The sequence below is a fragment of the Diadema setosum genome, chromosome 14 (genome assembly GCF_964275005.1).
Source record: "Diadema setosum chromosome 14, eeDiaSeto1, whole genome shotgun sequence".
NCBI lineage: Eukaryota > Metazoa > Echinodermata > Echinoidea > Diadematoida > Diadematidae > Diadema > Diadema setosum.
In genome coordinates, this window is record NC_092698.1 from 20,927,849 (window position 1) to 21,047,853 (window position 120,005).

The 120,005-nt window shown below is 39.0% G+C and overlaps 1 protein-coding gene across 1 annotated transcript; it reads left to right on the forward strand.

The window, feature by feature from the left end:
* The first annotated feature begins 53,445 nt into the window (after positions 1-53,445).
* LOC140238202 (ectopic P granules protein 5 homolog) lies at positions 53,446-112,205 on the forward strand. The gene is made up of 45 exons (XM_072318139.1): positions 53,446-53,563; positions 54,308-55,196; positions 58,767-59,176; positions 59,624-59,788; positions 61,578-61,821; positions 62,169-62,314; positions 63,778-63,885; positions 65,797-65,966; positions 67,325-67,439; positions 68,423-68,531; positions 69,285-69,441; positions 70,155-70,343; positions 71,408-71,580; positions 72,506-72,657; positions 73,261-73,401; positions 74,968-75,132; positions 76,236-76,355; positions 76,910-77,235; positions 77,674-77,820; positions 78,657-78,774; positions 79,326-79,535; positions 82,543-82,773; positions 83,618-83,784; positions 84,095-84,385; positions 84,932-85,055; positions 85,404-85,539; positions 86,324-86,495; positions 87,651-87,741; positions 88,276-88,359; positions 88,821-88,963; positions 89,466-89,631; positions 90,193-90,387; positions 91,236-91,458; positions 93,778-93,923; positions 94,857-95,055; positions 96,394-96,472; positions 97,221-97,333; positions 100,419-100,600; positions 101,664-101,849; positions 102,563-102,714; positions 104,864-105,057; positions 105,509-105,757; positions 107,567-107,792; positions 108,574-108,780; positions 109,502-112,205. The coding sequence occupies exons 1-45, from the start codon at positions 53,519-53,521 to the stop codon at positions 109,857-109,859; spliced, it is 8,613 nt and encodes a 2,870-aa protein (XP_072174240.1). The 5' UTR covers positions 53,446-53,518; the 3' UTR covers positions 109,860-112,205.
* Positions 112,206-120,005: the final 7,800 nt, after the last annotated feature.

Here is a 120,005-nt window from a genome sequence, read left to right on the forward strand (position 1 = left end):
ATCCAGCAAGCTTTTTTCACCTGAGAAAGACTGGAATAATTCAATGGCTGGCTCACGAGTGATTTCTTCCTGTTTTTCTGACATCTCTGGTTCAGACGATGCTTTGTCACTGTCCTGAGAAAGATCTGGAGTGCCTCCAGATGTTTCTCCCATCATCAGAATATCTCTTTGCTGGTCATTGACCAAGTCAGAAACTACCTCATCTTCCTGAACTTCACAGATATTTGCTCTTACTAAATCAGCCTCCGGTACCTCAGTGGGCCCTGACTGTTCACTAGGAAACAGCTTGTCACCAGATGAAGGTGGTGTAGCTGGTGGGGACTTCAGGAACTCATCGAATGAATTCATACCAAAAGCATCCAGCATAGCAGGGTGTTCTGTAGCACTAGTACCAGGAGGTTGGGACCCTGGGACAGATTCTGACTTGATAGAGAATGGATCATCATTATAATTGGAATTGTGTATTTTAGAGACCTCACCAGAATCTTCTCTCTCATTTTCTTCACCAATCCCATTGCTTTCATCAAGAGTGCCCACAATCTCAGGAGGCTCCGATACAACATGTGAAAGGGCATCCTCCTCAGAAACACCAGGGGAGCTGAGAAATTCATCAAATGAATTCATTCCAAATGCATCTAGACTAGCTTGATTGTCTTTGGAGCTGGAAACAGGTGGTCCGACGCTCGGGACATAATCTGAAATGGCTACTGAGAATGGATCAGCAGGCATCATGGAAGCCTGTACTTCCTCAAGTGGGTCAACAGATGACACCTTTTCTATTTGTTGATTTTCAGGAATGTGAATCACAGCTGGATCACCTTCTGCAAAATCTGACTGCTCTGTAGCACCTTCAGACAAAGGGCTCACGTCCAATTTTGACTGCTCTATAGATTGAGGGGACTCTGCAACCTCGTCAAACGAACTCATGCCAAATGCATCCAAGCCAGCCTGGTGCTCTGTGGGACTGGTCAGTGGAGACTGGGCACTTGAGTCTAGGAATGCGTCAACCTCAACAGAATCTTGTTTTACCTTGGAAACTTCATTAGCACTAGCACTTACAGCTGACACAACTGCAGAAGATGGTGTTTCATCAGTATCACTATCAGGCACTGTATCAGGAACTCTGTCGTCATTAACACCACCTGTATGCAAGACAGCATCAGTTGTGACACTTCCTTCATTGGCTGAGAAATCTGTAGTTGGAACTGATTGCACTCTGTTACTTGGGACAACATCCACTATGGTGTCTACAACTTTGGCATTAGAAGAGGCAGTATGCCCAGGATGAAAGTCAAGTGATGACTCTGCAGCAACATCATCATTAACATTCTTTGTGTATTTTTCTGTTGCCTCTTGCTGTGGAAGGCCCATGGCTAAATTATTGTCTTGTTCATTTACAGCAAGCACAGCATCTTCTTGCATCTCCATCTTACTATCTAGTGAGGACTGTTGCTGTATATCAACCTTTGATGTGTCATTGTCAATTTGGTGTGCTCCAAACTCAGTAATTCCTACACTATCAACATTTAAGCTAAAGAGGTTGTTTGTGTGACTTTCATGACTTGGTGAAGTCGAAAGAGAGTTTGAATCTAATGTAGAGAAAACATCATCATTCGTTGATGGCCTTACAACAGGTATGTGAGCATCAGCACTTGTTAGGCAGGGATCAGAAATTGAAATTGAGTTTTCATCTGCACTAGACTCTACATCCTGCATCATGCCAAAGGAATCACTGAAGCTTAAGACTGGGTCAGATTTAGAGAAGGCGGATTCATCATTTGTCTGGGTATCAGAGTTCCCTCCAAAAATGTCATCAATACTACGACTGGATTCACGATTTGAGTGTGGAATGTCAACTCCACTAGAATGAGACGGTTCCGAAAAACTTGGAAGATCATCAGATATTGCTATGGGTTCCATTACTGGACCTAAGAGGTCACCTGTTAGGGATGCAGTGGGGAGTGCATTATCTGTGGCATCATATCCACCTGGGGGAGGTGCAGAAGTAGGACTAAGGAGATCGACTAGGCCTAGGGGTGAATGTGGGTCCTCACCAAAGGGATTACTAGGGCTGACAATTTGATCTGATACTGATATAAGATTATCACTTGACAACTGATCAAATGGATTACTCGAGTTCGAACCTAACTGATTTCTTGTCGGTACCTGATCGTAGTTACTACTTGATAATGGGTCTAAGGCTAACCCGAATGGGTCATCATTGTTCTCTGAATATCCACCCAAACCTGAATTGTCAACACTGGACAGTGGGTCAAACGGGTCTCCCAAGGTGTTAGACTGACTTTCAGCGTGAAGGCTAAATGGATTATTTCCAGTAAATGTGTCATTTGCTGAGGAAGCAAAAGGGTTAGCTGCCTTGGAAACTTCTGTGGCTGTTGGACTCAGAGGATCAAAGACTTCCATGTTTACTTTAGATTCATCATGTATTAAATCAGCAGTGTGAATTTCATGCTTATTAGCCTCAAGTGTGTCGCCTTGATTATCCAGAATTACCTTGCCATTGCGCTGTCTGTCGGACGCATCGTTAGCATTGTTCACATTACTCGAAAACTCGTCCACTCTCTCCGTGAGTGCACTGTCCTCTATTTCATCCAGTCTGCTGTCACTATCGTTCTCGATATCAAGTGTCCTCAGGAGGTTCTCCACGAGTGGCAGGGCCACCTTCCGTGATGCTTTCCTGTTCTGCTGATCGAAGGCACTCAAACTGGCAACACCAGAGTCTAGTCTCTCAAGGTCCAACACGGAGCCCTGCAGTCTCTCCTCCACGGTCTCTCTCAGGTCCTGGTCCTCCGAGTATATTGCTAATTGTCTATTGCCCTCGAGGTCTATCGTCATGAGAATGTCCATGTCTAACCCCATTTCTTGGCAGAAGTCCCAGAGACAATCTCCCAGGTCACCTCTGTTCAGCACATCCTGAGAATACAAACAAACAAAAGATTTATCAAGACATTGCATTACAAATGTGACAGGACATCATACAAGGCAATGTTAAGCATAAGAGCATGGATGATGGAATTTGTTTTCCTGCAATTGTTTGCTCATGATGATACATGGTATAATCACCTAACTGATTTCTTCTTATTCGATCAAGTAACACCTATAAATAAGAATCATAAATCCCTTATTAATAAAATGCCGATTACGTAAGACCGGGGCTTGATTCAGGTTTTACCATCTGTCTAACAGGGCAGTTTGTCATGGACAAGTCAAATGATGTGTAATGACATCTGAATATTACAGTGTAGTTACAATGGGATGCCATTCATCACTACTCACTTACTAGAACATGTGATAAACCTGATGCAATGTGTAAATTCTTTTTTACCTTTTTTGGAGGACACTGCGTTTCTGAGGATTGGGTATGGATGAAATGTAATGATAGAGTACTAGGGTTGGTTTTGTACTACATTTTCATGACCTTACACTTTGTAACATGTACGTGTGTGTGTGTGTGTGTGTATGTGTGTCTAACCCTACACAGTGGCCGTGGGAAGTTTCCAAATACAATCTAAACTAACCACTGACAGATAGAAAAAGAACACGTCATGTTCGACCGGTACAGCCATTACAAATTCACACCAACAGCGCAAAAGCATGTCATTTTGACACTTCCTGCAGACTTAGGCATCATGGGAAGGTTGACCTTAGACACATGGCAAGAGCTGTGGCAGTCCAAGGACTCCACCCTGCTCAGAGTGTCAATACTGGGTAGGAAGATCGATATCCCAGGCATACTTCAGGTTTGCGGGTGATTGTTAACAAAACACCTGTTCGTGAGCTATCAATACCCAACTGCCATGTTCAAGGCATTATCTTATACAGTAAATACATGTTGTTGTTGCTATCTTTTTATTTTTAAGATTCGAAACCACACCAGTTCCTAAAAATTGCACAATTTTCTTGCTACGAAAGTGTCATAAAAATACAAACAAATCATTACAACAAAATCAAGAACAAAAACAAAAATAAAATACCAAGAAGAAAAGATCACCTGTTGGTGCAGCTCTCATGTACCAGTACGCCAATATCAATGCATACGCAGGATATTGAATGCCCAAGTCAGGGGATACATTATTTTCTCTCTTTTTTTCAGGCTTCAACTTCCAACATACTGCATTACATAATTTGTATATATGCCACACATTATAATCCATGATCTGGGTAGTACTATGCAAGAGTATGAATTACAAAGGTGACTATCAATTTCATTAATTACCTCTCTTTAGCACAGCCAAATAGGAAGGAAAGTCAGTGTAAAAAATTGGCTGTATCTGCTTCCCATACGTGGCATAACCAATCCTAAAAGTATTCATAGCATATGTGCTGCATCATTGTATTACATTGCAGTTCTCACCATAAAAGCTTGCAAGGACATACATGTATACTTTACATCACCAGCAACAAAAAAAAAAAAAATGATTGGTTCACATGCATGCAGCATTTAACAAAATCCATAACAGGGCAAACTTTTTAGTCTTACTTCTGCAGCAACTGAGTATTTGGCAAAAGTGAGATAGCCATAAAACATATGGAAAACACACACACACACATAAATCCAATTCTGAACTTGGAAGAGATCCAGTACATTAATCTATACATCCAATGCCTGTTAAACCACACAGTGGACATAGTTGACGTGGAACCTCTGGCATGATTTTACTTTTTTTCCAATACATGTTCCTTCTGATAACACATGCAACAAGTTTTGTTTTGCTGGGTTTTTTTTTTCCATTCTTTTTCAAAGGCTAAAGCAAAATTTAACAATAACAGCATCAAAATAAACATCTCGATTTAAAGCACTAATCAACCTGGATCAACAGCTATTCATGTTTATTCACTGGTCTCTCTCTCTCTCTCTCTCTAGATACAACAAGAAGCCTATTCATATTGCCTGTAAACACTTTTTGACAAGCTCTGTACTAAATTCAATTATATACAGCGATAACAGGAAGCCGTTGGTAATGAACGCGAGGTGTAAACTAGCTGTTAATTGTTTTCTGAGATGCAGACTCTACAGTTAATGCACACAGGAGGTCACAAAGGGGGTCGGGCCATTGTGTTCCTATTCAAAGTAGTAACAAAATAGCCAGTAAACCTTTACTGAAGACTGTACGTTTCATATCTTCATGAGCGGTGAGAAAAATTGTAAACCTTGCTCACGTATTACATTGCATGGATCTACAGCAGTGATGTATGACTTCATTCAAAATAGCTCTTTTTTAATCTGTCAAAATCACTACCACATTGCATTCTTTTGAAAAAAAGAAAAAGAAAAGAAAGAGGCCTGCATTTTGAATGTGGATAAATTGGGTTCAAGTTTTTGGCATTTCATCTTCAAGATGAGCTGCAGTGTACATGTTTGTACGCTTTTGATATACACATGTTGTATACAGCTGTATGTACATACAGAATACAAGAAAATGATACAGTATTATTGGAGTCTTTCCGGTAAACTTGCTTGGGTGCCACAGCAAAATTCAATCTGAGAGAAAGAACCTGATGCTCATCGCTTGCTGCTCTCTATGGCCCAAATTCACGAAAGTGGTATAATTGAAACCATGGTTTAAACCATGGACAATTTGTATGGAGCGCCAAGTGTCACATGGCCTATTTCGTTACGAAATCAGTCATTTCATCAACGAAATGACTGAACGAAATGACATTTCGTTGAAGAAATGACTGATTTTGTAACAAAATAGGCCATGCGACACTTGGCGCTCCATACAAATTGTCCATGGTTTAAACTATGGTTTCAATTGTACCACCTTCGTGAATTTGGGCCAAAGAAGTCTGGCTCCACAGTTCTATATCACTTCCTGCCATATCTATATTAATATTTGGACAGAAAATTGTGCTCCTTGACATTAAAGGTACTATTCACCATTGGGAGCAATGATTTCAAAAATGTTTTAGTTATCACATTTGATGCATATGAGTAGGTCAGTTGTATCACAAAACATCCTACCATACAAAAATTTTGCAATAACGTCTAAAATATACGGAGACATCACTATTTTTCTCAATAAACCATAACTGTAGACGGTTTAGACTAGAAACAATTAAAGTATTGTTCACATTTTGTATATTTAACTATACCTAACACTGATCACACTGATTAACATTTTTACATTGATCATTTCCATCCCTATCTCACATTTCAGAACTATTTTGAAGCACTAAAGCTGGGTTTTTGTTTTATATACCTGTTATATGCAAAAGGTAAATAATACCTTTAACCCTTTATGCATCCAGGCACTTGATTTGGCTTATCTTGCCAAGCTTTTTCATCAGCATTCAGTCACCCACCAAAACTTGACCCAGTCATAGATTACTAAGCCTACATAGGTGTAGCAATGTGCCTCAAACCAACAGGAAGTTCATGGTGAGGCAAAGGGTTTAGGAGGATTAGGTAATCTCTACTCATTGACAATTGACTATATCTGTGTCAATTGCCCCCCCCCCCCCCCCCCCCAATTCCTCTCCCAAGTAAAAAAGGTGCAGGAAAGGTTTTTTGAAAAAAATCAGTGGAGCAATTGTTTGTGTGCTTCATTCTGCCATTACAATCAGTAACCTGTTTGTACTCTTTAAAGTGTGGCAATAGCTGTCTTTAGGAGGTTGTGGAAGGGTTGAAAGTTGTTCTTACCTGCAGTGAGAGGGTGATTGAGCTGAATCCGACCTTTGTCGTTGAATTGGACACAGCTTTGAAGTCCTTCCTCAGGATCTGAGGGGTGGTCAAACCTGTGGGCATCATCAATGACAAAAGAAATTGTGATTCATTAGAAAATTGTCAAAAGAATTGAGTTCTGACAAAGTATACACAATGAAATAACTGCATAACAATGTGCCCATGGTTTTCGTAGGATTACGCTTGGGAACTCATTCATAAATGTATGGCATATGAAATACCACAATAGCGAGGTTTAGATCTGCAACACAAATGCTAAGACAATGTTAATTAGGCAAAAAATGGTGATCTGCACATTGTTTCCATTGTCCAACCCAGGAGGCTGCATGGTTTCAGTGTTTACATTGCAGATCTAATGCTTGCTAATATTTCAAGTCAACAGCCAACATCAGCACACTGAAATGAAAGCATCCCCAGGCCAACACTTTTTACACAGGTACAAAGAGCTACGATACGGGCAAATTTTGGCAATTTGTAGATGTTTTTAAGCTATGACACATGTCTGCTTATCATGTACACACTCCATACACGTAGTCCTCGGTGGCTAGATAATGTAGGTGTGCGAGGTAGCATATTACTCACATGAAAGCAGTTGAAAGGGTTAGCATTTGCAAAGGTAAAGGGTGGTTTATGGCATGTGTGCCAAATATTTGGGTAAAATGTAATATTTGGGTTATACAAAATGTATCCATGAAGTTATTAAAACTTTATCAGTAAGACACACCCACCTGCAATAATGACATGCACAGAATATCTTTTAAATCAAATGCATCATTGGCACATGACGTTCTTATAAAATGATTTCCCCCAGCATGTTCAAAATTATAGGTATTGAGTCCACTCATAAACAGAACTGTAAAGAAAGTCTTCTTTGTATGGTTGTATGTGTGTGTGTGTGTGTGTGTGTGTGTGTGTGTGTGTTTGTTTTGGCATGAGAGAGTAAAAGGAGCATTAATTTAAAGTTAACTGCTGCTGTTACTTCAACAAGGTTGTGAGAGTTGCAAATTATTCAGTCTTTCTCAGGGCTAGCCATTACTCAGCTGCAATCTACAAGGCCTCCCATGAACAGACAGGTGACATTACAATAGATCACATTTCAAGAATGCCACATGCTCTGTTCATTAAATTGTGCATTTTATACACTGATTGAGAATGGGTAAATACATCAAGGAAGCAATTGGGGCATGCAGTCTGTCAATTTACCCACTCAACACATCCTGTGCATAATGGATTAGTATATCTGCATTCCTTAATCACAGATCGACTCATAAGCTCATTGTGTGACACTTGTTCTACAAATTCAATATAGACTCAATACAGAATATAGTAATCACTATTAATTTATCATGATCTCCTCAGCCAGACAGAAGTGTCATATGAAATTAATCATGAATATGAATAATGGCATCTTACTGACAACACCAAGATACTGTAAGTGACACTCTGACCTTTCTGTTGCTCAGTTTATAATGACTTGTGAACGATCTCCACTCTTTGGCAAGTATAATGGCTCGGGCAAGTATGATTATAAAACATACTAACTGTCATAATATCAAAATTTGACTAAAATTATCACACTCATCTATCGAATACATTTCCTCTCTAATAAACTGAATGTAGAATAGCCCATCAGCCCTTTAAACGCACCTGCAGAACATTATCACTGTAGGACTGAGCTGTGCATAAATTATGTTGTCACACTGCATACACATCAGTATCACTATGATCAGCATACACATCACATATGGCAATGGCACCCTTTGAAGTACGAGGACACCGCAGACTAGCACCGCCCATCTCTTTCTTCTCCCCCTGCCCTCTCCCATGTTCCTTTCCTGAATTCCTTTTCAGAAACTGGAGACGAAATTACGCTAAGTCATGTGACAGTGCGGTATGCATTGCGTCGTTGATTGGCAAGGGATTATCTTTCGAGCGTAGCGAAGCACAATTCACAAGAAATTGTCTCATAACATTTCACTTTGCATCCGCAGATCAAATGTAGCCGAGCTGGTTCGCACTTCCCTTTGAATAATATACTTGCTCAAATCCCCCTCTCCCTAATATCTCTCCCTCCCTTCCCCCCCCCCCCACCCCTCCTCCAACATTCATGCTGCTGCAGATTCAATATCATGCTGGTGTTCAATTACATTATACCAAGCACAGCCTGTAAACGTTTTATGGTACCATCCTGGGAATTTCTTGCATAAGTTTCATTTGCGCCATTTGTAAGCATGTCATTAAGCAATGGTAGTAAAGTGTAGTCTAGGTTTTCATCCGAATGTGGTGCCGTCAAATGTGCAGTAAAAATTTTACGAACTGCTTCAAAAGTGTATGAGCCTCTACATCACCTATCTGGGAATTAATTTTTAAAAATGTGCCATAAACTATTTGCGCAAAGTGAAATAGCATTTGTAACCTGCAGGCTCTGCTATTCGAAACCTTCTTTTTCCACTCCACCTGAAAATTCTGTCAAAATAGAAGCATTTGTGTCACAGTTCCATTTTCCACTCTCAATTAACGCTACCCTCATATTCTCTCCCAGCAATCGTATCTACTTTTCCGATGTGCAGCAATTGAGGATTATGATAACTTTTTTGGATAAAGAGGCATTTCACTTGTTGAACACCAACTGCCTCACGGGTGTGAGAGTATACAAGACCAGTCCAAGTCAGACATGAACGTGTTTGATACCCTTAGTCAATATTGACAGCTGTAAAAATGCTGAATGACTAATTCGGTAAATAATGATCCATTTCCTTCGTCTCCCTTTGCGTGGAAAAGAGGCACGGAGCCGCGACGCCGACAAGATCCTGTGTAGATATGGCGGAGCAGAAGTCTGCTGACGGCCATTCGCTCACATGCTCACGTCAAAATCCTACCATATATTGTATGTACATGCATGTACAATGCCAGATACTCAATGTTCTGATTTTTAATGAAGTGCTTTTTTGGATTAACCATAATTCCACTACTTCATTACTCAGTCACAGCAACCAGCTTAAACCGTACATAGATCCACAGACTCACAGTCCATCTTTTACATAGATTTTGTACAAAAAATAAAACAAAAAAGAACCCCTGTGTGATTATTTGTAAACCACATTAGCAAAGCCCAAAATCCCTGCATATCTTATAGTGCCATGAAAGCCATGGATTACCAGGCGATTAAGATTATGATTCAAAATCAGCTGGGCCAAAGGAAGTACGATGTCTCCTGATAGGTTTGATACAGTATGGTGCCCCTGGGACAGGGGTGTTTTTAAAACCTGGACCCTGCCCAAATGATAGCAGAGTCCATCGTAAAGAAACTTCCCTATTACGGCCAGAGTTTTTTGAAGCACACCTTCGTTGGCAGAACTGTATTGATCAGAATGTACCTCATCATACTGTAATTTACACAGTGGTTGCGTGTGGTATACAACATTGTCGATAAAGAGAAAGCCATAGCATGAGGTCATCAGATACTCCATACTATGATGTATAAAATCCACAGCCATATTTCTTATCCTTCTATCTATTGATCAATTTACCACAGAGTTCCTGAAGTCATCTACTGTTGCCAAAAAAAACAAAAAAAAAAAAAAAAAAACAAATGCAAAAATACAAACACTGCCCTCACAACAAAACGACTCAATGTGAAAGCTCTGACGATGCAACAATGACCTGATTGGACAAGCAGGCTTATCAAATCAGGTTACAATGAAAGCTGCACTTCAAATTCCAAATCCTATCTCCCATTATGACTTCCTTTGACCCGAGCACGACGCACAACGCGTCATACCCAAACTCCAGGTTTGATTCTCTCACTTCCTATTGGAGAAACTGAAATGCGTTCACACGAGTGAGGTGTGATAATGTATGTCACAGATACAAACAATGAAATGACAAACGTTAAGTTTTCATGACAAATGTTTATATGAAGACTTCAGGGCCCTGTTTTATGAAGAGTTAAAATCAATTATAAAGTTGATTTCAACTGTAAGTCTATGGCAGACTGTGTGGTAAGGAAATTTAAAATCGATTTTATCTTTTGATAAAACGGGGCCCTGGTATGTTTGCAGTTAAGTATACATTTTGTAATGTATTTTTGTAATCCAGATATGATTATGAAAATCTGTGTTTATTTGTTGTTGTTGCTTTACTGCATACATACAAGCTTTTCAAATCTGTTTCAATCATTGCAGGCATTGATATCATTAATCATTATTTCAGGCAACCATAAAACCTACATGTATCTTGTTGAAATGAACCTTTATCAGTAGGGTATTGTGAATGTCATTGACTATAACAGATATGTTGGTAAACTGGTATATGGATCGGCATTCACCTATACTAACCATTTGTTCCCGATACAGCATTGTATGAAAAACATTACCATTAATGATTCATTATTTTATATTTTGCAAACTTTCCAATAATTTCATTAATAAAAATGCATATAGAAACGTTTTTGCATTTGATACATTGATGCCAACATTGTACTTTTTTTGAGCAGTTTTGAGACAAAAACTTGTCAATTTTTAAAGCCATATTCATGCATAGCATACATTGTCCATGGATCTTCAATTACCCTGGATGATCTGTAATCAGTGCAATTTCAACAATCCTAGCGTTTCCCTTCATTCAATAAACCTTTGTGTACATTGTCAAACAGTTTGTAATTCTGCACTTGTAATTCATTCATGACTATACACCAATATGTAAACAAGATGAATGACCCCGGAATTTGTGGTATTTGGAGGCTTGGTGAATTGAATAGAAGTCGTATAATATTTCAGTGAGATCAAAAGAAATGGCAAGGACAGTTTTATTGTAATACATGGGATGGAATTTAGTATTTACATGCGTCATAGCTCTGGTATGCCATTGATCTGGGTGGAATATTTTCCATGACCTTACTTTCTGCTCAGCCAACTCAAACAAGTTCTAGCCCTATGAAGGGACTGATGACTCTACAAATCATTGATGACAGAACATATATATACACACACACACACACACACACACACACACACACACATACACACATACACACATACATTAATTACAATATTATTTCAAGTTTTAAAGGAATAACCTTATTTCTCAAATATACAGGATACAGTTTCTAAATTTTCATAAAAACTCAATGTACATAATGTTTATATAATTATGTTTGAGCATTCTGTTGAAATATCTTAAATATTTGACTATAAAGTACAAGTGTAAACCTCATCTTGCTTACCATATCATTCATGATACAGTGCACACAAATTTTATCTAAATAGTATCCATATTCAGCTTCTTGGCTGAGTAAGTCAAAAACAGACCAAAAATATTTTGTCACCTCTATAAATGTATGACTTGTGTGTGTAGTATATGACACAGACTTGCTAATGAACTGATACAGAGTCACCCTGCAATGCATCAAAACCTTTTTTGGGGGAAACTTGGATTTTTTTTACTTGGTGCGTAAGTATGTATAGATATTCACAGCTAGTTTAGTCAACATGTAAAAGTGTGTTATATTAGAAGGGAATGCTCATCACTTCGTGTTCATGAGAGAATTTCACAACCAACGAAGAGAATTCTTGATATTGCAAAGCTTCATAATTTTGATATTGATCAAATTAAAAGTCACTTATAAGAATTATTTGTATTTTATACAAAATATCTATTAAGGTAAACTCATATAGTAACTTTAATATTTGATGGAAAAAAATAAACAAACTGGTGATGTACAATACCAGAAACAGCTGCAAAATTATCATTGTAATCTTGCTTTGACTGGATGGATCCTACTTGTTACTAATTTCAGCAAAGGAGAAAACAAAAATTGAAACATATATGTAGTTATCAGCTCAGAAGGCCAAAAGATCTTTCCACAGAAATTATCACAATGGTTCACTATGCTAGTAAAAAATAAGAGGGCTTTGGTGCATCGTTTGGAATAACTTGATTAGTTGTGACGAAATGTCACTTTATTTTTTCATCTTAGTATGTGTATAACACCAGAGGGATATTGTTCATTTGTTACCATGGGAGGGATAAAAATTAATTATATTCTGTGAGCTGATGTGTAGTCAAAATTGTGGCCTGCTGTTATGAATATCCATGTGCTATGTGTAAGCTTGGTTTGGTAAGCCATAGTAATCCATTAGATGAAGGATAAATTCATAAGAAAGACTGATATTACATTTTGTTGTGTTGAGATCTTCACTTCATTTTGTCCTTTTGTTCTTTCATCAGATTCTCATTTTTCTTTCTTTCTATTAAACAAAGGTCAAAATATCATTACAGCAAGATGAAGACAAGTAGACACGTTTGACTGCATGTCTTATTATGAAAAGAGAACTATATGATATGGAGCTGGAAAATTTGCACATTTGCAGTAAAAAGAGCAATTCAAAATAACTGTTAGGTGCTACAACGTAGTGCTGTATGGGATCAGACAGTGTTGCAAAAATGCCAGGACATGAATTTCTACATGCAGGCAGGAGCACGATGATAAATTATCCTTCTTATCAGAAAGTGACAAAAGATAAATCACTAGGAAGTAGATACAGCTCTGTATATGATATCTCAACCCACTATAGTACAGAAAGTAAACACGAATCAGAATGAGATCAAGACTTTCGCCAAGCCCACCATTATAAATCATCAGTTTCACCGTCCTCAATCTTTTCCAATGATAGCTATTTACTGTGACACTGAGTTCATACTACGTATCAAAGGAGATTGATGGCTCATGAGTTTCATAAACCAAGTACTTTTTATTCATACAGCAAGTCCATGCTATGGTAGACATGTACAATATTTTGTATTTTAATCCATGTGGTACAAATTGTGCTGATATTTTTTCCCCAGTAAACACACAAGGTGGGAGATCAAAACTCCTGTGTAAAAGTCTATCATTTCATGCCTGCAAGTGCAACAGTGACAGACACAAGAAGTCCATCATTTATGTATGTATCATGGATTCCTGTCCATGTTATCCATAAAAGATGTTCCTCAAAATCTCTAAATAAAACAGAAACATTTCCACAGAGGAAATTCCTCAGTATCATTTATTCAAACCAATGTACACAGAAATGTGTCCTGTATTGGGTTGATAGACAAACTGGTATTCACAGAAAATGTAACATAGAAAATGACATATTTTCTGCTTGATTCTAGTTTGCTCATTAACCAGTTGAGGATAAGTCCCGAGTATACTTGGGCAGGTGTCTATGGGAAATGCGTGTTGTAGCAAAATCAGTCCATCCTCAATGGGTTAAATGATGGAATTACAACTACAGGAACATTGTGAGTACAGTTTCCCTTTGAGTGAGCTGTTCTGCACAATGTGTCTTTTACGGTTATCAAGTACTGAATCACTCTTTTCCCCCCAGCAGCATATGCTACACTACATCAAAGCAGCTTATAACTCATGGTTTTTGACATCAAGATGAGTTCATACAAATCTTAAAATAAAGCTAAATCATGACTAGTCAGTATGTTCCCAAGTAGATCGACTCATAACAGGTAAAATAGAAAAAATAAAAACTTTTGCAGTACTTAACTTTTTATATGTTTATCAGGCCTGGATGCAATTCAAGAACTACTTGGAATACAAAATGTCATAACAGGAAAGTTCAGTGCCTGAATATTTTTTTTTACATTTATTTATTTGTTGTTGTTGGGGTTTTTTTTTTGTGGGGGGGGGGTGTTGGGGGAAGGTGGAGGATAGGCAAAAAAGGAGGTGATGTCTGCAATATGGATATTTTCTATTTTCATCAAAACCACACTAGCATTACATGTAGTAGCAAGGACAGGATGGATTCATTTTCTTTATAGCCACATAATCAATAAAAACATTGAGAACTCCATTGACACTTAAGCCTCAAAATGGCAGTCACACTCTGACAAATTCATTATCTTCATTTGCAGTGCCAGATTCATTTATAATCATGTGTAAGTAAAAAAAAAAAAAAAATGATGGTCCGTAACTCGACTTTAAAGCTGTTGCAATCATTTCTATTTCATTTGCCAGGACAGATTACGGCAGAAGAGCAACTGTATATGAGTTAGCTAAAATGGCGATACAGTCGGGTTGTTATTAAGACAGACAAAACTCAATATTGGATGCCCAACAGCCGGCAAGCCTGGTGATTGAAAAGTTAATTTAATATGCATGGTCCATAGACCATCCTTTCTGTGCATAGCCTGGGGCTGGCAAAATCAATCACACAATCACAAAAAGTAAATATAAAAGAACTGCCTGATAGATGTTAAAGGACAAGTCTAAAGTACCTGAGGACTTCAAAACTCTTATTTAGAAAAGAAAAACAAATACACCATACAATATCTAGATTTTCTTTAAAAATGTATCCCATTTCAAATTAAAATCAAATGTTCAACTGACGATATCCTCCTTATCAGTCATCATACCACTTGCAAAAATGACTAACAAAATGCAAAAGTGAAATATCTCCATCGCATACATCAGTTTGATTGTAAGTATGCATAAAAAAATAAAACAAAGAGATACACAATATTTATTGAAGTCAATTGTTGTGTACCACATTGTAAGGAGGAGTGAAAGAATTTCTCATACATGCCATACATGTATCTGTGAACAATTTCGCCACAAATTTATAAGCTGCTATTTGGAACAACGTCAACTGTCACAAATACATTGTTTCAGGCAACAAGCTTTATGAGATTACCTCACTTTTTTCCCCCCTTTATAACAACACTTGATACTGTGCCAGAATGTGTGGGTCAATGAATGAGTCCAGGAAAAAATTCAACAAAAGTTGAAAATATTCAACAAAAGTTAAAAAAAAAAAAAAAATGACTGGAGATTTTCCAGTGATATATGGCTTACCACAAGAATATGACTAATATCAGGTATATACATCTAGGCAAACAATCACCCGAGTCTCAGTTTACCCAGTATCCTCTCTCCACACATGCAAAGCGCATACATATCAGTTACACTGGGCTTAGCCAATCTGAGCCAGAGCTGGGACAAGATCATGAACATTTGTCAAAGCCACTGCCAGATTTTGCAACAAACAGTACTGAATGACATTAAAAAGCGGTCATGACAGCGCAGCTTTAATGTTTATGCTGTTGCATGCGAACACGGCGGTGGCACGTAATCCGTGTGACGCTGGAAATCGCGATGTGGCTTAATGTGACAGCTTCATGACTTTGGATTCTGAATAATTTGATATCAAAATGAAACAAGAAAATAAATTTTTCTCAGAAAATGTCCATGTGCTACACTTGCTTGACATTGCACTGGATTCTCAGAATGATGAAATCATGGATAATCATAAGAGTTATTACTGACTTGATTTTTTTTTTTTTTTTTTTTACAATGAATTTTAAGTATCACTTTACTATATAGGACTAGACATTGACAGACGTATGGCAACTACTAGCTTTGCCATACAATGGTGTATGTATGCTATCTCTGCAAATAATCACATCTGAATTGTATTACAATCATGTATGTACCAATCACATCAATAGATTAAATGTCACTAGGCTCAAATTTATAATTATTATCAGAATTGGCAGCTCACATGAATACAGAGCTAAAGAGCAGAATGGTGAAATTACTTCTTGCAGAGAATTTTTACTCTTCATAATCCATTGGCATTGTATGAGATATCTAAAGGTAGTACATATCATGTTCTGCTACACATTATAGACTGGAGCTGTTGCATGGATAATGCAAAACACATGCCTATATATTCCCAGCACTGTTTAATGGCCATTCATCTCAGAGGATTTAATAGCAATGCACAGCTGTTGAGGCATGTGACCCAGGCATAGCCACAAATACAGTGTATCTTTGCTCTCTCATCTCTGCCCTCACAAACTACACATTATACGTAATTTTACCATTTGCTAATATGCATATTATATAACAAACTGCACATCAATGTTTATTAATTTTCTGTGCCATTAATTTCAGGGTTCAAGGCTAATTACTCAGCATAATCCAAATATATGTAAATATAACATGCTGAAATCAGTGCCAATATTGAGAAAACCTTACCTCCCAACTTGTGAGATATTTTTTACTGGTTTAAGGAGCCTTCTACTTTCACTTTCCCTTTTAATAGCATAATATATGCCTATACAACTGACAAATAAATGTAAAGCATGGCATTGTTTCTTCTTGACAATACACAATCAGAGAAATTACAGACTTTCCTACTTACCCACCCCTATATTATGTTAATTGAGAATCTTACCACTTTCATCTTTGTCCTCAATAAGCACATCCATTCTGTCGAAATGCTGCTGCCGGCCCCAATATCCGTGAGCACTATAAAACCACAATTAAAGTCTATTCACTATCTATACACAGAAGCCAGGAACTTCTTGCAGGTTGAGTCGCTTGAATAATATTCCAGAGTGGAAATCTACATTCTCTCGTGAGTGAGCTATGTCCTCGTACAGAACATTTTCCAAATGAATCCGAATGAAGCCATCGTCGAGAGAAAGAGTACCACGGTCTACGGTATATGTCCTTACAGCTCGGCAGACTGAGTCAGGAATGATAGACGGTCCTGGCACAGAAGAATTGTAAACCGCACCGCAGTTTCTGCGGCAAACTTCCTGCACATAACCTCAACTGCCGCCGGCCACTGCTCTCTACGTATGGGGGGTGGGGAAGAGATAAAATAAGCCTCTATCCTGTTCACTCCCACCTGAAAAGAGGGGGAACTTTGATCTGCATGGGCAAACTCTATAAGTGTCCGTCAGCTCGCCCTGCTTTCCGACTGTGATTTAAAACAAACTCAGCGCCGGACGGCCCCCATGTACAAATGCAGCAGCAGCATACTGATGCATTGTTATTGTTTACTGGGCTGTGAGTCATATATGGAGATAGGGAGAGCGGAGAGAAAGGAAAAAGGAAAGACATCATGGGAAAGAGAGAGCGGGAGAGTGGGAGGGAGAGAGGCACAGAGGGGTCAACTGATCTACACTGTATATGAACCGCCCACTCTGCTCCAGATTATATGTCATGGACACACTAAGTTTATTCTGGTCTTATTGTGTTGAATAGTCTACAGGCAACACCTCCATTTTACATAATCCCTGCACATCAATGTTTTCCTTCTTATCCCTGCATTATCATCCACAGCGCATTATCAAGAAAGCTCTGATCAACGATTATTCTCTTCGAAGGACACAATTTAGGGGATTTGCTCTCCTCTGCACCAACAAAAGGCACATGGCTAACAAACAAAAAAAAAAAGCTGGGTAAATTCCAGTCACCCACTGTAAATGTTGAATGAGAGTCATCAAAGGCAAACATAACTCCTCTGCAGTAGCATTTTGCTGCTACTGTGTGTACATATAATGCATTTTATTGCATATTTTTGCATTTATTTTGACTGTGTATTACCCGGCGCACACACAGTACCATATTGGGCCACACCACAGTTAACAGGTGCTATGGGTGTGGCCACTGGTACCCTGTAATCTAGGGAGGTGTGACAACATTGAGCGAGGTTTGGGCATGACATCACGATGCCACTTGTGAAGAGATTCTCAAAATTCCCACACATCATGCACACAGTCATAAAAAAATGACATATCTGGGGCATTCACAGATATGGGTTCACAATGACCGCACGCTAGAAAATTGTGCGGGTGGGTCGCGTTTCATGCCTTTGTTTAGAGTGATTGCCACTCCCCCCTGCATCAGCTATGCGCTGCTTGCATATATGCTGCTTACCTGGTAAAAGACAATGTTCACGGTTTATCAGCAGCCGAGAATAATCAATGACGGACACTATACACACTCATTCAATATTTGTATGAGTAATCACTTGATAACGTGATTACAAAGTTGCTTGTTTGGGTGAACACAGTGAAACACAAAATACGAGTTTTGTAATTGTTGTTGTTTTTATTTTTAGCGTGCTTGTAACTTTTGTTTTTCAAACCATATCACAGAAATTGATTATCTTCTCTCACAAGTGTACACCCCGATGAGACACATTATCATGGTTTTAACATGAACACAATTGTAGCAAGAAGAAAAAGCTGGAGAGTATGAATACATTGTTGTACTCATTGAATAAACAAACCAGTGTACTTGCTTGAGCTTGGTTCTGCATACAAATGTACAATGTACATAAATACTTCAACTTCGAGTAATAATTGTACCATAAGCTGTGAGTTATAATATGTCTATTGCAAGGTCGGTTACTTTAAAAAACTTCGATTGAGTCTCTTTTTTAAGCAAGGCACCCCCTTGCACACAAATGCACACACAAACACACACACACACACACACACACACATACATTGTACATGAGTAAGTACGCATTGTAGTCATTATACAGGGGCACAAATTACTACATGAATACTGCCAACAAAAAAAAAGGGTTTATACTGAATACTAACTGTTCATTTATAGGTATTTTGACAATGCATGGACTGGGTATTAAAACAGGAGTACCATGGTGAACAGATTCCATAATGATTTTCTCTTTTTTCATCAAAATCCTATTTAAGATTGTAAGTCAAAATGGCTATATAAAGCTGTGCTGCCAATAAAAACAATAACCGATGGTGAATCATAATTACATTGTACATGTATCAGGCGCAGACACATAGTAGTTAATACCCAGCACAACAAATGGTCGTTGTTGGCACTTAACTGCAGAGATATGAGGAACAGTGTCATATGGGTAAGCATGCACTACTTGACATTTGTCAAGCTGTGGTGCATGTCACAGCTCAGCCTCTACGATGCTGCAGTCATTATCCCAATTTTTATGGTGCCTGCTGCTTGTACATGATGCCCATGTGCAAAAACGATTACCAGGACTTCAAATGTTTGCACGATAACCACTATACTATCGTCATTCACGATGCTACACTTTGCATCTAGGACACAATAAAACAATCATGTTCTACAGTACACTGAATTGTAATTGAAAAGATAATGTAAGTTACACTCTGTACAGACTAGTATAATCAAGCAGTCTTGATAGCCATCTACACTAGCTGTTGTCATTTATGGCTAAAATGTTGTCGTGCCAGCAGATAATATAAACAGTCGCTAAACATACAGCCGACAATCAAGTACCGAAGTCCATAGTAACTACTGAGTGGTGATAACCATTAATGGACTCATCTGTCTGTCTGTCTGTCTCTCTTCCTCTCTTTCTCTCTCTCATATACACACACATTGTGCACTAAAACACACATTTTCATAAAAAGATGCTTCAAGTTCAACTGGGAATATGATAGTTTGCTCAAGGTAAGCAGACATACTGTATTCCATGATTTGTTTCTGAAAAAAAAAAAAGGATATTTGTCTATCCGATAAATTCACTAATCAAAATTGAAAACCATCAAAAACAACATTAAAATTCACTATAATATGCAAAAATAGGCTCTTTGCAACGTATGGGAGCAAACACAACAATCAAGAATATGTGTACAAATTTCAAAGTTCCCCATTTGAATAGTATGAAGAACTTTCGCCTACATTACATATACAAGTGTAGGTGCTACATATGCAGAGCCAGCAGGTGCATTGTGTACCTGTAAGGTACTGTAAAACGAGGAATGTTCACGTGCATTTTAATTTCGCGAATTTCGCGAGTGCCAAGATTTGCGAAACTAAAATGCACGCGAAATTTATTGTCTACACTATATGCATTGAATGCCAGTAGCAGTTCGTGAAAATTTCAAGCCGCAAAAAAGGCCTTTGGCTCCAATTCATGAAAAATTCATGCCGCGAATATATCATGTTTTACAGTACCCCAGGGCTTTTTCATGTTTTAAGAACTCTAAACAAATGGGAATATGCCCAATGTCAAATGTATCCCCAGTTGCCTAGAGTGAAACATTAGAATATACCCAATTGAAGCCTTTTTCAAGAACACACAAACACAAACACAAACACATGCAAACACACACACACAAACACAGGCGCACATACACACAGTTCATACAGACTCACACAAACAATGACAACAGGAAAGGGCAGTGAGCAAGACCTGTATGGTTCCTTTTTGTACTTTGTATTGTGTTCCTCATTTCCTTTCAAGTGGAACTACTCACAAATGAGAACTTTTTTTGTGTGTGTCACTCATATTAAATCAATAACAACAACAAAGATACAATGTAGTCCTGAGTGGATGACATCATTTCCAATCATATGAATTTCACGCAATTGTACACGTATACAGCCTTTTTTTTTTTTTTTTTTTACAGAAAATGTACTCCTTTTACCCAACTAATATCTTATTGCTTTGAATGTATGGTGTACATTGTAAATACATCATGATGAGTAACACATTTGCTCACACGATTTCCTAATACGTAGTACAGTATGTGGTATTAAAAACCTATCACTATACTGCTACAAAAAAGAAAAAAAAAAGACTGATAAATCCACAAAATATGAATTCAAGTCTAGTACATTATCTGAGGAAGAGACAAAAAAACCCCAAAAACAATGGCCACAACAATGACATTTCAAAATATAAAAATGTGTTCACAAACAGCATAGAGAGTAATGCATGCAGCCTTCACTTTTGACAACTTGACTGCCCCTGAATGATCTAAAAATACCATACAAATTGTTTCATTTCCAATGAAAAAAAAAAAAGAAAGAAAAACACACACAACAAAAACCACACATCCCAGCAACTGCACATTAGCTCATTGGATAGAAATTAGTCTGGGTTTCAGACTGGCTTATCTCAACAACTACACAACAGACCATGGTAGAACACTGACTCAGAAATGAAGTATGCACCTCATGTCATGTCCTAAGACTAGTAACTATGCTGCCGCATGGCTCCAGCATAAGAACTGACATCTCTGACAAATACTGTTGTCTTGAAGGAAAAGATTTCAACTGCATGAGAATTCTTTTCCATCATGATTTGTACACACATAAGGTACCAAGGGACTGGAAACCAGACTAGTTCAGAATGTGACAGAGCGGAGAGTTGCAAGCTGGCAGATAGAGACGAAAAGCAGGAGAGGTACCTAGCTTTCACACGTACCGAGAGTGTTTTAATTTGAAACATGATTGCAATGACACATCACTAGAATCTTGTTTCAAGTTAATCATTCTTGCTGTGTGAATGCAAATCTGTAATCACTGAGGGTGATTTGAATCATGATTCCCTTCATGTTTCAAATGACAGTCCGAAGGCATTTTCCATTCACGTTTCGCCAGAATTAAGCACCGAAATGACCGTGTGAACGCAAGTGACCTCCAATCATGTTTTAGGGGCGGAGCTTACCGTGAACTTTCAACCACCTCCGCAGAAAGACTGTGCTCCTCAACTGCTCACACTGCAGTCAAAGCGCACACTACTTACGACTCAAGAGTTTGATGGGAACTTGGAAAGAAGCCAAACCTCGCCCTTTGCTCTGAAATTCAAAGACGCAGAATCCGCAAAGCCCTCTTCGGTTGTGTGAACGAACGATGATTCGAATCCTAACTGCAATCACGTTTGAAATTCAGCATTCAAATTTAAGCACTCTGGGTGCGTGTGAAAGCAAGGTTAGTCAGCAGACTGACTGTTCGAAAGAAAAAGAGGGACAAGATGTGTGGTAGAAAAATATGGACAATATGTCAAACAAAAGGACTATGTGAAAAAAAAAAATAATGGGAGGGACAACAGTAGCAAAGGGAAGAGCCAAAAACAAAGAAAAAGAAAAAAAAAAACACAGAAAGGGAGCTGGAACGCCATCGATCTGCCAATCACACGTGCCCTTGGCCTGTGTCGGCACACGTACAGACGTTCCCAAGGCAAACACTTTGGCTAATATAATATATATACACGACCATTCTTCCATGCATAATACTCCTGTCAATTAAGGGGTACAAGCTGGCAGCCATAATGGTGAAATTATAAAGATAACGTTAAACAAAAAAGAAGTCACTGTGATGCATTGTTTACATTTGCTTCCTCATCTGTATTGTGTCCATGCTGTACAGCCCCCTCCCCTCCCCCCCCCCAAAAAAAAAGGAAAGAAAAGAAAAGAAAACACTACATAGAAGAAAGGAAGTCTACAGCTTCATCTGTGGGTAAGATTATCAAATAATGAAGTGTGTACATTTTCATAACATTTGGAAAGCAAGCAGTGGTGGCACTGTATAAAATATAAAACTAATGTCTGTTTCCAAGACTATCACAATTCATAGAACATCTGCAGCATATTTTCTATCTTCTTTTTTCCCCTCTCTCTTAGAAATACACACACCCCTTAAATACTTGACTCTGCCAAAGCATTCCATCTCTCATAATTCACAAGAAAAATGGAAAAAAAACAACAACAAAGAAATTAAAGCAATATATACTTTTTTTAAGGCTGATGTCAACCAAATTACATTTAACAGAACCAAGAAAGTAACTTTTGCAAAAAACTGCAGTAGGTATGAAGGATAACAAATGTATGTCCTTCTGGAATTACAATTGCCAAATATATTGCACACATAATGAAGCCTAAGATAAGTAAGAGTATGTGCACCAGAATAATAATACCAGAATTACACTTCTTGCAATTTCCTCCTTTATGACTACAAATGGGAAAACAACCGCAGAAAGGTATTCATCATAACAGGAACTGTATTTGCCATTTCACACAGTATGGTCCCCTTTCAAAGTTTATGCATACAACAAAAAGAAAGCAGCATGGGCCTAGAGAGCACGAGTATTGACACAGTTACATGTATGCATAGTTTAAACCGAAGGTGTGGCATCTGCTTTAAAAACTAATTATCAACATTTCTTCACCTGTACATAACAAAGTTTTCATCAATGACTTTATGGCAGAACCTTGTGTGTATAATGTGTACATGTATTATGCACCTGTGTGTGTGTTGTTATGACTCCATACAACTGTCATGGCAGAGAATGGGATAATGAATCACGGCCTTTTCCTCAGACGTCACTTGAGTGAATCCACGTCAGAATGCAGGGCCCAACAGGAGGGCCAGCGCAGACTACGGAACAGACGTCTCTGATGACGTGAGCTTTAAAGGATGGCAACTTATCTTCAAATTAAACCCAGCGCAACATTTTAACCACTTTTTTAAAAAGTTCATAAATCTGTTGAAAATCTCAATGGTATATACATTATCTACAAAACTTTGTAAAATATCTAAAAATATGCCAGAAATCTAGACTTTGAGAGAAAATTTTGTTAAAAGAATTGCACTGGAATCACACAACAAACTTTGGGTACAGTTCACTGGGAGGATTGTGTCAGTTTATTCTAATAAAACTAGTGAATGACCCTGGCTCTATTTGTGTATGTACACTAATAATACTCTAAAATGCAACTAGAATCAATGCACTCTAAAATGGCACCTGATAACCATTTATTATCAACAAGTCAGAATTGCAAGAATAGAGCAAATTAATTCCTCCAGGGGAACTTAAAATTCTCTTTCCTGACAAATGAAAGGCTGATACCTCATAAGGCAGCAATATCCCTATTCAGAGGCAACCATTATATCATCACTTTGGCCCCACTGCATAATGTGATTAGTACATCAATTAACTTCCCACGGCATAATTGTCATGGCAACGAGAGACTCTGAAAGCTGATTGGCTGTTATCTTTATGCTTGCTTCTCCAATGCAGCAAAGTACAACTGTAGCACTAGTATACTCTTTACTACATGTACACTTCTGCAAAAAGTTCAATAATTTGCATACCTGGACGTTTCTACCATATCACAGCTTGTTATATTAGCGTTGGGCTGGGGCCACTAGAAATTAATGTCGGGCCACCAAACTTCCAAAAAGGCTATCTTTTGGTGGCCCGATTAGGCAACTAAAATTCAAAATGAGGTTTTATATTTCCTTTATAGGGTCAATACATTTCTTTTTTGGGCCACCAAAATTTCAAGTTCAAAGATTGTAGAGGCCTGAACGGGCTACCAGAGAAAAGAGTCAGTGTCAAGACTTGTATACAAGCCTGCATTTCCAACGATACCAACTCAAAAGCAACCCTTGATATATTTATCATATTTAGCTAACATTTCAAGCAACAACACTTCAATATTTCTTTCAATCTTTTTATCCACAATGCATGAGGAATGGGGGCTACTATCACAAAGACTTGAACCAACACAATTTCACAATACACACAACATCTTCATTCTCACTGTCCGAGTCTACAACGCAAGTCTAATTGAATGCTGCAAAACATTTTACGATGGGAAATAGATAAAGGGCATGCGGGTGGGAGCTCTAATACAACCTCTGGCTCTCTTACATGGAGCGGTAACCTTGTACCCTGTATGTAGGGGGCTGGGTAATCAATTAATTGACAAGGTGCACTTGCACACATCTGCGCTGATACAGACAGATGCCCAAAGAGATACAACGGAGTCTGTATTGTGTAGCTCTGTTACTTGTTTGGGTCGAGGAGTATCTAAGACTGTCAGTCCCTAAGGCACCACCACATCTGGTCACATGACACACTTGCTGGTCAGCCTTACACAAATAAAATAACAAATTAAGCTATAAAACAAAGTCCTACAAAAAATACAAAATAAAGAGGGCCGTGGCAAAACTATGGGTAAACTAGAGAGAGAAAGAGAGAGAACATGGGGGAGGGGGTGGTTGAGTGGTACAGGGATAAAAGGCAACATAAAGCACATGCATATTTAAATTCCAATTTATGTAGGTATAGCTTAGTACAAAGGGTGCACTGCTAACTACATTGTAGTGTAGCCCATCCCAGAACACAATGAATTTCAGAAAAACACAAAAAAAAACTGAAAACACTGACACCTACATAATTTGTAGCACTTCTTTATTAAAATGTGAGCATCATAATTACATTTTCATGAAAATGCAGACTCATTTAAAATGCTGGGTTTCATGTGTTTGCATGTTTATTTGTTTTTATGTATGTGTTTGTGTGTTTGTGTGTGTGTGTGTGTGTGAGTGTGTATTTCAGAGTTAACTGAACACATTCAGTAACCAAAGATGATACCCTGAGCAAAGGCATGTCTAAAACCAGCTGTTACAAAGAGCTAACTTTACTGCACATTGGGGGCGTGTCACCACAAATACAGGCGTAGAAAAGTGCACTGCAGGACAGAGCTCAAGCACGAAACTATAGGGGTATAAGATGGACTCCCCGCACTCAGCCCATAGGGAAAGGAGTATGATTTGCTCTTATCCAAAATGACACTGAGCATTAACCAAAAAACAAGCTTTGAAGAGCAATCAATTTAACCAACAAGCCAACGTTCTCATGGGCAATCACAAAATCATGATGAAAAGGAGGTATTGATTATGTAATTAATCAACCTCGGTCACCAATTCCAGCAAACAAGCCAGTGTACATGTATTCCCAGTATTATTCCGTCTCCCAAAATCATTACGGAAATGAGATATTGATTATGTAACTAATTATTATCAAACCTTGGTCACTCATCCTGTTATACAAGTCAGTGTATTTCTGCTATTATCCCCTTTTCTAAAATGATGTATTTTAAAATACAGAAGTGGGAAAAAAATTGACTTAAACTCTAGGCAATAACGTATGAATAAATGAACGACCTGAATGTGCTGATAAGAGGATAGCATACAAAACAGATTGCTAGGGAGAGGGAGAGCAGTTGGGGTGAAAAAAAAAAATCTGAAATTTAAGTGATATTAAGCACAGCTTGCTGTGGCCACCATGCTATAAATAGGAGACCAGCCTCTCACGTCACACAACACACGCACAAGCAGTTGCCGTGAGTGGTCGCCTGTTTCGTCTCGTTAGGCACCAAGGTATACAATGAGCCTACAGACAAATGACGGGACCCTAATGGGAACAGCGGCTGGAAATCCCATCGTATTGTTAAATGCTGCAGGAGGTCTCTCTCTTTCTATCTCTCTCTCTCTGTCTCCCTCAAGCCTTTAATTGTTTCAAGCTGTGATGACACCACTGTAATGCAAAAATGGCATTCCGCGAGTCACCGCGACGGTTAGGAGCCCAGTGACCGATGATATACCATACCCGTTCACAACTGACAACATAACAGAAGATGATCCTGACAAACGTGGTGTACCATACATGGAGGCCAACTCAAAAAAGATTGCCTGACAGTCCAAGATTCTGTTGCATACGACTTCCAATGGTAGCAATGTTGGAACAATTGCCACTACTATGGGCAACAACCAAAATAATCCTGAAAGCTGATATGCAGTTGTTGTGTTGGTTGCCAGCAAGGCATTACCGGGTTAATCTTTATGGAGTAAGGTGTAAATAAGAGTTTTGTTATATTCAGTTATGAGTTCATCGATCCTACAATCCTACAAGAATTTGTTTTCTTTTCATACAGACAAAACTTTCATCAGACCTTTTCATTTAGGCAATTAGGACTAACATTACCAGATCAACAAATTAACAGATACCCGGTAGAATGATTAAAAGTTAAAAAGAGACAAATCTACAAAAATTGTAAGGAGTGCAATGATCAAACACTTATCATACGACTCTTTCAACATGAGATCAAAACAGTATATGAGACAGCTGGAAAAAACAGAAAAGAATACAGACATGAAATTCACACTGTAAACTTAAGAGAAACTGTTACCTGATATATCGAACTTTGCGGCCTGCACACTGCTGAACAACCTCTGACGATCGATGGACGGACATAGAGCTTCAAGCTTGTCGGCAACATCCATGTCTGTTGCCGTCTTCTTCCCTGCTGCCTCTGACATGTTCACATTGTCTAGTAGAATCGTACCTGCCAGACAGACAACAAAATCAGTATGCCTTGATTTTTCTCTCAACAAAGTGTGACCTACGTGGAAATATTCATTAAACCTGTTGAGGACGAGTCCCGAGTATACCCGAGCAAGTGTCTATGGGAAATGCGCGTTGTCGTAAAAATCAGCCCGTCCTCAATGGGTTAATTGATCTAATCGAGTTCCCAAATGCTCCCCGGATGGGCTTCCTAAGGCAGAAATAGCACACAATTGTCAAAGAGTTTGATAAGGATTCAGATTGGAAAAAAAAAAGTTACTTTCCAGTTTACCTTGCTCTCTTCAGTGTAGAAATAAAGAGAGTTTTAGACAAAAACAAGGAGACAGACCATGAGTAATCCACAAGAAAGAGCAATGTTTCCCTCACGAGTGATCAAGTCTTCATCTTGAAAAAAACAAAACAAAACAAGAAAGTCTCACAAACAATACATATATAGTCTTGCATAATGTCCACTTGACGGTTTTGAAAAAAAAAAATGAACAGGACATTGTCACTTTATATGTGGTCCGTACATAGAAAGAAAAACAAAAACAAAAAACGATCTACTGACAGCTAAATTTTTGAAACCCATGAAATTCACTGCATTTTTCAGTAAGCAGAGACTGACAGTTGAAAAAAAAAAATCAAGGTAGTAACAGGTTAAACACTCAGTACATGGGGCAATGAAATGTCTGCAAGTGTGCCATAGCAGTTCTATAGTCATCACACACATAAAGGCATTTATACATTAGGCCTGCATGAAAAGTCAATTCTTATAAGGTATGCATGAAAAATTCAAATTAGTGTCCAGTGCTTTATCCCACCTCTGATAATAACAATCATCACTAGCGCAACAAATCATTCAACGACACTCACCTAATAACAATTTGATAAGATTAGGATCTAAGATCGCCGCCTGCTCCTCCAGAAGTATCCTAGCCACCAGTGTAGAGCAGGACCCAACCATCTCCAGGGTGATGCTGATGGTCCTGCTCCCATCGTCACGGCGAGCGTTCGGGCGATGATCAATCACTTCCACCACATGCGAGTCCAGCCAGGCATCCCTTCTCACGGGCACATTGTGGTCCACGAGGGTCACGGACAGATTCGGGAGGGATTCGAGTGCCACCTCGTCTCGGCACAAGAGGTTCTCCAGGCACACTCCACACTCTGGAAGTAGGTGGGTCACCTCCGTCCTCAGGGGGAGCTCGGATCGTGGAACATTCAAAACTGGTATGAACGTCCGGACTTCCTCATCTCCTCTGTGTGGTTTCTAGATGGAAAAACAATAATTAGGAATTCTTTCTATAAGATATTGATAAGAAAAAGACATGGCCATATAACAAGAAGCATGTTGATAACTGAAGACTGAACTGCTGCTAGTGCAATGTACAGCCAGCCTTGGTAAATTTGTCATTAATGGACCTCAGAAATCAGGACACAAAACCATCTCCCTGTTGAGAGCACTGTGGTATACTGTAAAACATGATATATTCGCGGCATGAAATTTTCGCAAATTGAAGCCGATGGCCTTTTTCGCAGCATGAAATTTTTGGAAATTGCCACTGGCATTCAATGCATAGAGTGTAGACAAGAACTTTCGCATGCATACTAATTTCGCGAATTTTGCCGCTCGCGAAATTCACAATTTTTAAAATGCATGCGAACATTCCTCATTTTACAGTAGTTGATAAAACTCTTGACTTTCAATCGCACGTCCCAAGTTCAAACCCTGTCAAGAGCCAAGTTCTTGGACAAGTGTTTACCCTCCCCCCCCCCCCCCCCCCGTCACATTTGTTAGTACAAGGCAATGCTCCAGTAATAATAATGGCATGGCCCTTTAGTAGAGCAATGACTTCAAGGAAGAGGCTACCCTGGATAAAGAAGATGGTGTCATTAGCTTATTTTTTAATTTCACAAGATTTACATTATACTGTATGTGATCTCAGTAATTATCTAATTAAATTGAAAATTTACATCACATGTGCTTTCCACAATGTTGGTTGTTATTTCTCTTTAATTCAATTCCCTGTAAATTCAAGCGATAAAATGGCACAGTTAAAACATACTTGAACTTACTACGATTCAATTATAAAAATCATGCAATGAAATTATAGAAAAAGTACAGTTGAGCTACCGATATTCTCCTCTGAAAAAAAAAGAGAACCCCCCCCCCCAAAAAAAAAAAAAAACCTTCCCCAATGTATGCTTCAGTAGCTGGATAGAGGGATTAGAGATCATGTGACATTTAAAGACATTCTTATACTTGCAAGCAAAGATAGTAGAGATAATAAGATAGGAAGGCGCGCGATAAAAATGGACACAAAATGGCTACCCTACATGACGATACAAAAGAGAGCTAAGTACAAACTCAGTACACCTAGGAACATGATTCATTTCCAAAGGTAGTGTTATTTTTATTATCTTAAAAAGATTTAAAAAATTATAGTCGTAGCTTTTTTTTTTTTGATTAAGGGGATTATTTCGAAGAATGAGATTTTAAAGGCATAATTTACCATTTGCAGATGAAACAAAAACCCAGCATTAGTGCTTTAAAACAGTTCTAAAATGTGAGTTAGAGATAGAAACAACCACTGTAAAATTTTGATTCAGTAAAAACGATGTAAGTATTGTCAAATACACAAAATGTGAACAATAGATATAATGAAAATTCTTCCAGACTAAACCGTCTACAGTTACGGTTTATTGAGAAAAATACAGATATTTCCTTATATTTTAGGCTTTATCGCAAAAATTGTATATGATAGGATGTTTTGTGGTACAACAGACCTATGCATTAAATGTCATATCTTGAAAATTTTTTAAATCACTGTTCCCAAAGGTAAACAGGACCTTTAAAGTAATAAGGATTTTTTTCGTGGAGGTAAAAATTTGGCAATAACATAATGTAAAAACAATCAACGATACTTGATAAACAGCAACAACAACTTCATAGACAGCGTGTCTCAGGTGATGTGCGTAATACGTTTGAGGACTGCGCACTGTCCATTAACTTCAAAGACAGCGTGTCTCAGGTGAAGTGCGTAATACGTTTGAGGACCGCGCGCTGTCCATTTGTTTTGTACAGGATTAGCGCGCACTTTCCTGCCTTATTAGTTAAGCGACTTTGCTTGCAAGTCAGCAGCTGTTTTCTTTTCTTTTTTTTTCTCTTTTTTTGGGGGAAGGTTTACAAATGTATTTCAATGCAAAATGGGGGTGAATATGTCAATGCTTATGAGCGATTATACAACTATTCCTGCACTCTGCATGTGACAGTTGCTAATTTTGATGCCTATACTGTGTTTTCTTGGCTTTTCCTACACATTTGAGAACCCCTGATTAATCCCCTAACATATTCATCGACGGCAAAATTCAGTTCTTGTTTATCCATAATTTAAAAACCTGGCAAAACATGATTTATTCCTGGACTAGACTAAAAGCCCATGGACGCACAGATTGTGCTAATTATACATAGCACCTAATCACAGGCATAGAGTAACCTTGTGCAAAAATAGATGCGCCACACTGCATTTGCCGTTAATTTAAGTGCAGTTTCAGGGTCGCGAACTGAAGAAATCCAGTGAGTCATGGCGACAAGGGAACGTCACGTATCAACCAATCAGCAGTGGGCCATGTTTGTTTGGGACGAACTCTGCACATATATACATGTACATATTACCATGGCAACTGTGCCATGACAGAGCAACAAATTGCACAAGACCATGTGCTTACTCTGGACCTTGTGATGAACAATGACCTTTGTCGAATGTGAGGGGTGGGGGCGGGGTGGGGAAAAGACACCGATAACAAACATCCATTACACACTGCATCTATAGATGATACAGTAATTTCTAAAAACAGTTTAATAAAATTTTGCCATCCTTTTCCAAAATAGGCTTGGGCTTAACAGTCCTTGGTAAACTGCTTTCTTAAACTGAAGCTTTTTGCTCGTGTGTTTGTTTACTTAAAATTGTTTTTACTGGCTGATGAGCAGGAGTATCGAGCATACCTACATGTATGCAATGTAGGGATCAACACAGTCAGATCATAAGCTCTTCAGAGAGCACATCCTACCGAGCAGCACAGGAAAATGATCATTGTGGTTACCATACATGTATAGATGTACAGTACATGTACAATATACGTACATAAGGTATGAACATCTACAGTACTATCAGAAGCTACGATTACTAATTAGCATTCATAACCAAAATGGACTACATCAATCATTAACAGCAAGGTTGATAGTTGACCGTGTTTTGCCATACTGCACTTTATTATTAATTCACATACCCTTGTCATACAGGTTTCACACACACATACAAATGCGTACATGGGAATTCAACAATACAGTGTAGTAGCTTTGCAGTGGAAATCCTTTTGGGAGCTCTTTTGATATAACTGCAAACACACACACACACATGCAAAGAATTGGGAATCAGGCAATCATGAGGAATATCACCTAAAATACACCTCTCCTCTTTTTCTTTTTCTTTTTATAACACTGACTTTCCCTTATCAACAAGCATGTTACTTGCTGAGCAGTTTGCATATAAATGAGACATTGTTATGCTTTTAATTTCTCCTGTGTAATGACTTTTGACAAGTGTAGTTAACCTGATGAGCATTTCTGTTCATCCATCCTTCTTGTATATTTTGCAATAATCTGGCAAGTCAGAAATTCATTTTTTTTTTTCTCGCCGAATAGATTATATATAATAGAAAACTATAACAGAACATATACAGTATATTTATATATTGCTGAGCAAATACTTCATCACACATTTGGGTATCAATCGATGAACCATTATGAGGATTTAGACATTTTTTATGCATGATGTAGATAATACATACAGGTTGCTGAAAACTAGGGCAAATTGGAATATGTTGCAGGCAATGGTACATTTAGAACAAGTTAATCTCACAACCCATCACATCCATATCCTCTTTTACCATTTTACCTAACATTGGCTTATAAATTCTTCCCCCAGCTTATCCCCACAACTGAACTGCCAGGGCTAATGGACAAAATGTCAGAAATTGTTATTTCACAGTATGATATAATATCAAAGTACTGCATTGAATATCATAATGGCACATAAAGAGAAACAGTTTGTATTTCAGTTATTGATTAACTGAACAGCAATATCAAAAAGATATTCCTTGGATTTCCAGCACATTTACACATGTATGCTTATTATCTCTTCCATTCAACTTGAAACAAGATATCAAAGTAGTATTGTGAATCGAATGCCAAAAATTATCTAGCATAATGAGCTCTTATCTTGAAAGACAGAGGAACACTACATGTTTAAATACCATTTTTATCTTTATGACATATTCTAGTCCTTGCCTCCTTGGCATTTTAGCATGCTTTTTAGCATGTTTTTTAGCATTTTAGCATGAGACAGTTTTGCTTTCTATTTTCTCAGCAAAGACAAGTATACACATCTTTAAAAAGGCATTGGTTGTGACAAAGATGAACTTATAAAATTATTTCTATTGAAATAGACTGGTTTCACATATCCTTACCTGCGACAGGTGATAGGCATAGGTTATTGCCGAGACCGTTGAATCCAGGTCACACGCTTCATTCCCGATCACCAGGTGGACCCGATCGGTCTGTGAAATTGATTTCTGCGAGAGAGTGTGAAGAAGCAATATACAGTAAATATTCAATCTTGAAGCCATGCACTCGGCTTTGGTGACTACACCACAGGATGAATGGGTCCCTGGACCTATATAGTCACTGAAATGTGTCATTTGGCATATAATGTGGTACCTTCTCACACAGGCTATTGAAATTATGGCGACTAATATTCAAAGCTATCAATACAAGAAATGTCTTCAATACTTGGGTCAATGCCTTGAATGCAGTTAGCAATTGTCTTTCTTTCTTTCTTTCTTTTTTTTTTTTTTTTTTTTTTTTTTTTACTGATGTGATGTATCGAAAGGCAATGCATACATGTACAATGTTTTATATACTGAATCATGTTGTACCTTACAGTCCATTCATCTCCAAGTGAACATGGTCATAAAGTCAGCTATCTTGAAATGCGCTAAATCTGGTGAGCTCATATCCAACTTAGTTTTAGTCATAACAACAATGACAAATTAAGTAATACCCCATGATACACTGATTATACTAATTTCCAACATGTTTCAGGGTCTGCGACTCATGATAAAAAAGAAATAAAAAATAAATACTGTATACGCAGATCTCCAAATGTGTGACTGTCATTGACCATGTCATTTTTTTTTTTTTTTTTTTGCTTGCTTGCTTGCTTACTTGCTTGTTTTGTTTTTTGATCAATGTCGTCTGCAACTTTTTTTGAGCAGAGATAGCATGTAACCTCAGTATGACACCGTGGTGGAATCAAGGCTGAAATTTTAACAAGTGTTTGAGGATGAGTAATTTCTGGAAAAGAGCACTGTGTATTTCACATGCAGGACAGACTGGTATATGTACAGTGTATCTGACTTCCTGGTTCAAAGCATTTACCCGACTAATGGCGGAAATATTCTGTTGCATAATAACACTGTGTCACCTCCTTTTGAAACCTCTCATTTACAATGACAAAGAGTCTGTGTCAGGGTGATGGCAAAGTGTATTCACATGCTTGACTCCTTCAGAAATTGATACTGGTCTAGTTGTCTAATGTACGTCATCAGGATGTGTTAGCATGTACACTGTACTCAAAGGTCAAATCATTGATCACACACTTCTAGGCCAGGGGTAGCATCATCCCTATCAAACTCCAGGAGGTTCCATTGTATATATTGAGGTGACATTATTACCTCCCCCAAGGAAGGAGGAGATTATGTTTTGATGGATGTTGGTTTGTTCATTCGTTTTTCTGTTCGTAAAATATATCAAAAAGTTGTAAACGGATAAAGAATTCAAGAAACTTACAGGAAAAGTTGATAATGACACAAGGAACAGATGATTAAATTTTGCTCGTGTTTCAGGAATTCTTATGGAGGTTTGAAGGATTCTTTAACTTTTTGGCAGATAGGATCAATGAACTTGGGAGATAGAGCTGTGTGTATTTGAGGTTTGCACACGCGTGTAAAGTGCGTGTTCTGCTCGGGTGAGGTGTATGTAGATCTAATACAATTGTTATAGAAGCAGATGACATAAACAAAAGGCTTCTATATTGGGCGATTTTCAGCATGTGTGTATTGTGGGTGGAAATGAGCTGCTTGGCGGAGGTCTGCGCTCTATGAGTGCTTTTCTAGTTATCATAGCTTTTTCATACATGTATGTGCGAAATTGCAATTTTAGGACTGTCTAAAGAGACATGGCTTTATGTTCAGTGTCGTGTTCAGAGAGATGCTTGGTTTGTTGCAAAACAGGCAAAACTAACTCCCAAATCAAGGAGGCTTCTTCAAACTCTTCTTGGTAAGACATATAATATTCTGAAGTTTTTATGGAGCCCCTCACAGAATCAGGTCTTGGCAGCTTTGCTGAGCAGTACATCACAAACAGGAAGACTTAAAGGACAAGCTCACTTTCATATGATTAAGGACTGAGAGAATGCAGCAATATTAGTCTAACACATCAGCAAAAGTTTGAGGAAAACCAGACAATCTGTTCAAAAGTTTGGAAGTTTCAGTGCCACCATCACTGGATGAGAAGACTACTACAGCTTGTGATGTCACATGCATTGAACGGTATATCAAGATGTATATAAAGAAAATTTAACATATTTTCACTTTTTTACATTATAAAGGAGCACGACTTGCCTCTTTCAGAAGGCAAGGGGTATTATTAAACATATGTCAGTAGAGAGCTGAGGGAATGTGTACTTTTTTTCAAAAAATTACATATTGTTCTACACATGTGACATCATACTGTACAGTGCAGTAATAGTCTTCTCATCCAGCAGTGACTGCACAGGAACTTTAAAAATTCATGACTTTTGAATGTTTTATCGATATGAAGGTGAACTTGTCTTTTAAAAACATACTACTACCGTATTTACAATACAGGAACACAAGCATTGTGTAGAGAAAACTCTGTACCCTAATCAGCAGGCCAGTTTAGTTGTTGACTAGATGTCTAACAGCTGACCTGTAAATACGCCTCTGTACGTCAGTGAAAGTACCCAAATTTGTCACTTCCTGTGATGGTGAACTTTAGGACTTCCATCCGACAGATTGGGTGCCCTTTGTTGTGCTCTGTTGCCAAGGTTAACAAACATGTTTCTTGTGGAGGGAACCTGGCAAGACTCAGGTTCATTAGTATGTTTTGGAACGAGGCATAAGGTGAAAAGCTGTGGCAAGTAAAGTCAATCTCTGAACTTAAAGAAAAAAATGGCCAAAGCACCTCTCCATCTTGAGTAAAACTGCAAATACTCAAGCATACACATATTAGTGTCATTGTGGGTGAGAACCCAAGAAGAACCATCTTACCCAATATGAAACAATGGTATAATTGTAAGAAAACTTTTTTAATAGGCATGATACTATGGTGCATCTTCCTGCAGAATTTCTCTTGACAATTCTTTAAAAATAAACTAAATATTTGGTGTTGCGCGAACCGAGGAAATATAGTAAGAGTGATTGAAGTGCAATGCAAGAGTACATTGTAAGCAAGCAAATACATGTACATTGTACAGTTGCAGTTAATCATTTATCCATTAATTTACATTAACGTGAATTCGGCTACACATGTTTTGAATAGCACACCTTAATAACAGTCTTTTCAGCTTATATTTGCAAATCGATCACAGATTTAACATTCTTGTCTATCTACTTAGAGTACTGAAAAGACTTGAATGTTCCTGTCTGATTCTAGCATTTTTTTCATGCCATCCAGTGTTTGGCTCACACATTCCTCATGTGATTGTAAATCTTTCCTCGAGTAATATAAATTGCAGCAGCACTGACAAATGCTCGTTATTTTGTCCCGACAGGATATTCATTGTGAAGGTCCTGGCTTAACACAAGCTATCAGTCTCAGACATCACTACAATTAAGGAGGGTGTGGCAGCCTCCAGTCAAAAAGATTGATTGCGGAAACTATCATAAAGGCACCCATTCACACCCCTAGTGTAGCTCTGCTCCACCCCCATCCCATCTTAATTCTTCCAACGGCTGACCCTCTGATCGACACCCCCACGTTGATTATCCCCACAACTCAGTCCAATGACACGAATGACGTCTATTTGCCGTTCCCAGGTGTCCTGTCCCTAAAATGCGCCAACCCAGGAATTGCCAATTACAGTTTCCTTAATTAATGCTCTCCGTGGACACGGAGAAATCCTGCGACACGTTCGTAGCAGTAGAAGGGGGTGGGGGATCACGAACACCTAACATAGATTTCCCTCCCTCTAATCCCCCAAGCACCCTCCGTGCTGGACGGATCACATTGGTCTAGATGGCTGTCACATGGTGATATGCCAATATGATTTAATACAAACTTTTTTGATGAGCTGCCAAAATTTTCTCTCCATTACACACAGTATAATCACCTGCTATTTCAGACATTGACACACCCACTTGGTCATCTCTTCATATACAATGTACTTCCACTGCCATAGTTCCCATTACCATACATGTACATGTACATCTTATCTTATTTTTGGATGTCTGTTCATATACCACTGCCCTACTGTAGTTCCAATCTATTATCTTATTTTTGGGCACCTAGTTTCACATCATTCGATCTCAAATTTGCCTTAAGTTACAGCAAGTAAATCATTATATACAGGAACACAACAAAAACAAGTACATTGTACATGTCATACACATAGAAAAGACAGACACACAGACAGACAGACATACACTCTATGGTGTATGTCATGCTGGTGTACAGGTTGTTTGTCACCTGTTTGTGTGTACAAAATTTTGTACTTCACAACAGATAGAACTTCATTGCATGGAGCACAATTCTTCAGTTTGACCTTGCTTGACTCAAGTGGAAAAGCAATTTAAAACAAAATGTCATTATTGAGCAGTGAAACTGCAGCATACTGTCAACTGACTTGGTGTCACTTTCTTCCACAATCACTCTATTTGCCATTGAGTGCATTATTTGTTTACAGTGTTTAAGTTCATAGATCTTGACCACTAACCAAGGACTGAATTTTAACTCTAATCTGTGTTTACCAATTACTAGTTGTTACAACACATACAGTGTAACACTGTCCACCTGTATGACATACATTATAATAGTTAAAGTTTTTGACAGAAAATTATATATTTAGCTAAATTTTGGTGACCTTTCACTTGACCTCTGACCTTATCTACTTATCATTTCAAGCAGTTACAGCTGTAATTCTTGATTAAAACTACTATTGTTTTCACCAGGGGTCCGTTTCATAAAACCTGTCATCAGTGGCAAGTTGTCATAGATGTGACAAGCTACTGAAATCCTTGCATCTGATTGGCTGAGAGCAAATTTGTCATAGAAATGTGGCAGTTGTCACTGATGACAAGTTTTATGAAATGGGCCCCAGATAAGACAATCTCTGGAAATTCAAAGATGATGTTAAAGCTAAGAATGGCTTTCTTTTTTCACCACAGGTTAATACCTGTACATCAGAGACCTATGAACTTTGAACTTGAGGGATTTAACCCCAATTCTAGTAAGTGCATTACAACTCATGTGGCATACACGTACAATGTACCTGGGCCAGGTACAAGGAAAATCCCCTGAACGGATTTTCTTCAATTGTGATAATGAGATCTGGGAGAGAAAAACAAACAATGACCCAAAGGTATACTGCTCCAAAGTGTGAAGTGCATTTTATTACCCTTGCTGTAATTAACAGTTACCCTGGCCCATGATCTACACAACCATGTTGGTTACAAAAACAGAAACAACAACAAAAGCAGACAGAAAGAAAACAATCAATGTTTAATCATCTCAGATAATTGTACCAATTGGGCAGATAGCAGACATATCCACCCTCATGAGTGAGATCTGTCACTTGCTAACACTAATAACAGCATAGGGCGCCATCTCTTGGCAGTTGTGAATAAGTGAGTTAATTCTGTTAGATCTCCTCAATATACTCTATTACATGTACCTCTATAAGATGATGCATTTGCACATTTCACAACATTGATAGATACTTTTCACATATCCCTACCTAACAGTTACAATGAATACCATACTGATACATGCACTTTCTCTGTCTGTCTCTTTCTCTCTCAAATATAGTCTTTTTTAAATTTGTTTAAATTCACAATAAGAATACATGAAATACAGCATACATTTGTTACTCAATCATGTTGTTCATGACTGTCTATTACGTCTAATGATCCTGATGGTGTGGTCTTACTTTTTTAATTTGTTGTTCAAAATAAGAATACACAAAATACAGCATGTAACATTTATCACTCAATTATGTTGTTCATGACTGTCTATTAAGTCTAATGATCCTGATGATGTGGTTTTACTTTTGTTGCATAAACTTCAGATGATATCAAGAGGTTCCCTTTCTCAGGCCCAGTGATACTCTGCGATAAGATGCAAAAGCTTTTGAATTCGTAATGGTCATCAAAGCACTGTGTGAAGTGAAGGACAAAAAAATCTCAAAAGTTCACCTCTGCATATCTCCCTATTTTATCACCAAATCCACTGAAACTTCACAAATATATGGATATGTCATCCTCCATATGAATTTTAAGCAAATAATAATGTATCTTTTGAGATATTTGTATTTTTCTGTTCGAGTAAATCGTGAGAAAGGATTATGATTATTTCCCGGCACAAGTCTGCTACAGCATGAATATGCATCAATTAACATATTGCCAGTCTGTATACCCCACACTCACAAGCTGCAAAGTTTCATGTTTGGGCGATTACAGTAGTAGTTTAAGGTCAAAATGAGAGCAAATAGACAAGCAAGTTTATGAGCAAATACGGGACATAAACAACTACATCATCTTTCTGCGCATGTATTCTCTACTGGTCAGCACATGTTTTGCTAATCAGTACTAGTGTAAGCTTCAGCGACAGGGCAGTGAGACGAACCCTGCACTGTGATTGAACTGTTGCATGCAGCACGGAAACCAATGCATCAGACTGCGTAATGCTTATGATATGGATTTTACGTGTGCATGCCGCAAATATTCAATGGGTTCCAACATTCACGACATAATTGTGCGACATATATTATACTACAGATATTACAATGTGTAAGAACAGTAAGAATTGTACATACCTACCCACGCATTTGGTGAAGTTTCAATCAAAAACTTGAGGATGAGGTACCGGTAAACAAACTCATTGTAAGGATGCCTTTAGATCAGATTTAATATTGCACCAGTCTGTCTCTCAATACAACCTTGAAATTGTTTACATAATGCTTCCTGATAGCAAAAGTCTCCAGAATTACCGGAAGAATGGATTGAAAACCTTTCATGGCATTCCATTCCGCTCTGCTGGTTTGGCAGTTACTATGAACACTCACACTAGCAAAGAGTAACCTCATGCAGTGCGACAATTACTGTGATATCGGGTCTGTTTCTTCCTCATTTTGCAATATTCTGCATATCACTGCAATCAGGCTCATGCATTTTTGAAGTAAAAGCCACCATTTTTCAGACACTTACAAGCTTTTCTGCAATATTCGTTTAACTAAAATAATACATACATACATACTACATCATGTACATGTATGTTCAAATATATTATTACACTACTTTTATCTCGATGTTGATTTGTTAAAGGGGATGGCTAGTAACTGATCAGTGGGAATCAGTGGGAATGCTGGGGGATGATTGTTCCAATCCTAGTGGGATTCATTTAAGAGTACATTATATATCTATTGTTGTGTGAAAATTAACTGCCCATTAACAATTGCCCCCGACGCTGTACAGGCATGCTAACCCGGAAACATTGAACTGCACATTACTTGAATATGAGACCATTCTGTAGCAAATAATTTTAACACAATAGATATATAATGTAGTCTTAAATGAATCCCACAAGGATTGGAACAATCATCCCCCAGCATTCCCACTGATTAACACTGATCAATTACAAACCTAGCCATCCCCTTTAAATACATCACAGAATTTTACAAAGTCCTAAAATAGATCACTTTGATAATCCACCAGAATCTGTTCTGCCCCTCCAGAATCCGGACTGTGACATACATGTAGCGCGTTCAATGTCAATGCGCGTACAAGACTGCTGAAAAATGCGCTGCACCATACCTTGTTGGTGCAAGGTTTATACATCAGGGACATTGCGGCGCCTGTTGGAGTCTGAATTCTTTCATGTTGGTACTTGCAGGTTTGCATTCAACCCCTGTACATTTAGTCACTACACATCGGCATGTACAGAGATTTTGTTTTTCTTTTGTGCCTTTGCAGATACCATCACACTCTGAGCGTGCAATAAGTAAAAATCTCTTCTTCTTCTTCTTCTTCTTCTTCCAAGTTAGTGCATCCCTCTTGCAGAGTATTGTCGCACTTGAGTACAAAAAGGGTAGTGCCGTCACAGAAACACACATGTGGAGGTGCAGAAATTAACATGAAACTTAACTAACGTGGAAATGATAACCAATATTTTGGTGGACTATCGTAAACTGATGGAAGTGAGGCAGCTCTTGAAGGCTTCAACAGAGGAACAGAGGAAGCTGTTACTGCTGCAGATGGTAGGCTGTTCCATAGCGGGACTACACTTGGGAAGAAGCTATGCTGGTAAGTTTGGATTTGGCAACAGTTTGGATCTCGCAACAGAACAGCGTATTTCTTGATTTTTTTTTTTTGCACTTTTTCAGTGACCCTGATTATATACACTAGACTTATACAATGTAATTCGCGACCACTTTGGAAAAGTTATGCCGATTCTACATTTTTGACAGTGAAATTTGGGATGTTGGACGGATTTTTGGAGGTCACTAAAGGACTTCCCTGTTGTGAACCACAGTACCAGTAGGCCCTAGTAGTAGTATGTGAAATGATTGATGTGAAGTGTCTGGATATTGGAGGGTGGCTGAAAATTGGTGGTTTTAGTTTTACTCTTGTTCGAATTAATACTCGAGTGCATGATCGGAAATACAAATAAATTTAGACTAAGCTAAAGAGTTCTACTTTAAAACACAAGCCGCCCATAAATTAATTCAACCACGATGCCATCCAAAATTTGACCGCCTGCTACATCCGCGATCCGTACATCATACTGTAGAAACCTTTTGTGCACGGTCAAACCTTGGTTAAATTATGCCTACCCCTATGTGACGATTATTTCTGGGGTCTATATTTTGTTCTATAGAAATATGGTGTCGTTTAGCCCGACCAGACGCTGTTTATACGCTGTGCGAATACAGCGTCTGACCAGCGAGCAGGCACCTTCAAAGTGAGGAACCACAACACAACTACAAAACTTATGAAAATGTATACTTATTTTATAAAAAAATGTACATGTTACCAAATGTTACTCACCTTAAGTGCAAGTTTGTATTACAGAAGGTTCGTAAGTCCATTGAGAGCCCTTGTGATAAGTCCGTGGAACAAAAACATGACACTTTCTGGCGGATTCGGTGACTGTCGCGGTTCATCGTTGCAGAATTCAAAACGGCGCCCTGGCTTCTGCAAATTATGCGTAAGCCCCTATGCGCTTGAGAACGTACAGAACCTATATGTACTTGAGTGCGTGCGCTGCTTATAGCAGCCATAGAGATATGGTAGCAGCACGGTTGACAGCGCGACCTGCATTCAGCAGATCATGTATGATGTGCATCGAAATGGCCTGGCGTGAAATACATTGTACGATGTATCGTGATACCGTTGGCGAGCCGTTCACACATGCTGCATATGACCATCATTTTAGGTAAGTTGTTAAATTCCAATTTCAATATTGATAGCATAGATATGAAGTCTCATTATTATTTTGTTTGTCAGATGAGTTTGAGGTGACAAAAAATGATCTAAAGTATCAAAATTCAAAGCGATCGCATGCGATCGTCGAACTCTCTTCGTGTTTGGAGCTCCGCTGGTACAGCCCTGTCGCGCTACGTACGTACAGCGACTGGGCTGTGTATAGTTAGGTGTCATTAAGCCCTTGATGGAACCCCCTTGATCATGTTGAATTTCCTAAAATGCTAAGTCATGAGTTTGTTTTGGTATGTTTGGTGGACCTGACATTTTAATAAAGGCAGTGTATACAACCACACGCGTGTGTCTTTACCATCCAGCCACACGAGTGTGGTTGTAGCCATGGCCCTAGTTGCTGGATACAGCCACACTCGTGTGTGTAATGTACTGTACTATGTCCACACACGTGTAGCGGGAATGTGTGTGTGGCCGGCCACATCAACACGCGATCATGCACCACTGCAAAGCAATGAACATGAACCTGCCTCCTAGATTAATCCCATTTAATATTATCGCACCATCTAGACAAATTTACTTTTTTTTTCATTTTTAACTTTATTCTCATTTTCTTGATTTGATGAGGTAAATTTAAAGTTACAATTGATTTTGATACATCGTGTCGTTATTGAGACTTCGCCTTCGTGTCGTTCGTTCGGGTAGGCCTACTCGCAAATCGCGCATCCACGATCCAGCGTACACAGGCAGCCGGCGCACAACAAGTCCCGGTCCCTCCTGGGGCAGGCGGCACAACTGCGCTGGCTAGGCTGCAGCTGCACTGAGCGATCGCTAGCACACCACCAGCAGTTTAGCGATGTCAATCCAAAGTCCCCCAATTTAGCGGCAGTTGTAACTTTGCTATTAATTCTAAACCCATCATATCAAGCAAACAAGATGAGAATGGAGCGAAAAATATATTTGTAAAATAACAATATTAAAAGGTATGAAAATGAGGTTACTTTCATCACTTTGTGAGCAAGCTGATTGTGTGGCGTTTACGTGTTTGACATGCACGCACGGCGATCATCTTCTCCGTACCGTGTGTGTACATTGTATCCCTATGTACATGTACATTAAACACGAGTGTGGCTGTATCCAGCGACTCGGGCCATGGCTACAACCACACTCGTGTGGCTGGATGGTAAAGACACACGCGTGTGGTTGTATACACTGCCTTTAATAAAATTTGTTGGTGACATAGGAATAGAATTTGAGACGTTACATGGATATGACAGTACATTAGCGCCCCATCAAGCCCAAAGGAAAAGTCAGTTTTAGTCATTACACTTGAATTTATACACCAAGTTACAGAAAGCGGAAACCAACGTAATTAATGGCAATGCTCTCGGTTTCGATCCGCAGCAATCGACGCCAACATCATCAGCACCCCGTAGAAAATAGTTGGTGGGACTGTACAAATTCCCGAATTCCAGGTGAGGAATCTCTTAATTTGCCTCAGCGATCAGCTCAAATCCTAGCTAGGAGATGATATCCCGACGAGACTACTTTTCATCGTCCTTTTTACAACTAAAATCATGCCAAAATCATACTCCGAAATATTATGTCATACATAAACTTACCAGGTTTTCTTTTGTTTGCAGCAGGAACTCATTCATCTTGACTGAGGAGGTTCGATTGAGCTGGTGTAGCGAGTCAAGTGCAGTGTGTGTATGCAGTGCATGCAGTGTTTGACGCCACTACACTGCTGATGCACTGAAGCAAAGATTGTAGGATCTTTGACTGACGAAAATAATTATACATTGTTTGACACCCCGTTCATTTGTGAGTGCGTTGGCCAACGCTGAGGGCAGCAAATGTTATCTACACTAAACACAAGACCATGCTGTTGCCATCAAAGAGATTTTTCTCCTCCCCACCACTGGGGAAAATCTCTTTGGTTGCCATTGATCTTTATCCTCTGGTATGATAGAGATTAGCGGTTGTTGCTTGCATGATTTTATACTTCAGCATTGACCTCCACTAAGTTGGCATATAGGCCTAATGTGGTTGATCAGATATTATCGATCAAAAAATAAATAAAACTTTTCAACCAGGTGTTCAAGGCTTATTTTTGTTTGATACTATCTGATCGATTTATTATATTACATTATACTCTGAATTACGCGAAAAATTAGTCGCGTGAAAATATCCATTTTTACAGTAGGGCCTACCTGGTAATGTAGGTGAGGTAATTCAAAGTTGGCAGTTGCTCATATAGTATCAATAAAATTGGAATTGGGCACTCGATTGAAGAGTCTTATTTACAGTTTCAGAAAATCTATACTCTTTGTGTATGATTAAACCCCCCAAATCAGACATCGAAATGAATTTCCCTTGGGGGATTACATATGTATCTTATTGCTTTGTAAAATTTGTTATGTATTTCTCTGTTTGTTTGTTTTTTATATTATGTTCTTCATCGTTTCTTTTTATGTTGAGACTAGAGTAGGCGATGATAGCCCAAAGGGATTTTCAAGAGAAATTCAGGAAAAACATTCATCTGACACTTCTTGTAAAACCGATTCATTGTACATGTTGAAACTGCCATTTTTGGTGACATTTGTCAAAAAATGTATAATGTTGTATTTTCATTGCTCCCTCTGTTGTAATTTCAGATTTGATTATTATATCATTTACATGAATCATGAAAATCAATAGAGACATAGATAAAAGAAGAAAAAAGAAGAAGAAGAAGAAGAAGGGAGTAAGCTATAAGATCTAGTGCAGTGACTTATACAGTTTATACCAGATTAGACTGGGAACTGTTTGCAAGTGGAAGTATAGGTTTTCCCTGCCAATTTCGCACTTTTGTCAGTCCATTTGATAAAAGGTTCATTCAATTTAGCGAAAATCCTCGTCACTGCACATTCTGTCATTCAAAATTGCAACTTGTTCGTTCAATTTAGCATTTCGATCAATGAAATTCGCACATGTGCCTTTCAAATTCGGAAAACGGGCATTCAAATTGGCATGTGCTCTTCAGTCATTCAAATTCGCCAGCACTGGCGGCAAATGGTATTTCAGTCATTCAATTTCGCGTATGGGCAGTCAAATTCCAAACATGTTCATTCAAATTGGCGTAATGTTATTTCTATGTTGAAAAGGTGAGAACCGTGATTTATACTAATTTAAATGTGAATTTTTGTTTCATCCACACACTGTTAAGTATATAGTAAAGGTATCTTTGATCCTAAAAAACTCATGTTTGTTGTTCTGTAACGCCCCTCTTCTTTCATACATGTTATCAGAACTATACATGCACCGGTACCATAGATTCACTTCACTTTCTTAATAATAATTATGTCCAGTCATTGCAGCACAAGTTAGATACAGGCGTACGTATCTCTCAAGAAGACAGGGAAAGAATCATATTATATAGAAGCATTTGAAGGTAATAACCTTCAAATGCTTGATCTCTAGAGCTGATCCAAGAACTTTACTCCCAATGATAATCAACGCAATATAGCACCCACCAAATTAAAATAATGAAACATGCAGATGAAGGAAATAATCACGATGTAAATTGAAACCTCCTGCTCCCAATCAATGTCAAAACAAACTTAAGATTAATGTATCTGTGAATGAAATAATGCTATAGAACATTATAAACACATACACATATTTTAAAAGTATTATTGCAAAGATGATATCAGAATAAAGAATGAATGCGAAAATATGAAATGTCAAGATGCTTGTAAACAATACTTATGATGAATGAAAATTAAGAAAGGAATCAAAGGATAAACGTGTCTGCTAAATTGACTGCAGTAAATGCGAAATTGGATGCCCAAGAATGAATTCGAATGAACGAGCGCAGCGTATACGTGATCACGTGACTACATCATGCTAAATTGAATGAACGATTTGCGAAATGGTGCTTGCCTTACGAATTTGAAGTGAAAAAGTGCTGATTCGAATGATGTTAAAGGTAATTTGAATGCTCCAAAATGAATTTGAATGAAAAGATTACAAAATTGAAATACCGAACATGCCATCTGGTCTAAATTGTGCTAAATTGAATGCAGCAATTAGGAATTGGACTGAAAAAAGTGCGAAATTGGCCGGGAAAACCTATATTATGAATTTGAAAGTCACGGTTGGTAAAAGACTTCATGAATAATTGTTACCTCCGCATTAAAAAGAATCTTTCTCAATATACCTATCTATACTCGGGTCTAATGAGAGCTTGGCTCTACCTATAAGTATGGAAAGCAAAGGACGGACTACTGTAAGATTCATTTTTATTTTTATTTTTTGTATCAAGCTGCTCTCCGCTCTAACCACTCTCTTTCCAGTAGTGTGTTATCTTCCACGCATAAATTAAGTATCTATTCAGATGATCTTTGAAAGAAGAAAAGTTTGCATGGTATACTGCATACATTTTATGCTGGGTTTGCGGTTCACCATTTGTGAGACCTGAAAAAGGACTGTTGGAATGAGAGGAGATAATTATGAGATGACAGGAGAGGAAGAAGCGAGAAAGGAGAGTGAGCGAGAGTATTCTTTCAAGAGAGTGCATGTGATAATTATAGTCCTAAAAAGGACTGAGAATCAGAGAAGAGCATGGAGCAAGGAGAAGGACTCGATGTTTCGGACAGTTGACTGTCCGTCCTCAGAAGTGAGGACGGACAAGCAACTTCTGTCTGAGGACACACCTGATATCTTCCTGATTTTTGGTAATTCTATAAGGAGCTTCAAACAATCCTTGGTAATTTTAAGGGTAATGTATTGCAGGAATACTGGACTTTGTTCACGTTGTTGTTGTTGTTGTTTTGTAAGTCATAGTATTTATTTACTGCATTTATTGTATATCGTTGTTAACATCAATCAAGAACCCCGAGGACAGAGTTGAATAAGTGCTCGAATCACCTGCTTCCTTTCTCATTGGATGAATATTTCTTTATGTCGTTGAACGTATTTTTTTTTTTCAATCATTGCATGTTTTGTTAGGGATACCCTCGAATAATATTCATTAATACAGAGTACAAAGACCACGAAGAAATATATGTCCCACGACACTGAATGTATAGGTCTATAATACGATTCTCCTCTTTTTTATCACGGGTTACAGCTCGTTATTCCGAAGGTTCGTTAATCCGAAAATGAAATAAGATTCGTTATTCCGAAGGTTCGTTAATCCGAAAATTATATAAGGTTCGTTATTCCGAAGGTTCGTTAATCCGAAAATGAAATAAGGTTCGTTATTCCGAAGGTTCGTTAATCCGAAAACAAAATATTTATTATGGTTCGTTAATCCGAAAATGTAATAGGGTTCGTTATTCTGAAGGTTCGTCAAACCGAAAATGAAATAAGGCTCGTTATTCCGAAGGTTCGTTGATCCGAAAATGAAATAAGGCTCGTTATTCCGAAGGTTCGTTGATCCGAAAATAAAATAAGGTTCGTTATTCCGAAGGTTCGCTAATCCGAAAATGAAATAAGGTTCGTTACTCCGAAAATGAAGGTTCGTAAATCCGAAAATAAAATAAGGCTCTTTAAATTCCGAAAATAGAGTAAAATTCTTGTTGTCACAAAATATGGTGTTGTAATTATTACTGTCTTATGCGTTTGTTGATACGTGTGCGCATGTGTGTGTGTGTATTGAGGTCAAGTACATAGAACCTTTGAAATGCCCATCTTATCCGCTCTCACCCCCATTATCGTCGCCTTAAATAGTCTAACGTTTATCGGTAGTCTAAAATTCATCATCACCATCGCAAAAATTCAGGAGAGGCATGTTCACTTTGAAAAGGGGATACCAGCATACTCATACTCTCTTTTACTGGACACATCAACACATACGAACACACACATGTAAACAGGCACACACAAACACACGCAATTCCATACAAACTTTTATCGGCAACGTATCATTATGAATGCCGTCGTAATTTGTAATTTCATTTGTACATGACATTGTATACTAACGATGAAAGTAGAGGTATTTTCCCCTCCGGAGGATGAGCTCACCCCCTCCCACTCCTTCACTTCTTCATCATTGTCAGGATAATACATTCATTATTTGAAATAATTACCATATCCTGCGACTCTAACATGTCTCAAGCAGGACAAAAATCACACATGCGTGGACTTGAAAAATAAAGGCTTTTAAACAAAATAAACAATCAAATATACTCCACAAGCAGATTTCAAATGTAACATCTCTTTTAATAAGCTTCACTGTGAAGAATGGAATGTAATCGAACTTGTCCTACCGATCAGTCACTAGGTAAGAAATTGTTTTTGCATGAATTCAATGAGAAGTTAAATGTAGTTCTGCACTTTTTTGCGTGACATGGTAACACATGGAATTCATATCGTTATGGTAACTGACAAAATGTAAGCCAGTGCTTTGTATCATTTCTAGCTCTCGTAAAGTTAAGTAAATTGGGTTTTACACTCCATTATGATAGCCTTTGCCATGACACTAGCTGTATTACGTATATTACCAAAAGTAACTGCAACTTTTTTTTTTTTTGTAAAACCCGGTTTTGGACACATATTTAGGTGTATTGTTTGGATATTCAAGTTACCCATTGTTAGAAGTAAAAAAAAAAAAAAATTGTCAGTTTGCATGCATTTCACTTTCTTTAAACATATGATTTTTTTTTTTTTTTGGGGGGGGGGACCGCGGTCACCATCTTAAAATAAAGGGAAGGCATTCAAAATTAAAGGGATGGTATAGTATTGGCTGAGATGGGTCGTCAGGTTTCCAACTTTTTTGTGAGATAATGACAAACTTCTTATGAAATATGAAAGAGCACGTAGTTCTTCGAGGAATTCAAAGTTTATTCGATGAAAATTGTTTTTGAAATGGCTGAGATACTCAAAACAAAAACGTTGGACCCACCTTTTGTTTGGGTCAATGTTTTACTTTGTTTTTGGATATCTCGGCTATTTAAACCGATTTTAATACAATACATACTTTGAATTAATATTAAAATTGTATGCTTTTTTAAATTTCACAGGTGATTTCTAATCATCTTGCAAAAAGTTAAAATTTGAATCTCCCATCTCAACCAAAACTATATCCCTTTAGAATACCTCGCCTGTATGAAATAAATCTCTTTATAAGACACTCAGAATGCCACAGAGGATCGATAGACACCCCCACACATACACACAGACACAAAATAAAGAGGGGACTAACTGCAAGCACCTTACAAAAACATTGGATATTGGTAACATATTGATTAAAAAACAAACAAACAAACAAACAAACAAACAAACATATACGTATAGATGTTGGCCATTATATTGGTCGTTATCATACAATACATAATAAATATGATACCGAGTGCTGAAAAATAACCATTATGAAGGTGGACGATGTGAGATCATATTTACACGGGGCCGCTGCATGTCGGAGATCCCGACTACAGTAAGGGGAAGGTGGGGCATAATGAAACACTTAATTTCAAACTTGCAATATGACGTCGTTACTGTTATTATCATTAAAAATGTGAAGGTGTCTGAAAATAGGCTATAGATAAATCACACAGTCCCCTACGCTCTAAATCCAATCGCTCAGGTAAATAATTGTTCAAAATGAATTAAAATCAAGATTCTTGATCTACGCCACTTCTTCACGTAACACCACGTGCTTTATACCTCAAAATATACACGTGTATTATCCTCCCCAGAGACAATATCTAATTTTCATTGGGTATGAATTCAAGCAGTTTTTTGATTACGACAACGTATTTTATCATTACAGTGAGTTTATTTCATTTTCGGAATTACGAACCTCATTTCATTTTCGGATTAACGAGCCTTATTTCGTTTACGGATTAACGAACCTTCGGAATATCGGACCCTATTTCATTTTCGGATCAACGAACCTTTGGAATAACGAACCTTATCATATTTTCGGATGAACGAACCTTCGGAATAACGAATCATATCATATATTCGGATTAACGAACCTTCGGAATAACGGACCCTATTTCATTTTCGGATCAGCGAACCTTCGGAATAACGAACCTTCGAAATAACGAGCCTTATTTCATTTTCGATTAACGAACCTTCGGAATAACGAACCCTAGGTCATTTTCGGATTAACGGGCCTTCGGAATAGCGAACCCTATTTTATTTTGAATCAACGAACCTCCGGAATAACGAACCTTCGGAATAACGCCACAAATGTTCGAATTAACGAACCCTTCTTTATTTCCGGATTAACAAACCTCTAAGTATAGGGAATTTGCGTGTTTCGGATCAACAAACCTTTGGAATAACGAACAGCACCCGATAAATTACACATCATTTTGAAGAACATGTAGACAGTAATTTTGAATATGTTTGTAGTACAGATACCAAAAAGAATTGTTTACACTCATTGACGGTTTTAAATGGAACGCACCTCATGGGAGACATCAAGTGCGTTGGCAAAAAAGAGGCTTCTACTCATAGCAGTAAATTTTCATCTCATGTGCTTGAGGTGACCGATGAAAACAGACCATGCGGTTTTATCGGTAAATAGGGCCTACTTGCGTGCTCAAACATCTCTTAATATGTATTCTATTGTGTTTCCCTGCTTCAAAACGTATATATTTAGACAATTAGATGTTTTATATTTGGGTTACCTGGTTGAAAGTTTATAATGATTTCATGAAATGGCGGCCATTTTGGACGCCGTATTGGATTACACGTCTTGTGTGCGTCAACATCTCTTAATATGTATTTTATTGAGTTCTTCATATTTCAAAACATATATTTAGACACATAAATTTTGTATTTGATTGCCTGGTTGAAAGGTTATAAGAATTTCAGGAAATGGCGGCAATTTTCGACGCCATTTTGGATTACGGTACTTGTGTGCGTCAACATCTCTTAATATGTATTTTATTGAGTTCTTCATGTTTCAAAACATATATTTAGACACTTGAATTTTGTATCAGGTTACCTGGTTGAAAGGTTACTAGAATTTCAGGAAATGGCGGCCATTTTGGACGCCATCTTGGATTAGGGTACTTGTGCACGTCAATACCTCTTGATATGTATTTTATTGAATTCTTCATGTTTCAAAGCATATAAGAAAGTTTGTATTGGGTTGCCTGGTTGAAAGGTTATAAGAATTTCAGGAAATGTCGGCCATTTTGGACGCCATCTTGGATTACGGTATTTGTGTGCATCAATATCTCTTAGTATGTATTTTATTGAGTTCTTCATGGTTCAAAACATGCATTATTTCAAATTCTGTATTTTGGTTCCCTGGTTGAAAAGTTTGAAGAATTTCAGGAAATGGCGGTCATTTTGGACACCATATTAGATTGCGGATAACACTCAAGGAGGATCTATGAGGGTTTTTAATATGTTCCCAATTATTCTAAACATATTTCTGGATCTATCGTGAAAAAAATCAGCTTGTTACCAGAAATGTCCAGGTTTAGGCCTATTTTGGCCTAATGCTCTTGAACTAAACGTTTAGTGTTACACTGAATCTTTTCAGTCAATCATCACGAGAATTACGAAAACAACTTGTTTTGTGAAATCCCCACGTGGGCTGCAGATATATTCTTATAATTTCCCCTGTTACCGAGATACTAGTAAATCGAATCATTACTTTCAAACAGTCCCGCCGTGCGAAAAGACTTCGCACGTCTATATACTAGAGAATTACAAACCAAGCGCAACGAGTCTTTTTCTCGACGGACGTGGTAACTGATCGACTATAACTCGAGTATCATCCATGAAAGTGATAGTCATTATAGAAAAATGAAGATAAGAATTACAACCAATCATCCTTACATCAGCGCAGGATCGAAATAGTAACATTTCGGAGGGTCTTCATCTTGGACGTTAAACAGAAAGATCCGTCTGTCCGGAGGAGTCTTTTATTTTTGACGTTATCGCTCTCCTCCGTATACGTGGGGATCCGTGAAGCCAGACGGAGTCTCCACGGAACATATCCCCGACGACCAGATACAGACCGATCTTTCGGTCAACTTGGACTAGGGGATACCCGTCATAATATTTACAATAGTAAGGGAGATACTGTCGATAGGTACTTAGAATGAATACACAGTGTATTATTTTATAAACTCAGACTCCAAAGTGCAAGTTAACGGGTTTGCCGAAGATCGTTCCCGAAGCTGCTAGCCATTTTCCCGAAGTTACTAGCCATCAAGAAGAAGAAGAAGAAGAAAAACAGAAGAAGACTGTAATGAAGATACAGTCTCCCATCAAAATACCCGTTTGCAAAATGCAGGGGATTTCCCTTAATTTGTTTACAATATTAATTTGCCAATTTGTAAACATACTGACCAAACATGTATGTAATTAATAAAAATCACAGATTATCATCAAATTCCCGTGTGAATATTTTAAATCTTAATTCATAAATTTACCTTATTTACAAAATCATCAATATATTTTGAATATATATTTCAACAAGGAATATAAAAATACTCTCCCACTCATAAGGGTCACGCGCTCTGATAAGTCACTACATGTACATCGCAAAGCGCTCGTCCGCCGTGAGCTAGCTCCGTGCAACACCGATGCGAACCTACACTACGGACACGGACACGGACACGGGGAAATGCTGAGTATGTTCCCACGGCACGGGCACTCTCTCCAGGCCTACTGCATGCTGTACTGTGTAATGAATGCTGTGAATGGCATCACAACGAAGTTGTTCGAGGGTACTGGTAATGTGCAGGCGGCAGAGCCACAACTCCCACACAGTAGTTTACCAGTAGTTTGCCAGTGTTACTACGTGCGTACAAACCGAAACTTGTTTTGTGAATGGGGGTGATCACTGACAATAGTGATGTGTAACAGTTAGGGTTGCAGCCACGACGCAACCAGAGATTTGAGCTGACAGAATTCTCACCTAAACAACAGCATATCTTGTGACAAAAAACTTGAGTTTCAGCAAGCAAGCCAGAACTGGAGCTGCCTCTGGATTGACGAGCGGGAGGGTGCATGGGTGTCATGCAGATTGTCGACTGTGAATAGATGAACGTTTTGTTGTCGACGGACTAGCTACGTAATTGGCGATCTAGTGTGGCAGTGGTGTGGAGTCAATCAGATTGGGACAGTCATTGGAACTAGGACTTTAGAGGATCTAGATTTTGTAAATCTCGATTCGATTTCCAGAATACCCCCCACATTTCTAGTACGAAGTGCAAGTGTTACTGCACCAGTCCACACCAATCGCCATATCAATTTGATAGCTCAATAAATTTACTATCATCCTATCACAGACAAATGCTGCTAGAGCACAGCGCACACTCACAGTTTCATGATGGCTGAAGCGGTTCGACCGAAGAAGAGAACAAAGAAGAAGGTTAGAACAAATATTTCAGTTGTTACCCAACACTTAACAAATTAGAGTGTTCAATCTAACATGATGTGAAGTTATTGGAAAGTTACATGTAACTTAAAGGGAAAGCAAACCCAAAGAGCAATGTGGATTGAGTGAAAGCAGTAATCAGTGAAAGTTTGAGGAAAATCAGACAATCGATGCAAAAGTTATGAATTTTTAAAGTCTTGGATGAGGAGACTACTAGAGCGGGTTATGATGTATGAGTGGACAACAATATAAACTTAAAGAAAATTCAACAAAAATTTACTTTCCTAACATTATGAAAGAGCACTTGACTAACCGCTTTCAGAAAGCAGGGGGAATAATTGCTACCCTTAACATATGTCAGTATCAAATTTTTTTCGTATTTAACCATTTGCCAAATTGTAAGGAAGAAATTAGACTTGCTAAATATTTTGCATATACAGTAGTTCAAGTCTTTCCAGTAGGAACTTTAAGTTAACCATCACAGCTGTACAATACTATTAATTAGAGAGGCACACATTGCAATCTTGCTCATCAGGCACAGTTCCTTGTGATAAAGTAATTGATAAACCCCTGTTACTTTTTGCATGGAGCATTATATTCTGTATTAGTACAATTACTTGGTACCTCTGTGTGAATTTCCAAAGCTCAATGAAGTGGAATGTGAATTTTAAGTGTGCAAAAATTGATGTTTAATTTTCTCTTGTAAAATCTTTGTAATGCTATAATTCCTTTTCATAGGCTTCCAAGAGTAAGACGGTAGCTGCCACTCCGCTTGATGAATCCCCACTGGACTCCAAGATAGGACTGACCGCTGATCAAGAGCAAAGGGATGCAGAACAAGATGTAGGAGCTACAGAGCGTGATTTGGAGGCGGATGCTTCCGTCGTTTCCCAAGCTGAAGACGAAACTGTCCCTGCTGCTCGGACAAAGGTTGGTGAGAAGGAGGAATCTTCCCAAACTGCCGACAAGGATGCTAATGCAGATGTGGTGGTGGACAGTGAACCTCAAACAACTCACGAAGGGACATCGTCTGGATTGGAAGCAGATGGTGCTGATGGTCAGACATCAGTCCAAGCAAAGGGAGGAGAGAGTGATGATGTTGAAAAGCCACCGGGAGACCACTGCAGTGGCAGTGGGGATGTAAAAGATAGTGGTGGGTCACTAGATGCTAAGGTCTGTGATAGAGACGAGGAGGAAGAAGAAGAATTTCAAGAAGCGAGCGAATCTCTTGTTGGCGTAGAGGGGTATGAAACTGCAGCTGGCGACACCACAGAAGAAGTGGTTGTGCCTCCGGAAGGCTCAGTGACTGCAGAAAGTGAAACTAATGTAGGAGAAATTGTGGAAGACAGAGTACAGGAGGAACAGGGTGTTGGTCACAGCGGGACTCTATGCCCATCAGATGGAGAAGCTGTCTCGGCAGATGCTGCACCGGAGGAACTCATTGATGCCAACCATGACGGAGCGGTCTCAGCGGGTGACGTACCGACCGACAAGGATGGTCAGTTTGAGGAGCTGGTGCCTGAAGGTGAGGAGGGACCAAAGTCTCTAGGTGGGCAGAGTCTAGAGGAGTTTGAAATACTCTCATTGTCCAGGGAAAATTCCGTTGACCAGTCAGCATCTTCAGCAGGTCAGTCGATTCATTTTTATGTCATTTTTAAAGGGGAATGAAACCCAAATATATTCTACATATGGACTGAGTGATTGCAGCAATATTAGTAGAATTCATCAGTGAAAGTTTGAGGAAAATCTGACAATCTGTTCATAAAGTATTCATTTTTGAAGACTTTGTATATAAAAGCCTAGATGGAGAATGACTAGTAGTATCCAGCTATCCATGAGAGAAAACCATATAAACATTATTATGGTTTCCTGTAATACGAAACAGATTATCTTTGCTCTTTTCTTTCTTTTAAACAGATTTAAAAAATTTCTTCTAACTCTTGTTGACTTTGGTGAAAGCAGTGGGATTTGAAACACTATTTTTAGAGTTGATGTAATACCTAGGTAGTCACATGCTATGAGTACATACAAATGCACACAATCCCTGAATGGTTGAGTGCACAAGACAAAGAGATGCTCTAGTTTAATAACAGAGGCAACCACCTAAAGTGTCATGATGCCCTATGCCCTGTGTGGGTACGTGAATCTATTTCAAATGTTTGCTTCATTGACCCTCCTCCCCCCTCCCCCTTCTCCCTCCCCCCCCCCCCCCCCCCATCTACCCCAAATCTACTTTATGGCTGAATTCAGTTTATGCCATGATACTATAAAATAGTTTGGCTGGAATTTATAGACTTTTGTGGCAGGTGGGAGCCAGTCATGCTAAAAGATGACACTATACACTTTGTAGAACTTTCAACCCTTTGAGAAAATTTGACTGTTCAATTTGCATTTCAAGATTCACCGGAAAAAAAAACCCAACAACTTTACATCAACAAAATGAAAGCTTTTGCGCATTGTGGTTGATCAATTCAGTACTTGTGAGTGCTAAATATTTGTCTACTTGGATCACCTGAAAAAACAGAGAATCCAGTAATCAACATACACTTAAAAATTTGAGAAAAATATCATTGTTTGATTGATAGTGGAGGTTCCTAGCATTGCATACTGCAGTACCACTCCCACACATAACAAAATACTTTGTATACTGTAGTAACTTCACCTGTACACTTACAGCAAATTAAATCCATACCCGATTTCTACCATGTGATATACAAACACCCACACGAGAGTCCTGTTTCAGTTCATTGCTTTTCTTGATACACATACAATTGTACACCTGCATGCATTGGTGTAAGTTTTAAAGCATGCTGTACTTTCATAAGGATTTTGGTCAGTAAAGTTCAAAAATATTTATTAAATTTCAAAGTCAATATAGAATTTACTTTTTGATGTGGTGTTTTATCAGAAAAGTGAAGACTGATTTAAAAGATCGACAATGTACATTGTATGTATTTTGCTATCCATAGTTTGATTCATGACCTCATTTTCTCCCTACATAAGCACATGCTCAGTTTATAGCATTTGACAGAGTTTGAACAAAGTAGCTGTGTAAAACTTTTTTTTTTTTATTTCCCAATTTTCAGCAAATAATTTCGTTGAGACATGTGTTAGATATTGTAATCACCCAGGGAAACATGTTCTGTTATTAGGGAACTTTAGATTTTGACGCGCGGACGTTTTAGACGACGAGTGCGCTGGACGTTCTCATCTCCCTTGCGTCGCGTTGAAAAGTAGCTTTAGATTATGCTGGGACGCAACGTATAAAAAATAAAATCGCGCCCCCATATGATCGGTACATGAAGTAGTTCTCTACGTTGCAAACTGTGCGGACGTAAAAATAGCCCAGTACGTGTAGTAAACAACTCAGGCGACGCAAGCTAAAAATAGATCGACTTGACGCGCGCTTCTGTGCACGCTCAGAACATGTTTTTTTCCTTCTGAACGTCCGTGCATCTAAAATCTAAAGCTCCCTATTATTTTTAGTATCATGTTTAGTCATCATGTTTAGTAGTGCCATCATCATTTTCATCAGGTCTATATATTGAGTGTACGGAAAATATGAGGAAAAAAAAGGAGTGAAAGTTGAAAGATCATTGTATGTTGTACATTGATGTGTAACATGGCTCATGTGCTACAGAAAGGTCACTGGCTCAGCTAAAGTGTACCAGGGAGGTGGGACGTCTCACCTCCCTGAGTGTGCCAGTGGTATAAAGGCTGCAGCCATCAAATTACTGATTGACAATTCATTGCCACATTGCTTAGGAGCGTAGTCAATTAACTGGTTTTATGGTGCAGCAATATGCTTTCTCCAGTGACATTGAAATAATGTTTGGAAAGTGCTATCAATCAATCAGTCATTATGTGTTCTAGATTACCATAGCAGAGCACACAGATAACCACACACTTAAGAGGAATATGCCATATATTTAACAAGTCTAATTTTGTGCAAATCGGGACATCCTGACAGTTTCAGGAGCAGATAAATTTGTTATCGTGGAATACCAATAGCAGTGGATGGAGAAATCAGAATCAGTCGCTCATTGCAGGGGCCGCGGAATGTTGTTAAGTGTGGGGGGGCGGGACCGGGGGGGTGGCAAGGTCAAGACCCCCCCCCCGCTTAGACGGGAAGAATCTAAGGGCGGAATCTTTGGGAATTGAAATTCATGAGTGTTGTGATTTTTTTTCGATTTTTTTTTTTTTTTCCGATATTTTTTTTCTTTTTGACGAACCAAAAGTGTGGGGGGGGGGGGCCCCCCAGCCCCGCTTCCGCGGCCCCTGCATTGTTAGGAAGAAGTTAGTGCATCCATTCACACAATACAGTAGGCATGCCAAATCGTATGCCTACTTAACTGTGTTATCACACACCATGCTCGATATGTACATGCTTAAATACATCATACATTTTTGCGGGAATGTTGTAGTAATTTATGGTGGGTTGAGAGTTCATATTTTCGTTTACACTACAAATAATAATTCAGTGAAACTGGTATTGTTTTACATGTATGTATTGTCATACTTCCTTATTTGATTTAATCTATTATTTGACAGTAATTGCATCATTGGAAGCATCAGTGCTTAGTCAAATTTTGCAGTACATTATAAGTGTTTAGAAAGTACTGTATACGCTATAATTTTCGCGTACATAAATTTTCGCAAATTGCCGCTGTCACACATTTTCGCGAGTGGTTAAATTCGTGATTGGGGGACCAGAGAAAATATGAAGTGGCAAAGAAAGTGTGAATTTTCAACTTTCTAGCAAATAAGAATGATACTAGTTATACACTGCATGAAAAAACTTACCAAACTCTGCGAACTAGTACGTTAGAATTCAACATTTTTGAAGTGGTTAAGTCCATCGCGCTAGATTTCTGACGAGTGGTCCCCTTGCGATAATGGATTGGCTCTCTACAGTATTCGTATTAGAGACGTGGACGTGCGTAAACAAGCTTAGCCAGTATGGTCTGTTCGGTAAGCCGTGACATGGTATAGTACTGAAATGTTCGTATCATCAAGGCAAGTGATTCATTTTGGAAGGTAATATTTTCGCGTGTTGTTAATTTCGCGAATAGCTTCCAACTCGCGAAATTCGCGAAAATAAAACCCACGCGAAATATATAGCGTATACAGTAATCAGGTCACAGCTACCTGTTGAAGTTAGTCACACTCTATTCAAAAGCTTGTTGTCTATCATCAGGACAAGCAACAGCCCCACCAGTCGAAGATGATGTCACTTCAGGAGCCTCTGCTCCCCCTATAGAAGCAACAGCTCTTGCTTCAGTTACCGAGGAGCAACGGGAGCAAATGTCAAGTGAAGATGCAGTTGCCAAGGCAACAGGAACTGCTCCTCTGATCCTTGTGTCAGCTGAGGAGGATCCTCTCTCTGCTGTGGCAGCCAGGGAACAAACCAGGGAGGAGGAGCCATCACAAGCCGAGGAGACCAGGGGGGCGGTAAAGAGGGTGGAGCCCAGGCTTATTTCCGGTTGGCTCAGGACTGGGATGTGGCCTCCGGAGTCCATGCAGCCAATGAGCAGGCTGGAATTACGGTATTACTACTCCAACAGCATGCTTGCCACTCAGGATGCGTTTGTGGAGAGTTTTGTCAAGGTGAGGATGTAGTTCTATGTGGTTGTGTGTGTATGTGTGTGTGTGTGTGTGTGTGATTACATGTTTGTTGTAGTAGGTTATTCATTGAACAATTTAAAAGTCAAAAAGAAATAAGGAGAAAGTAGAATGCCAGTGAAAATTCTCATCTGTCTAAAATTGCATACGAAGGTGCAGCACAGTGAATAGTTCAGCTATTGTAAGCTGGAACAATGCAACGAAACTCTGCCTAGATTGAGGCAGCTCTTGAGGCTCGAAGGTCTTCCACTTTAAAAGTTCTCTTCTATTACAGTACCGATTGGATTTCTTTCCCCGTCCCATTGTGAAACACAGCCTGACAATGTGATCTGTGTATTACTTTGTGCATATAAAGTTAGCATAACACACTTGCTAGTGATTGCAATAATAAAGATGAAGCTGGCTCTCACCTCCGGCCTGTGTTTTGTGTAGGGGAACTATGTGGACAAACATGAATTCTACGAGTTGGTCAACAACTACCTGAGGGCCAGACTGAATGTGGGGACGATCAAGGCAGAGATTGCTGGGTTTCGGGAGGTGTACACAAGAAGTCAAGATGAGATTTGGAGCTTTCGGGAGACAGAAGTGCCAGTCAAGGTACGGAATGTTTGTTTGTTTGTTTTTTGTTTGTTTGTTTATTTGTTTGTTTGATTTGTAGCATGATGTGCTAATCCTATCAAACTTGTCTTTAATGTCCATCTAAGGCGAATGGTAAAATTGTATTTTTGCGACAAGGTGCTTGCTACATGTATTTCCTTTATCGGGAATTTAGCATGTTTGTGTTGCTGTATTCATGTGGCTAATTGGGACACCTATTTGTGTCTTTAGACAGATGTATTCACAACCTTACCTGCAGGACAGACAAATTCCCTGCATTTTTGTATTCATTGTATTTGTTTGCATTTCTTGTATATTTATCATAAATAGACTGCTACAATGTACTTTATGCAAATACAGGTGCATTTGACAATGTTTTATAAAATGGGTTCAAGAATGTAGCCAATAGGAAGCGCTGAAATGAGCCACGTGTGCTTTGGTTATTCTAGTCCCATCGCACTGCGATGGGACTAGAATAACCACCATGGTTAAATCCTATTGCCGATCGTCTGTGCGCGCGGCGGCTCCTTTGAATTGCATGCATACATACAGTACGCGCTGTCAATCCTGTAAACAACTTCTAGTTCGGGCCGATGCCGGCCGGCCGGCCTTTCTTCCCTTGTGCATAACATGTGTGGCGTACGTATACTCTTATATACGTACACTTTGTACAGTACAGTAGACCAAGCGTTGTGGGACCAGACGCGTACATGGAGTCACTTTGAAGGGCAAATCCAACGATTTAGCAGGTTAATTCTCATGCCATTTTCAGAGTATGTTGTCTAGTAGGCCTATATGTGGAGTCTGTATCAAGTCTTTAAAGGGGATGGCTAGTAACCGATCAGTGGGAATCAGTGGGAATGCTGAGGGATGATTGTTTCAATCCTTGTGGGATTCATTTAAGAGTACATTATATATCTACTGTTGTGTGAAAATTATTTGCTTCAGAACGGTCTCATATTCAAGTAATGTGCAGATTAATGCCCCGTCACTGACCAGGGACGCTAACCTGGAAACATTAAACTGCACATTACTTGAATATGAGACCATTCTGAAGCGAATAATTTTCACACAACAATAGATATATAATGTACTCTTGAATGAATCCCACAAGGATTGGAACAATCATCCTCCAGATTCCCACTGATTTCCATTGATCAGTTACTAGCCATCCCCTTTAAGGTAAAGGGTGCATATTCTATGTAAAATAAGTAAGTTTTCATGCGGGAACTTCCGGAAACCGGAAACCCAACCCCCCATCATACTTATACTGTATGTGCGGGATTTCCGAGTGCGACGTGCGTAAATGTTTGGGACGAACATCTTCGGACGTCTTGACCCACAAAGGTACGTGAAAAACGCTGGAAAATGCTGTTAGTTTTCGAATTTTCGACCCATTTTATAAAACAAATGATGCACAGGATTATTTCGTGGCGTTAGTGGAGGCGTAGCTCACTCTCGGGTATTTACAATGTAGTGCAACATGCACTCGGCTTGGCCTCGTGCATGTTTCACAATTGTAAATACCCTCGAGTGCACTATATGCCTCCACTAACGCACTCTATCCTGTGCATCATTTGTATAATATGGTATTTGTATAAGGGATTGTAGACTGATGAATATGTTGTGAGAATTCAAAGCTCTTATAGTGTGTTATCATCCCTGGTATTGTAAATGTTTTGAAAGTGTCATTTTGTATTGATTTTCATGTGGATAGCATCTCAGATACATCAGAAAATAAACAAAACATGTGAAATGTGTAATTCTCTTTGCCTTTGTGATATGGCAGGGTCAGTGTCAAGACGACGTCAATGTGAAGGCGACGCACACGTTTACGACAGTTGAGTACCAGGAAGACAAGATGCACGCGCTAGAGCACGCTCTCGACAAACTGCGAGAGCACATTCACGGGACATACGCGCTGGTCACATACACTGCCCAGCTGTCTCGTCTGCAGATCGAGTGCTACATACATCAGCTGTTAAATCGCTCACACCTATTCAGAGGGATCAGCAGTTCTATGCCAATAACGGGTAAAGATGTTTGTCTTTGACAAAGCATTGGTTTTGCTTGACCAGACAAGCTTTGTCCCCCCCCCCCCCCCCCCCCCCCCCGGCATGGCATTGTCTCCACAAATGGCGTTCCTGTTGGACTGAGGCACATTGTTGCCCCTGTCTATGTATGTAGATTGATTTACCGATGACATGAATAGAGATACAGACACAAACAGAGTTGCAGATTACTGAATTGGTTTATCGATGCATGGCACTTTATTTTTGGGAGGAACTTCCTATGTCCATTACATGTGATGATTTTATCATCGACTTCCTTTGCTCATTCTTTTTAAAAGACTTGCCTGTCATGTTTGTTTCTTTGTCAGCCCACCTCACTGATGTTCATTCTAGCACCGCGCAGGCCGACATCGCCCGACTGAAGCAGTGTATATCGGTCCTCTTCGCATTCCAGAGAAAGCCCGTTTCTGACTTGGAGTTTGTCGAGCTCTCAAGATCATGGCTGCGGAGAATGGTGAGGTCATCCTTACTGTAGATGTAGCTTTGGTAAAATTGTCAAATAAAGTAGAGGATGGTAGTTTTTAAAGTGATAGCGCTCACATTGTATGTGTAATGTTGTAAAGTATGGCTGATCTGCTTCAGCATGGCAACTCAAAAAGTCAGAGTTTGAATTAATTTTTGGCATTGCCTTCCATGCTGAAAAGATTTTATTGGGATCTTTTGAGCATGGAAAATAAAGCTGATCTTTTGCTTCTGTATATATGGTTTCAAAATATATACACTGTAATCATACTTACAACATTGAATTATTGTTGTGAAATTAGTAGATTACCGGTTAGAAATAATTTCATTTTCATGTTGTCATAGTTTTTATCTACCTGGGTTATAACATATACAAAAATAATGAGTCCTAAGTGCACAAAAAGAAACGTTTACGTTACTCTTAACCCTATCTTAACTGGGCTATTTGAGACCAAGTTTTTACTGGGGGGTCAATTTGACCCCCTACCCCCCCCCCCTCCCTTCAGATCTCGGCCGCCAATCGCGCGATCTGGCTGCAAAATTTTGCCTGAAGATACTGGATGTCAACTACAAGATTACATGGTCATACAATATAAAGATATTGGCTTTCTATTTTTAGTGAATTAATTATGCAAATTTATGCATGAAATCATATTTTCACCTATAACTCCATTAAAAAGACTGAAGGATTGCTAAATTTTTGTGTCAGAGTTCCTCAAGACACATCCAACAATTTTCAATCAAAAAAAAAATAGCACAATCAAAATTAGTTCCTTTTGTTTTTTATTGTTTTGTTAATTTCTTATGTATTTTATTGTTTTTCGACCTTTTTGTTTTTCTATCGTTTTTTGCCAAAATTTGTTGCAGGCACTTTTTCAAGCTTATCTACATTAGAATTGATTAATTTTAATCGTTAAAAGTTGAAATAATCATAATTTATATCAATTTAACCAAAAAAAAACCCACAATTTGCATTGGATTTGCACACGATTTCATGAATTTGAGCTGTTTTCGGGTTGACATGCATGTGCAAAACATTACATAACTTCAGAACGGCGTACCCGAACGTCGCAAATTTGGTCTCAAAATATGCGGGAGACTTCAATGAAAAATGTTGTGAAACAACGCGGTAAAATCTTTGCGCGTTGCAGAATCGTAGTGCGAAATGTCGAGGGGGTGGGTCAATTTGACCTTCCCCCCCGCCCCTGCGGTCAAAATAGGGTTAAAACTTTGCCATGAAAATGATATGAAATTATTTGATATCAAACATTATATGAATGTGTACTCCATGTTTTTGAGGAGGATGTAACATCCTCTGTTTGATATTTGACAATGGCTATATTGAAGCAAAGTAGTAGTGTAAAACTTGACAAAGATGAACCATGGACACACGGGGGTGACAAACTCCCCTTAATTATTGATTGGACATTTCTTACCCCATGGTTTGTATTGCAGGTGTCCGTGCTCCTCCGAGTAGCCACCCTAGAGGACCACCTCTTCATTTTCAACCATCTCCTGAGGTGCCCCCCTGGTATCGGGGATTGGGCAGCTGCATTCCTCCAGGTAGGAATAGGAGCATGTGTAAGATCCTCTGACAGAAATACCAACTGTTACTTTTTTGGCATCATATTGTACTGTTTGTTGCCAAAAATACTGCAGGTTTCATGTAAGATTCTGTTTTTTTTTTTTCCTCAAATTGTGTTACTAGACACGTCTATTGCAGGAAAGGTAAAAATGCTGGGTTTTTTTTTTCTTCACAAGGAGGGCTATAATGACACAACAGTTTTTTGTCCCCGCCGAACGAGTTCGAGCAGGGGACAATGAAACGGGCTCCGTACGTGTGTGTGTCTGTGCGTCCGTCCGTCCGTGCGTCCGTCCGTGCGTCCGTCCGTGTGTGCGTCCGTGTGTGATCAAAATGTTCAATTTGCTACTTCTCTGTCATTTATGAGCCAATTTTGATTCTGTTTGCTTTATATGATAGCACTACATGGGAGCTTTAAAATTTCTACACAGAATTTCAGTTGTGACCTTTGACCTTGACCTTTGACCTATATTGTACATTTTGCTACAAAATGCTACTCCTTCGCCATTTCTAACTTGATTTCGATTCCGTTTGCTTTATGTGATGGCACTAGGTGAGGGCTTCAAAACTTCTACACAGAATTTTGACCTTTGACTTCTTTGACCTTTGACCTTGATTTTTTACCTATATTGTACATTTTGCTACAAAATGCTACTCCTTCGCCATTTCTAACCCGATTTCGATTCCGTTTGCTTTATATGATGGCACTAGTTGAGGGCTTCAAAACTTCTACACAGAATTTTGACCTTTGACTTCTTTGACCTTTGACCTTGATTTTTGACCTATATTGTGCATTTTGCTACAAAATGCTACTCCTTCGCCATTTCTAACCCGATTTCGATTCCGTTTGCTTTATGTGATAGCACTAGGTGAGGGCTTCAAAACTTCTACACAGAATTTTGACCTTTGTCTTCTTTGACCTTTGACCTTGATTTTTGACCTATATTGTACATTGGCTACAAAATGCTACTCCTTCGCCATTTCTAACCAATTTCGATTCCATTTGCTTTATGTGATGGCACTAGTTGAGGGCTTCAAAACTTCTACACAGAATTTTGACCTTTGTCTTCTTTGACCTTTGACCTTGATTTTTGACCTATATTGTACACTGGCTACAAAATGCTACTCCTTCGCCATTTCTAACCAATTTCGATTTCATTTGCTTTATATGATGGCACTAGGTGAGGGCTTCAAAACTTCTACACAGAATTTTGACCTTTGACTTCTTTGACTTTTGACCTTTGACCTTGATTTTTTACCTATATTGCACATTTTGTTACAAAATGCTACTTCCGGCGGGGACATATATTACGCACCACGTAATTTCTACTTTTCCTTGTTTTTTTTTTTTGGGGGGGGGGGTTGGGGGACTACACACTGTACAAGCTGAAATTTTCGCGGTGGTTTTATTTTTGCGAATTTCGCGAATCGGCTGTGAACCGCGATAATAACAGCACGCGAAAATAACAACGCGCGAATAAGTAAGTTCAGTTAGACCTTTGCAACTACGAAATTAACAACATGCGAAAATGTCCTCCAAGTAGCAATTCGCGAAAATATCTGTACCCGAAAATTTCAGCTCGTACAGTACTTAGTCTTCATTCTTGGACAGTTTGTTTCCAGACATCTGTGCTACTATAAGCATTCCAGCCAGTGTGGCAATCGGTGAACAAATCTCAGTATTACAAGGGTTAACCCTTTTTGTGCTTTGAGTGCCAACTGGCACAAAAAAAACAACAACAACCCTGTAGTGTTGTATACACTGTCCAAAGTCCCCGGCATAGAAAGGGTTAAGGTACTTCCTTGTGATCATTATCACTTGAGCTCCCACTGCAGGATATAATTATATTACTATTAACACATTGTCTACTACCATCATCTGATACCATTAGGTCGCCTCTCCTCCACCAATGCGAGGAAGTGGCCAAGAAACCCAGCTGTTGCACATGGAAAATGTGGCGACCACCTCGGGCACTGGAGGTCGGAGGTCACAAGGATTTGTGGCATCGCACCTCCTCGACCACTTCGTCGTCATGCTGTCCACCCTCATGAGTCCAGTTCGGTAAGTATTACGGAGCTAAGAATGACCATTTTGCTTGGTAAGCATGTCTGTGCTCGTTTAAGTTGTTTGACCTGAAGAGAGCTATTTGCTATTTTAAGTTGTTTGACCTTAAGAGAGCTTGTGGCATCTATAATATTGAGGAACTGAGGCATGAAATGTTTGTTAAAGGGACACTCGAGAGGATTTATATAATTGCACATCATGTAGTACATGAATGGATAGTATATATGGAATGTATAGATATGTGGAATTTATTTTGATCCTTCAGCAGGGAAACCTATACTCTAAAAACCCAGAGCATAATACACTGAACAAGGATGATGACATAGGAGGCTCACATATCCCTGGGTCATGTAGCATTGTAATTCAATTACAATTCCACTTGTTCAACAAGTCCGCCTGTGTAGAATTTATGCATGCTTTCTTTTGTTTTGCTTCCTTGGGCACCCAATCATGCATTCTTATGTGAAGCTGCGATGTCACCATCCTCATTCCTTGTGATGTGTCATCAATTTTGAAAACATTCTTATTCCTCATCCCAAATACTATAAATTCAGAAACTCTGTACCCAGTATAACCAATTCATTAATGTTCAATTTGCAAAAGTCTTAAAATCATTGGGAAGTCTCCTTTATGTGTGACGAGTGTACCGTCATGTGGTTGGCATGTATTATTTTAGAGCAGACAGCCACCTGTACCCCTACTGTTGTATGTCCTTTCTGTGAAACTGGCAGTGGACTAGGTTTATTCCAGATTTGGATTGTGGTGAAATTTGGTGAGTCAGAGAGGATATCCAAATAATCGCTGAAAAACAGTGGAAGCCATTTCATCACTTTTTAGAATGTGCCAATTTATGCTTTTCATGTCTTGTGAAGATATGGCCATCTTCACTTTTGAATATCAATGTACAATTCATTGTGATGTTTGAAGGGCTACATTTTTGTTAAAGAATGTTTTTTCCTATGTGTTCCCTCCTCTCCCCCATCTCGGATCAAAAAAGAGTAGACATACAACCAACCAAACAAGCAAATGAATGAAGCAGTAAACTAACACACGAATCTACCCATCAAATGATGCCTACATCAACGCTGCACTCTGACACTGGTCCAACGGTCCCTGATGAGTAAAAATCACTGTTGGACCAGTAATTTTTTTTCAGGAATAGACCAGTAAAACGTGGAAACACTGGGTACCTACTGGTCCAACAGACAGGTCGGACCAGTAGAAAAAATGGGTTAGTGTGCAGTCCTGCCTACATGGTGATGAATATTATGACTGTGTGTGTGTTCAGGAATCTCTGTTATGAATATGGATGATACTATAGATTACCTCACCAGTGCATATATTATCACTTGCAGCTACCGAGAGGAATACCTGGCGAAAATGACCGTCTTGTCTGCGAGCCCCTCGTCAGCAAACAGTGATGCCACCATCAACTGGACGCTTGTCGATGAAGATGTCGATGCCGAAGATGTGAGTTTAGTCATGACCTCATTTTCTGTAGTATACATGTAGATCTGATGAGCAATTTGCATTTTGGAAATATTCTTGTTTACTCATATTAAGACAGAAATTTGATTTTATGTGATTTACTTTTGGTATATTTCACTCCTGTGATACAGATGAAAAATCTGTCAGGAGCCTTTTTGTTGTGAATAATTGATGCAAAAAACATGGGGGATTTGTGTGCACTCCATTTACAGTGCTGTTTGATGTTGCTGAAATGTACTCCTGTGTTACCTTAGCATATTCGTGTTAAGTGCAATGTTATGTTGGTATTATTCATTGTGATTTCAATTAAGGTGTACCTCATGATTCAGGGAAAAAAGAGAAGCTGCAATATGTCTGCGTAGGAGCAATTAAAATATATGATATGACCGTATGGTTGAGATTAGCAAGAGGTGGAAAATGGCTTTAAGCCTACACCACATCAGCAGCTTTGAGCAAAACATTCCCCCCCCCCCCCAATCACATCTCTCCTACATGTACATGTATATGTAGCCTGTTAATGAGGCCATAGGATTACAATTGAAGAATGCTGCCTACAGAGTGAGAATGATGCACATATGTCCAGCTGAGAACGTCCCACTTCTGTAATAAGGCATAAGGTGCAATGCCCTGAAGTGAAACGCTTCCTGTGTGTGGTTTAGTCTGTCAAGATTGGCAACAAACTTTATTTTGGTTTGATTTGAATTATATCGATCCCCCCACTTCTTTTGATTTCAAGAGTATGAAATTTCATATAATTTGTGTTTTACAAATTGATTCGTGCTGTCACAATTACGTATGATTTTCTGTGTTTTTGTAACATTTCCTCTCATAGCATTCCCTTTGTATCAGAGCATGAATGTCTTTATGTGTGCTTGTTTGTAAAAAAAAAAAAAAAATGCAGTGATGAAATCTTCCAAAATCAGATAAGATCAAATGTTGGTTCTCTGTATCCTGTTTTCCTCTAGGAGGAGTCATCTCACTCCTTGCTGCTAAATGAGGGTGATCTTGTGGAGCTCTTTGCCCAGTTCCCCTTCACTGAAATGTTCAGCCACATTCTCCGGGTGGATTCCACAGGTTTGCGGGCCATCTGTGCTACATATGCTACTATAGAGCAGTAAAATCATGGAGAAAATAGGGGTCAACAGGTCATTTACCTAAATATTCCAGTTTTTGGCCATTTCATGCAGTTTTTAAACAAACGAAAAACATGCATCAGGATTTCTAAAGTTTGTGATTCTCTGTTGCTCAGTATATCAATCATTGGTTTTCTTTTTAACACAGATTCAAATAGATTTTTCTTTGTGGTGTCATTTAATGAATTACTGTGAATTAAAAAAATGCAAAGTGTCACTGGCTTATTCCTCAACTGGGCTGTTTACGTATACAATACTGTGGTCGTTGCTTGTATTTTTTTCTTCCCATTGTTTGTTTAGTAAGTACAGTCTTAACATAATCATTGTTATCAATTTTTTTTTCCATATTCTCTTTGTAGATTATAGATAATTAGTGAGCATTGATGCATTTATGTAGACTTCTATTCAGGTGGATCAAAACTGAATTGTGGCCAAGTTCAAGATAGTATACAGTGCACTCCCGTTAGAATGAACACAGTTAAAAACAAATTTCCGGTTACAACGAGGTAAAAATTTAGGCCGCAACATTATCTGCTCTATGTTTTTATTGTTTTTTTGTTCGGTTATAATGAAATTTCAATATAACAGAAGAAAAGTGCTGGCCCCAAGGACTCTGTCATAATGGGAGCTCACTGTAAATCTGGATGACTTCGGTATTGAAACATTTGCCTTTTCCCTCGTCAATGTTTGACAGCTGACAGGGCGTACAGCATCGAACAGGTGGAGAGCCAAGACATGCTGAGGCTGGTTGCCTTCAGCTCCACCCTCATCGACATCTTCCGCTCGGGTCTCAGCACCTTCAACCGCTCCCGCTACAGGCAGTTCGTGAAGAGGATCGGGCGGCTTATCAGGTATGACACTTGAGCCCCAAATAGGCTTTGAATAGTTCGTAGCTTGTCTAGTGATGAACGTATTGAACTGTCACCTCCTGTGAATACAGACGGTTTTCTCTCTTTTTAAGATTTTACTTCTGACTTTTCATTGCATTCAGGGCGCTGCTCCTCAGTATAACATTGACTTACTCCATAATTACATCCCTGCTAGATCTCTACGCTCATCCAGCTCCGGTTCTCTGATAATTCCAAGATTCACTACAATATGGGGCACACGTGCCTTTGGCCATGCTGCTCCCACCTTATGGAATAACTTACCTTCAGCCGTGAAAAATTGTTCATCATCAGACTCTTTTAAAGGCAGTCTAAAAACTCACTTGTTTAAAGCCTCAATTTGATTATTCATTACATGTATTTGATATTGTATGTTTTTATCTCCTTCACTTTCTCTTCCTTCTGCGCCTAGAGCAATCTGCAGAGTGGATTTGGCGCTATATAAATCATATCAATTATTATTATTATTATTATTACAAAATATGTGTTTGACAGTTTGCATAGTGCCCCCTTTCTCAGTAGTATTAGGGTTAAAAGCAACAGGGAATGGCACATGAGTGTGTTCTCATGGATGTAGGACAGCAGGAAATTGGACTTGTATACAAAAATTTCCAGCGACTTCATCTGTAGTAGGAGTGATAAACAAATGCTATTGTGTGTTTTATCCTACCGTGCAGACACACCGTGCAATATGTAGCCAACCAGTGGACCAACTACCACTCTTGGAGATCCGAGGTATGCGGCGATGCAGAGGACGCAACCCTCCCCTCCGACGACCCAGAGAAGGTGATCTCGCTGCAGCAGATTCAGCTGGAGGTGGACGAGATGTTCTTCAGGGCAGTACAGTGCATCATGAGTTCGCCGAGGTGAGGTTTTTGGGAGGGGCTGTGGTCTTGATGTCAATGAGGGCTATGCAAAACTTTGTACTTTTTCTTAATGTAGAAGACTCATGAGGCAGTGACTTTATCATTTCATCTTACATACCTTTTCATCTGAATATATACATTTGTACCATAATATTTCATATATAAGGCACACCCCTACTTTTAGCATTAAGAAGAAAAAAATTCCATGAAAATCTGGAATGTATTGTATCTTACACCATGAAAATCTGGGATGTATTGTATGTTACACTACAAGAAAATCATATTATCCCCACAACGGATACCGAAAGTGGATCAATGTGACGACTATTGTTATTTGCGCCTGGCACATCAGCATACTGTGCCATTTTCAAAGGGAACACGAGTCAGTATGATACTAGCTTGTTTTACTACCACCAACAGAGTCAGTGAACGCCCAAAAGGGGTTCATTTGCCAGTAATGAACTTTCTGAGCTCTTGCATATCTTTCCCTGGTAGCGCTGCAAAAGTCAAGTCTATCAATAGCGCTAATAAATTAATAGTAAGATCCAAAGTCATTTATGCTAATGTCCTTATGGGGCAAGCAATTTGCTGATGAAACCATGACTGGTCAATGTTTCTATTAGTCTGTAGTGAGGTTAATGTGATGATAAAGTGAGAAAAAGATGCTTGCTGTCCTTTGTGAGTTAAACATGACGTTTGTAAAGAAATCATGGTATGCAGTTCTGTGCATCAAAATCATGAATAGCAGTATTGACCTTGCCTATGTGGGGAATGAGGAAAGAGATGATGGTAAAAGGCGATGTCATTTGCAGGGTGAGGTAATCAGTCATTTCCAATGTAAACTGCTTGGTGCACAGTGAGTTGACATTGAAGAGAGGTGAAGAACCAATAAAATTAGCATGAGCTGATATGAAGAACAAATGAATGTATGCCTGGTTGTAAAACAGATGAAGACATGTATTGAGTTCAACTTGCGGCATTACTTAACTCTTGTAACTTTGTTATCAGAGGTGATGTTTTCATTGTCTTCTCGGAACTGTGTCAATGTCCTCATTTCTCTTCAGACTGGGCACCTGGCAATTCCTGGCAGACATGCCGTACTCTTGTCTTTCACCCCACATGATGTGGCGGTTGCTGTGGTTTCTGCATCACTCCAGCAAGGGAGAGTTGAACTCGTCTTCATCCATTAATGCGAGCAGGAGGGCCCAGCTGGAGGAATACAAGTGGGATCTATCGGGTAAGGGATAATTTGAGTGATCATCCTCTTCATGTCATGATGAAAATCCATGTACTGATGGAACGATGAGCAGACTTTATGATGACAGAGTAGTGGGTTTGGTTTTATGATGGACAGGGAACTGCATACTTGCCAACTAGTAAGATTTTATCAGATTCAGTAAGATTTTTTACATTAAAAATAGCAAAATCAGATTTTCTGTCAGAGAAATCAGATTTTAAAAAAATATTTAGATATACCTTTCATGTGTATTTTCTGAAGATTTGACCCAAAGTAAGATTTTTAACTTCAGTTTGCATATAAAATAAGATTTTTGCAATCCACGAGTAAGATATTTCATCTTGAAATGTTGGCAGGTATGGAACTGGTTTGATTGTAGGATTGAACACTTGGTTGGCAGTTAGTTGATTTATGGATATGGCTGAAGAGAAGGAGTGATGAGTAGATAATGTGTGTATGGCAGCTGGATTCACAGTTTGCAGCAGTATTGCATAAAGATGATGGAAGAAGATACAGACTACAGACTACAGGAGTACTCACATGATATAATGAAGCAAAGTGTAAATAAGTTTAGGAGATGATAAATGCATGGTTAGATTTAGAATACTTGGGTGAAAAAATATAAAAAGGAAAACAATTCTAAGTCATTGTAAAGGACTGATGAACTTCGAATGACAGCTCCCACCATTTTGTTGAATTGTAATGTGTAGAGAAAATAAAAGACTCCCTTCTTTGTATTTTAAAGAATGAAAAATATTGTACTTCACAATTAGCTTACCATACAGTGCATTACTAATGAATATGTGGGAGAACCTTATAATCACTTCATATCACAGAACAACTTTATGAAGGAGATGTAGATATACTTCATTGAAAATGTAGAGAGATGACATCCAGTGTTTGTTTTTGTTTCCTGCCCATCAAGATGCTGCTAAGAAGGAGATGTTTAGCAGCAAACTGCTCAACATGCCTATGTCGGAGGTCATATATCTGCTGACCACATTTGCCAACATGGCCTCGGCCAGGAGTAACGAGGAGGCGGACTTCGTGGAATTCATCACCACTGAGGTCTATGAGGTGAGAGCTTCTCTGGGCCCATCTCGTGATCAGTGCTTTCTCGAGTGCAAATCCAGCTTAACCCTTACGTATCTAGGCTTTGAGTACCAGTTGGCACGGAAGACTGCTTGAATATGGTTGTACACACTGTCCAAAGTCTGTAGCACCGAAAGGGTTAACCAAAGATGGAAGGACCGAGCAAACAATAGTTGGCCTTCAAGAGCCTCTTCTGCATCAAAGAGGAGATGAACACAGGGTGCTGAACACAGGGTGCCTTTCATGTTTCTACTTTGGCAGTCTCCCTCAGAAGAGGCAGCTGTGTATGAATGAGTGAATGAAATAGTAAACAGAGAGATGAACTGAGCAAGCAAAGACAGAAAAACGTGGGAAAAGATGAAGAGTAGGTATGATTCAAGTGGCTTGTACACAAAAGTCCACGGACATAAGTAATTACCATTGTATGAACCTGATACTTCAAAGTTATATTTGTAAATATTAAATGAGGAGCTTTTATACTGCATTTGACCATATCAAGCATTGATTATGTGTTTTGTTCATTGATGCACATTATATATTTAAAATGTATATTATATAAATATCTTTTTTGTCCTTCAACACTTACAGCTGGCATACCTAAACAAGCACACTAGGGACTCTTGCTCCAAAGTTGGCCGGGAACTGCTGGCCGGGATGGCTCTGACCCACCCCTTCATTCTGACCAACATCATCGGCCTCATCCAGTCCTCCATTGACATCATTGGTTCTGTAAGTTTGCCAGGTACCCTCCTAGGTTTACCTGTTGAAGATTAGTCCTGAGTATACTGTGGCGGGTGTGTATGGGAAATGCATTGTTTAATATGGTAAAATCAGCTCGTCCTCAATAGACTGTTCGATCTTGCAATTGACTCATGCAGTGGATTCGAACCAGGGTGTGTTGCATGCATTGTAATACATGAAGGGATCCACATTCAGAAGAGATTCTTGTCTTTTCAAGTTTCACTTTTTTGCTTACTCATTTACAGCACAAATTATGAGGAAATGTACAATAAATAGCTGTCATATAACCTATCTCATGGATTTAAAACGGGAGTTAAAAGTGGTAGAAGAAATGCATGTTTTGGGCTGTTACTGAGGGTTTATAGTCTAGGAAAGAGCACAGTCCAACCTCTCTTATCCGGACATGTTGGGGCTGGCCCTCATCCAGATAAGGGATTTGGCTGGACATGGGAGACTCGATGTTTAACTCTTTATTTGCCATGGTGGAAACCCCCTGTGTGCCACCTTATTCTGAGACACGATGCGTAGTCATACTTTGAGAAAGTATTCTGTTTTTCCAATCCATATAACTTCTACAAATTTCTGTTCAGCTGGACAAATAGTGAGCAAAGTTGAAGAGGAATGCCAAGCTTTGCTTTGATATGAATTGTATGACAAATCTATTTATAATTTTTCTTTTCAATGACCAGTAGCTACATTACTATAATGACATAGCTTTTGCACATAAAATCGTGACAGAAACTTAGAATTTACACGCAAATCTTGTTGATAACAACGCTTGATTGTCAATCACCACATAGAATACAAGCTGTATGTGAAAGGAACAAAAGCGCGAGAAACGCTTTCATTGTACCTCAGGATTTAGCGATTTATCGATTGGTTTGTGCGTTTGAGCAGAATATGCGAAGTTGGCACGCCGTTGACTTAGTCGGATGTGCGAACGTGGCACATAAAAAGTTAATACATACAGCTGTCTACCCAATGGTGGCTACATGTAACCTAAGTTTTCTGCCGATGTTCTTGTGGTGATTTGGGGTTAGTGAATGTCTGAATGAATGTTATTTAGATGAGAATTTGATGTGAATGTATGTTAATTATGTTGGGAATAGTATGTTATTCATGTGAGTTTTGTGTAGGAATTTGTATGAGTTTGAAATCCCCCTTTCCTTGTAATTATTATAATGAAAAAAAAAAATCACAGCAAGATCGTGTCCAGATGATAGAGAGATCCAGATAAAGGGAGGCCGTATAAGAGAGGTGGGATGGTGAAAAGAAACCTGAAAATGGGGAAGATATATTATGCAACCCAATTGACCTTGTAGCCTTTATCATTCAGGAAGAATTGACATGCAAGATTGAGTGCTTTCTTCAGTGATTGGCACAGATTGAATGGAGATTACCTTACCATCCTAATCCCTACTGTGTCTCCATGGCCTTCCTGTTGAACTGATACACATAACTACACCAGGGTGGGTTTTTGATGGATTATAAGGGTTAAGTTGGCTCTTTTACCAAAAGTGCACACTCTCCTCTCTATCTCTGCGGATGCTTCAGATGAGCCTCTACCTGTGTTCGGAGCTGCCCCTCCATCTCTGGCAGCTGTCCCTGTCGGACATGTCGGTCCTGAGGACGTGGCTGCTGGAGAACAGTGCAGACTCCAATGAGAGCCAGCTGGCTCGCCTCATCCTCTCCAAACTCAACTGGGGCTTCAATGAGCAGGTGAGATGGAAGCAAAAAAGGAAGGACTTAGAAACACCAACCTCCCCCCCCCAAAAAAAAAAAAAAAAAACAACAACAAAAAACAACAAAAAACAACAAAACAACAAAACACAAACAAACAAAAAAACAAACCAAACCCCCCCCCAAAAAAAAAAAACAAAAAACAAAACAAAACAAAACAAAAAAAAAACTCAAACATTAAAAAAAAACAAAAAACAGGTGGATCTGGTGAGAGAAAGTCCATTGTGATTGAAGGAGAGATATAAGCAAAGATGGATGGCAGAAGGGAAGATTCAATGTGTGGGAGAGAAGGATTCTCAATAGAGGATGAGAGAAAACTGATTGATATGGAATTGATTTGTATTTCTTTTCTAAATTGCTGCTGTGAAAGAACTGACAACTTGTAAGCAGGCAACCATGGGGCCAATGGCTTTAAATCCCCTTGAAGAAAAAGGCAATGAACATAAAGTGCCATGCCTAAGGGCGCAACAACTGCTGCTAGGGAACTTGAACCAGGACAGGATTGATATAGTCCGTGGTCTTAACGATATACTGAACCACAACTGCTCTTCCAATATAATCATGACAGGTGGGGGACAGAGTAAGTTTATCATGGAAAGATGCAGTTGTTCACAGATGAGGAGAAATTTGGAGTGGAAAAATTGAAGATTTAACGAATGGAGGCATAAATGTAGAGTGAAAAAATGTTATCTCAGCAGAAGAGGGCAAAGATCCTTGAAAGATTCTTTTGCTGTTTAGATGAAGTAGGAGTGGGAAACCAAAACCAAAATTGATGGAGTCAGTTGGAGAGGAAGAAAAGGAGAATAAAAGGATGATGAGAGAGCGCAGCTGTGACTAAAACGAGAGTGACTAACAAATTTTGCTTTTTCCAATGTACCATTATGGCATTTATTTGAAACTATTGAATTGTAGATAGAGTAATGGTGTCTATACTCGGTCTACAGCGAATTTGAGAAGGGATTGATTAAGCTTCCATAGATTGAACTGAACAAGTTGTTTTCCATGTTCCTTTGGATCATAATGTGTTAATGAAAGGTCCATGATGTAATGTGACCTTTTCCCTTCGTGCGATGGCATTTCAGGAGGATGAACTGGTTCTGGACATCGATCTCCATCGCAAAGTGGCCATCTTGGTGATGGAGGCCTTCAGCAAGCACATCATGGAGAGACAGCAGGGAGCTTTCATCGCCTCTACCCTATCAGTGAGTGGCATATCACTTTTCCCTGCAGCAGTGCAGCTTTGTTTTCTGATACCTGTGGTTTTCTGATTCCGGTGGTTTTGTGATATGGGTATTTTTCTGATACTGGTAGTTTTCCGATACCGGTGATTTTTTGATGCAGTCAATCTCACCCAAATTGAATGCAAAGGGACTGAAGAAAAGCCTTTGACTTTATGTGAATCTTGACTTTCACAGTAGAATTAACACATGTTTATATCCATTGGGGTAAAATTATTCATGTGACCTTGTTTGTGGTGAGGTTGACTGTACTATTCTCATACTCAAAAGTATGAAATGATTGGGTGACATGTTGTAGTGCATAAGCATGCTGCTCAGCATCTTGGAAAAGCAGAGAAAAGTTGTCAGGTACTGGTGACCAGTGTGGTGTGGTACCTGAGAGAATACACATATCTTTATGTGTTTTGCACATGGCTAAATTCTTGATTGACCAACCGCGAAAATTGAGAGATGCATGTCTTTTGTGCTTGACTGTCTCTGATAAATAAGTTTTTCATATTTTCTCTTCTCTCGCCCAGTGGGGTATTTCCATTGTGCTGGGGGACGTTGTCCAACTAGACGTTTGGTGCTGGGACATACTCAACAAGCTCCGCCTCCACGCCCAAGATCAGCCAATCCCGGTCCTCCCTGCCACTGGGGCAGTGGGAGGCGCGTCGAGCGGCAAGAGCTCAAAGTCTGCAGAAGGACAGGGATTCCTCCAGGACGAAGAGGGGCGGAGGGAGGGCGAGTTCTGCCCCCCTGATCTCAAGTCCGACCCCCTCCTGTACCCCGTCAACAAGGCCCTGGAGAGCAGGACACCGCTGGCCTGCTACATCGCAGTGGCAATGACCAAGGCCGGTCATGAGTAAGTTGGAATTAATTCATCTCCTTCATTTGATTAAAATCAGTCACATTTCCCATCCATCCTATCCATCTGGTAGGCTGTAGAAATATGACCAAAATTGGAGTTAAAAAGACCCGCATATACTCTTGCATCAAAATCTATGGAAAAAAATGGCCTTGAGGACCTAGTATGGAGCTTTTACGTGCAGCTTTTCCTGTTAGTATTTAGAATGCTTTCCATTCCTAGTGTCCAGTGAGGCATTTTGTCAAATGTTGCCATTTTTGGCAAGACATTGGACGGATTTTGTATTGTCAGGAACAACTTCAGTATGGAACGTAAACGCACACTCACAAATCGTGAGGTGTCATGTCATGTCAGGTGTACAATCCCTTTGTCATGAAGGGAGATTCATCATCCTGAATGATTTCCATATTGCAACCGTATTCTTAATCTCTGCAGTGTTGAGAACTTCCTCTCCAAGGGGCTGGAGTACCTTCAGAACCTTGTCACCTCGGGCTGCCACAGGATGTGCATCCCCCTCATTGGCAAAGTGGTACCGACCTTCATCGATGCGGGCCACCAGGAGTACCTGCTGAACAACGTCAAGTACGGACAATTCCATTTGTGATGGGGGATTATTAGTTAACGGTGGAATGATGGTTTGTCTGGGACTTGAATGTGTAAATTGCAATCAAATTAGAAATGAAGAAAATATGTTTTTGGTGTAAAATATGTCTTTTTATTATAAATTTGATTAAGCATACTTTATATGTGAAAATTGTCCATCATTTATGTATGATAGGATTTCTACCCTCAAAATCTGTTATTTTATTTCATTTTTATTTTTTTTTTATTTACTTTTTTTTTATTTTATTTTTTTTACTGTTCACCAGTTTGTTTTTTAATCTGCAGTGGTTGTCTGTCCTGCATATGGCCTTGTATGATGACCTTTAATAACAGTTCTAGATCTGTCTCACAGCAAATTATTTCTATATCTATTTAAGAGGGACTCCGGTAATCTTACACATTTCTGTCAGATGTGCTTTGAATTGAAATTGAAAGGCTTTACTTTGACGTACAAGCGTTGATCTAAGAACTGCCAAACTGCAATTGTAACTGCATGTTTCAATGTACAAGTATATACCCAAATATCTTTTTGTAAGGCATAAGGTTCATTTTCTGAACATTTGTACTTTGTAAATGCATCATAATTTTTTGGTGTGTTGTTTAATAGATATATTCATATGTTAAAGTCAGTACAGTGGGATCATTATGAGGGTTTTTTGTTTTTTTTTCTATTTCTCCTGTCAAAATGGACAGAAATGTTTGCCATGGATGAAATTGTGAGCATCAGAATGTGAAAATAATGGAATTCCTGGAGAACACTTGGCTCGTAAATGTTGTCTGGTAGCCGATTAAACACTTCTGTGTTTTTCCTCTAGATTCATCTCCCTGATTGAGACCATATTGAATGGTGATCAGCAGTACTCCAGACTCCTACAGAAGCTCTCTATGTCCTTCCAGACCAAGTGCACTGCTCTCTTCTCCAGCATGATTGCAGTACGTGTACTCCTTCTATAGTAATTGTTTTGTTTCTAGAACAGTCAGGACATGATTCATTATATCATATGTACTGATTATTCCCATCAAAAGCAGTGTACCAGTTATATCACTTAAACAAATGAATAGGAATTGAATCCATAGAAATTTAAGTACAATATACATGTATCCAAAGATATATTCCTTTTGAGTTTTCTTTTCTTTTCTTTATAACATTTCATTCATCTGATGGAAGAATTGTTTGAAAAAATAATTCTCGTGGAATGTTCCCCTGGGCAAACATATACGTATGAGGTGTGTTTAAAAACTAGTGGACTTTATGATTGGAATCAATAATGGTTAGGCATGCAAAAAGCAGGTTCATATCCTACAGTCTAACTACACTCATTCCATCAGAAAAAGACAAGAAAGGGTTATAAATTACGAGTGACATCACTCGTGGTGGATATAATGTGGTGATACTCACACTATGACTCCACCCTGTGTCACTCCCCCAATTTCCCTTTCTCCCCCCTTCCCCCTCCCCCTTCCCCTCTCAATACCCCACATAGACTCTCTTGAGGGCATCCAAGGCCCCCGGTGCCCCGCCCGGTTCCACAGAAGCCCTCCTGGAGTTCTGGCTGAACGTCCTCACCTCCTGCAAGAACTGGCACACAAACTATGACGTCTGCCAGGTGCTTGACACCACACTGGAGGCTGCCCTTGTGTGTTGCAAGGCGAGCAGCGTTCTCACACAAGAAGTCTTCCTGATGCATTTCAGGGTGAGTGGAAGAAGGGTGTGAATTTCTACTGAGCATTCAAAACCAGGCACTGATTGGGCATTACACCTGTCCATATGTATTTGCATTGTTTTTGTTTTTTCACAGTATTCTTAAGAATGATGTTGATGCTAATAAATGCTGCAAGGTTCTGCTAAAGTGTGTTGTCCTGTGAAGATCAGTACCAATTGTGTTAAACAACTTTTATTAATTTTATAGTTTGTCTTGTGGCATGAGGTAAGAGGTAGTGCATTGGCATCTAACCATTTGTGGCAGGGAATGTGGTTATATACAACTGAGTTCTCTTTGTGTGGGTAGTGGTGATAATGATTTCTGGCAGCTGAGGAGAAAATGAACTTTAACTGACATTTAGGAAAGAAATGAAAAACACACAAGATTTTAATCAGATACTTTTTGAGTTTTATTTTATATGTATACCATGTAGACATGAGTTCATTTCTACAGTAGGAGGCCCAAGGAATGTTTCCCACCCCTTTTATTTTTCTTCTTCTTTGCATGCAACATAGTCTTGCAGAGGGGTATTCCCTCCTGGACTCCACTAACTTTTCCTTATCAAATTCATCATGTTAAATTGAACATCCTAAAGAAGAAGAAATCATACATTAGAAAGAAGTGAAACACTTACGCCTTTGTTCTCCTGTGATATAATGTGTGGAAGTAATACTAAATCTTTTGTTCTGATTATGATGTAATGTGATGTCATGATTTCAGTCTATAAACTTCCTTCATTTTCTTCGTATCATTTGTACGTGTTCCTCCCAAGCAGTCATTTCATTACAAGAAATCAATGCAGGTAGCCGAGATAATGCTTTTGATCTTCTTCATTGCACTTTCCACCATGTCAGTTAAATCTTTCACAGACTTTACTTTGTAAACTACATACCAAAAAGCTGTTACTTTTTTTCACGAGATGTTGTTTTTGTGAGATGTTGCGATTTGACACTGAGGCTATTGTAATTGCACTAATTCCTGTATGTTCACTCCACATCAGTGATTTGCGAAATTCGTGAAAATTGCACCCTCACGAAAATGACAGCATTTTACTAGTATTTGTATCCAGCCCTTTCACCCTTATGTTTTTATTTGTGTAAGTTTTCCTCACTATATTTCAAGTTGATTCACTTGTTTGCCTTGCATGCATTGATTTTTTTTTTCTGCCATTGCTTTCATGTTTAACTGCCATACATTGATTAGAATCAGCAGAATATGTCTAATGCTTAAGACAGCATACATTCTAAAAGTATGCTGTTTTTACCTTATAATTTGCTATCTAATTATGTAAAACTGATATGTTATAGAACTTCAGTTTTTGTCAATGCTGCACATTGGTGGATTTGCTTTCAGCGTTGATCATGTTTATATAGAAGCTCAAAAATCTTTCTTCAGGAATAATCCAAGACTTAATTGTAACCTTCTTTGATGAAAGAAATAGCCATGACCAAACTGATGTAATGGCATATTTGCAAATGAGGTTTTTAGTTGTCATTTGATGCATTCTTTTAAGTTACTTGCCCCAAGAGGCAAGATCTGATAAGTAGCAACTTTCTGTCAAAAAGTACTAATAAAGAGCAAGGCACTTCATGAATTGCTTTATCTGGTGGAAGACTTTCAGTTCCAAGACTATTAAAAATTGCACTTTTCTGAGCAAGAGAAAGAGTGAATGTGATGTGGACGTAACGTCGAAGCGGAGTTAGAGCATTTCCTTGTTGATACATGCAAAACCCACTGCTCCACAGTGTGAAAGTTTTCTTTTTCCTTAACACATTGAGAACGAGTCCCGAGTATACTCGGCAAGTGTCTATGGGAAATGCGTGTTGTAGCAAAATCAGTCTGCCCTCAATGGGTTAATATTGGCTCTGACCTTGAGTTAAAGAAAAAAAAAATGTTGAACTATCCAAACAAGGTGTACCCATTATGTGTTATTCCTCTGACTACCATGGATTAGGAGTGTGACTACATTCTTTCTGCATTGTGCATTGTGCCTCCCCACCTCCACCTCCACCTCAAGCTCTCAGTGTGTCACTGCACTGCCCTTCTGTACATGTTAACTAGCCATGGACATCTGCAAAGACCCATCAACCTACCAGATTGCCTCTATTGTCCCCAGTGGCAATCTCTTCATGCACTGTATCAGTGGTGTTTCGAGATGGAAGTTGTGATGAATTTGAATTGAATAAGGCAATCTTGACTTTGACGTATCAACTAGGCTAAAAGTGTTAAGTAAGGCAATCTGACAAGTTGTTTCAAAGATAGCAAAAAGTTAGAATGGTTCACTCCTTCATGCAACAGGTGAACAAACAAAGAAGTCCCCCCCCCCCCCCGAAAATTCATGCATTCCTGAAATAAATGGTTTTTGAAAATTGATGTGTGCAGTGCGATGTGTAAATTCTTCGTAATGGACACCACAAAATGTTCAACTCTGTCATGCAATGTGAAAATGAGTCCCGTTTGAGTTTTTTGAAACTCTCTCAATAATTTGTCCTACTTTGATTTCTTTTTCAATCCCGTAATGCACCTCTCCACAGAATGTCTGCACACTCTGATGACCAGCGTCATGTTCCGTTTATTTCTTCAGATTAAAAGTGCTCGATATGCAGCGGAATGGTTTTTTTTTTTTCATTCCAGCTTGATTCTTTTCGTTTCTAACTCTCGGGATAGTTTGCCCAGTGTGGCATGTTTGAACAGTGGCAAATGAAATCAATTTTGTTGTTTTTTTATAAAAAAAGGAAAGTATACAAATGGGGCCCTATTGAAAAATAATTTACCCCAGGCAATACTGATATCAAGTTAAGTGATATTGTAAAAGTAGATCAAGTGTTGTTATCAATTTTTTTGTGCAATGCAAAACCAAAACCGATGACTCCAGTGTGTAGTGTGTAAATGCAACTTGTACAAAACTTGCCGAAACAAAACTGAAATGAAACTGATGTAAAAACTCATGAGTGACTCTCTCTCTCACTGAGTCTGTCCCCTCGTCCTTCTCCTGCAGAAGAAGGTGTCAAGCACGAGGGCGCCAGGTCTCCTGTCTTCCGTCATGTCCCTGGTGACCTCGGCCAGCCCGCTGCCCAGCATGCAGGAGCAGTACAAGAAGGACTTCCCCTGGCTGGCCTACTCCTTCATGCTGGCCGAGACCCAGTTCCTGCAGGAGAGCGGGGCGCTCCAGGCGATCTCGCAGGAGCTCCACAGCAACCCCTCCATGACAACGGACCAGGCTGTCAAGGTACATGTAGATGCATCTTTTCATTCTCTAGGGCCGTTACAAAACTTCAATGTGTGTGTGTGTGTGTGTGTGACAGATGTGACTATGCATCACATAAGCCAAAAAAAAAAAAAAAAAAAATGCAGAGGAACAAATTTGAGTGGTAAAGCGGCACTAAATTAATGTCTATTCTTCAACCAAATTAGATGTGGGTTTGAAATTGAAAATATGATTCTGAAATTTGATCTAGCACTCTCAAAATGTGCTATGGTGACATTGGTTAATCAGAATATTGTTGCTGTGTAGCATATGTTTCAATGTGGATCAGAATATTGTGTGTGTGTTTTTTTTTTCTAATATGCAGAGATCAGCAGCTCTATCTTTGCGTATTGGTCGTTAATTTCTTTGTAAACGTTGAAACAAAAATGTGGAGGAATGACTGAGAATTTTTATTCCTCCCTTGTGTCATCACCCATTGCTGGCTCTACTCCTCTTTCCTCCTTTCCCTCCTCCTTTTCCTCTTTCTTCCTTCTCCTTTTCCTCCCTTCCTCTCCTCCTCCTCTTCCACCACATCCTCATCATCATCATTGCTACCACCACCACCACCACCACCACTACCATCATCATCATCATCATCATCGTCATCATCATCATCCTCATCCTCATCCTCATCATCCTCATCCTCGTCCTCCTCCTCCTCCTCATCATCATCATCATCATCATCATCATCATCCTCATCCTCCTCGTCCTCCTCATTGTCATCATCATCATCACCACCACCACCACCATTCTCCTCATCATCATCATCATCATTCTACCCTCCTCCTCCTCCTCTTCTTCTCCTTCGTCCTGCATCCACTGGTAGAAGGTGAGCCAGAAGACGAAGAGCAGCTTCCTGGTGAATGTCAACCAGCTTCCGATCTACCGGTGGGCCCAGCTGGCTCTCGACACCAACATCCACCATCCTCTCCTCCCAGTCATCTGGCAGAAGTTCTTCTCCCTCTATCTCGAGAGAATGAACATGGGCGGGAGGTAAGTCGTCCTCCATTCCCTCCGCCCCTAAAAAAAGAAAGAAAGAAAACAGAGAAAAGGAAGAGCAACAATTGGCCGACACATGTACGCAAACAAAGTAATTTTGACAGTTTGGAAGTTATAAACTTATTGTCAAGCATGGAAGAGAATCTCAGTGAAGACATCTTTCTTCTGAAAAAAAAAGAAGTTCTCTTATATGTCTAGTTACAGAATGGGTATCCTGAAAGCCAGACACATTGTTATTTTCCACAGAATGAGAATGATTTGAAGGTATCATTTGCTGTCTTGAATTTCTCCCCCCTTACCCCAGGACTCTGGAGAGGTACAGTATCGGACTGCGCTACTTCCACAGCTTTGCCGATTTGGCCTTCATGAAGCAGCTCAAGCGGCAGCTCTCCCGCTCCGCGGACGCCCACCACAATGCCAGCCAGGGCCGCTACCCGGAGGGACAGCGCCCTCATGGGCAGAGCCAGAGGGCTGCGGCCTCGGCGGACCAGGAGGCTGCCAGTGGGGACGGAGTCAGCGAACTGGAACAGAGTTATAGTGAAAGGGAGGAATTTGACAATCAGCAAGACAGAGAATTTCAGACCAAACTGCTCAAGTAAATCAAGTCTTTGTGATACCTCAAATGCAGCAAGATAGCCGCTCAGATTCTGTTTTTGATTTAGCTTTGCTTGCATCATTGGAACAGGGTTTGAGATGACTTGTACAAGAATGTTTATATACTGCAAACTTATGGCTTTTTCATGAAGAATGACATTGGTTTATCACCGCTATATGAGATGTCTTGCACAAGAATTTATGAGGAATGACTTTGGTTATCAACACTTAATGAAATATATTGTCCAAGAATTTAAGTAATGCAAATTTATTGCTATTTCATGAAAGATGACTGCTTATCACTGTTATATGAGATGTCTTGTACAAGAATATAAGTAATGCAAATTTATCGCTATTTCATAGAGGATGACCTTGGTTGTTTTCATTAAAAAAATAATCTTCTGGCAAGTAATGTACTGATGCACAATCAGTATTGAAAGTGACTCAGCACTTGTCACTTTCTTGTATTTGTGTTACTTTCAAGAGAGCGAGAAAGAGGAAAAAAAATAAAGTTAATCTCAAGACTTGTATTCGCTGCTACTCGCAGGTTGTACCAGACATATGGGCTGTGGCTAGAGGAACCGCTGCTCCACGACGCCAGCTTGTACCTTCCTTCGCTGCCAGAGCAGTACGATGGAGAGAAGCTCGCCAGGATTTTCAATGGGGATTCGGTGAGTAGTGTTGGGGAGGATGGGAGAAGATGAAGGGGGGGGGGGGGAATCATTTTTTAAAGTCGCATTTGTGGGACAGATGAGCGGACAGCCAGCTATCAGGATCAAGTTTATCTCATTCGAAATTGGGATTTCGTTCATAAGAAAATAATAGTTCATGTTATGTCTATGAGAGGTTTGTGTTGTCTGAGCGTACTCTAAATCATTCTTTGAAGGATATCTTCTGAGTTAGCATTTGCTCCAATTCAGTTTGAGATTTAAAGCTTATGTTACAGAGGAAGTGTGGTTGCACCTGTGATGCAGTGAATAAATCTTAGACTGTCTTTTGTTAATGTATTCTCATGACAGGAACCATGGATGGAATATGTGGACTGGGATGAAGTGAATTTTGGTGTGGACAGACAGGTGAACCAGTGGCTCCAGGTCACCAAACCTCCCACCTACAAGAACATGGGCACCAACCATGGAGAGCAAGAAATAGAAGGTAACACCAGTCTTTTTTGCTAATGATACTACCATCATTCTGAGTACTGAAAAAGGTATCATTTTTGCGAATGAGGAGGTTACAGACAATTGTGCCAGATGTTGTTTTTGCGTTTTGGCACGCTATTGTAAGTGCACTAAAGCCTGTCCGCAAAGTTAATGCGATCAAGATCAGGTCGCGATATTTTTGTGTATTGTTAAATTTGCAGCCTAACAGTGATTAGCGAAATTTGCGAAAATAAAACCCCTGTGAAAAATAACAGCTTTTACAGTAATATCTCTTCTACATCTTCCTTGCATACTACATGTATGTGTCATCAGATGTATAAAAAGGATCTCTGACACCATTGCACCTACATCTTTTCAACTAGATGTAAAACCTAGTAGACAGTTTGAGAGTCAGGATCACAAATCTTACATTTTTGCACATTTTAGTTATTCTTCCTGTCTTGTAATTTGTTTTTCGAAGTGCCCTAACCCTGAAGGGTGTCAGAGGCATTGCATTTTTGGGGTTCTTTGTCCGTCCCAGATGCTCTCATTCCAAGTTAAGAAAGGACAAAGGGTCCTTGCAGTACTTGACCAAGGCATGCTTTGTGAGGCGCAGATGCACTCATTAGGTTTTGAGGTACAGAAATTCCTCCTGTTCAAAGGTTAATGGTAACTGAACTTTGACTAAAAATGGCATTTGTCAAGTGTAACTTCACCTAGAAATGTCTGTTGATGATATGTTTGTCTGTTTGTTTGCTTCTCCCCCCCCCCTCCCCCCCCCCCCCCCCCCGAAACAGCCACTAGTCAGATCCTGTCCAGGTTGTCCCAGTACGACACGCCCAAGCCCCCTCCATACGTCCCAGAGCTGGTGGCTCCTGTGGGAGACATCCCAGAGCATCTGATGGTGGACCACCAGGCCATGGCCCTCTTCATTGAAGAAGACCTCAAGGACATGTTGGAGTATGCCAAGTGAGTGTGTCCACCTCAAGCCACGTCCTCCGTAGCAGTGATTTTAATATTCTTGCCCTTGTCTTCTTCAGGGAAGTCAGAAGGGTTTTTGATATTTTCCCATAAACCTACACCACATTTGATGTCCTGGACTGTCATTTGACCACATAAACCCATTACTGCCATAAGATGGCAAAACAAGGTATCTACACGCAACCTCTTTTCTAGTAAATCGAGTTTAAAATTTTGCAAATGTACAGCTCTTTTTGTGCTTTTGTTTTATATTTCATATCTTACCCTGTAAGGGCCAACAGTATCAGTAATATATTGAATGCAAATTGATTTCACTAGACTTCTTATTTTTGGAACAATTTGCATAAATCAAAACATACATTGTTTTGCCATATGGACCTAACAAACTATTGCTACAGCAAAACAATATACTTTTTATCAATGGCGCGCGTACATGTCATTCTACTGTGCATGGGACTATGAGCCACACACAGCCATGCAGCCTACTGCATAAACATGTGGATGGCAAAACAATGTATTGCATGTAAATACATTGTTTTGCCAAGTTCATGATCAACGAGTGTTGAGAAGGGGCAAGCATATTGCTGCTTACATTGTTTTGCTAACAAAAATCTAACATTTCTCACTGGGAAGGGGATGTCACATCTCAGTAACGGGATGCATTCTGATTTCAAGATTTCTTTCAGCGTTAGATTAGATTACACTAGACCAAATTCAAATATGTGACTAAGTTAATTTTCCTAAATTCTGTACATACATTATTTTACCATCTCACGGCCGATTCCGAGATCCTGAAATTCCTGTAAAGCTCATACAGGACCTGTAAGGTGTCCATTGTCTGTGAATTTAAGTTTATAATACGGATGTACTTTTAGTGAATATGCAGGGCAATCACCTTCTCTTTATTTCAAAGGTCAGTGGGGTTTGTGTGTGTGTGTGTGTGTGTGTGTGTGTGTGTGTGTGTGTGTGTGTGTGTTGTTCGAATCTATTGTGTTTTTCTTTCAGTTAAAAACAAGTATGCCAAAGAGCTATCCAAAAGCTTTGATTTCAATAATAGCCTTGTCCCAGGGCTGTTTGGAATGATAGATTTCGATTGCCTTTTATGACAGCTATGTGCGTACTGTGTATCTGCTATTTTTGCAGCTCCTTTGCCACAAGAGAAAGCTACAATGTTGCCTTGGATCTAAGTTACGTGGAACTGTTGCCAACTCTCTACCACAACTCAGAGGTTGAGGTCAGTCTTTGTGTTTTTATTTCTGTTGCTATAAAGCTTGACACTTGTGAAGCCTAGATTCTCATGCAGCTGTGCTGGCCTTGCAAAGCTTGTGAGGATTTGATGTCGAGTGCTACTTGTTAGGGCTGATCCCTACGGCCTTGACTCATGTTTTATATTTTTCACTGAAGACACATTTTCAAGGATCATTCATTGTTCATCAAATTTCCTTCTCTTAATTTTTTTTTTTTTTTTTTTGTGGCTCTTCTGGTTGAATCATCTTTAGATTTTTTCCCCATTTTGATTAAAGTAACTGAAGAAGAAGAAGATCTCATAAGGAGAACCTACTGTACGAGTGCTGTCAGGAAAATGATGCGTAAAAAAACTTGAAATGATATGATTAAAGTCTGTAATATATTTGTGTAATTTGATGTGCAGCTATATATTATCTCGATTAGATAGAGATAGTTTCCGCCTACTCTGTCAATACATAAGTCATACCCCAGGGCCACTAGAATGTTTATCATTATGTTTTCATTGTGTTCTTCCTTTTAGACTCGGCTAGAGATACCCTGTAAGGCTGGAATTGTATCAAGGAATCGACATCAATGTGCTGGACCGGCCAGGATAGCCGTCAGGGTAGGCCGTTATGTTGGTGGACGAGAGAAAATATGTGTGGAAATATTTTTTTTTTTTATGTTAGAATTTTCATAAGTGACTGGAACAAAACTACAGTGAAATACATCACATGGATACTTGTAACCTTTGCTATTATTAAAGGCAGATGAGAATTTTTATTTTCGTTTTTCATTGCAAGTGTTGCCATAATTATGAAGTGTTTATATTGCATAAAAGACATTTAATGGATTTAAATGGTGTATATATGTAATTCACCAATCGATTATCATTCGGAGTAGATATTACATGTTTTTTTATCAGCAGTGCTCTTGGATGATGAGGAAAAATGATGTGGCATTTTTTTTTTTTTATCCAGCTGCAGAATAAATCAGAAGTGTATAAGCATTTGTGAGCAGTTATGATTTACAATGTGTGTGTATGACATTATTTAACCTCTTGCATTCCTCTGAAAACATATGCAGCACAAAGCTTTCAAGTTGAGTGATGCAGTCAAGCGCAAGCTGGACGAGAACCGAGCCGAATACAAACAGCTGACCATTGAGATTGAAGCAACCCCACCTCCAGTTGTCTGCTGTGCAGCAGTCCATTTGGAAAATGCCATCACGTGAGTCTTAGATTAGATCATTTTTCGTGTGGAATTTTCTAAGGTAATTGCATTTGTTTTGTTTTCATGTCTCCACCATGAAGTGTCGCCAGAGGCATTATGTTTTCCGGTTGTCTGTCTGTTCATCTTTCCATCTGTAGTAAATTTTGTGCACACGGTAACTTAAAAACCATTTGCTGTATCCTAATGAAAACATGCAATGTGGTGGAGGCATACCAGTGGACATACAGTGTAACAACATTTCTAGTTTGTTTTGTTTTTGCATCGTAGTCCTGCAGATGTAGATGTCTCATTGTGATACATAATACAGTCTCACCCAATCCCCTTCTGAGTGACACCAAATGAAACATCAACCCCTCCCCCCCCCCCAAAAAAAAAAAGACAGAACAGTAAAATGAGATATGTCGCTTATGTTTGTTTAGTTTTGCGTTGGATTATACTGCTGAATGAGGCACATATAAGTCTTGACAATTTTTTCCATTTTTTTTTCTTCTTTTTTTAGAAACCTGATCAACTTCTCCCGCGCCGCCAATGACGGGGAGCGTGAGGCCAGCAAGCAGGTGGGCGTGGCCTTTCTCTATCACCTTGCCAACCGGATGAATGACGACTGTCGGCATTATCCACCGACACGCCAGTTCTTCACCTCCTGCATTGAGATACTGGGACAAGTACATATGGCCTTTATGCTCTCAAAACTTGTATATTACCATGATATACATGTGATCTTTTGGGAATCAACTTTCCATCCTTAAAGGTCACATGATCGTGGGAGTATTTGTTTTTGATGTTATGTGCAAGGACTTGAAGATTTGAATTGAAGTTTATTTGAAATTTAAGAATTAGTATTGCTAGTTTCAACAACAGCAGCAACAACAATGTGTATGATCGCTTGCATAATGGAAGGATGTTTAATCTGTTGAGATTCTAGAATGTCAGTGCCCTTGTCCAGCAGTATGTTTTGTATACTCACAAACATTTGTTGTTGGTTTTTTTTTTTGGTTTTTTTTTACTTTTTTGGTCATTACCATACATTTAGATCTACGAAAATTAATAGCTCTGACCAGAAAATGTGATAGAAGTTGGCTCTCTCTTGTGTTTTGTATGATATGCTGTATTGATAAACATCAACACGATTGATTTGATCATCATAGAATTGTGGAACAGTAATTCCATATGGCATACAGCAGCATGACTGTTTTGTTTTATTTTTTTTTTTCCTTTGTGGTCAGGAATTTGTCCGGCCATATCCTGAGCAGGCCCAACCCCTTCTGCACGAGATTCTGACCAATCACAAGCTGGCCGGCATTCTTGCCCCCAACTTTGTGCCATGCAACTGCCCAGAGACCTTTGTGCACATGTACACGGAGGTTGTGCGGGCCACAGGCAATGACATGCAGGACCTGGCCTTTATGCTTCTGACCAAGGTAGCTATCTTGATCTTTTGCTACTGTGCTTGCACGTTCTGTATGACTCTGACGTCTAATCGTTGTTTTAACAGAGTCTATCACACCTGAGTTACTGTGACAACTTCCAGGCATTTTTTTTTTTTTTACCTGCCTGTTAAAATAGTCCCTCCAAAATGTTGCTTAGATGTTGTTGGGGTAACTTTCGCCAAATTCTACCCTAGAACTACCCCAACATTACCCAAGCAACTTTTCTGTTAAAATGCGCTTGTGGTAATGTTCACTTGATACACTCATCATGCATGCACAATAGTCTAAACAGAATGACATACCGCTCGCTGATCACACATAACCACACCCCCTTCGCTCATGAACAGGTAGGTTGTTATGGAAACCAACTTCGAGAAGAGTTATGGTGTGTGTCTGTTAAAATGATACCCCTTCTTCTCTCCTATGATTTTATTGCCTGAGGCAAGAAATTTTGTTCTCGCGACATTTTCCTGATGTTGTCGGGGTAAGGTCTGTCTAACCCGAAAAAGACTGGGGAGGGGGGGGGGGGGGAGGGCTGATTGAGCCCTCCCCCCTCGATATTTTTCGCAATAAATTGCTAACGTAAAAATCTTGGGCCGCAACATTCACAACTTTTTTCTTTTAAGTCTTGCGCAACTTTTGAGCTAAAATTTGCGATGCCTGGATATAGTAAACAGACAAATGTATCATCAACAGACATTTCTAGGTGAAATTACAGATGGCAAATAAAGAGACAGCACACGTGACTCATTTCAAAGCTTCTGATTGGCCACTTTCTTAAACCCATTTTATGAATACCAATGGAATAATATCTCCACTGTATCTCGTCCCCCTCCAAGTTTGACATCACCCAGTGGCTGGAGAGGCACCGGCCCACGGCCAGCTCTGGCTCCCAGCTCATTGCCGTCATCGGGGAGGCCCTCATGGCCTGCGGTCTGGGAAGGGAGGAGCCCGATGGCCGACCCCTCCCCCACTTCGAGGTCTACCGATCCCATCTCCGGGCCATGTTCCTCCACTGCTTCCCCCAGCACTATGGCGATGTCCTGCGTATCGTCATGAAAGGTACCTACCCTTTGGCAGGATTCCAAGCTATTAGAGCCCTGTAATATTTAAGTGCGACAAGTCAGTAATTTGCAAGGAGAAATACTTCATGACAGATACCTTTTTACAAATTCATGAAATTCTTGATTGATAAATTGTTAATCAGTTGCAATAAAAAGATACCTTTATATTTCCTGTAAGTTGCTTTTGTCCTTGTGCTATAAGATTTTGATGGTATGTGCATGTTGAAATTCATTAGTGAGATATAATGAAAGTAAGGTATAAAAAAACTAGGAAAAAAAAACACAACAGCCCAACAACCATGTAATGATGGTGTTTAAAATGGCTCTTGTATTGTGGTTAAGTGTAGCGTAGTGTAGTTATAGTCAGCATGCTGCCAAATAAATGAGTTTGACATATTTTATCCATTTTGCTTCAACCCATTTAGGAATACCATTCCAAATTCCTTTTGACAATGTAATATAAAGATGTAGCCCATGAGATTGCAGCTGCATTCCATTGAGGATGTCGTATGTAAATGCAATTTTTTTTTTTTTTCTAAAAGCGTGAAGGGCTGGTATGTCTATTCCTTGTGCTCTGAGACTGTAGCCATGTTAAAAAGTCTCAACTTTGATGGAAATGTCACAGCCAGAGTCGTCTTCCAAAGAGCTGTCAGCATCTAATACATTTCACACAAATCACTGCCTTGTGATTTCAAAGATATCATGGAAAATTACTTTGACCATTAAGTTCTGTTTATACGCCACACTCTTGTATAAGGTGCACCCGACTATAGGAGTTGGCAAACCACATCATGTTCAAAATATCCACCTAAATCTCATGTGTGTTTGCTCAAAAGACTTACTGTAGGTATGTTGATTGCAATATTAATGTCTTTTTCATCTTCTTCACACAATCATACGTGTGCACTAACTATAAGCATAGCATTGACTTTAAGATGGGTTTACATACATCAGCCTTGGCAACTGCAGCCAAGAAATTCTTGTATCTGATAGGCAGCATCCCCAAACTTTTGCTATTTGTCGTGAAGAGAGAAAAAATATGCTGTGTATACACAGCACTTTGCCATACCAGTAAGACCGGTGACACGACATTTGCTCCTGTGACAATTGTTCGGGTCTTATTTTCTCCAAGGACCTAGGGTTGTGATAGGGTTTGAGGTTTAGTTTGATTTGAGGATTAGGATTTGGGTTAGGGTTATGTTTGTGGGTAGAAATTATGTTTAGCTTTAATAGCGTGCAGATATGTAATGGGAGCAGTTGTCACAAGGAGCAAATGTCATGGAACCAGTGAGACCACCAAGACACTTTGATTCCGATCTGCACCAATGACCTTATATACATGTACAGTACTCTCTGCATAATCGGGTAGGCTCGGGCAGAGCGTTTCTTACCCGATTAAGCGGAGTACCCGATTAACAGATGAGCACGTCTCATTCACAATGGACACACACAGTGTGTATGTACATGCATTGTACAATGCAACCAAACACCTACACTGTATGCTTAACATGTGTGCTTGCACGGCACATTATACATACCTTACACTTGCTCAGTCACAAGCAATAATTTACACTCTGTTTATGGACAAATATGTCTTCAGAAAACTTTGTCGTTTGACTATAGACTCCTCGCTAAGACGCAGGCATTTTCCGAAATGAACACGTCTCTTTGTGTGCACTAGTCACGTATAGAACGTCGAGTTACTTTTCGAGAAGTGACTGGGGAAAAGCAAAATTATGGAGCTGGTGTGTGGCCTGATTTTCGTTGCAAACTGCTCGTATTGTGAATGCTGTTGCGGAGCAAGGGAGGAGCACATGTGTGTTCAACTCCTGTCTGTCTATGCAGTTGTGAGTGCCAGCTGCATGTGTAATGTTTGTTTCCGTCTGGCAAGTCGGTACTGATACATGTGTTTTCTTGTTTATTCACTCCCCAAATGATCAGTCTTTGCAAATTAAGCAGAGAATGCGATTAGCTGTGGAAAATTTGACATTCATGGTTTGTTGAAGTGTTATATCTGCGATAAAATGTGGGTAGAAATTAGATTAGAAGAAAATTATTTACCCATTTATGTGGAGAGGCAACCTGATTATCAGGTAATTTTAATGTGCATTGGAACTGATTTTGACATTACTACCCAATCAAACGGAGTACCCGTTTAAGCGATACCCGATTACGTGGAGAGTACTGTACTTCCCAATTAAACGGAGTACCTGTTTAAGCGACACCCGATTACGCGGAGAGTACTGTACCTGCATTGTGGTAATGAGATGATCAAATATTCATCCTCCATTTTGTTTTCTCTCTTTCTCCCACCCAGGGATGGAGGAGAAAAAACTGAGACTGGTGGTGCTCCAGGATGTCCTGAAGGCCCTCTGCTGCCCTCTACTGCCAGACTTTGGAGACATCGGCCAGAAACAGGTTGAAAAGCTGGTGCAGGAGGAGACGTACCTGTCTCTCAATGAGGTGAATCTCTTTCAGTCAGTGTGGATATGTGGTTTTTGTCTATGAATTTGCTTTCTCAACATTGAAATGACACATGTGTTATTTCAATTGTAGATTTCTGCGCACAGTTTTACTGCAAAATGAAGCCCATGAAAATTCATTTCTATTTCATGAAGTCTTTTGGTTATATTTTGTCTAATGATATTGTCAAATATTTGATCATGTACTGGTTTACTTCATTATTATATACTTGTTTAAGATTCATAAGTGTATCAATTCAGTCTGTTGATCTTTTTTTCCTCACATGGCACTGTAAACTCCTTGGCATGGATGACAGAAATATTTTTTGGGGGGAGTGACCACATTTGCATTCCTGATGCAAAATGAATAATGTCTTGAATTTTGTTTACAAGCAAGCAGGTAGCAAGAGAGGTTAATGTTATTATTATTATTATTATTATTATTATTATTATTATCATCATTCTTATTATTATCATTATTATTATTATTATTATTATTCTCATTCTTATTATTATCATTATTATTATTATTATTACTATTATTATTGTTATTGTTATTTTTATTGTTATTACTATTATTATTGTTATTTTTATCATTATCATCATCATCATCATCACCATCAACATCATTATTCTCATTATTATAATTATTTTTTTACAGACGTCCCATGAGAATGTGCCAGGTATCATAGATTGTTGTCAGGTATCTCATGATTTATTAGAAATGTGTTAAAAGAACATCCCCCCTGTTTTCACAGTAGATATGCACAGCATCATGTGACAGAAAAATGAACGAGTATTACCAAATAGATGTATTGTCTTACATTAATCATTTCAAATCTCATCTAATATCATAATTTTCCCATGACGTGATAGGTCAATATTGGTTAATTGTTCACGCTAATTTCCAATCTTTCTGTCGAATGTCACACAGCTGCGAGACAGCCTGGACTGGCTGGGGCACTACTTCTCCCGGCAGCGGCACGAGAGGACGGAGCTGAAGCAGTATGGGCTGTACAGCCACTGGAAGGACTACATGCCCACCCTGTCCAGCTTCCTGGGCTTCCTCGCTCTCAACTGTGTGCTGCAGGAAGCAAAGAGACTGCAAGAGATGGGTACTCCCTTAGACCAAGGTTTGTAGAGCTTCCAGCCAGTGGGCTGTTTTGTGTTTGTTACCTCAGCCAAGGAGGTAGTATGTTTTTGTCGCCGTTTGTTTGTTTGTCTGTTTGTCTGTCTATCTGTTTCCGAAATAACTAAAAAAAAATGTGAATGGATTTGGATGAAACTTACAAGATGAAACTCACAGGAAAAGTTGATAATGACACAAGTAACAGATGAGTAAATTTTGGTAGTAATCCAGATAACTGTCTGGATCCAGAATACTTTGCGTGTGTGTGTGTGTGTGTGTGAGTGTGTGTGTGTGTTTTAAAAGGAGTATCATTGACAAATAGGCAAATATCATTGGCAAATATCAAAAAAAAAAGAAAAAGAATGAGCCAACAAATGAGGGAGTTCAAGCTCTGCATATTTGAGTTGTGCATACATGCACTAAATGTGTGTTCGAGGTGCAGCATACAGTAAGCTGCTGATGAGGTAGACATGTGATGATATGTTGATATAATGGCGATTCTCAGCATGCATGTATGGATGGAAATGAGCTGCTTTGCGGAGTTCTGGGCTCTCTGCGTGCTTTTCTAGTGTTGATGATTGTTGTCGCTTACACATGTATTTACTCAGTTCTACACTTATAGTATAAGATAGCATTTTGCAGGTGTACATTAGTGAGAATTTTAAAGAATCTGCAGTGAAGGCATGTGAAGACTACTGTATACGCCGAATATTTTGCGAGGTTTTTATTTTATTTTTATTGCAAAATTAAAGAAATATTGACTCTGATCGCGTGTACATTTCTCCGTTCAGTACAGGACTCCACGATCGCGAATTTAACCACTCGCGAAACTGTCGGGAATTCCCGATTCGCGAAAATTTAGACTTGAGAAATATATGGCGTATACAGTATATGGAATATCAAGGGATTATTTATTTATCACAAAAGACAAAGACAGCTGAATCTCATCTCTCCATTCAGAAAACTTGATTTGTTTCCTTTTTCTGAGTGAAATAATTTTCAGTTTTTACGGTGTCAAGGTGAAAAGAACAACTCAAAAAAATGTAAATTAGTAGAGAAAATTAATTTTCAGTGTGGCAATGTAGAGCTAATGACCATTGGTCATTGCAGTGCATTAATTTGCAAATTATGAATGGTAACAAGTGTTGTGGTACAAGATTTTAGATGTTTTTTTAATGAGGTGAAGCGGAATTGAATAGTGCACCTCATCTTTCACAGAGTTTGAAATCTTGTTCCGTTGCACAAGATTACACACCAGATTATTTTTTGGTGATGTATATTAAAAGAAAAATGAAGGCAGTGACATAATATTATGTCTTATGTGCTCCATTGTGTCTCTCAGGAATCAAGGCGTTGTGGGAACTCATCGTTTCATTCTTCTCGCCTTGGGTTGCTTGGACCGAGGTCCCGTCGCCGTCCAAGTAAGTTTGACCGCATCCCTGATGGTCTAATTCCTTTGCTCATCCAGTATTTTCCCTGGCTGGTAAATGTTCTGCTTGAGCTGCCAAAGCTTGAAATTTTATGATTTAAATTTCCTGATCTGGCTGGGAAACAAACAACAACAAAAACCCTCTAGTGTGGCCCTTGGGCATCATCGTCGTTTTGTAAGCAGTTGTTACAGACAGTGATCTTCTTGTAATATTTTTATTGTATAACACTTAGATGGTGTATGTCAGAACACTTAAAGGACAAGTTCTCCTAGATATATGTGTGGATTGAGTGAATGCAGCAATATTAGTAAATCACATTGGTGAAAGTTTGAGGAAAATTGGACAATCATTCAAAAGTGGTGAATTCTTAAAATTTCAGTGCCACCATCTTTAGATTATTGGACTATTAAAGCTTGTGATATTCCATATGTTGAAAGATATGAAAAAAATATGAAGAGAATTCCACAAAATTTCTATTTTTTTATGGAAAGTATGCATTCCCTTGACTTGTTACTGACATAAGTGAAAATATGTTGAATTTTCTAAACATCAGACACCTTGGGCACCTATGAATGTTCTACAGATAAATGTTGTTATATAATTGAGTTACATAAATGCTATTCATCATCATCATCATCATCATCATCATCATCAACAACGTTTTCTTATAATGGTAAGATGCTCCAGTATGGTGTTGAGATAGGAGTGTTGACCCACACTCCATTCTGTCTACTTCCAGACCTAATACATCCCAAATTGTCCCCGCCTGGTCTGAGGGTGATGCTGACTCGGCCTTGGTGATGGTCACACTCTTTACGGAGACCACCAGCTTTATGCAGGCTCTCTTCTACAGTAAGTTTTTTCTTTCCACCATGTTTTTCCCCCTCTGACTACATTGAGGAATGTGTTAAAAAACTGGAAGGCCTAAAATCCTTTGTATTCCACAACTTTAAAACACCCCCCCCCCCCCAAAAAAAAAAAAAAAAAAAAAAAAAAAAGAGAGAAAGTAATAATAATAAAATCCAGAAATGACGACAGAGTTGTTTGAAGTTCTAAAAGTTTTTTTTTTCTTTTTACTGCATAAGACCAATAAGATCAGACTTAAATTAAAAAATTCTACATCATGTTCAAATTGGTTTCCATGAATGCAGCAGAAGCGGACAAAGAGAATGGTAGGGATTTTCATCAAAATGCAAAGTTTAATGTACATGCTGCACATGCACTACACTAACTTCTCCCACTACATACTATTACAAATACAAGTAGTTATTTTGTGTTAGAGGCAAACCCGAGTTAAAATTCCCCATGGGGCCGTCGGCCCAGTCAAGCCATGCTAGTGCTGATGGTCGAGCTCCTGCTAGTTAGATCAGATGTACTCCCTTTCTGATTTATACACTGTGGCCGTAAATGTATGATAACTATGCTGTAGTATCACATTTTAGAGTACAGTATGCTTTTCTTTTGCTTCTTTGTAACTTAGTTATGTTTTGGGCTTTCATGAACACTTTGTTGCTGTCAGGTGGATATGCTGGCAAGCACCATTTAATGAATAATCATGACGTCACAGATGCTTTACCCATTGAGGACGGACTGATTTTGCTACAACACGCATTTCCCATAGACCCCTGCCGGAGTATACTTGGGACGCGTCTTCAACGGGTCAAAAACCAACATCTCTGTTTAGTAGTATAAAAGACCTTTTATCTGCTCATGAGCGAAGTGGAATTGCAGACTGGCTTATACATACCAAAGATAGTAGAGATATAAGATACGAAGGCGCGCGATAAAGATGGACACAAAATGGCTACCCTACATGACGATACAAAAGAGAGCTAAGTACAAACTCAGTACACCTGGAAACATCATTCATTTCCAAAGGTAGTGGTATCTTTATTATCTTAAAAAGATTTAAAAATTATAGTCGTAGCTTTTTTTCGATGAAGGGGACAATTTTGAAGAACGAGATTTTAGAGTAATAAGGATTATTTCGTGGAGGTAAAAAATTGGCAACAACATGATCTCACAATCAAAGACGCTTGATAAACAACAACAACATCTGCAAAGACAGCGCGTCTCAGGCAAAGACACACATCACCTGAGACGCGCTGTCCCTGAAGCCGCTGCTGTTGTTTATCAAGCGTCAAGGCAGCGCGTCTCAGGTGATGTGCGTATACGCTTGAAGACCGCGCGCTGTCCATTTGTTTTGTACAGGATTAGCGCGCACTTTCGTGTCTTATTTATTAAGCGTCTTTGATACATACCACCTTTATGACTCAAGGTAGAGAGATCTGATATGGAAATGAGAGCCAGGGTCAAAGGTCAGGAAGGAAGCAATGTAGGAAATAATTCAACCTCTCCAATTAGGATTGTGGTATTGGAAATGAAAGTGGTTTTTGAATTGCTGCTAAGTGTAGCTTGAAGAAGAGCCAGTAGGATTTGTATTCCATCTCAAGAGGGGTAGCTGAAGTGAAAGTAATTGCAGAGATACATAATGACAGTACCAGTGGTAATCATAAAAGTCTTCATTGGTGGTGGTAGTAGTAGTAGTAGCAACAACACCACAAAAATGCATTTTTGTCCCCGCCGAACGAGTTCGAGCAGGGGACTATGAAACGGGCTCCGTACGTTTGTGTGTCCGTGTGTCCGTGTGTCCGTCCGTGTGTCCGTCCGTGTGTCCGTGTGTCCGTCCGTGCGTCCGTGTGTGATCAAAATGTTCAAAATGCTACTCCTTCGCCATTTCTAACCCGATTTTGATTCTGTTTGCTTTATATGATAGCACTACATGAGAGCTTTGAAACTTGTATACAGAATTTCAGTTGTGACCTTTGACCTTGACCTTTGACCTATATTGTACATTTTGCTTCAAAATGCTACTCCTTCGCCATTTCTAACCCGATTTTGATTCCGTTTGCTTTATATGATGGCACTAGGTGAGGGCTTCAAAACTTCTACGCAGAATTTTGACCTTTGACTTCTTTGACCTTTGACCTTGATTTTTGACCTATATTGTACATTGCCTACAAAATGCTACTCCTTCGCCATTTCTAACCCGATTTCGATTCCGTTTGCTTTATGTGATGGCACTAGGTGAGGGCTTCAAAACTTCTACGCAGAATTTTGACCTTTGACTTCTTTGACCTTTGACCTTGATTTTTGACCTATATTGTACATTTTGCTACAAAATGCTACTCCTTCGCCATTTGTAACCCGATTTCAATTCCGTTTGCTTTAAGTGATGGCACTAGGTGAGGGCTTCAAAACTTCTACACAGAATTTTGACCTTTGACTTCTTTGACCTTTGACCTTGATTTTTGACCTGTATTGTACATTTTGCTACCAAATGCTACTCCTTCGCCATTTCTAACCCGATTTCGATTCTGTTTCCTTTATGTGATGGCACTAGGTGAGGGCTTCAAAACTTCTACACAGAATTTTGACCTTTGACTTCTTTGACCTTTGACCTTGATTTTTTTACCTATATTGTACATTGGCTACAAAATGCTACTCCTTCGCCATTTCTAACCCGATTTCGATTCCGTTTGCTTTATGTGATGGCACTAGGTGAGGGCTTCAAAACTTCTACATAGAATTTTGACCTTTGACTTCTTTGACCTTTGACCTTGATCTTTTTACCTATATTGTACATTTTGCTACTAAATGCTACTTCCGGCGGGGACATATATTACGCACCGCGTGATTTCTACTTTTCCTTGTTTTTACAGGCATAACTAAAAATGATTTACAAAAAACAACAAAAAAGAGAAAACAAAAACAAACAAAATACAGTACTGTCTTTATGAACTGAAAATGATAATCACAGACTTTATTATAAGTAGATAATTATGATGGAAATAGAGGCATGTGGTGATGGTGATGTTATGAATAACATCCTGTTTTTCCATGATATCATATTTTCATTCTCCCTCTGGTGAAATAGATGCCCAGATCACCACCTCGGCCAACATCCTGACCCTGTTCTGGTCCTACTACTCACAGTGCATGGCCAGGAAGGAACTTCGGTTTCGGGAGGACGTGATGTACGCCTACCACCGGGCCATGGCCAGCCTGCCTTGGAATGAGTTCTACCCGGACGTCTACTGTATGGAATCCATGATCAAGGTTTGCTCCATTTATGCCTCCACCCACCGCACCATGGGTTGTCAGATTTTTCAGGCTGTCTAATATCTGGCCCAGATGTCATCAATATGGCTTTTAATACTAAGTATTTTTCCTGTTAGATTTTCTTGATACTCAGCCAAGATGTGCTACCTGAGATTTAGATATGCTGAGTAGATTTGGGCAAAATATCTTAACAGTACTACAATTGTGTACATAATGCAAATGCGTGTTGACTTGTATTGATTGATGATACCCTCAAAATCACTTATGTGGCCAAATGAGTATCTAAATACATGCCATTTGTTTTGTAATTATGTTTCTACTAGTTTTCTTTAGATTACCTGGATATGCCCACAAAAAAAACCCTTCCAAACCAAGATTCTGCCAGTGGTGTAATCTGTCAATCGTTGCTAAAGTACTAAAAGGACTAACAAAAGACATTGGAATGCACCTTCCCTTACACTGAGCATAACCTGCATGTCTCCATGTTACTGTAAAACGAGGAATATTCATATGCATTTTATATACGCAAATTTTGTGAGAGCCGAATTTCACAAAATTAAAATGCACACTAACGATCTTGTCCACACTATATGCATTGAATGTTAGAGGCAACTCATGAAAATTTCATGCTGCGAATGAGGTCGTCGGCTCCCAATCCAAAAATTTCATGCCCCAAAAATATTGTGTTTTACAGTACTCATATGATTAACAAAAGACATTCCAGAGAAGTAAAGAAAGCAGTTTGCACAAAAAAAAAAAAAAGAAGAAGAAAAAGACAGGAAAATTATTTACTTGTAGCAACTTTTAACAGGACATGGTCTCAAGTCAGAGGTACACGTGATAATAATAATAATAATAATAATAGTGGCTACTTGTATAGCGCACAGGTCCACTTTTCAGTGCTCATGGCGCTTCAAAAATGAAGCGCCATGAATTATTTTTCATGATCGTGATGAATTATTTTTCATGATTGTCTGTTTATCTGCTGTTGATGTTGTTGTTTTTCTATACCTCTGACATCATTGTTAACCTGGCGCGTGCTCTGTCTTGTCTCCTGTAGATGTATGAGGATGGACAGAACAGCTGTCTCCTCTTCCTCGCCTCCATCTTCCCCCGCATCCAGTGGCCTGCCATCATGGAGCGCCTCATCGCCGGCGGCGACGTCCAGCAGACCAATCAGCACCTCTCGGCCCTGCTCAGTATGCTCATCATCTTCGGCAACTCCGACGAGATCGCGAGCATCCAGGTCAGAAAAAACAAAAACAAAAACAATAAACAGTGTCTGCAAAATCCACCATTGGAATCTGCTTTTATGTGTGTGTCATGCAGGTTTTCTATCTCTGCCTTCATCATTTTCCTGCATGTGTTTTCTCACCTCCCCAATGCTGTATTTTCATTTCTACTTTTGGATTGTATTCTGTCTGATTTATTGGACATATCATTTCCAGTGTAATACTGTATAAGCTGTTATTTTCACGAAAGAGGTGGTCACAGACATTTTCACAAGATATTGTTTTTACAAATTGACACTGAGGCTGTGGTAAGTGCACTGTTACACTAGCACATGGCGAAATTTTCGCGTGTTGTTAAATTAGCGGTCCAGTACTAATTTGCGAAATTCACAAGAATTAAACCTTTGTGAAAGTAACAGTTTATACAACGCTATATTTATGTATTTCATTGTGTACAGGAAATAAATGTTATGTTATGCATGATACCATTGCAGATGTCTGTCTGTATGCCCTCGCATTTGTTGATTTGTAGGGAATGGGGCTGTTTTCTTTTTAAGGAACTGGAAATCCAATTTTTCAAAGTCATGTTTACATGTACCTTTAAACCTGAATGACTCGCCCAGCATACCCAAGTCTTTAACAACTTCATGTTAAAACAGGAGCCAATATTTGTAGCGGATGAAGTATGTTTTTGGATCGTTATTGTTGTTTTTGAACCATGATGCAGGGGCCCAGTCTGAAAGTCCTTATAGCCGAGTCGCACCAGTTGCCGTGGTACCTCCTGGACGACAGTTGCTATCATAGCGCCACCATGTGGCAGCTGAAGAAGAGTAACCCACGTCTGGTCCTGGAGGAACAATCGGTCAGCACTGTGCTGAGGTATAGGCAGTCATCAGACGTGATTACTTATTTCTATGTACAGAGTTGCCAACTTGAATGTTTTTGCAACAGTCAACATGTTTGTTTTGTTTTTTTCCTTTGTGGAAAATGACATATTTTGATTGGACTTTTTGTTAGATTTGATTTAACAGTCTTATGTGCAATTTTCCCATTTTTTGACCAAAATGTGTGTTTTGCCTTCAAAAACTAAGGCTTTTTTGTATGCAGAGGTTGGGAACCCTCTTTCTGTATGTGGACAGGGAAGGATGTGTAGCACAAATGGGGAAGTGCTTGGAAATTATTATTTAGTTTCTAGTGTGTTCTTCTTTCTATTTATGTGAGAGATGCCTGCAAATGTCCTTTTTAGATATCTCTTTATATGCTATGCTGTACCTATTATTATCACATTTTGTCTTCTTAACTATAGCTACCGGTAATGATGTGAAGTGGTGTGCACATTTGGTTCGCAAATGCTGCAGTACTGTGCCACTGCGTAGCCACAAATATTGCATTCATGCTTGCCTTTTGTCATCATCTCAGAGTAGCAGTCATGTTGCAATGCCAGGCATAATCCTATTTACATTAGACTCTGGGAAAGTCTGCTCATGTGGCACTGTCAAATTCTTTTTTTTTTTTGTGTACAAGAGCATGAGATTAGCTGTGGATTATGTGTTGTATTATGTGCAGCTGGATGTTTTAAAGAGATCGTATAGTTTTGGTTGAGACCTAATTTCAGATTTCTAAAATTTTTTGGTGAGATAATGAGAAACCTCTTATGAAATATGAAAGAACATGTAATTCTATGAGGAATTCAACATTTTATTTGATGAAAATTGGTTTTGAAATGGCTGAGATATCCAAAAAAGAGCGATTCTAACAAACTGTGGGACCCACACTTTATTATGATCACTTTGTTTTACTTTGTTTTTGGATATTTCAGTCATTCCAAACCAGATTTTCATCAAATAAACTTTGTATTCCTCTTAAAATGGTATGCTCTTTACTATATCATAGTGTTTTCTTGGTATCTCACAAAAAGTTAAAAGCCCAATTCTCATCTCCACCAATACTGTACCATCCCTTTAATATTTCATACTTACTCTACCATACTTCCTTTTTTTTTTGGAAGGGGGGGGGGGGCAGGGGATGAGAAAAGGCTATCCTGATTATTTTATAGAAATAATGACTCACTCCACTAACAGAGAGCTTTTGTTGCTGTGTCTTCCCTTTGCATATGTTTCAAATTATCTTATACATACTGGTCACTGTGTTTAATAGTATGCTGAAATCAAGGAGGTTTAATACATTGGAGTTCCAACTGGCTGCAATTATTCAAACAGTTGTCAGATTTCTATTGATGTACAAAAGAATTCCACAGGTGCACTTGTGCCTTTGATGATCGCTGTTCCAAGCCGCCGTCTTGCTGAGCAATCTGAAGATTCATTTTGAACGTTATCATAATGTTGGCCATATTTTGCTTATTTATTTATCAAATGAAATAAAATTTCACTTAATAATTAAGCATGTAAAACAAAAGTCAATTCCGTCCAGAACTTTGCGCAAAAGTGTAAATCAGAGCTGTATCGTGAAAATGTTTAAAACTATACCATCCTGGAAAGCTGGTTTTATCACTTTTCGGCTTAATTTCCACAAATGAAACTAATATGGAATAATCTTCAAGTATAATTCTTTATTGATAGATATATCAGATTAGTGCCCGGGTATGCCCAGTCGAGTAACTTTCATCTTTATTTCAGCATTTTTTGCTCAATTTCTATTCGCGCATCCTCGTGTCTGTACCACCTACCTTTTATAAGAAGGGATAGCGAAAAGTAATTACCATCACAAAGACATATCTTCCTTTGAAAGTGGCTGGTGATTATGTAATGAGACATGAGTCAATTGTCTTCCTATCTGAGCGGCAGATCCAGTTTGCCAAATGCTTCAAATATTTTTGAGCGGCGGCTTCGAACATCTAGCAAAGGAAATAAGACGGTTGTGACTCCATTCTGTAAAACCTCCTTGCTGAAATCAAGCATTTAGTCCATCAGTTGCTACAGCTACAAATTTTTAATGGCACTATGTAATGCTGTCACTCTGTTTCTGATCGGCTAATGTAACTCCGGTTTCCTCCCCTACCCTTCCGCAGCTTGATGCGGTCCGTTGCGGGCGTTGGCAGCACGGAGCCCCCCAACCCCCGGCTGGCTGCCAAGCAGACGGCCTACGTCGGGCTGGTGGTCGGCCTCATGTGCCAGTGTTCACAGGACAGGCAGGTGAAGGCGGAGCAGTTCACTCTTCCTCTCCACGGACTGCTGCGGGATGTCACCCTCATCTCTTCCCTGGGTGAGTAGAAATATTAGAAATAGAGTCAGAGTCTGTATGTGCTGGTTATATTGTCTAGATTTTCAATTATACCTAAAAACATGTAAAAAAGAAAAAAACTGAATTCAATTGTTTGAGTTTTGATGGTTGATATCTCAGCAGCAAGAGTTGATATATTAACTATGATTTGGTGAGCACAAGCTGACAGCAGCCTGAATCACAAAATATCATCATGTTTATCAAGTTTTGTGGAAATTGTCACTATGAGAGTTGTTGCTTGAGCACTCACACGGCCAAATTTACATGCTTTCAGGGATTTCCGGATAGAGCACACTTGAGCACCAAGGGATCAGCAGATTACGTAGCTCATTGAGTTGCAATAACTGATTGAAATGTGCCTTTGTTTTCTCTTTGCCTGCGTGTACCCTCTCTCCCAACCCCAACTCCACCCCTGCCCCCTCCCCCACTTTAGCTCCCCCGAGTGTGGATGCGTCTGCTCACCTGTGCTCCCTGCTGACCACCGTGCTGTCCCTCCTCAACGGGTGCTCTCCCGTCGCGGGGGCACCAGACTCCATCGTCCACTCTCTGGTCAGGTGGCTGGCGGACTGCAGCAACGGCGGCTTTGTCCTGCAGGTCATGGCGGTGGCCTGCAACACGCTGGCCTCAACCAAGCACATGGCCCTGCTCACCGAAGCCTGCGTCGACTCCTACTTCAACACAGGTCCGTAGGCCAGGCACTGCTTCTGCTAACAACTTTTCAGAGTTACAGAATTTTGTTTTTTATGCCTCCGCCAACGAAGTGGCCGGAGGCATTATGTTTTCGGGTCGTCCGTCCGTCCGTCCGTCCCGTTTTTGTTTTTGTCGATATCTCAAGAACCGTGTGGTGGTTTTGCATCAAACTTGGTATGAGGGTATATCCTTGGGGGATGATACTTTGTGTGGATTTTAGGGTCACAGGGTCAAAGGTCAAAGGTCACAGGTTATTTTGTGAAAAAAAAAAATTGAAATTTCATGTTTTTCTCCATATCTCGCAAATGGTTCAAGGTATCTTCATGGAACTTAGTATATATGCTTGTACCGACGGGCAGTGATTATCTAGGGAAGTTGGGGGTCATGGGTCAAAGGTCAGGGGGTCAAAGGTCAAGGTCATCTCCTCAAAATATCACTACTTTCCTTATATTTATGCAATGCCTGAAGGATTTTTTTTAAACTTGATGTATGCATGTATAACCCAATATATATTCTGTGGGAAGTTTCTTGCCAAAAGGTCAAAGGTCAAAAGGTCAAAGGTCAAGTGAAAGTGCTAAATTGCACTTTTTCCTCCATATCTCAAAAATAACTCAAGGTATTGTCATGAAACTTACATATTTATCTATGTTCTACCTAACAGTGATTCTCTTTGGAACTGTGGGGTCAAAGGTCAAAGGCCAGGTTTTGATAATACTATTTTACCATTTGATACTGAAATTATACTTTTTCTCAATACCTTGAAAATTACTCAATGCATAAACTTGCAAAAGGGTCAAAAGTCAAGTGAAAATCATCAGTTCCCCCAAATACCTGCACTCTGACGTTTTAATCATTCATCAAATTGAACCTAGTTCTAGGAAAGTGAACATTCAGCACATTTGTGGCAAACCTGTCATTTTAATATTTTGCCAATTGTGTGAAACTGTCATCACACATTGTCAAGACATTGTACTATAGACCTATTAGGAGAACCATGTATTATGGCGGAGGCATACACCAGTCGCCGTAGCGACATTTCTAGTTTCTTTGCTGAGTTGTGTTGTCTTTTATTCTTTGTGGCCAGTGCAGTAAAGAATTTAAGCATAGAAAATTGTTTAATACGTCCCTTCATGTTTATTTATTTCATTGTGATTGTCATTCAAGGCAAAATTGCTGTGTGCATGAAGATGGAAGAAAATCATGATGATGAAAAAATTTATTTCTGACAAAGAAGAAAAAATGCATCTTTACCTTGGAATTGGAAGAGTATTTAATGGCAGCTGTGTACTGCTGTAGGGAACTGTTCTAGTTCAGATGTCTGTGGTACTCAGAGGATTAACACCATACAAAGTCTATTGACCTTCTGCCTTTGGGTTCTCAGTTTATGATACTGTGTAGACAGTGCCTGTCCATATGCATGTACAATATGTTTGTATAGATAGATAGATAGATTGAAAGATAGATAGGTAGATAGATGGATGGATAGGTGGATAGATAGATAGAAAGGATGCATAGATATTTGTGTGGATAGATGAATAGATAGTCAAGTTGGTAGACAAAAATATATGTTGATATGTTATGATGTTTGTATGCATTTATGTACTTGGAGTGTGCTTCTCTGAATCTATAAAAGGATTTTATTAACTTGTGTATCCTTAGTGGGCGTACTAAACTCCCCAGCCCCCCCCCCCCCAAAAAAAAAAAAAAAAAAAAAAAAAATTCCTTTGAGTAGAAATGAATGGTGAAATAATGTCCGGAGGATTTATTTTTGTATTAATTTCCAATCTTCCCACTCTCTCAGCAACCCCAGCTCCGAGCGATTCTTCCTGTGGCTGGGCGGCGGTGGTGGCGGTCCTGAAGATCCCCCAGCTGTCCCACGACGAGTTCCTGGCCCAGTGCCTGGAGGGAGGGGCCTTCCTGACCCTCTACGCCTACCTCTCCCAGAAGCTGCCCCAGTGCCGGAGCCTGGAGGAGGAGACGGCTCTCCAGGCCAAGATGATCGAGTGGTGCATCAACTGCAAACCCAGGTCAGACACCAGCTGGACACACCCCAGCAGAAATTCGGCAAAATTTCAATTTCAATATCAATCTTGATTGTTCATTTGGAAATTCCTTTTATTTCAAGTTTTACATCTAAAATATAAAAAAAAAGAAGAATATATAATCAGTAATCACAAGACATTCATCATAGATACAATTTTGGCATGTAACAATAAAACGTAATCGGAATTATCTCGTTTTTTGAGAAAAGGAATTTGAAAATATTATTCATTCCCATTGTTCTTGTCTTATGAGTGTTTAGTATTAAAAGTGGTAGGCATTGTGAGGGATTCTTACAAAATATTTTCACAAAAATTCAGCTGAAAGTAAAGATTTGTCGCTCTACAGTAAACACCCATTTTAAGATTGATACATGTTTGTTTGTTGTTTTTTTTACCATATCAGAGCACACTCCATAGGTGTGATTTGTAGTTTGTCAAAAGCCCATATCTTGACTTAAACTGCACGCTGTGTGGCTCTGTTTGGTGACGTGCATTCTCCATCCACATTAGTTCTTATTATTATTTATCGGGATATAGATATGTACTCAATGAAAGATTTGATTACTTTCTTGTGTGAAACTGTAGCAAAATACACACATTGGAAACAATTGTATCATGCCCAAATCTCCACCATTGTATGTAGTTCATCTGAATCTGTGGACACAGTGGTAAAATGGGATAAAACAGACACACAGACGGTTGCATAGGAATGAAATCCTGTTTGATTAGATTATTTTTCTGTCCTTTTCCTTCATCATCATGGCAGCCGGGAGAACGAGTTCAAGCTGCTGCTGTGGTGGTACAAGGCCCTGGAGCTCAGCACTAGGATGATCAACTTTGGCACCCCTGAGTGGAGCGTGGCCCGCACCCTCAACAACCTCGCCCCAGCCATCCAGGCCCTTGGGGAGGACCGAAGGACCTCGGGGATTCTTGGCGCCCTCGGGTTCGGCAAACAGTCACAGCTCTCCTTCAGGTAACTCCTGGAGGGGGACATATAAATTTTTGTAGGATCTCTTCATTCCCAGATGTTCTCCCTTCTTTCAACTCTACCACCACCACCACCCAATCTCAATCTGTCTACAACAGAAATAAAAAAGGAGAAACTATAAAATGTAAGGATTGATAGAAAGTTGTAAGTGGGAAAAGTGGAGGTTGATAGGGTCTCTGCATTCCCAAACCATCTTCCAACTCCACCAACACAACCACCACCGCCCCCCCCCCCCCCCCGAAAAAAGGAGAATCAATAGCATGTAAGGACCGATGTTAAGTGTAAAGTGGGTGAATGAAGATGATCAGAAGGAGATACTCTGAATTGGTGGGGTCATGTGTAAACGAAACAGAAGAAATTCCCCATTTCATTATATATATTTATATATTTCCTATTTGTACCGACATCGGTTCATATTCATGGATACCCTGTTATGCTGAAAATTTCCCCGATGATGTGCCTGAAGATAGTACAGAATTGTAATATGCAGTCATGTGTTTGATGGTGAATAGTTTGTGTTCAAAGGAGAAAGCTAGATGGATGGCAACACGTGAAAATTGTAGGGTTTTTTTTGTTTGTTTGTGTGTGTGTGTGTGTGTGTGTGTGTGTGTGTGTCAGGATATACTGTTCTTTCATCATTACTTTCAAATTCATGTTTTCTTATTTTATTTTCTTATTTTATTTTATTTTTTTACAATTTCACTAGATTCCGTATTGCAGCAAGAAGCATGGCAACCTTCATCATGGCCCAGCTGCCCAAGGAGGGGATTCGCATGGTGGCCAACGCCCCGGGGGCCATCACCTACCCCTCCCTGCCCCGCCCGTCCCGCTCGGGGTCCAGCAACGCCCATCAGGGCATGAAGCTCCTAGACAGTGCCCTGGAGAACCGCAGCTACCAGGAGCTGAGGGGGGTGACGGAGTACGTGCGTCAGTTCATCCTGGATGGCCACCACTGCCTGCCCGACTCTCTCGCTCTCCTCTCGTACCTCACGGCACACCTCTATCCCGAGAAGATGTGTCTTAATGTGGTCCACAAGAGAAATGCCAATGCCACGGTGACGTAGCTACGTCGCCAGCAAAGTCAATGGAAGGAGGAGTCTCCGTTTTTGTGGGAAGGGTTCACATGCAAAAGTCAGGCTAGATTCAGAGTGATACAGTGTGGTGTCAATGTGATGTGATGTGTCTTGACATGATTCACAAGAGGAATGATGATGCCTTGGTTACCTAGCAACAACATCCTCAAATTCATTTTGGATGAGGAGGCTCCTTTTTTTGTGAGGCAGGGTTCACACACAAGTGAGAGTAAAGTTGGTCACAAAACCTTGTGTTTCTGATTAGTCAGAATCATGAGATAGACATATAAACATGCAAAGAGCTTAGAAGTGTCAGGTCCCTTCTGTTTATTTGGGTGTAGATGCTTCTGTTTATTGGATGCTTAAGTGAATTCTTCATATTTTTGGTAGTAGTTAGAACTGTTCTTCTGCGGACTCCTTTCTGTCAAATATCCATCATCACTGTGTGTTAGTTGGTTCACTTTCAACCAGTGACTGTAAGCCATACTTGAGTGTTTTAGAAGTAATCTGAGAGGAATGTATAAGGAGTTGGAAATGAAATCCCAATTGAAAACTTGACATCATCAATCTAAATACTGCATTTATCTGTGCACCAATACCAAAGGAGGTAGTCATAGTTTTATAGACAAGGGCTCTGTAGTTTCTTCCAGGGAATTCGCAACTAAGGCATGATCTTTGTGGGTTTATATAGGCAATATTTTGACCGTTGTAAATTGCGTCTGACAAACCGCAAGGGGGTTATTGTGATTCCGTGCTTTACAAAATAATGTGTGTGTGTGTGCGCATTTGTGTGTATGTTTGCAAGTACATAAATGTATGTGTGTGGTGGGCATGACTTCACCAGGTTGCACCCTGCTCTTTCTAAGAAATGAGCTTGGGTCTTCGGTATATATGAAATGTGTGACTCTTTCACGCATGGGACCTTAATGTGATGTCATAGCTGACGGATGATAACAAACCAGAAAGTTCAGCAAGCCTCACTGGGGCATGAAACCTGCCACCCTCTCGATTGTAATATGGGCATGCTTACCCATTGAGCCAGTTCACCACTGCAAGAAAGTTTATCTTCTGCTTCTTCTTCTTCTTTGTATGGCACAATGTGCTTTGGAAATTTCAAGTATGAAAGTAGTAATGGTATTTTACATTTAATACTGTAAAAAAATTTGCATCAAGAAATCAAGGTTCAGATTCCTAGCCCAAAATGAACCCTTTTTATGTGGTAGCTATTATCTCCAGAATACACATATGGACGGTACGTTTGTGTACGTATGTATATTGTACTTCCAGCATCAATTCTGGTGCTGTAAAATGAATCACTTGGAATATGTGTCCATTGATATATTGTCGTACGTCATATCCTGTGATTTTCATTTAGTACATTGATGTCTAGTACATGTGATATTCAAAATTTGATGTTAGTATTGATGCGAATTCTGTACCAGGGCATTCCTGAGGAAATTCTGTAGTGGTTTATTACAAGTCTGCAATATCAGTTTCTGCAATATTCTATTTGTTGACTGCCTGCAACCCAATTTAAGCCATTCCCTCGTAGTATGTTGGTTTCTCAGACTCTGATGTGAAGTGTGTCTTGAATTCTGATTTTAAGATTCAAAGAAAGACTTTAAAAAAACTGACAGGTCTGTATATGATCATCTTCCTGTTAATTTGCGAAGTGTGACATCACAAATGAATTCTGTATGCTCACGCACATGAAGTCATTAGGTCTCATCACAAAGTATCAGAGTTCAGACCCCAGATATATTTAGATGTCTGGTGTCATTCCAAGTGTTGAAGTCCACCAAATGCTTAGTATTTCAGTGTCTTAGGGCCCTAGCAATATGCGAATGTTTTCTGTAATATTTTTCAAACATTTTCATTGCCTTCTTTTTTTCTTCTTGGAAGTCCTGCTCACAAGCACATTAAGTTTGTTGATAGTTGAAGTAGACAAGTCAGTAACTTGATATATACCATCTCTCTCTTTCTCTCTCCTTCTTTCTCAGTGTCAGCTGAGTATTATGTTCCAGCGCCCTTCAGTTTAATCTGTTTGTATATTTTTTTTCTATTTTCTGACTTCTTGATGCAATCTGTTACTCTTGGGTCTATGATTCAGGAGTGTTTTGTGATTGGTCAAATACTTAGTACCACTTTCAAGTTCCAAGTGCTTATTGGTCAATTTCAAATGATGATGCTGAGTTTTGTTGGCCCTTTTTTAATTGGCAACTTTGTTTATGTTACTGAAGTGTCCTTGTATCTCTGCGCTGCAGAAGAGGATGATTTTTTTTTTATTTGCGTCTGTTCCCTTCTTGAGAAGAAGTATAGCTGCTTTGCATAGCCTTTCCTCCAATTCATTTGTAAAGATTGTCAGCATGACTCTTTGGCCCGAATTCACGAAGGTGGTACAAATAAAACCATGGTTTAAACCATGGACAAAAACCATGGAGCGCCAAATGTCGCACGGAATATTTCGTTATGAAATTGGTCATTTCGCCGACAAAATGACTGTTTCGTTAATGAAATTATCACTTCGTGGACGAAATGTTATTTAGTTACAAAATGTTGTCATTTCGTTACAAAATAAACATTTCATCGACGAAATGACTGATTTCGTAACGAAATATTCCATGTGACACTTGGCGCTCCATGGTTTTTGTCCATGGTTTAAACCATGGTTTCATTTGTACCACCTTCGTGAATTCGGGCCTTTAGGTATAAACGAAACAAAAATCAATGTTGTTTTTGTGCATTGCTCCTGAACAGTGACAAATTCTTCACCTTTTATTTCTCAGTTCATAGTGTCATGTAGAATAAAATGACAATCATTATTTATGGATCACTGCAGTCAATACAGTATATAACAGCATATATAATTATATGTGTAATTTTTTTTTATCAGATCATGGATATTTGGTGCAAAGAGGGATGAGAAAGTTTCATTTTTCAGTTTGCCCTATGATGTCAAGTTTTATGTACTTTCTTTTTATTTGACAGTCCCTTTTGAATTTGTCACCCTAACCCCAATACGCTGAATCAAAACTCGATGGTTTATTGGTGATTGGACTGTCAAACGAGAGACTGCCAGTCCTTGTCAGAACTTAGAGGGAGTGTCTTTATGGGGGAGTGCTATTTTGTGTGTGTGTGTGTGTGCTTGTTTGTTTGTTTTTCCTTGCGTAGCCCATGCAATCAGGCTGGATGAACTTAATGTAATTATTTTCTTTTAATAATGCATTTATGTTGATGGACAGTGACTCATAACTTGACTTATGATGATAAGTAATATGAATATGATATGCATTTTAATCAAAGTTGCTTACCACCGATAGTGTATTGCAAAGAAGATACCTGCATAAATTGCAATTGTGCATCAGGGAATTAAACTGTAGTGTGTGTTTAATTTCACAATTATCAGTTGACTCACAAAATGCAAGAAAAATGAGATCCCCAAGAAATATGTGGCATATGCAGTAAAGGGTAAGGGTGCATTCTCACATTATTTGAATAAAGAAAGAAAACTAAAGGGCGATTTTGCACTTATAATTTTATGCATCATCATAGCACATCCATGTTCTATGAAGATGAAAAGAATGAGAAAAATGCTGTAGGTGGGTCTTATCGGAGAAACTAACTTACAATGATTATAACAATGTATGTATCCTTGAATTGTATTAGTATTTTACTCCACATGAACCTTACCTTTTAAAGAAATCAATATTTACAGCAGTACTCTTTTATTTTTTTTGTTCCTATCAGTGTCAAACTCATAACGATACGTGATTTGTAAATGCTTGTACAAAGAGAAATATATGAGGTAGACCTGTATCATATGAGATTTATTACGCCTTTATCTTGAAGCATCTTTCTTTTTGAAACATTCGTTCTATGTGCAAGATTAGTTATCTTTAATTATTGTGTCAATGAATGTAATCAATATTGAAGACAGTCAAATACACCATCTATGAATGAAATGAAAGCATTTGATCTTGTTTGTCTGTATTTTATACCTTTTTGAAATGCTGTTATATTTCATCTACACCTTGTAGTTCATGTAATTACAGGATCGCAATAGCATCTCAGAATAAGATCTATGCGTGAATATTGTATCTAGTGTATATAGTGTATCTAACCTCAATGATAGGTAACTAGTCTGATAGCGTTATTTTAATGCTAAAACTAGCTTGAGGTTTGTTACATCATGAGAAACATTACACATTCCATACACTACGACAATGAAAGGACAAAATGTGTATGATTTATTCAGAAGATCCTACCATACCAAAAAGAAAGAAAGAAACAAACAAAAACATAATTCGTACCCAATATACATGTACAGAAAATATCTTGAAACTTTGATTTTGTGGTCTGTCTTGTAGTTCCTACACTGGGAAGCAAGAAATTCAGATGAGACAAGAAAATTAGTGTTGATTTTAATAAAGAGAATTTCGGCTCTCGTAATATTCGTGTAAGAAGTTAAAATATACATTAAAATTTCTGGTTTTACAGCAGTAGGCACAAAAGATGGCTCCCAGTGGTCGACATTCAAGGGAGGGCCTTACAGTATTACCAAGTCTAGATGCTACTACGTATTGGTGCCAAAACAGAACTTTTGAAACAAAGTAAATGAAGCATGTAAAGAAGAAAGATAAATTTGTTACTGCAACTGATTGACAAATTGTCCTACATCGACATACAAATAAGCACTAAATTGATCAGTGTTTTAGTAGTAGCCATACCAAAACCACTAGACCACTGTGCTACCACCAGACAGCCATTGCTGGTTCTAATCCTTTAATAGCATACGGCTGTGGTCTAGTGGATAAGATGCCTGTCTGGTGATCAGGAAGTCGTAGGTTCAAATCCTGCTTGAGTATGTATGCCTATGATTTCTTTTGTAATGGCTACTAGTTAACACTAATCAATTCAGTGCTTATTTACGTCAATGTCCGACAATTTGTCAATCAGTAAGAACTCGGAAGAGTTTTGTCAATTTGGACAAATTCGTGTAACGTTACAAGAGAATACATGGAACAATGGTATTTTGTTGGTTTTTGTGTGTTGATTGATTTGTTTGTTTTTTACTAAATAATAACAATGGATTCCTGCAAACCAGACTATTTAATAAAGAGTAGGGTTTACCTTATAAAGGCATTTCACAGATGGCAAACATTCATACACAATCTCTCATCACTCATTACATTGTAATCATAGTATTAGAAAGGTTTTTAAAATATCACCATTAGATCAAGATGAACACAGCTGGCAGTTGCAAATAAATTAATTCAAGTTTATTACCGTCCTTCATCAACATTCATTGCTTTAGTCTTACCATCTACATTGCACATATTTTACAGTTACAAGCCTGCCCTAAAGAAATGTTGTTCAAGCCTGCATAAGATGAGACTGGCCCATCTTAACAAGGAGTATGCATATTTAAAAGATGGTCTCTATCACTATGAACGAGCGTTTTTTTCTTTTTCCGGTTGCCATGAGGTTTATTTGACGCACACATGCCGCCTGGCATCGTAACAGCGGAATGGCTACATGTTGTTTGCTGCATACTACTACAAGTGGATCTGATATGCATATAGTCCTTATAATAGTCTGTTGCAAGAAGCCGAAGCGTAGTCGCTGATAAACAAGCTGAGAAATTACGCTTCAAAAGTGATCACACTCGACATCATAGCTTGTTGAGTCTGTAGAAATCGGGTGGTGCGTGCATGCACTGGAATCACACAATGTGCTCTGGCCTTTTCTCCTGATTACAGCACTTTACATCAGAATTTCATGGTCTATATCAATACTTATCTACATGTGTGCTGCATATGTCCTCAAATTGGGTGCCTATGGCATTAAAAAGATATCTTAAAATCTCGTGCAAATGAGTTAGCTTGACAATGCATTAAATTTTGATACTTTGGTACGGTTTCACAGATAAATTTTGTTCTTTTTTATCAAAGCTCCACCTGTTATCGAGAAGAGGAATTCTAAATTTGATATTTCTTTCATAAGACCTCTCTGAAAACAGAAAAACTCTTCAAAATAATTTAGTACTACTCATTTCATATAAGGGGAAAATGAACCATAGGAAATCTGCTGTTCAGTTTTGTTATTAGTTTGTTCCACATGAACTTCAAAATAGCTAACAAACACAAAACTAATCCCACATGACATATCACATTTAACATCTTCCTTTTTTTTTTAATAGACACACCAAAAAACTGCCATTCCATAAGTCCATACCCAATTTTGCACTCTGTCACAAGGACTAACTCTGCTCTGCTTGTGCAGCCAGAGAAGTTCATGCAATTACACAGCCAAAGTCGGGGGGGGGGGGGGGGGGGAATGAATGGTCCTTTGACATACATGTCTTGGTCCTTATTCTTCTATCATTGTTTTCCCAATGGGCAAAGGTTTTGAGATGCAGGTTGGTCTTCATAGATACAAAAAAAAAAAAAAAACAAACTTTTAAACGAAAACAACTTCTAAACGAAAAAATCATAAAAAGCATAAATGACACAGAGTAAGTAACAAACACAGGGTAAATGTCTATAAAAAAAAAAAGTTTTCATTAAAAATGACAACAGATATTCTTCAAGGTGTATTTATCCTCTTACGACCGCTATGATATGATTTGCGACATGTTGCACTGAAATGATCATAAGGCGGCTCTCATTTCAGCAAAGCTTCAAATCAATTCTGCCAATTGGCAAATCAGCACATACAATCCATGGGAAGGTTGGAGGAGTGAATATACTTCATCTTGACAGGGCAAACAATTCTTATATTGACCAGATAGAGCAATGGTCCTGCTTGACTACAGGTATCAATGTTTCTATAAACTTCAGAGTGACATTTGAGGTAATCAAGTTCTCTTACACATCTTGAAGAAAGAAAGCATGTTGCAAAACTGGTCAGGATGAATTTACTGGGGACAGCAATTTGGGGGGCTTATGCCAAACAATATTCATGGACTTAACACTACTCTGGTTCTTCTGCGATGGCAAGTTTCTTGTAATCTGAGACTACAATGCTTAAATCCTGTGATGGGACCACCGGTATGGTTACACCACACAGTTTGCATGACAGACTTTCTCCCACAATGCATTGCATCATCTGATTCATCTGCCTCTTTGTTTGGCTGTCTGAAATCTCCAAATTGGGTTGTGAAAAATCTAGTGCTTGCCAATACAATGATGTGTTCACGATCATAGATGGAAACTGGCCTCAATAATGCACACATCAATTTTTGGAAAAGGTCACTGCTAGGGTGGTCAAACAACAAAGGAAGATCGTTTGATGACCTTGTAGGCCTACATCTTCCCACCACCACAACCCTATCACCTCACAACTACAACGGCTAAGTTATCTTGCTTGTCATAAATACCGTTTTCCATGAATGGAATACAGTGACGCATGACATGAGTTGAAGTGTTACGAAAATATGCACTACAAGGTGAAGATTAAGTCGCTCGATCTCCCTCACTGACACTGCAACCAGTCTCCCTGAAGGACCCCCAGTCAAAACGTATACGACACAGAATACAACACCAAATGCCTCTTAATGATCGCAGTGCTTCTACCCAGATTTTGTCGAGTTGGTCAGAAGTTGGACAAACTGTACCCGAATTTGCCAAGACATTTTGCACTTGATTTACCAACATCGTTAGACAGATGTGCCATTTAGCCAGACAGGCACTTCCTTGACACAACAAATTTGAAATACATTCTACAGGCAAAACTCAACTACCCCTAAGCTACATGTTATACAGGGCTGACATAACTGAGCTTGTCATACATTGAGACCGCAAGATAAAAAGTCACATTACATGTAACTCTTCTTCTTCTTTTTTTTCTGGGTGTGTGTACACGAAAGCATTGCTGGCTGTATTGGGAGTTACTTATTGATCCGAGTTCTACCTACCTCATCGATGTTGCATGACATGCACACTGTATGACACATTTTCATTCAAAAATTGAATTCTGGTTCACAGGAAAGAAAAAAAAACAGGCACACACTGAAACTTATTTCTTACAATATAAGCACCATTATTTCTTCTCATTCATAAGTCAGTCATGTAAAAATCATGGATAAGAATTAAAAAACAAACTAAAACACACAACCACTTACTCTGCAGAATAATCTGAACTCGATAGAGGTTAACTTTCTACAAGTCATCCTGCTGCTTCACAAATTCTGCACGTACTGTCTTGGTTCTTCTAGACGTCACAAACTTTTAAAAACTGATTACTGACACACCATCAACTATCACACTTTTCATCTGTCGCAATGGCCTCCGTTGGTTAAAATGACTCAACAAAGGAAATTTAAAATACTGCTGGTATCCAATACGACTCATAATGCATAAACCTTTTTTTCTTTTTTCTTTTAACAACAATGGAAACCACACTTTCATATCTGTATACCATGAATACAACCCCACCGACTTTCACATACTGACATTCATAGCCAACCCTTCTTACAATTCAACTCCTTTTGATGTTACACATTACCAATACGTACACATCACTCTTATTTGATATACAATGCGATATACTGATGCTAACATCCAAGCCACACAAAGCTGTAGCAACTACATTAAATCTTTCACAGGACATACACTTTCTGTGCCAGTGACTTTGGACAGTGTGTTCAGCGCTACAAGGTTTAAGTGCCAATCAGCACTCGAAGCACATAAAGGGTTGAAAACAAAATACACTTCATGTTCTGGTCAACTTTTTATAAATAAGAATTGAACAAGAATGAAAGCTTTGGACCAAAAATAAGAGATCCAGCATTTCAGAGTTTTGCATGGTTTCAAACACACACACAAAAAAAAGAAAGAAAGTGATAGCTTTCACATTAATTTTCACATAAAACGAAGTGATATTGTCACCAACTCACAAAATATCAATAATGTCTGGATTCAAATCTTCAATATATTTCCCCTTTTTTAGGGCATGAATTTAATCGGTAGAAATTGTATCAAATTTTTAATCAAATGTTCTAAAGCTGTAATGATTCTGCAAAAGACACGGGATTGGATTTAAGGTCGCTAAACCATTGACCAAAAGAATAAATTTGTGAAAGTTTCTCACTCAAAATAACGGAACAGCCAAGTAAATGACATCACTGCCTTGGCTATTCTATTTTGCATCTGAAAATTCTAACTGATCTCCCTGTTTCTGAGCAACACGCAAAATTGTAAAAATCTATATTTTTCTCATGTTACAATTCTGATTATCATAAAAAATATTTCATTTGATTTTATTCTCATTTTAGTTAACTTGAAAACACATAACACAAGTTTCCCTTTAAAAAGTGTGATGTCATCATACCTCTCCACATGATCCATGTTTCCTGTGGTTTGAGTCCTAATCACTGACAAATACTGGAACTTCCTAATCTCTGCTCTTGTTTCACACAAAATTTGCTTTTCTATCAAAATTGTAGAAGGGACAACACAATGCCAATTTCACACACAGATAGAACAATGTCATAATGGCCAAAAAATGATATACCGGTAGCCCTGAACCCGACTTGGAAAACAATGTTGACTGAATCTCTGCTGAATTTGATGCTACTGGAAGTACTGGTCATGGTGTATGTGACTCCACATCTCAATCTTCTCTTTCAATAGTGATAGTTACTGTAACAGTCTAACAAAGACACTCTCTCCACCAAACTTTAAAGGGTTACACACAAGAGAACATTTGTCATTTGAACTGAAAAAAAAGAAAACCACCCAAATTACAATTTTGTAGGATGTGTGGGACACAAACTAGAATCACGAATTCGAATTACAGTGATGAATTCAAATTCGACTCCAGAAGCAAATTCTCATGAAAAAAAAAAAAGAAAAAAAAAAACATTACTCAAATCACAGTATGAATTTTTGTGTGTATGGCTTGGAATCTAAAACATGATTTGGTAAGCAGAGTTCATGTGACTTTCCAACAACCTCAGCCTATAAGCAGTGCACCACATGTGTATAAACAGTTTGTACTGCCGGTTTGATGAATAGCTGCCACTGCACTCCCAAATTCCAAAACTTTTTAAAAAGCTTTTTAAACTGACATGGCACAGAGGATTAGGCCGTACATTCACATTGAGAATTCACATTGAAAGCACGGTTTCAAAGTTAA

Bases quoted from the DNA above. Each gene is read 5' to 3' on its own strand.
- LOC140238202 (XM_072318139.1), top strand. From the start codon at position 53,519: ATGATGGCTGAAGCGGTTCGACCGAAGAAGAGAACAAAGAAGAAG. The intron at 93,924-94,856 runs GTGAATCTCTTT...AATGTCACACAG, and splicing joins CGTACCTGTCTCTCAATGAG to CTGCGAGACAGCCTGGACTG. The intron at 96,473-97,220 runs GTAAGTTTGACC...GTCTACTTCCAG, and splicing joins GAGGTCCCGTCGCCGTCCAA to ACCTAATACATCCCAAATTG.